Below are 144,179 nucleotides of genomic sequence, written 5' to 3'. Positions count from 1 at the left end.
AGGCTGTTTCTCATAAACATTGTCTTCGTAAGATTCAGCTGTAGTCTTACCTTTCCACACTCACGGTCAAAGTCGGCCAGCATTTGTGCCGCTTGGCTGATGTTTGGTGTTATTAAAACAATGTCATCAGCAAAGCGGAGGTGGTGTAATTGCCGACCATCTATCTTCACTCCCATTCCTTCCCATTCCAGTTGTCGCATGATGTTCTCGAGAGTGACTCTGAAGAGTTTCGGTGAAATGGTATCACCCTGCCGCACCCCTCTCTTGACATCAACAATCACTTCTTTGTAGAATGGTGAGATCCTGGTAGTGAATCCGCAATACAGCTCATGGAGGATCCTGATGTATTGGGCTTGAATGCCCTGATTGGCTAGGGCTTCAATGACCGCTTGCGTCTCAACAGAATCAAAGGCCTTCTTTAAATCAATGAACGTTAAACAGAGCGGCATCTTGAACTCCCGAGAAACCTCAATGAGCTTGGTTATTGTGTGGATGTGGTCGATGGTGCTGAATCCTTTGCGGAACCCTGCTTGCTCGCATGGTTGTCCTTCATCTAGTGTTCTGCCAATCCTATTTAGGATGACTCGAGTGAACAACTTGTAGATGACAGACAATAGGCAGATCGGGCGATAGTTGCCAATGTCATGGATGTCTCCCTTCTTGAACAGTAGTACGGTCCTGCTGGTTTTCCATTGGGACGGAACCTTGCATTCAGACAGGTAGCGAGTGAAGAGCCGAGCCAAGTGTATTGATGAGTACTGACGGCAGGTTCTTCAGGTGTCCAGGTCTGACCTTGTCTGGGCCGGGTGCTGTTTGTTTCTTTACCGATGAAATGGCGTGTCGGATTTCGGAAGGGAGAACGTTGGGAACGACATATCCATCCTGTGAAATTTGGTATGTCAGCAAGTGGACATGGCTATCGAAGAGATTTGAGTAGAAATCATGGATAATCTTCTCCATTGCCATTCTGGAGGATGTGATGGATCCATCAGGACATCGGAGGGCAGTCATCTTGGTCTTATAGTTGGCAAAGGACAGGCGGGCGTTACAAATACTTTTCCCAGCTTCTGCCGCATCTACCAGTACTTCTGCTCTTCTCTCTTTGAGGTCTTCCTTAATCGCATCTCTGCACTGCTTTGCGAGCTCGGACGTTAGCTTGCGGTTGCCTGAGGCATGCGCCAAACCACGCTGGCGAATTAGCTCAAGAGTTTTCGAAGATAGGCGATGTTTTGTGGCTATCTCTCTCTTGGCGTTCCTCGCACATTCATGGAGGTGCTGAACCAGTCAATCGTATTCCTCATCAATGTTGTCAACAATGGCATCTTCCCATGTTGCCGCAATAGTACCAAAGAGTTCCCAGTTGGTGGTCATTCTGGGAGTTCTCTTTTTGAACTTTGCAGCCCTTTCTCCCCGCTCTGTGAAGTAGAATTTTGCACGAAGGAGACGGTGGTCCAATCCCATTCGAAATTTTGGGACAACAGCGACATCAGTCAGGCAAAACCGTCGATTGAATATGATGTGGTCTATTTCGTTGTGGAATCGTCCACCGGGAGACTCCCATGTCCATCGTTTAGATTCTGCCTTCTGGAACTGTGAGTTACCATGAATGGTCTTGGTCGACATGATGAACTCAGACAGTCTCTCAGGGACTATATCTACTAAATTAAATGCATGTAGGCAACAGTTGTTAAGATACTCAAATTTGTTCATTATCATTTCAGAAGCTGGTAAGATGAAAGAAAAGAATGTAGTAACATGATCCTGATTGCTGACATGGGAGGCAACTGACCAAGGAGGGAAAGTACAATATCCATCCCACCATATCATTATACTCAATGAGCTCCTTCCATGTTAAAGACACTGTGGTAGGCAGAAAGGAAATAAGGCAAATATGTACTTTTTCAGAGTTCTATTTATTTTGATTGATTAAGATTCTGTAGTTTACAATACTGTTAATGGTTTCTCATGAACATAATTCCTACACCACACCCATCGCAGGTATATCACCCTCACTGGAGTTTTTATTTTTTGAAAAAATAGACACCCAATGGAGGAGAAACAACGTGATCAAGTTTATGGATTTGGGAGTCAGACAGATTTGTCAGCAAGTTTTCTGACCTAGTAATTTACAAAATACAAAAATATTGATGAAGGAAACTTCATCAATAATAATAAAATTATTGCACTTAAGTAGTCTATAAATATTCACTCTTTTTATTCTTAAAATATCTTTATGGAATTATATGTTAATTCCATGTGAAGCATCATAAAATTCTTCACCAAGAAATATATTTGAATTTTATCTTGCAGGCTAAGTGTTAATTCTCCAAGTGAAAAAGAGGTGAACAACATTCTAGGCTGAAAGGAAAATACAAATAAAGTCACAAGAAAATTAAAGTACATCTTTCATGCAGGGATGAAAAAGGGTTTAAATAAAATCATATTTAAAAACCTTGGAAGGGAGACTAAAATGAAATTATAAAAGAAAATGTAAGGCTATGGTAACAGGCTGCATTATGGGTAAGAACTGAGGAAGGGGGGGGCAATGAGATAGTGCAATGGGTATTGTGTTGCACGGAGCTGACCTGGGTTGGAGTCTCAGCACCCCATCTGGTGCCCTGAGCCCAGCCAGGAGATATCCCTGAGTACAAAACCAGGAATAACACCTGAGCACAACCAGATATGGTCTCCCCCCTCCACCTCCCCCCCAAAATACTGAGGAACTTACATCTTAAACCTAGGAGCATCAGAATTAGATTTTATCTGTATATATGTATGTGAAGACAAATGTGAAGTCATGCAGAGACTAGACAAGAGGAGTAGAGTAGAGGAGGGGAGGGCATCTAGCACAGGCAATATACAATGAAAGTGAAATAAATAACCACGGAGAACTTCGGGAATTGTTGATGTGGGTGAAGAGAAGTCAATCCTTTACAGTATCTTTCTCCATATATATATGAATATGGGCTGGAGCGATAGCACAGGGCTGGAGCGATAGCACAGCAGGTAGGGCGTTTGCCTTGCATGCAGCCAACATGGCCGACCCGAGTTTGATTCCTCCACCCCTCTCGGAGAGCCCGGCAAGCTACCGAGAGTATTCGATATGCCAGACACAGTAACAACAAAGTCTCCAATGGAGACGTTACTGGACCCGCTCGAGCAAATCGATGATCAACGGGAGGGCCTTTTTATGGAGAATATATATATGTATATATGGAGAATACATATATATATTCTCCATATATATCAGGATGTTTGCTCCATAGCTTGGAGGCCAGCCACACGTGCTAGGGGAAAAGGGAGTTCAGATAGAGAAGGGAGAACCAAATTAAGGGTGTTGGGAGGATCCTCCCAGGATGGGAGAAGCATGCTGAAAGTAGGCTATAGACCAAACATGATTGCCACTCAATGCCACTCAATATATATATATATATATTCTCCATATATATATATATATATATATATATACACAAACACACAAGCTAATATATTTATGAGTTGGTCAGATAACCCCTGTGCCTCTGAGTCCTCATCCATTAAAAAAGGAAATACAATCTGGAAAAAACCTCAGTGCCCGAGAACAGATGACTGGTTAAAGAAACTTTGGTACATCTACACAATAGAATACTATGTAGCTGTTAGAAAAGATGAAGTCATGAAATCTACATACAAGTGGTACTACATGGAAAGTATCATGTTAAGCAAAATGACTCAGAAAGAAAGGGATAGACATAGAAAAATTGCATTCATCTGGGGAACATAAAGTAACAAAATAGGAGACTAACACCCAAGAGTGGCCGAGATTAGTACCAGGATGTTTGCTCCATAGCTTGGAGGCCAGCCACACGTGCTAGGGGAAAAGGGAGCTCAGATAGAGAAGGGAGCACCAAATAAAGGGTGTTGGGAGGATCCTCCCAGGATGGGAGAAGCATGCTGAAAGTAGGCTATAGACCAAACATGATTGCCACTCAATGCCTCTTTTGCAAAACACAACACCCAAAAGGAGAGAGAGAACAAAAGAGAATGCCCTGCCACAGAGACAGGGTGAGACAGGGAAGATGGGGGGGTGGGAGGGATACTGGGACCTGTGGTGGTGGAAAATGGGCAGTGGAGGAGGGATGGGTATTTGATCATTGTATAATTAAAACCCAAGCAAAAAAGTTCGTAAATCTACAACTGTACCTCATGGTGTTTCACTAATAAAAATTAAATTTTTTTTTAAAAAAAGGAAATACAATAAGAATTAAATGGGCGGAGCCAGAGTCATAGTACAGTGAACAGAGCTCTTGCCTTGCACACTGCCAACCTGGATTTGATCATGCAGCTAGCCACAAGTTATTCCTGTCACAGAGTCAGGAATAATCCCTGAGCACCACTGGTCTGGCCCCAAACCAAAAATAAATAAGTAGAGGATTGGTAATAAAATCTGAGTCCAGAGAGATAGCCAGGGAAGCCAACACTTGCCTTGTATATAGTTGTGGAACTGCAGACCTAGCTCAAATTCCTAGCACTACTCCACATGCCCAAGTACAATCCTAGTATCTCTCCTCATTATTTCAAATCCCCGGGGTCACAACAAAGTACACAACAAGTACCTTGGGCCAGAGACACAATACAGCTTGTAAATTGCTTACCTTGCAGGCCACCAATCTGGGCTTGATCCCTGGCACTGTATATGGTCCCCAGCCCTAGGAATGACCCTCAGCACAAAAGTTCCTTAACTCGAATAAGCTAATATCAAGTATGTGTGAGCACCGTGACTAAAGTGTTCGAGAACCACAATCAATGTGTGACCCAACCAAATATACATGCACTGCCACCAAAACTGTGTGTGAGCACCACAGTCTTTACGAGTGCTCCATCAATGAGGATGTGTGCACATCCAAACGTGTGTGCAATCTGTAGTATAATGACAACAAAAAGGGGAAGGAGGAATTTTTAAAAAATAGCATTAGAAGTCAGAATGATAGCACAGGAGATAAGGCACTTGTCTTGCATACAGCTGATCCAGGTTTGATCCCAACATCATATATGGTCCTCTGAATACCACCAGGGGTTATCCTTGAGCACAGCACTGGGAGTAAGTCCTGAACATAGTCAGGTGTGGTCCACCACCATAATAATAATATTGGTATCAGTTATCATTGCTAATTTGCAAAGCTGTGGAATGATTTAAATGAGATAATTTGTGTGAAATCAGTTTATCAATTATTGAGTATATGATATATAAATTAAAATTCTTTATAATAAAAAAATAAAATTAAAATGTGCAAACCATAATTCCTAAAAGGAGAGAGAGAGAGAGACAGAGAGACACAGAGAGAGAGACAGAGAGAGAGACACAGAAAGGAGGAAAAATACCTGCCATATAGGCAGGCAGGGATTAGGGGATGGGGGAGATAGAAAGGAACCTGGGGACACCAGTGCTGGGAAATGGACACTGATGGAGGGATGGGTGTTGGAAACTGTATGACTGAAATCCAATCATGAACAACTTTGCAATGGTCTATCTCACAGTGATTCAATTAAAAAGTAAAAAATAAATGCAAGACCTAAAAAACTAATGCATAAATAAATAAATAATAAAATAAAATAAAAATGGGTACCACTGATAACTGTTTCTCAGGTTGCCTTTTGTCAATTTCATGAATGAAACCTTCATAAATGTATCAGAGCTAGAAAAAAATTCTTTAAATCTATCTTGCTAGAATTTTAATCAATAAGGATTTGGGAAAATGACAAAAATAACAAAAAGTGTTAGAGATGATTTTTAATAATTATTTGAATAGGTTCTCTTAACCAATGAACCTGTTGGCATTGATGACCACATTCTTGAGATGGTATTAGAGTCAATACAGAAAATTCAATCTTTTTTAAATGTTATCCACTTGGGATATCTGTTGACATTTTGCAAAGCAAACTCTAAATGTGCTTAACCGATGAGTAAAACATTAAAATTAAAAAATCAGCCTCTCTTTCTCTGAGTACCTTTTTCAAATGGCACAGAGAACTTTACACAAGCTCCAGCCACCTCTATATTTAATTCCTAGGGGCAATGGTATTCATCTGTGCATTAAGCAGCCTGGTCAGGTATTGCTGAGTCAATTCCATTCTGGGACTTTTCTTACTTGTGAATGCAGAACACAGGCCTTGAGATGTCATTATTCCAACATTATGATAAGGCACTCACTTATGCTGCTTTACAGGAGAGAGAACCAAAGTTTAAAAAGCCAGAGCCACCGATTTATATTATGCTACTATAACACTTGAATAGAATCTCATTTTAAAAGACAGTGCCTGGAAGAGAAAAAGCCTTGCTTAATCCATGATCAGGGAATCGGTGGTCATTTCAAAAGTGTTTCTTTTCTTTTCTTTTCTTTTCTTTTCTTTTCTTTTCTTTTCTTTTCCTTTCCTTTCCTTTCTTTTTTCTTTTCTTTTCTTTTTTCTCTTTTTTCTTATCTCTTCTTTCTCTCTTTCTCTCATTTTTTCTTGATTTTTCTTTTTCTTTTGTATTTATTTTTGAGCACCAATAATTTCATTTTCATTAAAAGACACAGCTTCAGGGGCCAGAGAAAGAGTACAGAGAGGATGGAGCCTGCCTTGCACCTGACCTACTGAGGCTCAATCCCCAGCACCCTATATGAACCCCTGAGCCCGCCAGGAGTAATTCCTGAGCACAGAGTCAGGAGTAAGCTCTGAGCACAGCTAGATGTGGCCCTAAAACACAATGACAAAACAAAACGAAAAGTAAAGTTTCAGTACTAAGTCAGGATAATTTATTTGTAGCACAAAGGGCTAATATTAAGTCACCAGACCGATCATCTTCCCAACTAGCTAAGACATTCTTGCTAAATACAAATGCATCAGTAATAACAGAAGTTATATAAGCATACTTCTTAGTTATTCTATTTAAATCAATGAAGAGTTGTGGATTAGCTTATTTAAACAGAAATGGCCACTTCCTCAAAATCTTCAAAATGTACCTGGAAATGTAAAGCTTAAGTGTATTAACAAACAAACAAATGAAAGGGAGATCCCTCCATCAATGTAATTTGGCATGATTAATGAAAGAAATTCAAAATAGCAGTTTAGCGCTCATAAAGAACTTCTTGTTTGGGAATCTTAGAATCCTATTTAGCAAAGTGTTTATTCCTTTGTCCTTTTAGTATGTAATTCACGAATGATATTTGACTTGGTAACTAGGAAGCATACATAGGCATACTAGGAAGTGCTTATAGGGACTGGAGCAATAGTATAACAGGTAGGGTGTTTGCCTTGTACTGGCAATATTTCTGGTATTATATTTGGTCCCCGGAACCCTGCCAGGAGTTATTCCTATATGCAGAGCCAGGAGTAATCCCTGAGTACTTTTGGTGGTGACCCCAAACCTATAAAAATTTAAAAGAAATGCTTATATACCCACAGACTTACTTTCTCTGCTCCTGAACTTGTGTTTATTCTAGACATCCCAGACCTCAGCTAGCTTCTTGGGGTCCTAGTGGTGAGCAAACAAGAGGAAGCCAAAGAAGAAGAAATTCCTGACTGGATAGACCATGATCTCTGTAAACATCCTGGAGATGTTCACGTTTCTGAACCTCTCCAGTGGTGAGGTAAAGTTGCAGGCCTCTGTCAGGCATGTAGCAACCCAGCCTGTCAGTAAAGTTCAATATGGCTTTCCTAGGGCTAGAGCCAATCTTTCCACAAGAATACTGGGGCATTTAGAAATAAGTTACAGTTCCACCATAGGAAATACAGGAGTACACAAAGACATAAATAAAAAAAATCTTTTTTGTTTTGTTTTGTTTTGTTTTGTTTGGGGGCCACACCCAGCGATGCTCAGGGCTTACTCCTGGCTCTGCACTCAGGAATTACTCCTAGCAGGCTTGGGATGGGATGGAAAAGATCAATTCCAAGTTGGCCAAATGCAAGGCAAGCACCCTACCCACTGTAATATCTCACTTAGTCCCAAAGAGAGAGAGATATCTAGATCTATCTAGATATATCCATACCTATTAACCATCAGCTTCTCTCACTGATGTCTAAATTAGCTGATGCTAAGAAAAGGCAACTTCCATATGACTGTGGATATGTGCTTTTCTGTGTATTTGACTCATTGGGTACCACTTCACACAACTCTACCCAGTATTTAAAGTCAGATTACAGATTAAGACACTGGAAGCAAATATCTGGACACATTTATCAATATAATCCAATAACCACTCTGAGAAGATCTTATTACAGGTAACTGGGAGATGACACCATGATTAAAACACCGGTCTTGTAAGTATGAGGTTGTGAGTTCGATCCCTGGTTTCATTGCATGTGTGAATCATTATCCTGGCAGCTCTCCTGGTACCACAAGTGATTTCAGGCTACACTATCACCAGTTGTGTGTGAGTGCTATAGCTGAGAGATGTGACTCCTGAAAAGCACCACAAAATTTTGTTTTTCAAAAGAAAATTTTTTGGAAAAACAATGCAAGCATCACAGTCAAGAATGTGATACCTGGTGAGCATGTATATGAGCACCACAAAGTGTGCAACCTCCAGTGAACACAACTACCAGAATGTGCTTCTTCCAAGGACCATAACGTAGAGTCCTGCTAATCACCACAATCTGAGGTGGGACCCCCTGATGAAAAGCATGGCCAATGTTCCAGCATCATAACCAAGCATGAAGGCAGCCCCAATCATTACAACAATAACATTAACAGAAGGAAGGGAGAAAAAGGTAGTTAAAAACATTTTTTAAAATCTTTTCATTTTCATTTCATCATCCTGTTAATCGTCGATTGCCTCGAGCAGGCCCCAGTAACGTCTCTTTCATCCTAGCCCTGAGATTATATTCACGGCTCTTTAGGAGAATGAGACCCATCATTGTTACTGGTATTTGGCATATTTGGTAGGCCACGGGGAGTTTGCCAGACTCTGCCCTGTGGGCAGGCTACATTCGATAGCCTGCAAGTTTGTCCAAAGTAGGAATGAGATAATAAGATGTCATAAAGAAAAGTTCTGATAAGATGTCGCGCAGCCGCGAATGCGGCCACGCGGTTCCGGGATCTGGATTTTATAGTCTCTGAGTCTTGGCCGCTGATGGGATTACACGGCGCCAGGGGGCCAGGTGGTGGGTGTGACCCCCGCCTACTGGAATTTGGAGGATCTGGGTGGAAGATGCTCGACTCCAATTCGAGTAGGCTTGGAGGTCTCGGCCCCGGAACCCGCGTGGCTTTGTCCCTCTGCCAGTACCTTCATGTGTGCGGAGAGTGGTCTCAGCATGGTGGTGGCTGGTCCTGGAGGTCTTCGGCTGCCGGAGCCCCGGTCAGGGCGGGGAGGAAAGCTCGACCCGCTCCCCTCCAAGGGGTCCCGGCGAGGGACACCCAGGCGTGGGGGCAAAAGACTGCACTGTTCTCGTCCGGGATCTGGATTCTATAAAATATAAAATCTTTATTATACAAAAAACACCCTGGTCAAGAATGAATTTTGTACCTGGAATCACATTGTATACCAGAAATAACTCAAGTGAACTTCAGTTGTTAAAAAGAATACCTACCAATAATAACTATAAATCACAGTGCTTAAAATTTTTTTAAAAGGTTAAGCAATCTGTGGCATAATGTGCAATAAAGTACTATCCAGAAGTCAAAAGAAACAAACAATTTTGCTTTTTTGGGCTATACCCAAAAGCAAGCAAAGATGAAGATAAAATTCATTATGTTAAGTGAGAGAAGCCAGATTGAAAAAAAAAAACCTATATATTATTTTATTCTATTTATATGATATTCTGGAAAGGCAAAACTATGAATAATAGATGGAGAATATATAAGTGGTTTTTATGTTAAGGTTATGGGGACTGAGAACAAAGGACAAAGTATGTCTATAATGGAGAGTACAACGGAGAAAAGCTTGTCATGAGAAGTTTCCTGTTTGGGAGGATCTTTACAACACTCCACACATTTGTTAAACTCATGGAATTGTATCTCTCCTAAAGTGAATTTTCGGTATGTAAATTAGAAATCAGATAAAAAGCATACAAGTTTTTGGATTTCTTACCCACAAGTTTAGAAATAGAGAATTGCCCTTATTCTCATTAAACGCTTGCTTACCAATTCAAGAATTTTGCATTAATGTCACCTTCTCTATAAAGTCGACTCTATGTTTCTTCATAATTTTAAATTTTGAAGTAGGGCCAGGATTTGAGTCTCAGGCCACACCCAGGTGTTCTCAGGGGACCACACACATTCCTGCCTGGAACTCAAACCAGAGTTGACCTTATGCAAGGCCTGGCCCTGTTTAATCTCTCCAATCCCCATAATTCTACATATTGTTGTTTTGGGGCCACGCACCCCCCCCCCATGCTAAAGGATTACTCCTGGCTCTGTGCTCAGGGATCACTCCTGGCATAATATAGTTAATTTGGTTAGGGAAACTCTTTCCCCAGGAGTAAGCTCCATCCTGCAGTTGGCATGCATCTTTCCCTGACATGTTTTTATACTTTACTCATGTTTATGCACCCATATCTGTTGTATTAGGAGATATTTTTAAGTTCTTATATTAGAGATTAATTTTACACTGATATCAGGTGTATTTTTGCTTCGTTTGGGCAATGTAATTTTTTACACTTGGAGATTAGTTAATATTTCATTAATATCATTTTTTTTTATTTTTAGCAGTCCATTTTTTGTTTGTTATGGCAGGGCCTGGAATTGAACCCTGGGCCTCATACACAAGGCAAGTGCTCAGCCACACTCAGCCACATCTCCAGCAGAGGCGGTTCATTTTTAACCGCTGCAGAATATTTCTCTATAGGAATATTGTACTCCTGACAGATATTTAATCTGCTTCCACATTCCCTGTTACAATGTACCACATGATTTACTATGTCTGCAGGACAGGCTGCAACTCCGAGACCGAGGCCATCTAGAATTTTTGCTCCACTTCCTAATTTCCAGTACCCCTGAAAATCACCTAACATACGCTGTGCTTTATTTACATGGAGGAGGATGCTATGGCGTGCCTGGCACACAAGAAGCGCTCCCTAATAAACTGCTGAATCATCTGTACAGACAAAACATTATTTCAAATTTTATGTTCTCTACTCCTCCGTCGCAAGTGGTTTGAGGGGGAAATGATGAATCTGTCAGTAGAAAGCCCTTTAAATATTCTATGTCAAAAGTAGACATCTTCGAAACAAGGTCACTTCACAGTCTTTCTGTTTTCTCAGTGGAGGATCTCAAAGCAATATACAAGCAGTGGTTTTCTCCAGTGACATTTCCCTCTCAATGTGCCTCAAGGTCAGTTCTCGGCAATGCTCGGAGTTTGAACACCGTTTACAGGCTTCAGTAAACGGCCCAGAAACCAGAATCTGGATGTAGCAGGAATGTAGCATCTGCTCGTGCCGGGTCTGGTTTTTGCATTGAAGGTTTAGTCCGTCTTTTCACGGGTCCGCGTGCGTGCTCTCAGCGGATTCCTGGGGTCCCGTTTCAGACGCTGACTGTCGCAGCCCGCGGGTTCAAGGTCTTGTGCCTCGCTCCCTCTCCCGGGTGCTACTAAGTGAATCTAATGCTGTGTGAGCTCCTCTCCGATTGCTCGTTCACGCTTTGGGTAGCCTTCGTGTGTGCGAGAAACACAGAAGCGCATCTCCCGGCTTCCAACATATCTACATACATCAGCCTGCCTTCGGACGTGACCAGTGCATTGTGTGTTTCGGAGAAATTAATCCTGTGTCGGGGGTGGGGGTGGGGGTGGGGGGTGGGGAGTATTTCCAAGTCACCTGCGTGCAGACCCTTCCTGCGGACCCCGTAGAGAGGACCCCGCCCAGCATGCCTCAAACTTGACCTTCGAAAGGATTTCTCAAGGGTAGTGGCTTCCTCCTTCTCCCTCGCCAGTTCCAAGAATGCGCAAAGGCCTCCTTCTGGGAAACAGCTGCCGGGGGCCGGGGCTGGCAGAACTGCACGTCGAGGCGCGCGGACCCGGCGGGAGGCGGTGGGGGGGAGGGGCGAGGGAGCGGGGAGGAGATGGAGGGAAGAGGAAGAGGATCTGCATATGCATGAGGCACCCAGCACTGCCCTCTTCCCCAGCAGCTGCGCGGGCGGAGGCGCAGGAAGGAGAAGGGAGGGGCGGGAGGGGGAGGGAGCGGGGCGCGGGGTGGAAAAAGCCGCCTCCAGGGCAGCCGCCGATTCGCGGAACGGAAGGGGTGATTTGCATGGCGCTTGCTGATTGGCTGGCGGCTGGGGGCCGGGTCTGAAAGGCGGTCCCTAAATGGTTTAACGGAGCGAATTACAGGATTCATTTGGTTAAAGAAAGCCCCAGGGCCCAGTCTGAGCAATCTGCAGCCTGGCCGCGAAGGGGCGCAATAACCCATCTTTGTCCGCGCGAAAGGCTCCCGTGGCTTGCCCACCCCCCCACCCCCGTCCCTGCCCCCACACGCCACACAGACACCGCACGCAGGAAGTGCAGAGAGACCCTGTGATCCAGTCAACTGGCTCTGCCCCGTCTATTAAGAAAGATGAACACTCCTTTCTCTTCCATCTCCTTCATGGGAGACCACTTTTCATTTCGGATGATCACATCCATAAAGATGCTTCGAGGAAATTTTTTTTTTTTTAAAGGCACTTTTCCCCAAAAGATCAGGGAAGCTCTATGAAACGTATGAAATGTGTGGATTCTAGAGAAAGCGGGGCGTGCAGACAGGGGATGGGCACATAAATGTAAATAAGCACATAATTACCCTGCGAACACAAAACGCGTGGGGGCGGGCGGAGGGACCGAGACAGGACACCCGGAGAGAAAATAGAGCACTCACGAAGTGCTCACAGGCTGTACACACACTCCCCCACACCGAGACACACACCCACTGGCCAACGACAACAGCCACACACACACACACACACACACACACACACACACACACATACACGTCTCCGCAAAAGCATCCAAGTGAACTCACTCCCAACGCAGAGACTGCGGAGGAAATGAGAGGATTTAAATGTTCTATCCTCTCCCCCTCCAAAAAAATGCTCGGGCGGAATGATTCTATTTGCATAATACTAATACACTCAGGACGCCGACATAGGCACAAAAAAAAAATGGCTCCATTTGAAGAACACACTAGAGACTGCGTGTATACACGCACACACACGCACACGCAAGCGCTACTGTGGGCGGGACACACCCACAGCCTGTCCTCCGCCCACGGGCACGAGCGAGCGGAGCACAGATGCCATCAACAGCGCTTGCAGTTTGGCAGAAAACACTAACGCAGGGAAAACGCAAAGAAACCCACCCTGCTCGGTCACTTGAAGCCCCGTCAGTGAACCCAGGCTTTCTAAAACACACACCACACTCAACGCTTGTCAGACCAGAGAGTTGGATGCAAGGACATTAATGCATGCGAAATAGATGGCCGAGACCTAGCTAACAGACTATGTTAGCAGCTTAAACAATACTTTGAAATGACTTCAGCTTGAAGATAGCTTTCTGGGATGTTACTGGAAGATCAGACTTTTTCAAAGAAAACAATGATTCATTCCGCTTTTCCTTTTTCTCCTTTCCCCTCACCCTTTCCTTCTTGTTTTTTGTTTTTGTTTTTTTCACAGGGTAGGGGGAGAATCCTTTTTCCCCATCAGAGGGGAGCCCGCTTCTGATTTTGCTGGCTTCAAGCTTTCCAGATGATTTCCCAGGGAAGAAGATACAGGATGCCTTCCTCTCTGCTGCCTCGCAGCCAGACCTCATCACAAAAGGCATTATTACACATTCCAAATAACTAGGGCTGTCTATATATTTACAGATCTGTTCAAATATTTAACCTCTTAAGTTGCTAAATATCTCCTCTTCCCTTTCTCTTGCGCTCTCCCTCTCCCCCGTCTGCCTTCTCTTCCCCTTTTCCTTTCTCTTTCTAAAAAGGGGTGGAGATAGGAAGCACCCTTCTGGGCTCCCAAATGTGCCCAGGGGCGCTGGGCTTCACCTGACCTTATTTGGATGCCAATTTCGTTTCCAGGCAATTAGTCTTGGACAGGCAAAAGATCGGGTTTGAATCACCAGGGTTACCTTTTTCATAGGAGAAGCTTTGATGTTGCCTCCAGGTTTCTAAACTGCCTCAGAAAACGCTTCTCCCAGTCGGAAGGGATTTGGCTGACCCTCCAAAGTTGCCAGAGCCCCCTAATCTGTAGTGTTTTCCTCTGTCTTGTTCTCCCTACCCTTGAAAGGACAAGCAGAGGGCGGAGTGCCTAAAAGAAAGCCCCAGCATTTCAGCAGTATTTGACAACCACACCAAGGTCAGGGGTGAGGCACACTCGGATGCGGGGATTGCCACCTTCGGGCATTTCTTTCTGCCCAAATCCTCCTTAATGGGGCTAAGAAACAATCTGAGGGTCGGTGTAAACTGTGAGCACATATAAGCAGGGGCCTTGAATTCAGCCAAGGCATTAGGTTAATCGGAAACTCAGTTGTCCTCACTATGGTAGATAAGAGGAGAAGAAAAGTCGTGCACACAGTGGGAGGGCGGGCAGTGACTGTCGAGCGGCAGAGACAGCCAGCTGTGCCCTTCGTTCTCCTCCAGGTACACGACCACCTAGCCTGGGTCCACAGAAGGACCCACTCACACCCTGCCTCTGGGCTTCTCTGGGATTCAATTTAAGATGCCCTGAAGACGGTTCTTAACGACAAATGACAAGGAATAGTGGGTGCATCTAAAGCAGAAAGAGGGACACCTCCTCTGGCGAGTTCCTTCCGCCCTTCAATAGCAACTTTATGTATTTGTTTGTGGATAAGGCAAAAATCAAAACTACAGTTTATTGAGCCCCCGAAATCCTGTGTGTTTGTGTCAGATCTGTTTCTTTAATTGTAGCATTGAAACTTCTAGCAACTTCTATCATCGTAGGATGCCCTAACTCCAAGAGAACACCTCAGAAACTCCAGCCAACCCCATAGACCCTAGCCTTCCCCCTCCCTAAACTTGCTGGGACAGCGGCTCCCAGCAGGTCAAACACTCTCACCTCCAGGTAGTTACCTGCTGGCCACCGTCTCAAGGTGTTGAAATGCAGGAGCCTGTGGGGTTAAGGACCTTTGCTGACTGCTGTCGGGGGTCTTGCACACTCCGACAGAATTCGTCGCAAAAGCCCTGGCCGGGGGCAGTGGAATTAGCAAGGCAAAAGTGTCTACTGGATATGTTATATTTACTGAAAACTTTTTCAGAGGCGAAATATGAAACTAGCTGAAAAGAAAGAAAGAAAGAAAGAAAGAAAGAAAGAAAGAAAGAAAGAAAGAAAGAAAGAAAGAAAGAAAGGCTGCTCATTGTGCCACCCAGACCTAGGAGGAAAATGTTGGCTGATGATATGATACATTCTACAAAATACTATCTATATTTGCGTGATTGTGTGCTGTCTAGGAAGTTTCTCCCCCATTGCACAAAACCCTTGGGTAAACAGAGGGCAGTGGACGTGTTTTGCAGTTTTGCCTGATCAGGGGGAAAAATATTCCTGCAGAGACATCAGCTCAATCGGGGAGAGAATGAAGGCTGCTTGTCATGCGTCCTTCATCCGCCAGTAATGTGTGCCACCCAATTAGAAGCAATTTAAGCAATCAAGGCCGTTATGAGAGAAGGGTTTTTTAAAAATAGGTTTTCTATAGCCTCAGAACGCTAATTCGGAAGAAAATCTAAAATTACATATGTATCATTTCTTTATATAAAATAACTATGTATCCAAGTGTCTCTTGTTACAAGCTCCTTTTTTCCTCTCTGCGGGAAGGCCACCCCTCCCCCATCACCTGCCTTCCTTGAGGGGATCTGTAACAGAAATGAATGTAAAAGCTCTGATGTAAAGGAACCAGGGTTCCAAAAAAGTCTTTCTAAGACCAAAAGGGCATCTGGGTGGGGGACCTGGCACAGTCTGTCCCCGGATTCTCGCTATTATAATGTCTTTCGTTGCTAATCTGATTGACATTGCAGTGGATGGGGAAAACTCCTAAAAATAATGCCTACAGAGAGAAGGTTCCTGTTTCTAGAATGGAGTTGCGTGACCTCATGGTTTCCAGTGGTTGAGGGGTGACAGCTGAGGTGATGGCTTTGAGGCAAGTCAAGGTAACTCCTTCTTCTTGAGTTCATCTTAGGGATTAGGGGTGAAAAAAAATAGCAAAGAGGATGTGCTGGAGAAAAGAGTGAATAAAAGCAGAGAAAGATTTCTAAACCGAGCTGGGAAAGTGGAAACAAGTCAAAATAGCCCCAACGCAATTTCCTTTTAGCAGAAGCAGAAGGGCATATCACCAGGGCATCACTTTTCACCCTCTGCTCTTGATCCCACCAGACCAGGGGCAGCCTGGACCTGGGGCCACATACTGGAAGTGACAAACTCCAGTGGCTCCTCACCTTCTACTTAGTCTGCCACTCCCAAAGCTTCTCTCAGAGAGAGATGCAAAGTTGAGTCTCCATCTCTCTCTGGAAGGAGCTGAAAAGAGCTGGTCCAGAGATGGACAGAAGCAAACTTGGCAGTATTTGTTGAAATAAGTGGTCAATCCCTGTTTTCATAGAGGTGTGGTGCCTTGTGCCTTTGATCTCTTGTACATGCAGGCCCTGATTTCCTGGCAGCCTGTTGCAGTCAAAGCCAATGTCCGAGAACATGAACCCTGGGAGCTCTGGCAGTCCTTGAAGGCACAGAGGAGTCATGCCCAGGGTGGAGCTGTGGGTGAGGGAGACCCCTGCAGCTCTTGAAGCAGACCCCTCAGCTCTTTTGGAGGGAGAAATCACCAACCTGGCAGTAAGCTCCTGAGAACTCTGTCTTCTGGAAGGAGCTTATAGTCAAACAACATCCCCCTCCCTCAAAGCTTAAAGTAGAGGATGAGTGAAAAGTGTGCATGGTTCTTGTGTCAGATGTGCCACTGCTATTTGAAACAATGGCACTCCCAGAGGGGGCAGCAGTGCCTGACAGCAAATGCTCTGCATCAGATTCTGCACCACAGTTCCACTGCCAAGCAAGCAGAGGCTGGTGCCCAGACCCCTCTCCACCCCAGATGTTCTAACCAGAAGGTTCTTCTGCACCACTAAGACAAGTCTGCCATTTAAAGATAATTAAACTCTTTCCTAAGAGCAATTCATTTATTCTTCTTTATCCTGTTTGCTTCTTGTTAATAATATAATACCGTTTGTTTAAAAAAAAATTATTCTTTAGTAAGTTAAAAGTGATTCTGGTCTGAAAAGATATCTCAGCAGGCTGGAATGAGTGCTTTGCCTGCAAGTAACCTGAGTTTGATCCTAGGTACTGCAATGAAACCCTCAGCATGACTACATTGATTACCCGAGGCAACTAATCCCGGGAAACCCTTGAGTTCTGTAGGATGTGGCCCCTGAAAAGAAAACAAGAAAAAATATTAAAATATTCCTATTTTCAAATAATCATCCCTAGAACTTTCTTCCTAGATTTAAAGTTCCATGAAAATGAGTAGTTTCCAAAATTTAAAAAAAAATATTTTATCGATGTTCTACAAGGTATTTTTTTATTACAAATAAATGCATTTTTTTTTCTTTTTGGGTCACATCCGGCATTGCACAGGGGTTTCTCCTGGCTCTGCAGTCAGGAATTACTCCTGGCGGTGCTCAGGGGAATTGAACCCGGGTCGGCTGCACACAAGGCAAATGCCCTACCCGCTGTGCTATCACTCCAACCCCCTAAATGCATTTTAAACATGTATAAGTAGGTGACATTTAAAAAATATAGGGATGTTAGGAATTTTCTATTAATGGATTTTTCTGGTTTGATACACACAGATATAAAGATTTCTAAATTTTAATTTCTCCTTTTTCTACATAATATCTTAACCTGTTATTGGGGTAGAAATCAGAAGAGACTTTGATAAGTAATGGCACCCTTTCAAAACTTAAATTTGTCTTTAAATCTTCTCTTTTAACATAGTAGTTCCAACATATGTCTATGCATAGAACATAAAAGAGCCCTTTCTCTGCTATAAATACTAGCTGGTGAACTTGAGTAAACTTTTCCTCAGTATTGGATCTCAGCTTTGCTAACTTTGGGGATTGAGCTAAATAATTTGCAATAAAAAGTTGTAGATTTATAAAATATTTTATTTTCATCTATTTTCCATTAAATAAATAAGAAAAAATATATTTTCTGGCTATTACATAAATTATATAAATATAAGTTACATACTATATTTTATATGTATCTTAATATCTATATATCATATTATGTTTATATAATAAATTTGTATTATAAATTATATAATCACTGTCACTATCCTCCCATTGTTCATCGATTTGCTTGAGCAGGCACCAGTAACATCTCCATTGTGAGACTTCTTGTTACTGTTTTTGGCATATGGAATACGACATGGGGAGCTTGTTAGGCTCTGCTATGTGGGCAGGACACTCTCAGTAGCTTGCCGGGCTCTCCAAGAGGGACCGAGGAATCAAACCCCGGTCGGCCAGGTGCAAGGTAAATGCCCTACCCGCTGTGCTATCACTCCAGCCTAAATTATATAAAATATATTATATAAATATAATTTTCTGCTACTCTATACAATTGCTATATTTATTTACATTATTTTGCTTTGATGTGGGGGTCATACCAAACTGCTCAGGGCTTACTCCTGGTTTTGTGTGCGGGGATCACTCTTGGAAGTTGTCAGGTGGTGCCAGGATTAAATCTGGGTCAACCATGTGCAAGGCAAGTACCCTACCCTATTATCTTTCTGGCCCAACAATTACTATTTTAACTGTCTGCTGTATATTTTAATTGTCTAAAGGACTTTCTAAACTGATTCATTCCCCATTCATGAGTAAAATGGCTCATGAATATACAGGAAGGATTATGAAGAATTGCATAGCTCTAAGCAAATACTTTTACATAAATGAAGTATATCTTTCACTAGATTCCCAATTCAAAAGTTTCAGAACTGCTGATCTATGCTCAAAGCCTTCATAAGAAAAAAAAAAGACAAGAATCTACCAATCACTGAATCTTCATTCCTTTGCATGGATTGATTCTTTGGGTAATTTAAGGCACCAAAATGCTACCTGAACTTCTAATATAGTATCCAATTTTAATTGTAGGAAATGAAGCGCTAAGGAATGATACTACTTGTAAGAATTTTTGCCCCTAAAAGGGAATTTAAACTTTTCCCTCAGCTGTTGAAACTGGTGAATTAATTACCTTTGGTAAATTTGTAACTTCCTTTAGAAAACAAATAGCCCATTTAGGGGATTATAAGAACCAAGAACTATTCAGAAAATACACTCTTTGATCCTACCCATGAAATTATCTTTTTCTCCAGTAATGAATCTGTTCTAGATTTTTTTTTCCCTTCTCTTTCTCTAACTCCACCTCTTATACCAATACCCAGCACCTGAGCCCATTCTTCCAAGCTGATTCTTTACTCTGAGTAACATTTTCAGGAATGTTCATAAGCAGATAACAAAAGTGATAACTGGGATTGTCTACCCAGTGATGCTTGGGTGCCTGAGCCCTTCCCAGTGAATCTTGGCCAACCAGACAGGGGTTTCAGGGCGAGGACCAGAGAATGCTGTGCTGCTCAGACCCCGTGAAGCCAGACATTACCCGAGTCACTGGGTCACTCCTGGCAGTGCTCAGGGTCTACAGGGCTGCACTCAGCGATACCTGTAGGACCAGGTGGTGCTGGAGATCAAACCAGGGTCTGTTGCATATCTCTCCAGTCTTGAGCCCTCCCACTACCTAGCTCCAGCTCTATGAAATGAATTTCCATTTGTACAATCACAAGACTTCTGGAAATATCTTAAACTGCACCAGGCATAGGCAGATCAAGAGTAGGTGCTCCCGAACAGATGACTGGTTAAAGAAACTTTGGTACATCTACACAATGGAGTACTATGTAGCTCTTAGAAAAGATGAAGTCATGAAATTTACATACAAGTGGTACAATATGGAAAGTATCATGCTAAGCGAAATGAGTCAGAAAGAGAGGGATAGACATAGAAAGATTGCATTCATCTGGGGGATATAAAGTAACAAAGTATGAGATTAATACCCAAGAATAGCTGAGATCAGCACCAGGAGGATTACTCCATAACTTAGAGGCCAGCCGGGTATCCTAGAGGAAAGGGCAGTTCAGATAGAGAAGGGAGCACCAAATAAAGGATGTTTGGAGGATCCTCCCAGGAGGGGAGATGCATGTCGAAAGTAGACTATGGACTAAACATGTTTGCCACTCAATGCCTCTTTTGCAGACCACAACACCCAAACGGAGAGAGAGAACACAGGGGATTGCCCTGCCACAGAGGCAGGGGGGGATGGGGGGATGGGGGGATGGGGGTGGGAGGGATATTATCCATGGTGGTGGAAAATGGGCACTGGTTGAGGGATGGGTATCTGATCATTGTATAATTGAAACCAAAGCACAAAAAATTGTAAATCTACAACTTTAAAAAAAATAAAATAAAATAAAGGGAAAAAAAAAAGAAAAAAAAAAAAGAGTAGGTGCTCCACCGTCTGAGTGGGGGTGGGTTAGTTTGTCAACTGGAACAAGGTTTTCAATGATTAAACTGTGCCAGTAGACATGGCACGTATGTATAGCGAGCTCTTTTCTATCCATCCAGGCACAACAACAGTCAATTCCTGGCCCTGAAAGTCTCCAAGGAAAACTGAGAGGGTTTTAGAAAATCATGTTTGCTATTAAAAGCACTGGCATTTTTCACCTCATCACAGAATAAAGGCTGAATACCATTTTTGAAACTTCGCCTTTTTTTTTCCTTCAATAAGCAGCTTAAGACCCTCTTGAATTCATTGACAGGATTTTTGGGCACTATTCTGTTGCACTAGTCCACAAGCGTTTAATTTTTAAATATTAAAAGATTACAAGTGACTTAAGAGATGCACATTCAGAATGACAGATACCATTAAGTTTCTACCCCAACTAGCATTCATATAAGAGAACATCAAATGGCAATTTGGACATTGTATTTTGTCTGGTATTTGTAGATACAGTAAGGTAAAGACACTGGTTTGTCTTTACCTTATTTCCATAAATCTGCATATGCCAGGCAAATGACTAAGAAAATAAGTGAATAAATAAACAAGTGATAAAGATACAAGGTCTATTTGACTGTTTGATTCTTCAAAACCAAACCCATGGGACCAGAGACAGCATTTTCATCATTTCTAACATCATTCCACTATCTTAAATGTTCTTAGATTTAAAAGAAATGAAATGAAATGAAATACTAAACAGATATAAGTCTAAACTAAATTTCTGAGAGTTAATTAATTCACTGTCCAAGAGTTCTTTTTACAGGTCTTTCAATTGATAGAGCTGGATGAAGTGAAAACTAAACCTCTTTGGAAAGAAAGACCCAAAGATTACAGAGAAAAGGCCCCATTTCTAGTGCTTTGTGTGGATTATCTCAGTCTTTTAGGAAAAAAACCCAAGACATGAACTATAATCCACCACTACCTCTTTTTGTTTTGGGGGCCTGATTTGGCAGTGCTCAGAACTTACTCCTGCCTCTGTGCTAAAGGATCACTCATAGCAGGACTTGGGGGTGAAGGATCAAACCAGGGTGGTAGGCATGCAAGGCGATTCTACCTCTTGGGTTCCACTGCACCTCTTAAGATGTCAATGACTGTCAATATTCAAACAGAGGCAGTCTGGTTATAAAGGCAATTGTCATTAGTGCTTCATGCCAAACAATGTTTTTGTGTGTGTGTGTGTGTGGGGGGGGTTGTTTTGTTTTATTTTCAGTTTGGGGCCATACCCAGCAGTGTTTAGCTACTGCTCCTGGCTCTGTGCTCAGGGATTCATATGTGGTGCCAGGGACTTAAACTGGGTCGGCTGTGCTTACCTTAATCCTTGTGTCATTCTCCCTCTGACTCTTATGCAAAACAATGTTAAATTGATGTTTATATCATTTGGGTTTTTTCCCTATTTTTTGGTTTTCTTGTTTTTCTCATAAAATTTGTTAAAAAATATATAAGAAATAGGAATTAGAGAAATACTAGAAAAATAGAAGGTGTGTCTAATAATCCAAAATGCACATTGAGATGTCTAATACAAAATCATAAATAAGCATAGAGATAGTGAAGTATGAAAAAAAATGATTACTACCTGAACTGTCTCCCCACTGTGAGACACTGGATAAGTATCCTAACCTCTTTGAGCCCCAATTCCTCAACTGCAAATTGACAATAAAAATTAAAAAACTAACTCCATGGAATATTTATGCTTAAGTATGACAGCTACAAAGTACTTGATATGAAATAACAATATAATAAATATTATTTGTTATGCAGTTACTGGATTATAGAATTGAATTGTATCCCGAGTGAAACACTGGCTTTATTTTAGAATTTAAATGTCAACACATTGTAGGTGAGACTTCTTTGCTACCTCCACAATACTCACTTTTTTTCTATCCAATTATTTTCAAAGAATGTTTCTATTGCACATAATATAAAATCAAATAATTATGTTCTTCATGCTTCAGAGATAAATGTACAAACAATTTCCCTACCAAAATTATTGTCTTGGAAGCTGTGTCTCGTGTGGGAGAGAACCAGAATATGAGGAAGATTTGCGCAGGAACATAAGGGAAATTAAGAAAGAGTACATAGTCCTGGGATCAGAATGATAGTACAGGGAGTAGTGCACTTGCCTTGCATGCAGAAAATTTGGGTATAATCCCCAGCATCACAAAAAAAGCAAAAAAACAAAATGTAAAATATACTATTTAAAAATAAATAAATGCATTATTTAAAATTAAGTTAAAGGGAGAGTCATATAAAAACAAAAAGAATGGGGGCTGGAGCAATAGCACAGTGGGGAGGGTGTTTGCCTTGCATGCAGCCAACCCGGGTTCGATTCCCAGCATCCCATATGGTCCTCTGAGCACTGACAGGAGTAATTCCTGAGTGCAAAGCCAGGAGCAACACCTGTGCATGGCTGGGTGTGACTCAAAAAGAAAAAAGAAAAGAATAAAGAGGAAACTATATTGAGAAAAGATATGGAAAGTGGAGCAGGTAAGCTATACTTGCGTTTCTCAGGGCAAGAATTATGGCAATGTCCAAAGTAACAAATCAAAATTAATTTTAGTTAACTTCATTAAAAGCCAAGTAAAGTAGTTATTAGTTCAAGCCTAGGTCTCCCATATGGTTTCCCCAAGCCCTGCCAGGAGTGATCCCTGAATGCAGAGCCAGGAGTAAGCCCTGAGCACTGTTGGATGTGACATGTGACATATGACCCCCTACCCATAAAAGAGAAAGTAGTCTTTTACTCTAATCACTAATTTTTTTATAAAAGCAGTTCTGTCATTTATTTATATACGTATTTATATATAATACTTATATATTTATTATGTATTTATATAGTAAGTACTTGGAGATCTCCAAGACTGCTCAGATCAGGACTAGGCCTCCTCCACCCAGATCCCCCTTCTTCCAGTAGCTAGACAGTTACACCCACCAACTGCCCTCGGCACCATGTAATCCCATCAATGGCCAAGATCCAGAGACTATAAAACCAAACTCCCAGAAGAGAACAATGCAGTAAACTGGGTGGAGGATGCCCAGTCCCGATCCAAGCAGGCTTGGAGATCTCCAAGTACTTACTATATAAATACATAATAAATATGTAAGTAGTATATATTAAATTCCTAGCACTGTAGCACTGTCATCCCGTTGTTTAGTGATTTGCTCGAGTGGGCACCAGTAACATCTCCATTGTAAGACTTGTTGTTACTGTTTTTGGCATAGCGAATACACCACAGGGAGCTTGCCAGGCTCTGCCATGCAGGCAGGATACTCTTGGTAGCTTGCCGGGCTCTCCAAGAGGGACAGAGGAATCCGATCTGATTTGGCCTCAGACAAGGCAAACGCCCTACCCGCTGTGCTATTGCTCCAGTCCATATTAAATACATATATCAATAAATGACAGAACTGCTTTTAACTAGACTTCTTTAGTCTAGTTCTCGGAGAACCCGGCTACCGAGAGTATCCTGCCCACAGGGAAGAGTCTGGCAAGCTCCCTGTGGCGTATTTGATATGCCAAAACCCAGTAACAATGATGGGTCTCATTCCCCTGACCCTGAAAGAGCCTCCAATTCGGCACTTGCTAAAATCTCAGGGCTACGACGAATGGAGACATTACTGGTGCCTGCTCGAGGAAATCAATGAACAATGGGATGACAGTGATACAATGATAGTAAGTACTGCATTTACATGTTTATTATACTGATCTATTTAAATATTTATGTAATATTTTGGGGCTGGAGCGACAGCACAGCGGTAGGGCGTTTGCCTTGCATGCAGCCAACATGGCCAACCCGAGTTCGATTCCTCCGCCCCTCTCGGAGAGCCCGGCAAGCGACCGAGAGTCTCTGGCCCACACGGCAGAGCCTGGCAAGCCACCCGTGATGTATTCGATATGCCAGACACAGTAACAACAAAATCTCCAATGGAGACGTTACTGGGCCCGCTCAAGCAAATCGATGAACAACGGGAGGGCCTTTACCTTTATGTAATATTTAAAATTCATCAAAGTACATGCACATATTAAAAAAAGTTTAGTATGATTAACAATTAAATGTCACTGTGCTCTTTCCTAACTTTCTCCATTTCCATTATACCCTTCATGAAGAACCACTTTAAATATTTAAGTTGTTTCTGATTTTCCTTTTTCTGGGGATTTTCACAGTATTATTATTAAACATCTAATATTTAGCATACATTTAAACATCTACAATTTGGTAGTGGGGGTGAGCAATTGGGCCCACCCAGCAGTGTTCAGGGACTATTCCTGGTTTGGGATTCAGAAATGAAACCTGGTGATGCTCAAGGGTGCTTATGCGATGCTCAGGATTCAAACCTGAGTCACGGCCGCCATGGCCATAGACAAGGCGAATGTCTTATCTCCTCTGCCCAAATATCTACTTTTAATGTGTTACTCTGGGCATTGTCAATAACTTCCTGCCATGAGAAATGTAAGCATAGTTTAACTATACAACTCCCACATCTTTTCTCAATATAGTTTCCTCACTGTTCTTTTTGTTTTTATATTGGTTTCCTTTGAACTTCGTTAAAATAATGCATTCTACATTTTTTGTTTGTTTTCTTGCTAGTTTTTTTGTGTGATGCTGGGGATCACACCCAAATCTCCAGCATGGCCTGTGCTTGTCCTACCAAGTCACACCCCCAGCTCTACCGGTATTTCTTTTCCTTTCTTGTTCATTTTTTGTTTTTTACAAGTTTATTGAGGAAACAAAAGGAGGGAAGGAGAGAGGTAAAGATATGTGCTCAAGAGAGAACAAAAGCTTCTCCAGAATGAGTAATTCAAAGTACATTTTTCTTTCTCCCTTTTTTTAATTGAGTCACTGTGAGAGCACTACAAAGCTGTTCATGACTGCATTTCAGTCATTCAATGTTCCAACACCCATGCCTCCATGATTATAATTTCCCAGCACCAGTGTCCGCAGTTTCCCTCCCACCCCTTTAAGCCACTCCCCACCTCAGTTTACCTCTGGCAGGTGGTGGTCCTCCTCCTCCTCCTCCTCCTAATCCTCCTCCTCCTCCTCCTCTTCCTCTTCCTCCTAATCCTCCTAATCCTCCTCCTCCTCCTCCTCCTCCTCCTCCTCCTCCTCCTCCTCCTCCTCCACCTCCACCTCCTCCTCCTTTCTCTCTCATTTTAGGAATTATGGTTTGCAATACAAATGCCAAAAGGTTATCATGTATATCCCTTTGCCTACTTTCAACACTCATTTCTTGTCCAGAGTGATCATTTCCAACTGATGTTGTCATAAAGGACCCAACTAATGTTGACATAAATTAATGTTGTCACATAGGAGCATAATGGGGAAGATTAAGTATTAATATATTTAATACTTATTTCCCTTACCAACTTTGTCCTAAATTCTTTACACAAATAGGAATTAAAGAGGCTTTTCCTGGGAAAAAGTATTCGAACTTCCTATCACAGCTTTTTTCTTTTTTTTTTTTTTAATTTTTTCCCTTTATTTTATTTTATTTTTTTACAGTTGTAGATTTACAATTTTTTGTGCTTGGGTTTCGATTATACAATGATCAGATACCCATCCCTCCACCAGTGCCCATTTTCCACCACCATGGATAATATCCCCCCCACCCCCACCCCCCCCATCCCCCCCTGCCTCTGTGGCAGGGCAATCCCCTGTGTTCTCTCTCTCCTTTTGGGTGTTGTGGTCTGCAAAAGAGGCATTGAGTGGCAAACATGTTCATCACAGCTTTTTTCATGCATCCCTCTATGTGTATTTCTTAACACATTGATTATGATCCTTTGATTTCACTCTTGAGCTCTTCTCCCATCCTCAACCATACAAGTAGTGTTACTCAGATTTTGAATTCATCTTACTAAAATTTTGCTTTTTGTTTTTGTTTGCTTGTTTTGGGGCTACACTGGCAGCAGCATTCAGGGCTTACTCCTGGCTCTGCACTCAGAAATTATTCCTGTTGGACTCAGGTAACCCTATGTGTTGCAAGGAATTGAACCCAGGTCAGTCGCATGCAAGGCAAACGCCCTATCTGCCATAACTATAAATCTGATCCCCTAAAATTCCACTCTCTTAATTTACAAAATTAGGTCTGTGCACTTTAAGTTGAATATGAAACTGAAGATCAGTGAAGTGGTTTTGGATATTGCCAGGGATCAGAGACCTAAGAATTTATATATGCAAAGCACAGACTGTAACACTGAACTAAATCTCCAGCCCCCAAATAAATAAATTTTTAAAAATAGCTGTGATAGTGTAAATATTACTTATTACAAAACATATATATATTTTTTTAATTTAGTCTTTTTCTTTTCTTGTCACTTTGCCTTGGGAGCCGCATTTCTCAGTACGGGGACTGAGAAGGACATATGGTGTCAGAGATGGACAAGGTATGCTCTACCACTTGAAATATATTCCAGGTCCTATGCAACTTCTATAAGTTTCTTACCATTCGTCCTTTGTTTTCCTGGAGTTTCCCATTGATGATCTTATTTCTTTGAATCATTTTTCTTAGCATCTTAAGTTTTGTAGATGACATCAAATCATTGAAATCTAGTCTTTGTCTAAAACCTTCCTTTATAAGCCTCCTTTTGTTCTCTAATCTATGCATTACTGATCCTGAAACATCCCTTTTCACATTCTAGGGTTGTTGCCAGTATTTTCTGAGCTGAGCTTCCTGTTGGTCATCCCCTCTCCCTACCCCTCCCTCCACTTTGCTGGGATCTGTAACTATGAAGTCCTGGTTTCACTGAAAGTGGACAGCCAATCAGCTGAGGGGTTCAGTGATGGATCAAGAAATGATGGATCAAGAAAGAGCTTTATTAGCCACATCAAGAGCTTGGAATATGGCAGATCCGTGTTCTGAAAATAAACCTTCTTACTTGCACAGTCACAAGAAGTGTTTTCATAAAGGAAAAAGAACAGGAACATACTTCAAAAAAAAAAAGGTGGCTTCTGGGGGCTGGAATGATAGCACAGCGAGTAGGGCATTTGCTTTGCACATGGCAGACCCAGGTTCGATTTCCAGTATCCCATATGGTCCCCCGAACACCGCCAGGAGTAATTCCTGAGTGCAAGAGCCAGGAGTAACTCCTGTGCATCGCTGGGTGTGAGCCGAAAAGCGAAAAAAAAAAAAAGAAGTGGCTTCAAGATTGATGGGCACCAAAATGGCCAACAAATTTCCTTGTAGGTCATCTCCTAGGCGTAAGCTGTCTTATCTGCAAACCTAAACAAAGGCTTGTAAGAGTTAGACTTTTAGACTAAGGAAGAGAGAAGGACAACCGCCCCTGCTCAGAAAAAATTGCTAGTCTTTTAACTTGAATTTCAGCTCATAATTTTTTCTTGCTTTCATAATTTCCTAAGGTTGAGTATGTCAAACAATTTTAGAATCATTTCTTCTCTTAAAATATTGATTCTGTATTCATGATTTGTTGACAAGATGGACAAAGTTTCAAAATATTTTCCTTAGGGGCTGGAGCGATAGCCCAGCGGGTAGGGCGTTTGCCTTGCAAGCGGCCAACACGGGTTCGATTCCCAGCATCCCATAGGCTCCCCCTAGCACTGCCAGGAGTAATTCCTGAGTGCAGAGCCAGGAGTAACCCCTGGGCATTGCCGGTGTGACCCAAAAAGAAAAAAAAAAAAAAAAAAAAAAAAAAAAAAAAATTTTCCTTATAAGTTTTAAGACATGGATCCATTCTTTAGCTATGGTGGATGAGAACACTAATGCAATCTGATTCTAATTCCTCTGCAAAATTTCAAGCTTCACAACTCACTCTGTCCCACTCCAAGAAGCTTTTAGAATCTTTTCTTTATCTTGTCTTATGTAAGTCTAAATAATGTATTTATATGTCTTCATTGCTCTGAAAATCCAATGGACACTCCCAATCTAATTATTCTCTCTCTTCCAACTCTAATTCCTTTAGTTGTCTCTTCCAGCCCCCCACCCCCACCGTTTCTGCAGTTCCTTGCAGTTGGAAAATTGTCTCCAAGATTTCTTCTTTCTCCTTTGCACTTTTGTTTGTATTTACCCTTTCTTTATTCTATTTGTTTTGTTTTCTCTAAAATTTACTTCACAGCTCCCCAGCACCCCTCCACCCTTTTTTTCAATCAGGAGACAAACTAAGAAGTTCTGGGGAGCCTCGTGGTTTGCGTCTGATGGTTCTGTGCTTGGATCTAGAGGTGTAGTGCTCAGGCAAGGATGCTTGAGGCCACGCATGGTGATTGAACTCGGGGTCTTACACATGCGAGCATGTGCTCTATCACTGAGCCATATGCTTCAAAAGTTACATATTTATTGTGCTACCATGTAACTGTGAATGGTTGGCAGTTTAGTGTAAGGCCCAGAGGAGGTAATGCTCTGCACCGTGGTTCCAGGTATAACCTCAGTCATCCTGTGGGTCCTGGGGGTCTCCAAGGCCACACCTGGTGGTGATGGGGGTGAGGGATACTCCAGGGCTGCACCTGGTGATGTTCTGGGAACTGTGTGATGTCAGGAATCAAATCTGGATCAGGCCAGGTGTATGCCAGCAATGTACCCTAATTGCTGCCTAACTGCTGCACCAGCTCCTGCCCCCACCCCTCAACTGATTTTTTTGTTTGTTTGGGTCACACCCAGCAATACACAGAGGTTACTCCTGGCTCTGCACTCAGGAATTACTCCTGGCGGTGCTCAGGTAGGATGCTGGGAATTGAACCCGAGTCAGCCACGTGCAAGGCAAATGCTCTACCCGCTGTACTATTGCTCCAGCCCCCAAAGTGATTTTTAAATTTTGACAAAACCATTGTTAAATATGAAGAGCAAATATGAAGAGCATTTAGTTGATTTATAGCTTCTTTTTTTTTTTTTAATAAGATCTGGTTTTAAAAGTAGCGTTTTTTTTTTGTTTGTTTGTTTTTTGTTTTTGGCAGGGTGGAGAGCACATCTAGCAGTGCTCAGGGATTACTCCTGGCTACACACTCAAGAATTACTGCTGGCGGGGCCGGAGTGGTAGTACAGCAGGGAGGGCGTTTGTCTTGCATGCGGCCAACCCGGGTTCAATCCCTAGCATTCTATATGGCCGTTCCAGCACCGCTATAAGTAATTACTGAGTGAGCCAAAAGTAACCCCTGAGCGTTGCTGGGTGTGACCCCAAAAAGGAAAATAAAAGAATTACTGCTGCCAGTAGTGGGACCATACGGGTTGACCATGTGCAAGGCAAGCACCCTGTCCATTGTCCTTTTTTTTTTACTGGTGTACCATGTTTTCTAGTCTTCTTATTGAGTTAGTTGCTGCTTCTGTATGATCTCTTTCAGGGCTGCCATCTTCCCTTTTCTCTTCCACTGCTTTGTTTTGACCTTTCTCATTCATATTGTTGGCTTTCCTCCGATGAGTAGAGATGCTTGGTTTCTGTTTTTAACTTGAAAACAGTGAGATGTCTAGCTCATTGAACATGGGAACATGGGTCTTCTTTATCGGAAGGGTTAAATACGTGTCACCTGACTGGGACATTGACTGTTTTACTGAAGAACACACTTGCCAGAGTTCAGAAGTCTTTCTTCTGGGGTATCAATGTCTCTGCAAGTTTTCTTGGACCCATTTACGCAATTTCTCTGGAGAAGACCCATCACTGTTTTTGCCTGGGAATGAAAAAATGTCCCAGTGTACCACATGGGGTGGGGCTCTGACGGTCTCACATAATGTGGGTCACCAGGATATGTGTTATCACCAGAACATTCCCATTGTTCCTCAACTTGCTAACTCTGAATTCTGACTCCACACACCACCTTCTTTCCATGAACTTTTAACTTCCAGAACTTTTTCAAAATTTCTTTTCTGCAACTACAGTTTTCTTTGTCTTAGAACTTTGTATATAATTTATTACTGTTTTAGGAAGGTCAGGCTGACATACTGAACCACAAGCTTATGTTAAGGTTTTTTTTTTTACATCTTAAATATAGTTTGTAATTCACTTATTGTATACCACACCTAATTTATTCTTTTTTATTGGCAATTTCTACTCACTCATGAGTTTAATTTTCAGTATAAATTGGAAAGATAACTCTGACAGTCTTGGATGATTTGAATTACAAAAAATAACTCTTTTAGAGTTATGCTTGGAAATGTGAGAAGAACATGAATTGTTTATTTGGGAAGGGGAGCATCTTATTTGGAAAATGGCCAGGGTTCCTAGCAGTGCTCAGGATATCATGTGGTGTTGAGGACCACCAGTGTCAGCAGCATACAAGGCATGTACCATAGCCCTGTATAATCGCTTTGGTCCAGTCTTAGTACTAAGAGCCTAGAAAAGACAATGAGATTAGATTTTTCAAATTCTTCTTGAAAGAATCAGAAAATCCTACTTAAAGCAAAAGCACAATACTGACAATTGATATTAATTACCCAAAATAAGCTTTCTTATCAACACATAATCATCAATCGTTCCTCAAATTTATCTTCAGAACTACAATGGTTACAGCATTGCACTTGATATGGCAAATAAAACACTTCCTTTTATCATTTGCAGGGGTGGGTGGGGCTCCCAAGTGGTGCTTAGGACATTCCTTCCAGCAGTACTTGGCCAACCAGGCCAATGGTTCAATGAAACATTTGATCACTGGGTTTGAGGAATTTGATGTATTAAGATGTATTGGGCGGAGGGGTGGGAAAGGCAGAGTGACAGTACAGAGGATAGGGCACTTGTCTTGTACACAGTCAAACAGGGTTCAATCCCTGGCACCACACATGGTTCCTCAACCCCATCAGAAGTGATCTCTTCTGTCCCCTAATGTATCTTAATCCATCTAATTCCTCAAAGTTGATGATCAGTTTCACAGCACTGGCCACAATTCATTCTAGTCACATGTTTAACAACCTGCCTATAAGTGTAAGAAATGTGCTAAGCACTGGAGTGCAGCTGTAAAAACAGACTTGACCAGTCTCTGTTGAATTAGTCTGTGAAGTGAGTTATGAATTAGGGTCAAAGAAAAAAGGGGGCCTGGGGATGGCTCAATGGTAAAAGTACCTGTCTGTAAAGCATGTGGCCATGATTTTATCCCTGATACCACTCACATGTTCTGAGCACAGTCTTAGCTGCAAAGATATTCACAAAGGTATTTACTGAAAACTTATCCAAGAAGCTCAGATGAAATGTTTGGTTAGTTTTGAATTTGGGCATGAGGGATGCTCTAAGTAATCTCAGTGCTGATTCTGTAATTCTTTCTTTTTCTAGTGTGTGTGTGTGTGTGTGTGTGTGTGTGTGTGTGTATGTGACTCTAGGAGTTGAACACAGGCCCTCACACATGCAGGGCAAATACTTTCTCACTGAGCTACATATCATATGCACAAAAACTGGAATAACATGTTGCTATTAGAATTTATTTCTAAGAATATTCTCCATGCAAAGTAGTCTTCTAAATGGTGTTATCTTGTTCCCCAATAGACTGAATGATCAACATCTTGATGGTAAATAGTGTACCAGGGAGATAAGAGTCTTGGAAATATGAACATTAAAGTCTGCTCTTGAAAGGCTTGCTTATGTGAGATTAACACATGGACTGAGGTTTACTGGACATTCTTACTGTGACTAGACACCTACTAAATACCACCCATACCCTTCAAAACTGGTTATGTGTGTCTTTGAACTGACTTTTACATTTAGATTTGCTGATTTAAGATCACCAATGAACTAGCTGAGCTCTGCAACTCTTGTTCTAAAAAAAATGAAATGTGCCATTTACAGTCATCACACGGAGTAGCCATGCACTATTCAGGATGCATCTTGGCTGTGTAAATCCATTTTAAAAGGCAAAATTATACATGTGCTTTAGTGGAACCCCACATTACAAGTCAGTATCTAAGCCACCTGGTCATTTTCAATTTCAAAGATTATGCCTTATTTTTCCTATTTTACAGAGCCAGGCTTACTGTTGCTATAAAACATGCAAATTAAAGTTTAGCAAAATAATGCAAGCTAATGGCAAGGTAGAAAGAAATCATTTAAAGCTGCTTCAACAAAGTTCCAGCCTCTCTCCCAAGAGCCAACTTACTTAAAAGTTAAGTCTTCTGTGTGTTTCACGGGACTAACAGGTCATTTTCCCATTTGCAGTACTGAAGTATTACTTACTTCAGTATTCTTACTCACTATTCCCCCTTTTAATTACCCACATACCGTTACCCACCCAAACAGTTAATTAACTGATCAATAGTCCAGTTGGTTATCTAGGTCAATGGTTGTGTAGGTTTAGGGGCTGGAGCAATAGCACAGCGGGTAGGGTGTTTGTCTTGCACTTGGCCGACCCGGGTTCGATTCCCAGCATCCTATATGGTCCCCTAAGCACCGCCAGGGGGTAATTCCTTAGTGCAGAGCCAGGAATAACCCCTATGCATCGCCAGGTGTGACCCCAAAAAGAAAAAAAAAGTTGTGTAGGTTTTGTTTTTCTTCAAGTAAAGGCAAGTAACAAAGGCAGCATTGCCCAAATCACAAGCAGGCGTTAGCTCTGTGGCCTGGAGGTCTCCAGAACAAGCTCTGCTGCTGCCAGTGATAGTGTGTCTGGGCAGGAACGTTCAGATCACCAAGTGCAAAGAAGCAACACCTGGGAAGATTATTTGAGCATTTGCAGGCTGTGCATAGTACTAAAAGCTCTGCCGAATCATTCCACTGCTGCTCAAGTCAGTAACAAATTGAAGCACTTTATAAAATTTGTAGCTCTTCAATAATTTTGAATCACTTTAAAGTGCTCATGCTCCAACCATAAAGTCTTTCTTAACCACGGCAAGTGTATAAAAGGCACATCATCAAAATGACAGTAATCAACTCCTTCAATTTGAGATGTGAAATTGTTCTGTTTTTTTTTTCCTTGTTTTTGTTGTTCACCAAGTGCAAAATAAAAAAAAAAATGGTCATAAGGACACATACAAATTCTACACTTTTCAACAGCACCAAGTAATCATTTTTTTTCCTTTTTTGTTTTATGGGCCACACCTGGCAGTGCTCAGGGCTTACTCCTGGCTCTATACTCAGGAGTCACTCATGGGGGACAGAAGGAACCATGTATGGTGTGAGAGATCAAAGCAGCATCAGCTACCTGCAAGGCACATGCCCTACCCACTGTACTCTCTCTGTTACCACTCAAAATTCTTAAAAGTTTGTTAAATGAAAGAATAGTTGATTTTAGATAAGATGTCCTAAGTGGTGTCGGTGGGGTGTGTGTATGCATGTGTGTGTGTGTGTGTGTGTGTGTGTGTGTATGCACGCACACGTTACATCTTCTTAGGATCCTAAATGATTTGAAAGCAGCCACCCAAAATTGCAAAGAATATGGCTGATGCAAGTTTTTGGCTCTGTCCTTAAGATATACCCAATTGTGGGGAAAAAAAAAAAACGGGATAGTAAGGAAATGGATTTTGTATTGTGTTACATTTCTTTTTTGAGTTAAAATTAATTTCCTATGTTTCAACCACCATGAAGCACTAGTCATTTGGGTGATACTATGTCCTCGTTTTCTTTGGTCTTTTTTGTTGTTTTGGGCTAGGGCTCTCTCCTGGGGCATCAAACCTGGATTTCCTGCACAAGAAGTATGCACTTGGTCCATTGGGCGATCTCTCCTTCCCTGCTCTGGTTTTTAAAACTGCTGATTTGATCCCATTGGATCTGATCCTTTTAGGTAAGGGATCATGAGTTTGTTCAAACTTGCTTAAAACCAAAACAAAAACCCGTCCTAGTTTCTAAAAGACGCTTTACTTCATTAAGAATATTAGCAGTAACGAACAGAAAAGCTGTGCCTCCAGCCTGGTAAAGTAGCACTATAGCACTGTAGCACATCCTCCCGTTGTTCATCGATTTGCCCAAGCGGGCACCAGTAATGTCTCCATTGTGAGACTTGTTACTGTTTTTGGCACATCAAATATGCCACAGGGAGCTTGCCAGGCTTTGCCGTGCAGGCGGGATACTCTCGGTAGATTGCTGGGCTCTCTTCGAGGGACGGAGGAAGTGAACCTGGGTTGGCCACCTGCAAGGCAAATGCCCTACCCACTGTTCTATCGCTCCAGCCCTTACTGGTACAATAATGTTGTTTATGTCCTGGGACTTCTACAATTTGTCTTGGAAACATTCTCTACTCAATTTTAGCAAAAGTCAGAATGAAGTCTGCTTGAAAACATGCATGAAAATGAGCACATCCTTGCCAATGTGAGATTGAGGCGATGCATAACACTTCTGCTCACAACTCTAGATCACACTAGTTGGCACAAGTCCCCTGAACCCACCCGCCAGAAAGAAACGTGGCAGTTCCATATTTGATAGGCAGGAAATGTCTTTGCCACCAATGTATTAAATTATATGAATCTGCATGGATTCATACAGAGCTTAGCTTTTCAAGTCTAAGGTGATGATTTCTTCCCCACTGCCCCAACTGAAACTAATTTTGAACTCTTCCCACACTTACAGTTGGTGAACATGAGAGTTCTTTTCCTCTGTGAACCTGAACTCAACAATAAATTACAAGCAAACTTGCATTTGTCTCTCACTGTGCAATGGACTGAATGTTTATATCATTCTCCCCTATGCCCTCCAAATGGTGCACTGGCATCCTAACCCCCAGTGTGATGGGAGGTTATGACTTTCAGAGGTCATTAGGTTATGAGGGCGGATGCCTCCTGGGTAAAACCAGTGCCTTTACAGAACAAACCCCGGAGAGCTTTCTCATCTCTTTCTACCAGGTGGGACTACAACCAGCCTACAGTCTACAACCCAGGAGAGGGAAGGATTCCAGAGCCCACTGTACCAACACCCTATTCTTGCTTCCGGCCTCCAGAATGTGAGCAATGAATTTCAGTTCATGCATTTAATGCATTTCTGTAGCTTCTGTGCGGGTCAGCATGCCTGAGGTGTTCTGCAGCAGCAATCTGGTAAAGGTAAAGGTAAAGGTAAAGGCCCTCCCGTTGATCGTCGATTTGCTCGAGCGGGCCCAGTAACGTCTCCATTGGAGACTTTGTTGTTACTTGTGTTTGGCATATCGAATACTCTCGGTAGCTTGCCGGGCTCTCCGAGAGGGGCGGAGGAATCGAACTCGGGTCGGCCATGTTGGCCGCTTGTAAGGCGAACGCCCTACCCGCTGTGATATTGCTCCAGCCCGGCAGCAATGTGAATGAAGTGAAAAGCAAAAAAGCTCAAGCTCCAGGATCAGGCTTCTCCTGCTTCTCCTGGGTGTAAAGCACAGCTGGTGTGAAGAAGGGAAAGGCATACAGTCCAAGTCTGTGGGGCCTGAGGAAATGTGGCTCTTCTTTGTCTGTCAGGTAAACAGTGGTGTGGCCTTCAGCTCATCAGCCAGGGCAACAAGCTGGCACCAAACAGGAGAAAGTCCTCAGTTTCTCTAGCACATAGCCTAGGCTCTTCACTGAAACTGACTTGCATTAACCCATATGATCTACCATTCCTATGAAAATATCTATGAAAATAACAAGGAAAGGGGGTAGTATGGTGGACAGGTTGCTTGCCTGGGTTTAGTCCATGGTAGCCAGACCCTAACTGGAGTGATTCCCTGGATAGAGCCAGAAGCACATCTTGAGAACAACTGGGTATGTCACCACCTCTCCCTCCACTGCCCCCCCCCACCATAGTGTGTGTGTGTGTGTGTGTGTGTGTGTGTGTGTGTGTGTAGCTAAAAGCTAACAACACACATTTCATACCTGGTATCAGCTCCTTAATTTACTCATTGATAACCCAGCTGCTTCAGACAGCCTTGCATTCTGAATTACATACATAATTCAATGGGGCAGTTCAATGACAGAAGAAAATGCCCTTCCAAAGTGGCATTTGATGTTGGGTCTCAGAATACAAAATAGGAACAAGGGATATTTACCAAGTCTATGCATGTGATTTTTCTTGATAAAGGAGAGAGCACTGACTTGTTAGCAAGACTAACGCACTAGATGTAGAACAGGCTGAGGTAGTAAAAGTGTGTCAGCAAAGTACACTTTCTATGTTAACTGTGTCAACTTAAGGCTGTATAAGGAAACAGCTATTATATAAACTGCAAAGAGTGCCAGGGGTTCTCAATGAGGGTAAAATTACCTTCGAGATGATGGCTACAAATGGCTAGGAATGTGTTGGTTCTGTTTCTCAAATCTTTATCCTAACTTTTTGAGTGGGGAAGGCACTAGTGCAACAGTGACTGGAGAGTCAGGAATATGAAATATCTTGTAGTTTGTGAGATGTTCCCAGCCAAAAGCCAACTGTGGGGCTGGAGCGATAGCACAGTGGGTAGGGCGTTTGTCTTGCACTCGGCTGACCTGAGTTCGATTCCCAGCATTCCATATGGTCCCCTGAGCAACACCAGGAGTAATCCCTGAGTGCAGAGCCAGAAGTAACCCCTGTGCAACCCCAAAAGCAAACAAACAAACAAAAACAACAACAAAAAAGCCAACTATGTGCCACTGGATAAATAAGGATCTGAACAAGAACAAAAGCAAGCAAGCAAGCATTCTATACTCCTAAAGGTGAATTCTGCCCATCACATTCAGAGAAATGCAGATTAATCTGGACAGATACAAATCAAAAGGTTGGCTAAACGAGACACAGTGAGTAAGTCTTGTTGGTCTTTATCTGTACACTGAAAATAAGTCTTTGACTTCTTCCTCTTTGTGAACAACACAGTCCTTAAAGGCAGTCACTGGGTTGAGTAAGGTTGGCATTGTAGGGCAAGGGCCTTTGCTATCGTTGTCGATATGCATTGAGGAATATGAAATTAATTATAAATGTGTATGTATATTTGTAAGTGCACATGTACGTGTCACATAATCCAATAGCTGTTTTCTTTCCACTGAGAGGGTCTAAAAACAGTAACAAGTGAAATCAATAAACATACCTAAATGCTTAAGTTGTGGTTTCTAAACAGTGTTTACCGCTGAAAAAGAAACCAGAGTATCTTAGACAAGTGACTGGTCCCAGACTTGGTAACTATAAGTCTTGCTGTGTTAGAAATTAAGGAAGTTTTCAGAGAAGGATAGGGAATATTAAAAAGTTTCACTGGCAAAATCTAAGACACTTTGAGCATCAATATAATTAATAGTAACAAATAAACCACTAAACAAATGTAAGCCTAATGAATTGAAATACAGTAACTTTTGAATTGCAAGTTTACTGAGAACCAAGATGTTTAAATTCTTTTGAGGTGTCTCGCAACAAAATGTTTATTAATTCCAGAAAGACAGTAAACATTTTTATAGTGGCATATACCACTCTAACCAAAGGATGAAAGTGAACCTCATCAGTAACTGTGTCCAACTTGCAGGGTACAACGGGAAAGGCAAGGTGTTATGTGATCAGCCTTCCAAAGTTGAAGAACTGAACTTAGTCATAAGGAAACATCAGACAAACTCATCCTATAAGAGATGAAGAGGAGGACTTGAGGGATGGATGGATGAGTGTGAGCGTATGTGCCATGTGGCCCAGGAAATTCAAACTTGGGTAATAGGCTGTCTCAGACATGATATAGCTGTGTAAAAAATCACTGGACTTGCAAGAAATTGATCATGATGTTCACTATCTATACTGAAGAAGTCTGATGTGCAGAAACTAATAATTTAATGTTCTCTATAATTGATTAAAGTAAATCTGAGATAATACCATTATTGTTAGAATGTATAAAGCACAGATTACATTTTGGAAAAAAAATGTAACATCATCTTTAGTTCCATCCCTCAAATGAATTCAACATAATTTTAGTTATTAGTCCATTTTTGAAATATTGTTAATAAGTGGTTTATCAACATTATTTTATGCTTGGGCAAATAGCAACAACCCAATTCAGAAATTCATGTTATTTTTAAGGCATAAGATCAGAACTGTGTCTGTAATTTTAACTCCCACCTCACCTCAATGCTTTAAAAAAATTACCTGCATTAAAAATACATACAACATTCTCATGGTATCAGAAAAGGTTAAACCATGTGATACTTTTCCATCATAGAAACATAAGTACATTTACAAAGAACAGCACAGAATACCAGTATATAGAATTACTTTATTTAATAAATGACTGCAATTATTTTTTCCATTAAAACCTACTCTTTCTTCTCACTCAGCTTTTACCTTTTTTTTGGGGGGGAGGCGTTGGGAAGGGATGGGCGCTTGAGTCCAGATGGCAGGCTCAGGGATTTTCTTTAGCAACAGCTTGATGACTCTTCTATTTCTGGAGACTCTTTGGCCTTTTTCTATGTAATACTTTACCAAATGTAAACTCCTAAATAATTCTTTAGATTTCATTTTTCTTCTGACTTTTGGGCTCTACGTGCAGGGATCACTGGCAGGGCTTGGAGACACATGTGCTGGTGGAGATTGAACTTGGGCTGGCTGTGTGTAGTGTACACTAACTGTAATCCCTAACATTAATGTTTCTTAGACTATTTTCAATTAGATTTCCCTCAGAATTTGATCAAGTTACGAACCACTTCCTTCTAAAAATGTTTACAAACACACACACACACACACACACACACACACACACAAATTGTTAAAGTTCAAAGAGTTTGAAGGGCATTCTCCCTTCTTGGGGTTATGTACATGTCCCTGGTTAGGAATCCCTAATCTTCTCTGTCAGTCAATCACTGATTAGCTTGATTTATTTTTATGGCAGTGCTACGAGAAAGGTATAAAACAGCAGAAGAAACTGGACCACAGTGAAAAGTGAAGCTGGAATGGAAATGTGTTGTCTCCCCTAAAAACATAAATTTGTATATTCTTACCTAAAATAGCCTTCAAAATCTAGCAACTTAAGGTAGAGTCTTAAATTCCACCTTGATCCATCTAAACAATTTGTCTGAAAAAAAAAATCAAGTCTATCAATATTACCAAACCTCTCAGGAGAATTATTTTTGTATTCTCTTACCAGCAGTCTCAGGAAGCAGCTTCCTTAAAACTGATCTATGTTCTAGGGCTACTGAAAAATGTTTTTCCAGGGAGGAATGATTCCCAGGTCTGTGATTTTTGAATGTTAAATACCATTCAAAAATTATCTATTTATCAGAAATAGATAAACAGGAATGTGGCTGGGCTGGGCTTTCTACACTTTCAGCTGCTTTCTGACCTATTTGCCTCCATGGTGAAATGTTATTTTTGTCTCCAGAATCATTTTTGTCTTTCATCCACTCTTTGTACTATAAAGACAGAACTTTGTGTATTCAGATAGTTTTTGGGAAAACTAATTACACAACTAAATGCAGCTGGAAAACTACCTCAATCAGTATTTACTTTCTTAAAGATTTGTCGTGCAAATGTGAAATAAAAATTTTGCCTTCTTGCACTTCTATGCATCAGTAGGTAGATGGGCAGCTTTGTTGTTGTCTGATTGCTTACTGGAGCAAAGGAAGAATGAATTGAAACCCTATTAGATGAATTAAACAAGACAGATTCAGGCTTTGTAGATCCAGAAGCATAAACAACTTGAGAGAAGCCCTTTAAGAAAAAATTTAATTATGTATACACAATTAGATTTAAAAATGAAGAACTACTTTAGAATGAAAATCCACTTTAAAAAAATTATAGCATTGTACTCACACAAATGTGGCATAATCTAGAAAAATAATAGTTTTAGTAGGTGACACAGCTCTGTTCCGAAATCTCTTGGGCCAGAGACAAGACACTGGATTAGCAAGCACAGGGGGAGTTCAGAGTATTAGCCAGTCCTGGACTGCCAGCAAGAACTGTAGATGGAAGTGATAGAAAGACATAATGCACCCCACCTGTCTACCTACAGCTCAGCTCTCCTTCTCTGAAGGCCCCGGAACTCAGCAGCAGTGCATCCAAGAAGACCGGGTTTGACTAGAACTTGTAGAGAATGTTAAATTTGGAAGAGATTGTAGAAGGTACTTTTTTTTTGTTTTTGATAGTGATGATGGCGAAGGAGAGGGCACACCCAGATTTGCTCAGGAATCACTTCTGGCAGTGCTCAGAGGACAATATGGATGCCAGGAGTCAAACATGAGTTGGCTTTTTGCAAGGCAAGCCCTTTATCCACTGTACTATCTATCTGACCCAAGGTGGTATAGCTATTCATTTTGCCTAGTACCAAGTCTTTCTTGAGTCCATCACAGGGCCTTTGCTGAGCTAAATGTTGAGACCATGCTGCTGCATCACTTTCCTCTGCAAGACAGAACTTGTCCCACCTTTTTCCTCTGATCGCAACTGTACCTTAGCCCTTTGTCTCTGAATATGTGTGTGTATGTGTGTGTGTGTGTGTGCGCACATGCATGCTCCATGCATTCAATGTTTGCTACTTTGCATTTCAACTGAAACTGCAAAGACAGAGTTTTAGGAAAGATTTTTCCCTTCATTTTAGGAACGGTTCTGCTCAAACCAAGTTTATAATTCAGATTCCCAGAATTCTAAAATAATGGTTTAAATCATCCTTTTTTTTGCTGTCAGTGTTCAAACCCAGGCCGTTTTCTACTGCTGAGTCATATCCCTAATCCCTAAATAATGTGTCATACTGCTAACTGCTATCCCCATGTCTGTGTTCCAAGCTGCATCCTTTCCTTTCCATATTATATCAGCTATTAAGTGTGAACTTGATTGTTTTGATAACTTTTCCTTTTTAGGCTTTTGGGTCATTCCTGCAGGTAGTCAGAGATTACCCCCCGTTTGGTGTTCAGGAGTGGCTCTGGCAGTGATAAGGGTACAAGTGGTACTGGGGACACAACCTGGGGTTCATGAATACAAAGCACGTGCTCCAGCCCTTTGAGATTCGCTATCGACTCTAATTACTCTTGACATTTTAGTCAATAATATGGTAAAAAATCAACATCTAGGAAGCAGATAGAGCACTGCAGCCATAACATACGACGATCTTGACTCTCCACTAAATTATGAGCTACTTGAAGTGAGACTGTTCCCTTCAGGCATCATAAAGACAGCAGTGATGCTGGCACTTGGCTTGCACACAACCAACTCCGATTCAATCTCTGACACCTCATCTAAGCACCTCAGCACTGATCCCTGAGAACAGCTGGGTGAAGCCCAAGAACAATAAAACAAAAACTGTTTGTTCGTGTTTATATGCATAGCACAAACTCAGTAGCAAATGGCGTTTGCTGGGGAAACTAATGCACATTTCAATGAAAGACACATCACTAGAACAATAGCATAGTTTATGTTTCAATCCCTGACACTCCATATGGTCCCGAGCCCACCAGGAATGATCCTTGCTCAGGAGTAAGCCTCGAGCACAGACTGTGTGGCCCAAAAACCAAATCACAGTTCACAGAGTTAAAACTATTCATCAGTTGGAAGACATAGAATGTCCACGTGCTTTAAAATATATAATGCACTTGGCACTCCAAGAAGAAACAGCAGCTAGAGTTACAGAGGCTGACCGGTTTAAATTATTTTCATGTAATTTCTAAAAACTAAGTGAATGGAGCTTCCAACTCTCGTAACCTAAGAAATCCCAGTGACCTGTGATGCGTTTGTGTTCCACTGTAAACAGATTTCTAGAACTCGTCTTTTGAATCCACTGTCCCGTACTGTAATAGACCAAATCTACTCATTTGCACGATTCCAAAGCAAAATATGTCCTATCATAAACTAAAAGTAATCTTGGAAAAGAACAATCCTTTAAATTTTATCAGTTTAATTTAAAAAAATTACAGTCTATTCTTAAAATTAAAAAAAAAATTATCTATAGGCTTTACCCTGTCTAGCAAGTTGCTTGAGAGAACATGTAGTGCTGGAAATCAAACTGAACTCCCTCTCCTCACCCCCACTCCCATCACCAGCACGCAAAGCATGAGGACTAATTTTTTGAGCTATAACTTGGCCCCTATATTCTCCTTGTTACAAAAGAACAAACACTTGGATGTTTGCTTTAGAAACCTCTGTTCTAATTCAGCACTGAGTCAAATGTTGATATAAAAGGAAGTAAATATTATGTTTTAAAATAAACTTACTTGTGAATAATTTTAGAATTACAGAAAATTATAGCAATACAGTGATAGAGAGGCCTAAATACCAAACCTCCAGCTATTATTAACATCTTATGGCACATCTGTAATAATTATTGAAGTAATACTGATGTTACTATTACTATGGTCTTCGTCGTCCCTTTACTTTTCACCTAATCCTTTTCCTCTTCCAGGATTTCATCCAGAACAGCACATTTCATTTAGCTTCTATGTCCTTAGCTTCCTCTTGGCTCTTAAGAGTTTCCCTTATTTTCCTTGTTTGTGATATTCTTAAAAGTTCCAAGATATAATGCTGGGGAATTTTGTAGAACTGTCATTTGGGATTTTTTTGATATTTTTCCATTCTTAGACTTTTCCCCCCCTAAGGTCATGCAAGCAATTTGCATTATGCATTCAAGGTATATGGTATTTACAGAACTTATGTTAACTTTGCCCACTACAATGACTTAATATCCAAACTTAAAATCAGAGCCAGAGAGACAACTCAAAAGGCTGGAGCACATGCTCTGCAGGTGGGAAGCCCAGATTCAGTGTCTGGCGCCAGCAGGAGAGAGCATTCTCTCAAGAATAGCATGAGCACCACAGGATAAAGCCCTCAAATAAAAACAAAACCACACAATTCCAAAGTAGAAATTGATTACTGTCATATTTTCTGAATGGGATTTGGTTATGCTAAATAGGAATCATTATTTGCTTGGTTCTTCTCATATATTGTCTTGAGATAGAATCGTTAGATACTGTAATCTTTAATACAACTTTGAGGCTCTAAATTTTGGTACAAGTATTGGTTAAGAAACAAAATTCAACATCATATATTCAGCTCAAAATATTTCCTAACTCCCTTTAGTTCTTAAATGAATAATGTATGAATTATACAAAAAATAAACTCGATTAACTTAGAAATGTGATACTTAAATTCAAGGCAGTTGTCTTGCTTATATTTTCATGATTACTCATTATTTCTTTGTAGTCACAATACTCAGAATATTTAACTAAGTTTTGAGATTTTAAAAACATGCTTGAGTTCCAGACTTTAAAAAATGCATCACAGTGTGGTGCAGCCATTGATGCAGATCAAAATTACCATTATCCAGAATTTTGTTGTTTTAAATATAGGTGTACATGCACTCTGTACTCCCAACTGTGTACTGATCCATCCATTTATCTATAATCAGATTTTTTGGCTATTTTTCTTCTTTTTGGGTCACACCCGGCGATACACACCTGGCTCTGCACGCAGCAATTACCCCTGGCAGTGCTCAGGGGACCAAATGGGATGCTGGGAACTGAACCCCGGGCCGGCCACATGCAAGGCAAATGCCCTACCCATTGTGCTATTGCTCCAGTCCCGAACTATGTAAGTTTTTAAGCATGCTGGATTTACCTATTTGTCAGTTTGATTTTTATTCTCTGTAACTTTGAGGTAAAGACAGAGCCATCATTTCTGTTGGAATGACCTGTTATAAATGTATAACTCTCTTGTTAGTGCTTCATCTTCTGTTTACCCTTTTTCTTACTGAGAACAGCACCCTGCGGTGCTCATAGACCATTTCTGTGTTTTCGGGGAACTGTATGTGGTACTGGGGATTGAACTTTGAGCTATCCTACCCTTCACTTTCAAAACTGTGTGCAAGGCAAATGCCCTCCTCCTTGCACTGTGGCTCAGGCCCCTCTCACTTATTTTACAATTCTTTTTCTGAAGCCAGGTGGGCCGTGTGCAAAGAAAGTTCCCTCTGTACCCACTGTACTACTGTTCCAGCACCTCCAATTCTTATTATCTTAGGTAAGAATATAATCATCCTTTATCAAAGTTCTATTTTCATGAAAATAAATTTGCTAGGAACTAATTCTTTAGACTTTATTTCCCCTCTTTCCTTTTCCTTTGGACTGTAATCAACTTTAGACCTGACTTATTTGACTGGTGCTAAGGGCTATACCTGATGTGGTGCCATCACAGGGATTCACAAACGGAATGCCTGCAGTTCGTCGTTATCTTCCTAGGGCCAGATCTACTGATTTATAAAATAACACGCATGGAACATTTTCACAAGTCACTATTTATTTGCCCCCATATATATGGCATCTCCCTTATATAATTTCATGTTTTTCTTTCATGTGATAGAACACCATATATTTTAGTACAGTTTTCCTGACAAAGAACAACAGTAAAAACTTGTTTCCTGTTTTATTTTACTGCATTGAAAAAAATGCTTGGAGATCAAGTAACAGGAAGATGAAGGACAGAATCTCCCATATGCCTGCTCCATTAGAAAAACAAACTTTAGCAATAACACAGAGGCGAATTGCCTGTGTGAGAAATAAAGAAGGAACCAGTTAGAAGGCTCCTGCACCCGCGGCAAACAAAACAGCCCCATGAAAAGTGGTAGGAAATTTGGTGGAACCCAGAAACCAGAATCATATTCCCCAATGCAACATGAAAGTAGCCAGAGAACGTCTTCAACATCCGAATTCTTCTTGATGAGTGAGCGTGTCCAACCTTGAGCTTTTCAGGAGGGCTGCCCAGAGAACTAAATTTGGTCTTGCTTGGCTTGAAATACAAATGATAATGACACAGCTCTGGAAACTCAGGGTTGCCGAAAACAAGGGCAATGAGCTTGCCACTCTCTGGAAGACCTGGGCCTATCAGCAGACAGACCAATACTGCTGAGTGGCCTTTACCTTTGGAATGGGGAGATAAAAGTGGGGTATGCACCAAATAGTCTTGACTCTTCAGTGCTGCAGAAAGGACTTGTTCTGTTATACCTAACTCATAACCATGACAATATACAATAAAAGCTGAGGAGTCACTCAAAATAGTTGGCGACTTGAGACAATTCCAGAGAATCTGTGATTTAATACAATGGGCTAGGTTATGTCTTCTCTTGCTAGAGAGAGCAAGAGATAAGAAGTTCTTGAAAATAGAAAACGATAAATCACTCGAGGAATTGGCAAATATCAGATGTAATTCAATGGTGAAATAGTCTTCACATGTATGAATGAGGTCCTGAGGAAAGGAGGAAGGAATGAGGGAGGAAGAAAGGGAAAAAAACTTTGCATACATAAGACTGAGAGACATTTCTAGAAAAAGTCTGCGATGAACAGATCTTCCGTGAAATTAGCAAACCAGGGGTCATAGTGATAAGACAATGGATAAGGTACTTGCTTTGATCCCAGGCACCTCATCTGGTCCCGAGAACCTGCCAGGAGTGATCCCTGAGTGCAGAGTCAGGAATAAGTCACTCGCCCCAGATGGAGCAGGTGCAGTCTCCATGCCTACTCCAGATGAAATCCCGGTAACCAAGAGCTTCCACAAGCAAGTCCCCCCCCCCCCCCGCCCCCCATATGTGGGTTCCAGGATTAAATCTTCATGCTGCATGGTGGCAGAGGACCTGAGCTGCCCTTCCCCAGGTTCCTTACCGCCTAGTAGACTTGCTGTCACACCCACAATTTGCCTCCGGGTGCCATCTTAGGACACCAACAGCCCTGGCCCAGAGACTCCCAAGTGAATCCCAAAATGGATAGTGCCATACAGCGACGTCTCTGGAATCCAACCATTTACAATCTAGAAATTTACATTTACAACCATTGCGCTCATGATATTCAAAATGAGCAATGGAAAATAAATTATCTAGTGCCTGCCCGTGGAAGGTAGGCTTGAATGGTGGTGGAAAATTTCGAGCAAAATGTAATGCACAAAATTAGAGAGTACTGGGGAAATTGTCTGCCATAGAGGCAGGGAGAGGACTGGGATGTGGGTGGTGGAAAATGTGCACTGGTGGAGGGATGGGTGTTGCATCAGTGTATGGCCGAATCTCAAACATGAAACCTTTGTAACTATCTCACGGTGATACAATTAAAAAAAGGTAATGTGAAGTTCATGCCTTCATGCCCAATTCAATCAGTTTAATCAATGGCTGAACAAACAGCAGTACTACTACATTATTTTAAAAAAAAAAGGAGTAAGCCACTGAGCAGTTTTATGTGGCCCCAAAATAAAACAAAAAGAACCCAAAATATTAGCAAACCAAATTTAACAGCACTTTAATCATCAGATAACCATTACAAATGGGCTTAATCTTGGGTGCAGAGAGACAGGCCCCCTAAAATTAAAGTGGTAAATGGTTGAACAGTTATATCAACAATTATATCAACAGATACAGGAAATACATTTGACAAAATTCAATAAACTTTTATGATCAAAGTTTCTATAAATACAGAAGAAATTCATTTAAACATAATAAAATGTTCATAAATAAAGTCGGAAGTTTTTCCTATAATATCAGGGGGCCTGAGTGGTAAAACAGCAGGAAGGTTGCTTGCCTTGCACTTGGCCGGCATGGATCCTCAATATTGAATATACAGTTCCCCAAGGCCCACCTGGAGTGATCCCTGAGCATGGAGCAGGGAGTAAGCCCTGAATACCACTGCTGAATGTGGCCCAAATACACACGTACACACACGCCCCCACACCCACAAAGAACCACACTAAAAAGCCCCACAAAATATCAAGAACAAGGCAAAGACACCCATCTCTTGTCATTTCTAATTCAAATAGTAACGAAAATCCCAATCAATACAATCAAGAAAAAGAGCTAGAAAGATAGTACAGTGGGTAGGGCACTTGCCTTGCAGGTGGCCAACCTGAGTTTAATCCCTGGCAACCATATGGTTTGCCACGGATCTGTTAGGATTCTACACTAGGTGTGGCCCAAGATAATAAAGAAATGTTACCCAAATCAGAAATGACAAAGTAAACCAACCCATCTGCAAGGATATTATATGTAGAAAACCCTAAGAGTTCATTTTAGAATGTACTGAAATAAATGAATTCAAGAATTCAGGATACAGAATCAACAACCAAAATTGCATTTCTGTACAATAATGAACCATCTGAAAACAAGCATTAAGGAAATATTTTATTTATAGTAGCATCAAAAAGAAGAAAATATTTAGCAATAAACTTAACCAAAGAGATGAAAGATTAATAGAAAAAAAACAAATCACTGATATAATAAAGACAAAAATAAATGGAAAGACATCCGTGGCCATGGAAGATAGTGCTGTTGAAAATGTTCACATTAAACAAAGGATACACAGATTCAGTGTAACATCAACCAAACTCTCAAAACATTTCTTATATAAACAGGAAAAATAAAGCCCTAAATTTCATATGGAACTACAATGGACTCCAAATATTCAGAAGCACTCTTTTAAAAAAAATTTATTTTTGTGGGAGGAGGGTGGTCACACATATCAAATGCTCAGGGATCACTCCTGGCAGTGTCTGGGGGACGAGATGCAATAGTGGGTATGGAACTAGTTAGTGTGCTGCATGCAAGTCAAGTGCCTTACCTGCTGTACTCTCTCTCTCTGATTCTCCAAAAACAGTCTTAAGAAAAACGATGCAAGGCTGGAATGCATGCTTTGCATGCAGAAAGTAAAGGCTGATTTCTGGGACAGTATGATCACTAACGTTCATGAAAGTTGGAGCACAAACCCCTGAGTATTGCTAGATCTGTGTGTGTGTGTGTGTGTGTGTGTGTGTGTGTGTGAGAGAGAGAGAGAGAGAGAGAGAGAGAGAGAGAGAGAGAGAGAGAGAGACTGGAGAGGAGGGGTAGAAGGGAGAATGAGGGGGGAGGGGAGAGGGGAGGGGAGGGAGAGGAACAAAGATGCAGGCATCAGATTTCAGGATTTCCAAATATATTTCAAAGCTACAGTAATTAAGACACTATGATCCTGGTACTGAAACACATGAAAATTACTGAAACACATGAAAATTAATGAAACAGATCTTCAACTGACTTTTAACAAAAGTGCAAAGGTCACACAAAACAGAAAGGATAATCTTTTAAGTGATGCTGGGAAAAATAATTATCTATCACTGTCACTGTCCTCCAGTTGTTCATCGATTTGCTCAAGCGGGCCCAGTATTGGCTCCTCTGTAACAACTGTTAGTGTGTTTGGCATATCGAATACGTCACAGGCAGCTTGCCAGGCTTTGCCGTGTGGGTGAGATACTCTCGGTAGCTTGCTGGGCTCTCCGAGAGAGGCGGAGGAATCGAACCTGGCTCGGCCAGGCCAGCTGCATGCAAGGCAAATGCCCCTACCACTAAAGGAAAAAAAAATTGGATCTTTAACACCAAACACACACACACAAAAATTCAAAATAGATTAAAAAATTTTTTTAAACATTCATCCTGGATCCACGAGTCTTGGTGGCCAATAAAAGAAAAGAAAAAGACAAGACACTGTGACTTTAATATGCAATCAAAAGTGCAAGTGAAGAGGGCCAGTGATTTGGCTCAGAGGCAGAGTGAATACATTGTACACAGGAGATCTGGCACCAATAAGCACGTGTTTTGCATGTGGGAGGCTGGGGTCAGATTTTCAGCACTTCATGGTCCTCTGAGCTCTGCTGGTAGTGACCCTCAAGGAGAGCTATGAGCAGCCCAGAGTATCTCCAGGTTCTGCCTCTCAAAATAAAAGTCTCTCAAAGAGATGTCTGCATTGCTATTGTTGCATTATTTACAACAATCAAAAGGGAGAAACAAAATATCCCTCAAAGTGTGGAATATGGGGCTGGAGCGAGAGTACAGCAGGTAGAGTGCTTGCCTTCCACACGGATAACCTGGGTTCAATCCCATATGGTCCTATGAGCACCACCAGGAATTAATTACTGAGTACAGACCCAGGAGTAGCCCCTGAGCACCACCAGGTGTGGCCCCAAATAAAAACAAAAAAACATGGAATACATATACATGCAGTGGAATATTGTTGTCTTAAAAAAAGAGCTAAGTCATTTTATATACTACTACAATCCACTTAACGGCATTCTACTTAAGAGTCAGTCACAAGAAGGCAAACAATACGCGATTTGTTCATTTAAAGTCACTGAAAGAGGTGAAAGATATGGAGGTAAAAGCAAAATGGTAGTTGGTAGGGGTCCCAGGGGGAACCAGAACAGCAAAAAGAGGAGAAGCTATGCAATGGCAGTTTCAGGTTATTGAGTTAACATCACCAGACTGTACACTTAAAAATTTAAGAGGACAGATTCATGCCTAGTATCCTGAAATTAAATATAGAGCCCATTTCTATTCTTAGGTTGATAATAATTAAATGGCTCTAACTTTCTTTTAAACAAAAAAAGATGTTTCTGTCTTCTATCATTTCTGCTTAAAAGAAAGATGTTGGTCTAACAATTATTCCTGGGAATAGTTCCTATCACTGCTTTTAATATTTCCCTTAGTCTTTGGTCTTCTCGATTTTTCCATGCTGTTCAGGTTAACTTTTCATAGTACTTATCCTGCTCTGTAAATTTGTTTTCTTGAATCAACTTCATAGAATTCACATCAATTCTCTCCTGCCCTCAAATTCTAAATACATGCTTATTAGTCCTCGGAGCACTTCTCACATACTTACCTCTATTCCCCTCCCCGCCCCTCCCCCCCATTTCTTGTCCTTATCTCTTGTCCATCAGAATGGGTCTCTTTTATTAACTTATTTTGCAGTGTACCAATCTTATGGTCTACTATTTTTAATTGATTGCTAAATCAATTTGGATCTTAATTTCAAATACTGCAGTTTTCAATTCTAATATATATCTGAATGAGTAATTGAACTGTAAATTTCTCCTGTCTTGAATTGCTTTTACTTCTCTTAAAAGTAATTAAAAGTTTTTGTTTCTTCTATTGGATTTTTCCAATAATCCTATTGAATTTTCCCTTGATTACAGTTAGTACCTTTTCCTTAACTTGTTTAATTACTTGATCACGATCACGATCATCCTGTTGTTCTTCAATTGCCTCGAGCAGGCTCCAGTAACGTCTCCTTCATGCTAGCCCTTAGGATTTTTAAAAGTGCCATATTCAAGGCTCTTTCAGGGTTAGGAGAATGAGACCCATCATTGTATATGGCATATTGGGTACGCCACGGGGAGTTTGCCAGACTCTGCCGTGTGGGCAGGTTACATTCGGTAGCCTGCCATTTTGTCCAAAGTAAGAATGAGATAATAAGATGTCCGGGAGCTGGGTTTTATAGTCTCTGGGTCTTGGCCGTTGATGGGATTACACGGCGCCAGGGGGCCAGTTGGTGGGTGTGACCCCTGCCTACTGGAATGTGGAGGATCTGGGTGGAGGATGCTCAGCCCTGATCCGAGCAGGCTTGGAGATCTCAGTCCTGGGACCCGCATGCCTTTGTTCCTCTGCTGATACCTTCATGCATGTGGAGTGGTCTCGTCATGGTGGTGGCTGGTTCTGGAGGTTTTCAGCTGCCGGAGCCCTGGTCGGGGTGGGGAGGGAAACTCAACCCGCTCTCCTCCAATTACTTAATTACTCGATTGTATGACAAATATTGTACTTACAAGAGGTAGGGGCTGTTTTCCATGCGAATGACTTCCCATATTCACTGATTTATGAGAAAGAGTTTCTGATCAACTCAATCTATTCATGTTTCCAATTGGGACAGGTTGCCTTTTAGTTTCAATTTTCAGTATTTCCTGATACTGTATCCTAATTCTAAGTTTTATTTTTTTTTTCTGTTTGTTTTTTTGGTTTTTGGGCCGTACTCAGTACTGCTCAGGGCTTATTCCTGACTCTATGCCCAGGGATCACTCCAGGTAGAACTCAAGGAGTTGTTAAGGTGCCAAGGATGGAACCAGGGTCAGCTGCATGCAAGGCAAGTGCCTTATCTGTTGTATTCTCTATTTTCTCATGTCTTCTTTCCTGGGTTTTAGCTTTGATCCATACTGGTAGGTCTCTGACTAACAGTGGGAGACTAAGTCTTGCACGCAGCAAGACTGTCTATTAACAATAAGCTTTAGTTATGTAATAGGCACCATCTTTGGATTATATAAATAAATGTGTGTGTATATATATGTTTTATACATACACATTCCCTTGAAAATACATGAAGCGGGGGGAGGAAGGGAACATGTGCATTGCAGTCAGGTTCAACTCCCAGACCATGTATGTGTCACCTGAGCACCATGAGGACTGACCGAGAACAAGCTAAGAGTAACTTCTGTGCACAATGGAGTATGAATGAAAAAAAAATCCAAACAAACAAAAACAAACCAAAAAACAAAGAGACTAAGTATCCTGGAGGTACTAACGGAGGTTTTAAAGGTGAAAAGTTAATTGTACGCACACATAAATATCAAAAAAATGTTACAAATATCGAATAACAGTCATTACAAATACTGAATCACAGTAGCAGGCAACTTTACAAAACAATACTGAGGTGGGCAACAGTACAGGGGTTAGAGAACACGTCTTGCATGTTCTTGCACTTTGCCCCTGAATCAGTGGGTAGAGCCTGGAGGCCGCCATGGACCACTGGATGTGGCCCTGCCCCCAACACCAACAGGGCGGTTCTTAGTCTCCAGCCCTGAAGGGCCTGAGCAGCACTCATCCTCAGGTCTCAGGCTGAGTCACCTAGTCAAGCTGGCAATGAATCAGAATAGTCCTTAGTGCCCAGAGCACCACATGAGAGCCCTTTATCTACCTGCCTTCACCCCCCATCCACCCACAAAGAGAAACAAAAATTAGTTTTTGTGGAATTATAAATTTAGTAAGAGACAAGCTAAAGCACGATCCTCATACACATGGTATCATTCAGTGCAACACCAATCATGTATTGACAATTTCTATGTAATTCCTCCTACCCCATGATTCCTACTGAGGAACTCAATACTTGGATTTGTTTTTCTTTCTTGATAAGGACACCAGGAAGACCGTACAATTGACTGGGCATGTTTCACATGTGGAAGGCCTATGTTCAATCAATTCTGAGCACTAAGAAGAGCAACCCCTAAGCACTGAGCTGGGAGTAGCCCTTGAGCGCCATTAGATGTGGTCCCCCAAAATAAGAAAAATGTGATCTTAACATTCTGGGGAATAACTTTGAAATTATAATCTCTAATGTACAGTAATTTAAAAAATACAAAGAATATGAAGAAACAATATTTTTCCGGCATTAATGATCTTTTAAGCCATTACTAAACTTTTAAAGATAACATTTTTCAAATATAACTTTTTATTTTAACAATTAAACAGACCGAGTAGCAACACCAGCCACTTATCCAAAATAGATACAGTGGACTGGAGGGAGAGTACAGAGGATAAGGTGTTTGCCCTGCACTGACTGAGCCCCCGGAGATCTGACAGGACTAATCCCTGAGCACAGAGCCAGAGTAAGCCCGTGCAGCTCCCTCAAACCAAAAAGATATCCTCATGAGCAATTATAATACAAAATTATGTGGAGAAAAAAATTCATTTTGATGCTTAGGGAACTGTTACAATTACAAATGAAAGAATAATACATGTATTCACACTATTAATTTGCTGAAATATTCTAGTCATAAAGATAAATTCTGGAGTTAAAGAAAAACGCACTCCAAATAAACAGATGCTAAAGTTAGTTTTGTAGAACACTATTTTAAAAAATCCTCCACACTTTTACTACTTTAGCAATGGACAGCGTTAATGTTCTCAAATCCTGTTATGCATTTAGTTTTTTTTCCTAAGATGTTATTATCCCAAATTTGCCCTGGGCCATGACACCTTCATGCAATGGATTTTCATTTCATTCCCTAGGGTCCTACAATTCTTGTGAGATCCTTTGAGTCTTTATGAGGTTTCTAACTAATATAAAAATATAAAATGTCCAAATTAGTTTAACAATAGTTGATAAAAAAATAAATCACAAAAGTAAAATTTACACAATTAAATTTGCTGTAGGTAGCTCTGCAGTAGACCATTTGCCTTGTGTGCATGAGGTGCCTTGCAAAGAAATTTTGCTTAGTAAAAGTCAAAGTATCCAGGATATTCTATCAGTGAATAGCTACAAACACTGTGACGGAACTCATTTCTTCAAGTCATTACTCAAAAATCACCTTCTCAATAAGGTCCGATGTAAAATCTTAATTTTGTCCTTATGCCCCAACTTCCTACTCCCTCTTCTCTAATTACTTTGCTCATCACCTGGAGGGACAATGTAATGTAGCCTGCACTGAACTCACACTCCTCTTTGTTTCCAGCGTTTGCTCTCTCACCTTAGACACTAAGCTCCTGGAGGGCAGGGATTTTGATGTTTTGTTCACTACTGCATTCTATATAATGCATTCTCTTAAATTTCTCATGTTATAATAAAAAAAAGTGATAGCAGACTTAGAAATGAATAGCTATACATTTAAACTTTTTTTTTTTTTTTTTTTTTTGCTTTTTGGGTCACACCTGGCGATGCTCAGGGGTTACTCCTGGCTCGTGCACTCAGGAATTGCTCCTGGCGGTGCTCAGGGGACCATATGGGGTGCTGGGAATCGAACCTGTGTCGGTCATGTTGGCTGCGTGCAAGGCAAACGCCCTACCCGCTGTGCTATCACTCCAGCCCCCCATTTAAACTTTTATTTCACAAAATAGGTCAAAGGATAATTCTCTATTTGATGCAAAAAACTCAACTAATTACAGGTAGAAATGGGTAATAAGAGAGGTGCCCTGATTCTTAAACATTCAATCTAAAATCTATGCTGCTACTTCATTTATAAAAAGACTTTTGCCCAATGAGCGATGTGAGGAATAACCACCACATATAGAAAGTTACAAAGAAAAAGACTGAAGAGGAAAAAACTCACAATGGAACAGAAAACATATACTCTGAATCATTAAAGACAGGCACAATCAAAATAACAGTTTGTTAAAGAATAACAGAAGAAATTTGAAAAACTTGCTTTTTTTAAATAGTTAAAAAATGTTTTTATGTCTACCATTTTAAGCAAGGAAAAGGTATGATCATGCCAAGTTTTCACTTCAGAGTTTATACAGCACATAACAGCTTCAATTAGAAAGCCAGGGTCTAAGCATAAAAAGATGAATGAAACTTAAAAAGACATTCCATGACTATTAGAGACAATGGGTTCCCGCTCTGGATTCAGTGATGTGTTTACATTTCACTCTTTAATTCATCTCTGAAGACTAATCCAAGTGCAAAACTCATTTAGTTTTATTTTTCTGAATAGAGCCATATACCCACAATAGACTATTGTGAATTATCAGACAGTTCAGAAAAGTATGTATGATTTCAGGGAATGCTGAAACCTTATGCTTTGCAGTACTGAGAATTTAATCTTTCATTTGAAAGAATAAAATCTATCTAGTGAAGTTCCAATTATAGATTTCATAATGAATTCTACTTATTGCTTCCTGGATATATCAATTCCATTAATGGATGAATTATCTTTTCTGAATCATAATTCAACAAGAAATGTCACTATTTTACCTATGATATTTATATCAGAAACAATAAGACAATGTGACATTCTGTTTGGATGGATCGGTCATTTATGTATAGGAGTCAGAACTCTAGGGGAAAATAATCAAAATGCACAGATATTAAGATAAATTATATGTTTTACATTTCATACAAGTCAACGGGGTAGAAGGAAGAATAGACTTTTTTTAAAAAATAGTGCAATACAGAGAAGGGGAATAGAACATAACAAACTCAAAATCACATAAAACCAAGATTAAAAAGAGCTCCAGCTTAATTTGGCAAAACTTTTTAAAAAAATTATCTTAGAAGCATTTGTAGTGACAATATATATTTTCCCTATGTTCAATATTAAAAACTTAAAAACAAATTCAACTAATTTAAGATATTAAACTAGCAGGTGGAATCATTTCACATCCTATATATTACTATCAAAGTATTATGTTGTATACTTACTACTAGATTTCATGTCACCATATCTCAATTAAAACTATTATTTGGTATAAAGTATAAACCCTTTTAGAATTAAAGAACACAGCTTCTGCTACAAAGGCAATATGCTTAAATAAACCACTTGGTGGCTATAACCATCATTCTCTTCACATTTGCTTTGAAAGAACCAAAAACCCAAAAATCAAAAAACCTTTAACTTAAAATTAAGAGACTGTGCAACTCTCCTACACCCAATACATGTCATTCTATCCAACAATGAATGATACAATCTAATGCACTATGCAATATTTGAAATTTAAAGTATTAACTTAATTGCAATTTTTAGAACAGAGTCCTTTAATAATGCCTGCAATATCAGATGAAATCCTTCTCAAGTCATGTAAAAATTTTTACATACAAAATTACTTATATATACTTTGCTGGAATGTTAGTGATAGCCCAAGATATATCTGAAATGCTTCACTTTAGGAATACTCCTGAGCTACACTCACAATTCATTCCGACCAAAAAAGTTATATTACTTAAGTATTTATTGCTTAGTCTTATTTAAAAACCAGTTGTTTCCAAAAACTTTAATCTACAACAAAGTCAGGAACTTGCTATTTGGGGCTGTCAACAAAGTTAGTACTGGGAGTTACGTACTTGCCTTAAGGCAGCTGTCTCGAACTGGTTTGATCCCAGAACTGCATAAGGTCCTTTGAGCACTGCCAGGAGTGATTCCTTAGCACAGAGTCAGGAGTAAGCCCAAAGCAGAGATGAGTGCAGCGCCAAGCACCACCCACCGAACTAACTCCCCTAAATTTCTGTTTTGAGATCAAATACATGTGAGTCAAAGCCTTGAAATTAATTCCCAAAGAGTTTCAAAATAGCTCTGAAACATACTCTCTCGTGAAAGCATATTCACTTATAAAGTATGCTATTTGATTTGCTAAAAAGAAGATGCATGTAAGAACAGAGAGATAGTGTAGGAGTTTGGAATTCATTTGCGTTCTACCACAGCGGAACTGGTCTGAAACCCGGGAGAATATGGTCTGCTGGGAGCTCATCATAGCCAGGTATAAGCCCTGAGCATGTCTAAGGGTGATCTAAATGACCTCTCCAGCCTTAAAATACATATATAACATGTTCTTTTGTGACTGCCATCCTTCATTTTGGGTTTCAGATTTTAAAAAATTAAAAAATTTCCCTCTGATCAATTTCATTTGAATTTTTCACTCAAATTACCATAATTTGGGGGACTGTAAAAACCTAAATCAATTCAAATTCTAAAAATTCAAGATAAGTCCCACTTAACAAGTGTTTTAAATACTACCCTATAAGTTTGGAGTGGGAACGACTCTGATTTTCGAAAATGACAGAACAATGGGAATTTGAGAGAAATCACAAGAACTTACAAAATTTAAATACTCTCTCACACACAGGTAATGACAACTGCTTGCTGAGGAACTTTCAAAATGTATTTTAATCTCATTCCAAAAGGAAAATTTCTAGATACAAATACAACTCATTCAATCACATTTAAACATACATTTAGAAACTTAAAATACTATAGGATTGAATATTTTCATCTTTATAGTCTCAATATATTATATATTTAATATATAATATATATATATACACAATACATACAGGTAGTCAGCAGGATTACAAAGTAATTTCTTTAAAGACTGATCAATATTGATAAATATGTTTAGACTATTAAAAAGAACTATTTAGGATCATAGAGTAAAATAAAAGATGGTAGGCCCAAACCTATCAACAAGATTGTAAATGTTCATATGGCCAAACATTTAAAAATATCTCTCAAGTTGGACAGAATACACTTTAAAACAGTACTCTTGCTACTCTCAAGCAGTAGTGCTTGCATATATTAAGCACATACATCTCTTAAATTTAAAATTACTATGCAGCTTTCTTTACTGTAATATACAGTAGCTATTTCTTCCTTTCTGTTGGATTTTGCTTGTTTCAAGAATGACTATTACCAACAGAAGCGACATCTGCTCTTTCGTTTCCCTAAAGCATGGCTCAGTTTGAAGATTGTTCTATAGGCACCCACTATGAAGATCAACAGTACCTTAATACCTTTAAGAGCAATCAGTCAATAACTGGAGTCCTATGAAAATGTAAGAGACTGTTGGAGGTTTCTGTAAACCAAGGTAATCAGAAATATTACCCTTGTAGATAGCCCTCCCCTATCAGTTAATACAAGGGGTTAACATTCCAATGCCACAGTATAGTAGTTAACATTCTACTCTGTAGTTTTAAATATACCATTAATTCACCTGAGAATACAGAGGAAACATTTAAAAGATATTCTGATATGTTCTTTTATCCTTTGTATTTGCTTTCTTCTGGTTTTCATCAGTCCTTCAAGGGCACAAGTATTTGAATTCAAAATATGACTTGAATATCCTTTGTTAACTGAGGTTCATGCCACAGTCAAATACTGGTGATAGAAAAGCCCAAAGAGGCTTGTAGAAAAAAGACAAGCAGCAATCCACCATGTCAGAAAAGAGAGAATTCCTCGAAAAAGCAGAGGAGTGAAAATGTTTTTTAAGCTGCTCAGTGCTACTGTTATCTGTGTAACAGTCACCTTCATCTTTCCATCACCTGAAGGTAATTCAGAGTAAACAGAATGGGAGGGCAGACTCTTATCCACTGGCAAAGCAGACACAGATTCTGGATAAATCCCCCAGGAATGATTACCTAGAAAATTCAAGACACAAATCAATCGAAGTATAACTAATCCCAAAGCTTTGTTGCTGCTGTTTGCAAAGACCTGGGGACTAAACCTACACCTCATCTATGGAAGGCCAGCAAGCACTTTCCTACTGACCCATATCCTGGCCCACCAAGGAGAGAAGTAGACAGATTGGTGGGTGGTGTGGAATAGGAATATTGGACACATGAAGCCTCATCATTAACAATATTGTAAACCATGGTGTTTCAAATAAAAATTAAAAGTTTAAAAAGATATTAAAGACGGAAAAACAAAAGAAAAGTAGTTATCTTTCTACAGAGCTAGTTAAAAAATACAACTTAAATTATGATGATAATAGGCTTCATCAGTAAAAGTATACGTGAAAAGCTAGTCTACCTTTAATTAAATGTTCTAAAATCTGGTAAAATAAAACCATTTTTTTCCTCGTATAATACATGAATCAACTATCTCTACTAGAGTGACAAGAACAGATTCAATGACTTCTTAGAAATCTTTTCTACCGCTAGAATATCAAAATAAATTTCTTTCTTAGAAACTATTTGTGATTTCCATGTGAGAAACTATTAATAGCTTTCAGAAAGTATTTTATCATATATTTTTCATGTTGGGTAGGAAATGAGTCACATAATTTACTACCACGCTACTCCTTTATGTTTCCTAGATTCCTTAAGGGCGTTTACACTCATCACTAGCTACATCGTACTGAAACTTAGCCCCCACAAACACCACTTTCATTTCCTTTGGGCTTCTTTATAAACCTTCATATTTGGCAGACTGCCTGATTTAATAAAAAGAGAAAAATGATTAATACAAGAATGAGTAGTTTTTAAATGGCCCAATCCAGGAACCTGATATGTGAAAAAGACATAAGAGGAGCACTGAGCTCTTCCACTGAGAAATCACTAGTTTCTTAATAAGTTATCTATAACATTAGTCCCCAAATGAAGCTGTAATTCAGGAATCTGTAAAAAGGCATCCAAACTTAGCTGAATTACAGATTTACTTATTTACTTGAAATTTACTTATTTGCAAGTAAATTTTAAAGTTAACAAAATTGCTTGTAACACAAAATTACTAAAATCAAAGATGATCATTCAGATAACTCACATGTTAACTCAGAAAAACTGGGATTAATTATTAGTAAGCAAATTTCCTCTCCTTGGGAATCAAATTCAGGATCTTATATGTGAGACAAGCATCTGACCACAGAACCACATCCCTAACCCTAGCGAACAATTCTTTAAAAGAATAATGTCATAACAAGCCATGTTTTTCAAAATCAAGAAATCAACTTTTATAGCTATAACTTATCAATCCTCTTACAACTTTCAAAGACAAATCATTTTAAAGAGGCATATTTCTTTACAGATAACAAAATACATTACTCCTGATAGGCAGAATGTAAAACATGTTTTCCAGTTTCTAGGATATGCTTACCCAGAGTTTTCAAAAGCAGAGTTGTGTGAAGCAGCATTACCAGGGGCGCCACATATTGTAGTGCAATGACACAAAGGTAATAAAACACTCGGGCAACCTGCAATCAACAACATTCTTAAGAGTTCAGTATGGCTGGCTGGGTTAGGAGATAAAATACAAATAAATTTCATTTTCATATATTTTCAAGTGGAATTGCTTCAAGATAAGTAATTGTTTCTGAAAAGGAAGATAATGGCAGTAATTCTTTACAACTTCCTTTTATACACTTATTTATAAAGGCATCCAAACTGAGAAAAGTTCATTTGAAGATACAATTTTTATGTGAGACATTTTTTTAAAAAAATCTAAAATTATTTTGTTTGCTATAAATTGGAGAAAAAAGTTTTAAATGTTGCAAGTCGGCTTTATATTTCAAATATACAACAGAATGCTAAAATCTTTAAGGCAGTCAGCTAAAAACATCAAACTAAGTGTCACAAATAAGTGTAAACCCCTAATAAATAATACTTATATGAAAACATATAAAAGATAAAATAAAAAGTAATCTTGATAATTGTTTCTGACTATGAAAGAGTAAAAATCTTTCGGATTTTAATGGAACTAATACCAAATCTCCAAAAGAGTCACATCAGGTAACGATCCAGTGATCCAGTCTACCAACGCAACAAATGGATTCCTATCATTTCTTTCCTTGGAATAGGTTAAATAATAATGTCTCATGTTCAAGTACTAAGAATAATGTTATAAGGAAAAAGTTTTTGTCACCAAGATTTTTTTCTACCCTTTAAGTGATAAAGGCTATATAATACAGATACTTTCATATTAGTTGGTGCTTCCATAATTTGGCATTATCAGAGCTAATTAACACCCAACAATATGGCACTTAAGAAATGTAAGACCGGAAGAGCAATTGAGACCTTTACTTAGGCGCCACAATCAGATCACAGATTCGTGACTTTTGCTGCTTTAGGATTAGCCCATTTTGAGCTGAAGAGATAATACAGAAGCTAAAGTGTCTGCCTTACAGATGAAAACAGTATGTCTTGTGGAATAGGTAGGGTAGCTTCAATCCCATGAAGCTAATACACTGAGATACCATTAAGATTTAGATTCTCCTTGGAATAGGGATGCTGATCTTCTGATTTATTGTAGCACCAAGTTTCTGTTCTGGATTTGGAATTGCTATCACCCCTCAACCCAAAAGGACCACTTACAGGTACCAACGCCATATTCTGCTAATTAAAAATGTGCCAGAAGAAGGCAGTGCTGCTAATTCACTTTTTAAAAGCAACGAGAGAGATGGTGGGAGATCACGCATTAATACCGATCCCAAGATCTGGGTGGTCTTCTGGATAAAATAAGTTTAGACTAGGTTGAGAAGTTGGTGGCTGCAAACTTGTGACTAGGCAGAAAGCATCCTGCTCGGGCCTAACAGGATGTTCTCATAATGAAGTTCTTCAATTTGTGTAATATAATTGCACTGAAACTCAGAAATCAGCAAAATTTTGGTGTAAAAGGGACATTCGTTAGCATGTTACAAGTTTATGTCCATCTAACCATCGACAACTACCTCCATTTTTCATTCAACTAATAAAGGTATTTAGTATCTTTTAGAAAGTGTTTGCCTTGCACATGGCCAATCCTGGTTCAATCCCTGGCAACACACATGGTTCCCAAAGCACCACCAGGAATGATACCTGAGCATGGAGCCAGAAATAACTCCTAAACACTAATGTGAGTGGCCCAACCCCCCCCCCAAAAACACGAACAAAAAGACTGTCCCATTTAGTTATAGTACAAATTTTATTGATGAAATAATTACCTATTTTTAAAATGCTACCAAATAAGCAATACAGTGTTTTATTTGACCACAGTATACAATCTTACCATTTTTTGTAGCTCAATTGTACTTATTCGCCCTGCTTCTTTCTTCATCTGATCCACACATTTCTGTGCTAAGTTTAAGTAAGCTTGCAGGTGACTACGCATCATGGCTAACCGCAGAGCGCACAGCAGGATTATTAACCACAGTCGCAGAGTATCAAATGTAGCTTCTGTCATTCTACAGATCAAAAAGTTGACATGGTGCTCTCAAAGACCAAAGTACGCTACCATACTTGTTTTATGTGCTTATGATCAGCATGATACATAAAACTATACTTAGGTAAAGTTGGAGATATGAAAAACAGTATGCTAGTTTACAACAGATCTATTTTTTATAATCCTTTTAGTTATAGAAATCTAACCAGATAAATACATTACAAAGTGAAACAGTAACATTACAGAAAAAAAGCCACACAAATACTGATATTACGAGAGGAGTAAAATTTACACATGTATATGCTAATTTTAATTGGGAGAAATAATCATTAATATGAATAAAGATCATAAAAAGGGTAAATAATGGCCCATAGCTTCAATTTTTAAGCACATCTATTTGGATTAATATCTTTAAAATAAAGTGATTTAATATTATCCTTAAAAATAAAAACATTTTGAAAAAAGTAAATTATTCCCCAATACTCATACTTACAAAGGCACGCTTTCTTTACCCAATGGTGGGTTCATAATGTAGTCTTTGGTGATTGGTTTTACCCAGAGCAAAACCATAAATAATGGTGCCAAGAAGTTAATATGAAGTAATGTTCTGAAAGTAAGAAAGAAACAAATATAAAAATACAAAAAAAAATCCATTAATAAATTACAGAAACTTGGTATAAATTAAGTCAGAAACTTACTTCTAGAGTCTGTATTAATTAGTCTATAGTGTTACCACAATTTTACATTTATCATAATCACTTCACACTGATGATTACTTGCTTAACTATCCCATCCAATACCTTAGTTTTTCAGATAAGAGCACTTAGATTCAGGAAAAATAAATGATTTGTTCATGGCAATACAACAGGTTAAAGATAAATGGTCAAAGTGAAATTTAAAAATCTACTGACTTCGAGAATTCTTTAATAATCACCCACCATATTACTGATTTCACTAACACAGGTACCTATATATAATTTTTTGCTCTATATACTGAATGAATTTAATTGATTTTTAGTATAGAAGTCATTATGGGAATACATTTAGTATAGCTCAAAGACTGTACTTATTAATTGCAAGAAAGACCTTGTTACTAATGAAGTCTACAGCAGAGAAAGCCTATGTCAGAAGAAACCTACCACAACTCATAAAGAACCTGTAATATGTTGATATTCACTCATTTTAAACATTAAAGTTATAATTGTACCACTGAAATAAATGGATTCATATATTTTTATTTCTTCTTGGAGTATTATGAACATATCTGGTATTAGCTTTTCCTATCCTATACAGTTCACGGTCCTCCCGTTGTTCGTCAATTTGCTCAAGCAGGCCCAGTAACATCTCCATCATGAGACTTGTTGTTACTGTGTTTGGCATATCGAATACGTCATGGGGAGCTTGCCAGGCTCTGCCGTCTCTCTCGGTAGCTTGCCGGGCTCTCCGAGAGAGCCGGAGGAATCGAACTCGAGTCGGCCATGTAGGCTGCGTGCAAGGCAAACGCCCTACCGCTGTGCCAGATCAAAAAGATTTTTACTACTCCTGACAAGACACTATACCTAATCTAGCATAACTTTAGGTCTGAGCTCTAGCTTCACTATGAACTGAAGTCTCAAGGTAGTATCCTAAAGAGACAGAGGATACATGATAATGATTTTCTTTACTTTAAAACAGAGGGAAGTTCTTCAGACTCTTTTACTGTCACCTATTGTATTATGTACCATGATGAAGGGCTAAACTTCAGGTCTCTCTCTCACACACACCCACACCCATTATGATGAAATTAAGAGAGATATATGTGAGAAGGGACTGGGGTGGTACAGTGAATACCTGTCAAGGAAAGATCTCCCTAACACTGTCATAAAAACAAGTCCAGAGTGCTGGTTACAGGGAGGAGGATGCTGCTTTATGTGCCAGCCGTGTTACTCTCATAGCAGAACTACATCCTTGGACCAAGGCAGAGTGCCACAATACAGGACTTACAATAAAATGAAAGTGAAATAAAAACCCAAATTGCAAAAAGAAAAAAAAAGAAAACCTTGAAAAAAGAAGCTACTTTCTCTGAGAAGGAAACAAAAAAGTACCACCCCAAAACCACCACTAACTGCTTAAAGTGTTTATAAAGTAACTCTTTCATCCCACTGCCTGGGTAAACCATTGGGTGAGGGAAGAATGAAGCAATATTAGATATGCAGTGTTGCTAGGGAACACTCGAGTATCAAGGAGCAGTCCACAGCAGCTTCAGTAGCTGGTGAAGGACTCCCCTCCACCCACCCTTTCAGCTTATTTAAATCATAACACTAGGGTTAGCGGGCTAAAGTGTGTATGTGGTAGAGAGGGAGGGAGAGAGAGAGAACCAGAATTTTTAAAAAAGAAACCACCGGAAAGACGGGATGGTGGGTGCAATGTAGGACACAGCCAAGAGGACGATAAGTAATAGGAGAATTAAAAAAAATGAAGTGTGCAGTAGGAAGTGAGAATAAGTGAACACATAAAGCATATGTAGAAAAATGGAGATAAAGAGCAAAATAACAAAGTATCACTCAAAAAAATTTATCAACTACAAATATCAAAACAGAACATTCTCAAATTAGACTTCTACTATAAAATAAAAAGTCAAGATGGAAAACTGGATATGGATGAATCAAGATATAAATGTGTTATTTGGTCTAATTGTCTGTTATTAACAAAAGTTTATCTGACAACCACAGTGAATACAATAAATGGGATTTGAATGATCTGCAGAAATTCAGATATGATTTCTCTGCTTTAAATACTAATGTACAATTTGGTAGGTTAAAAAGGGATTGTGATGTTTGTAGTCACAATTCCAAAATAACGTATTTTAACAAGAGTAATGTATTTTAACAGGTAACCTACATATGTATAAAATTATAAAATTTAATTCATAAACCTTGCAAAATCTAAATAAAATTATGCATATAAAATTCATGTATTTTATTTAAAATGTTGACTTTAAAAAAAGTTCTATAAAATCTTAGCTCAGTAGTAGAGATTGAAATTACACAGTCACCTTCAAATTAAAAAGAACTCCATGGAGCTGTAGAAATACATCTTAATGGGTTCAGAGCATGCTCTGCAAGCAGGAAGCCTGAGTTTGATCCCCCAGCACCTCAGAATGCCCACTGCACTGCTGGGAGTTGCCCACAACAACACTAGATATGGGAAGAAAACCTCTAACATAAATACTGATGCTTCTATGCTGACAGTAGAAGAAAAAGTGAATTAAGGCAGATTTTTTAAAATACAGGAGTAAAATTTAGAAGTAAATAAAAGAAACTTGCTTATAGTGGAAAGAATAGCAGTGTGCAACAGAATGGTTATTTTCAATACAGTAATTTATGATTTCATTACAATAATATACCTTCATAAGATGGAAAACATATATTTATCTGCATGTGCTTATGTACATTTTCCGCTTACTGTGTAATTTTTTCTGTTGCCAAATTCAGGGCATCCAGATGCATTTGAGCCAGCCGTAATCCAGGAAATGTCAAAAAAGCCCCAATGAGCGAACAGAAAATAGCCAGGAAAAATTTGAAAGTAAGTTTTGAAACAGGACCCCTAAAAGGAAAATGTTTAAGAAAATCGATCAATTTTTTAAGTTTTAAGGAATAATGTATTTTAGCAAGAGCAATGTATTTTAAGAGGTCAATAACTTACAGGAAAACCTCAATATGTATAAAATTTAACTCATAATTTCTTCTAGTTAACTGTTTTATAAACCATAAATATAACAGCAATACAAAGTAAATGTCTATTAAAAGATTGCTTCTTTTTTAACTATCTATAATGGATCTTGGTGAACTAAAAAAAAAAAATCAAGCATTGCTTTCAGACGACTTTAACAATCCACCTACACTTTAAACGTAAAATTGATAAGTGATTCATAAATTTAGCTTAACCTCTGGTGATAGAGAATTAAAAAGGAGCAAATCCAAACGAGTTCTACGAAAGATACTAACTTTGTACAAGTGTAAAATTATTAGTAGGGTTCTTCTTAATAGTGAGAGGCCTATTTGATAAAGAACTAGAGCAGATTAAATGTAAATATTTATAGTAAATATTGTTTCACTAAAATTTTTTAAAAATTTAATATTGCTGAATTAAAAAAAAACTTACTGAGATTCTAAACCTTGTTTTTCAAGAAACTGCATCGCACTGTCTGAAAAATTTGTAAATCCTGTAAGGAAAAAAAAAGTCACTCTTATTACAGAGGTAAAATGCAAAAGGAATCTTTGGAAGTGAAAGAGAGAAAACATAGCATTTTAAATTTTGAATTAATTGAGCTTTTAGCAGAAAGCTTTTTGGAAAACAGATCTCTGATACTTGTTCACTCTATGAATCTGCACAAAATTTGCATTAAAACTTGCCTCTTTACCCATGTGAGCTAATTCAGCATTGCAGAAATATCAAAATATAAGGAAAAAGAGAGTGGCCAGCATTTTTTGATAAAAGTAACCAAAAATGTAATAACAAAAAAATCAAAAGGAAAAGATTTTTCACATCAATTTTTTTCACCATTTATCATATTTGTTCCGGAGAGATAGTCAGGAGTTAAGGCCTTGCATGCCACTGATCCTTGTTCTAATTCTCAGAACCAATTATGGTCTACTTAGCAGGGCCAGAACAGCTCTGAAAACCAGAGGATATATCCCCCAACCAAAAGCTAAGTATGGAGGCCAGAGAGATTGTACAAGGGGTAAGGCACATGCAACTAACCAGGGTTTGAAGCCCGGAAACTCATATGTCCCCCGAGCCCATGATGGGTGACCCCCGAGCGCCAGCCCAAACAAAACTACTGAAGTAAAATATAATAACACCAGGTAAAGTGAAACTAACTTTTAAGCACTATAAGTTAGGGCTGGAAAAAAAAAAAACTGCAGGAGGGAAGGAACTTCCCTTGTATGTGGACAACTAGCCCTGATTCAATCCCTAACGCTGCACAAAGTTCCCTGTGGGGGAAAAAAAATTGGTGTGAAAAATCTTTTCCTTTTGATTTTTTGTGATTACTTTGTGAACTTTGTGGGTCACTTCTGAGCACAGAGCCAGGAATATTCTGAGCACTGCTAGGTATAACCCCACCCCCATTAAAAAAAAGTTTTTAAATATGAAGACACCATGATTCACATAGTTGAGTTTTAGGCATACGATGTTCCAACACCAACTCCACTACCAGTGTCAACTTTTCTCTCAATATGCGCAGGTTCCCTCCCACCCTGCAGCCTGTCCTATTGACAGGTATATTTTTAATTATGGTTGCTGTATTTTTGGATCTCATGCTTCCAGTGTTGATGGCTCTGTAGTTTACATATACCATATGTTTATACTATCAGTGTGCCCAAGTCCCGGCCCTTACTCATTATCTCCCATCCATCTCTTCTTACTCCCTTTCCACCATTTTTGGGGGGTGGAGGTTTGGGCATCACTCTGTAGTGCTCAGGGCTTACCCTGGTTCTCCACTCAGGGACCATTCCCAGTGGGCTCAGGAGCCTATATGGGATACATGGCATAGAAACTGGGTTGACTGTGTTTGTACCAGCTGTTCTATCACTCCAGCCCATTTTTCCTGTGCCCCCATCTAACAACAACAAGAGAAAAGTTGTATAATTACCTGTTTCAAGTCCAAATTCAAGGTAATTTTCTGTTACAATCAAAACTGCCATTGCTTTGACAAAGAAAAAAAATCCAAAAGTGACACATAATGATCTTTCACCACCATCTTCAACTTTAAAATAATGTGTAGTTAATGAAAACAGAACTTTGCTGCAGAAGGAAAAGTTCAGGAAAAATTACAAATAACTGTGGAAGTTATACATACCTAATCTCTACAGAACCTGAACTCTAACATGCTTATCTATAAGGTGCAATTCAGGAGTAAAAATGAACTTAAAAAGCACATTTAGTGAATTTTGTACATATCAAATTGTACCTAGAGAAAGGATTTGTCTTAACTTTTCCTAGGTTACAATAATTTTACGAAATAAATTTTCACTGATAAGAAAAGCTTCAAGGCTTTTTTGGAGGACTAAAATAGCCTTTATCATCACATTCAGTTTATCTTTAGAATTAAGCACATCACAGGAACCATCTGCAAATTATTCAACAATCTGAAATTTAAACTACTAATAGCCACTAATCCATTATACAGAAGCCAAGTATGGGCATCATCAGTTCATGGTATGAGTTTTTTTTTTAAGATTCTGCATGTAAAACACTTAGAAATCTCAACAATAACAAATTAAGCAAACCCATCAAGAAATAAGGAGAACAGCTCAACAGATGACTTCCTCAAAGACCGACAAATGTCCAGCAGACATGCAAGTGTTCCTCATCACTGATTATTAGGAAACGCAAATCAAAATGACCAATGAGAACTTATCATCACACTTATGAATGACAATATGCTCAATCTAAAAAAGTTCAGGCATAAATGCCATGAAAAACATTATTCAGTGTTGGTGGGACCATTGCCTAGTTCAGTCTTTATGGAAACCAGGATGGAGATTTCTCAAAAAATTAAAAACAAAACTTCCACAACCCTTTGATACTACTCCTAATTCTCTATTCCCAATACATGTTGGATAACACTGGGTTGTCTTTGCTTGTCCTAAAGGGAGCATCAGTTTATTGAATTACTCCCACAACAGTGCCCCTGAGACACAACCACTTCCATCAGGCACTAATAATCCTATATTGCTTTTCTATTTCCTTAATGTCATTTGCATGGCTTATTTAGCAATGTCCTTTTTGTATAGACACAGGAAGCCAGTTCATGTTATCCTTTTGTAACATGGGAGTTAACTGACTCAAATTATACTTACTCCTGAGAATCTATCATATTTACCTGACTTAAGCCTCAGTTGCCTTTACTTCCTAACACCCCCAAAGGGAGGGTCTCAACGAAGGGACTGGAAGGACCCAGGGCAAGCCGTAAGCTACTCTGGGTAGCTTACATTGAAAAGGGACAATCTAAGCCCTACAAGTATAAGTTAAAAGCATGGTCATGGAACAAACTTTGTCACGACCCAAAAAGAAACAACTGAATAAGGACCCTGCTGGGGTTAGGGAAGACTAACCTGGCCTGAGTTCTGTAGTCTGGGATATAGTGAGATGTCTCCAGGAAGACCCAATCTTTAAGCTTAATATATCTCTTGCTGTGTTCATACAACATGACTAGAAATATTGTAAGAAGTAAATTTACTATGATTGGTTAAATGGATTACTAGCTGAGGAAAGGAGAAAGCAATACACCCTAGATGGAATCCCGCCCTTGAGCGGATCTCCTAGTAATCTAGAGTGCTGAACCCTCAGATGAGATTTTTTCCTTGAGTTAATTTTCTAGAACTTCCCCTAAAGAAGTTCTAGAACTTCCTCTAAAGAAGTGGCTTTACATCTGTTTGTTGTTACGACAATGTTCAACCCCACCGATGTGTACCCCCACCCTTCATGATTTCTGTGAAGGAAGAAGACCGTAAGAACTATGAAGACTATGACCATGATGAGGTTGGGGACTAGGACTAGGATGACTGGAAGTCGAGGACTATGAGAACGAGGACGAGGGAACTATGATGACTAGGATTATGACCAAAACTATGACCATATTGCTGTAAGGGAGAGATCGGACTATGCTAGAGAGAAAAGAGAAATTAACTGACTATCAAAAGGCCTGGGGCCCTGTTTCTCTGTTCCCCTGGTGTTTCGTCCATCCATTGCTATTGGGGAACGGTTCTCAGCCACTGAACTAGAGTTCTGTGCATGCCCGCACCTTTCTTTTCAAACTCACAAATACAAACATATTAATTAAGATATATGTACACACATGTTCATTGCAGCACTATTTATAATAGCCAAGACCTATAAACAACCCATGTGGCCAACAAAAGATCAATGGAAAAGAAACTGAGGGGTATATAAAGTCAATGGATTATCACTCGACTATTGATAAGAGATAAAATCTTGGGGCTAGAAGGACAGCACAGCGGGTAGGGCATTTTCCTTGCACGTGGCTGACCAGGGTTTGATTCCCAGCATCACATATGGTTCCCTGAGCACCACCAGGAGTAATTCCTGAGTGAAGAGCCAGGAGTAACCCCTGAGCTTCACCGGGTGTGACTCAAAAAAAAAAAAAAAAGATAAAATCTTGTATTTCACTTTAACTTGGATAACAGTGGAGGACAGGGGCCGGAGCGAAAGTACAGTGGGTAGGGAGTTTGCCTCGCACGTGGCTGACCTGGGCTCCATCCCTGGCATCCCATATGGTTCCCCCAGCACCGCCAGGAGTAATTCCTGAGTGCAGAGTCAGGAGTAACCCCAGAGCATCGCTGGGTGTGACCAAAAAAGAAAAAAATAATAGAGGACAGCATGCTAATCAAAGCTAGCCAATAACAGATGATCTCACTCATAGGTGGAATGTAAAGAAACAAACCAAGGGAACAGACAATGGTCAATGAAAATAAATTATGAGACATTGTTGACAAAACAGAGAACCGAGGACGCCAAGTGGCAGAGGAGGGAAGGAATAAAAAGAACTGAAAGAGTATGGGGGTAGATATAATATAGTATCTGAACTATAAAACAATAATATTGCACTGTAGTATATAATTGTAACTGGAATAAATACGCTGGCATGATAGCATCTTCAACCTAAAACACAAACACCTCTGTAAGACAATGCTAACTCAATAAAAAATAAAAACAGCAAAGCAAAAGCAAAAATTACCAACATAAAATAGTGTACTGCATGTAACTTATGTAGTAACTTAGTAACACATTAAATCTTGTTCTAAGAGTTGAGGTAATAGACGTTAATAGTTTTAACATTGTTAGAATCAGATGTTTTTATTGAGAAATGTCTGGGCAAGGATAAGGACTCTCGTCTTTGCTCCGAGAAATAAAGCTATCATTTGTGGTCTTATTTTAGAAATACTCAATCCAGGGGGCTGTAGTGATAGTACAGCAGATAGAGTAGGGAGTTGGCCTTGCATGCAGCAGCCTGTATGGCCTTCCTAGTTCGCCATGAGTGATCCCTGAGCACAGAGCCAAGAGTAAGCACTGAGCATCACCAGGTGTGGCGCCAAACCACCCCTCTCCTCACATTCAAAGTCAAAACAGTAAGCACCCATTTTCTATTTTTAAGGTAATATCTAGGATACTGAATATAAATAGTGTCTCAGCTTACTTTTAATTATGTCTTAACCAACTTGAAGATAATAAATATGACTGACATCTTTAAATCTCCACTAGAATGCCAACTACCTATGATCAAGAATTTTTACCCTTTATTTCACTGCAAGTTTAATCAACATATGTAGCACTGCAGCACTGTCCTCCTCTCACAACAAATTGTGAGACTTGCTGTTACTGTTTTTAACATATCAAATGCATCACAGTGGGCTAGATACTCTTGGTAGCTTGCTGGGCTCTCAAGAGGGGCTGAGGAATCGAACTCGAATAGGCCACGTGCAAGGCAAACTCCCTTACCCGCTGTGCTATCGCTCCAGCCCAATCAACATAATACTGAAAAGATTATCAGCAAATTTCTCAACAGAAAATCTACAGGTCAGAAGGCCGTGGTGTGATACACATTAAGTGTTGAATGAAAAGACATCCATCCAAGAACACTGCCCAACTAAGTTATCACTTCTATTTGGAGGAAATAAACTGCTTTTCAGGGCATGGGGATGACTCAGTGGCAAAGCTCCTGTGAGGCCATGAGTTTGATGCGCAGCACTACCAGGCATGTACTAAGTGTCATTCTGCCCACTCTGCTTTGTGGGATCACCAAATTACAATAAAATTGGTGATTTCAGCAATACCACTCCTGAGAATATATCCCAGCGAGGCAAAAAAGTACAGTCGAAATAAACATCTGCACTCTATGTTCACTGCTGCACTATTCACAATAGCCAAAATCTGGAAAAAACCTGAATGCCTGAAAATAGATGACTGGTTAAAGAAACTTTGGTACATCTACACAATGGAGTACTATGCAGCTGTTAAAAAAGATGAAGTCATGAAATTTACATACAAGTGGTACTACATGGAAAGTATCATGCTGAGCAAATGAGCCAGAAAGAGAGGGACAGACACAGAAAGACTGCATTCACCTGGGGAATATAAAGTAACAAATTGGGAGACTAACATCCAAGAATAGCCAAGATAAGTACCAGGAGATTCACTCCATGGCTTGGAGGCCAGCCGCACATGCTGAGGGAGAAGGCGGTTCAGATAGAGAGGGGAGCACCAAGTAAAGGGTGTTGGGAGGACCCTCTCAGGATAAGAGATGCATGCTGAAAACAGATTATAGACCAAACATGATAGCCACTCAATGCCTCTTTTGCAAACCACAGCACCCAAAAGGAGAGAGGGAATGCCATGCCACAGGGGTGGGGTGGGATGGGTGGGGGAGTGGGAGGGATCCTAGGAGCATTGGAGGTGGGGAATGGGCACTGGTGGAGGGAATGGGTACTCAATCATTGTATAACTGAAACCCAAGCACAGAAATTTATAAGGTCAACAACTGTACCACATGGAGTTTCATTAATAAAAAAATAAATAAAAATAAAATAAAATTGGTGATTTCTAGTGCACCACAGTCAATAATGTGTAAGCACTGCACTGAAAAAGATGTAAGCACAGTGAGCACAACTACAAAGCATGAAATTTAGACAGCCCCTGTCCAAGAGCTGAAACAAAAACATGTAACCTTAAGTGCAGATCACAACCAAGTATGTGTGTGGTTCTTGGCCACAGCAACAAGGACACGTTTTGAAAAGGAAAGGAAAATCAAAAGTTTTATTTTTGATAAAAGGGCTTTCAGAAAATTAAAAGGCATTCACTGTCATTAAAGTGTACCTTCAACAGATACTAAAGGTACTTTTGTACAGGGAAAATAATTCCGACCAGTAAGCAGTAACACACTTAAAAATAAAATGTGGAAGAATGGAGAACCTTTTAAGTACACTGATTCTTGTTATGTCAATTCATTTTAGTTAATTTTGAACTTCAGATATTGTATTCCGCAGGTCTAAAATTGCACTCGGCTGTTTTAAAATGTTCATCTGAGTATTTGATGAGATTTCATTTATATTCATTTACTATTAGCATTTTTACTATCTTAAGTGTAGTTGTAATAGATGACTGATAATAATTTAAAATATTTGCCTCGAATCACTGCTGGCTTTTAAGAATGGATCATGTTGTCCTAATCCTCTTGCTAAAAATAATTTTGTACTGTATCACAGATATTTTATTTATTCTATTCTACTCTAAATCTCTGGATTCTATTTTATTTCTTTGAAAAACTTTATTTTCAACTTTAAACTCAGTACGAGTCATAATGCAAAGTCAATCTCTGGCACAGAGCTCAAATTTCTGCTCAGTTTTTATCCTTTATTGGTATGTTTCACTGTGACCTCTGTATGTGTTACTTAGGCGTAAAATATTTAGCTTATGTATAACATTTATTATTATCTTCCATTCACCTTGCTTCGTAATTCCTAGGTCTCTTTCCTTGAATTTTCTGTTACTACAACTGTCTTAAACTCTCGGGATTTTTTTTTCCCCCTTTCTGGGTCACGACCTGGCTACATGTACAGGAGTTACTCCTGGATCTGCACTCAGGAGACCATATGGGATCCTGGGAACCAAACCCAGGTCGGCCGCGTGCAAGGCAAACGCCTTACACGCTGTGCTATTGCTCCAGCCCCCCTCTTGGAATTTTTAAAGCACAAGATGTCAAGTTTTCAAATGGAGTTTTGGCCACTCTGCTGAATGTTATCCTGTCCACAGGCCAAAAACCATGTAACAGAAAGTCTATCTTGTGTCACATTCTCTCTCATCCAAATTTTGACATCCTTGCTAAAGCTGTTCACATTTCTATACATTCCAATTACTTTCAGAAAGTTGTAGTTTTTGATATTTATATTTTGTTGTTTATAATTGTTCCAGAGTGATAATGCAACATAAACTTACACAGATGTGTCATTCCCAATTAAAATACAAATTCTTTGTAATAGCAAATAAAATCAGAATCTGACTTCCCTTTACCAAGATGTTCACATCACACAGCTTACCCCATTTTTCATTTCCTCATAAATAATCAGCCATATTGATCACTTAATAAAACTGACTGTTTTTCTAGAAAACTGAGAACTAGACAAAGAAGTTCTTATATTTTTTTACTGAAAGGAAAATAAATCCTTGAATCCATCATCCTTCATGAAGCTTGGATTACTTCTCCAACCCGGACTAACTTTCTTCCTCTTCTAACTTGTAACCATACTCACAATATTCATTCACTAAATAAATAATAGACTATCTTGAACTGTGCTGTGACAAAGTTGTAAATACAAAAGCACTCTAGGTCTTGAAAGCCTGGCTGAATCAGTTTTACTTTTACTAAACATAATCTTCCATAAGAAGCTAATTAACCTCTGGTCTCCAGTTTCTTATTAAATTGTGATTAATACACCAATCAACTCAGGAAATAGTTTTGAAAATTAAAAATTTCCTTTTAGCTCTCAGTAACAACTGTCTTCTACTGACACTGAAGAAAGTATAACCTTCCAAAACACAAAAAATAACATGGGAATAAGGGACAAAAATACTTGGAATGATTAGTAGTTAATCGTACTTTGATGCCACTCTTTCTCTTACTTAAATCTTTTCACCTTCTCATGAAAACTGAAGAGGTAGTGTCTATAGAAAACAATGTGGCATAAGCTAAAAATAGAGTTATAAAACTAGGCTCCCAATTCTCCAATGCCATTACTTGCTGGTACAGCCAGATAACAAACCACACATTGAATTCAGCAGAAATCTAAGATTTTAACCTCTGAAGAAAATAAACCTGAGATGGAGAAGAATTTAGATGTGAAAGCATCTATAGTGAAACAGGATAAGTAAGTGAAAGTTTCTATTATAGCAAAGGTATACTCAGCCTTTGAAATACATGAAGGCTTGTCACCGAGGCAAGATCTTAGATTCTCCTCCTCTACAAAAACCAACAGGAGGCAGAGAAAATGTAGCATTCACTTATGGCACTTTCAGTTGCCTTCTGCTATGTTAAGAAAAGTCTATTTCTACCTCGCTAAAGGTTTTTATGCTTTCTTCAAAACTGAACTGTATCATTTATGGTCAATGTTCTGTGGCTATTTAGGTGACTTTTCACCTAAGTTAAGTAATGCAGATACTTAACATCTGTAATATTTCCTACAAAATTATCCTTGGAGTGATAGCACAGCGGTAGGGCGTTTGCCTTACAAGCGGACAACATGGCCGACCGGAGTTCGATTCCTCTGCCCCTCTCGGAGAGCCTGGCAAGCTACCAAGAGTATCTCGCCCACATGGCAAAGCCTGGCAAGCTACCCATGACGTATTCAATATGCCAAACACAGTAACAAGTCTCACAATGGAGACGTTACTGGGCCCGCTGGAGAAAAATCGATGAAAAACGGGAGGACTGTGACCGTGATGTTACCACCTATGCAGAAATGCCACACCACGTGCACACACACACACGACATACACACAAACACAGATCTCTGTTGTAACACACAAAGATCTCTCATTATGTGGGATATAAAGAAACATAGTAAGAGAATAGTAAATAGCCAAACCCAACAGACCTGGATACTTTGTCAACAGAACTGAGTTAACATGGGAGAGGGGATGGCAGGGAAAGGCCCTTAGGACACTGGTGGAGGGGAATAGGGCACTCTGATGATGGGTGTGGCATGGTGTCAGAACAATGTATTCAATAAAAACCTAATATTGTAAAGCAAGGTACCAATAAAAATGGTTCACAAAAAACTTATGAGGAAAAATAAATCAAAACTCTAAGTCATATTCAAAAGACAAACAAGAAATCCTTTTAAGTTTAAGGATTAAATATCATGTGATACTATGTTTTTCCGGAGATGGAAGGAGAGCAGGTCTAGGGATTGACCACAGGGTTTCACACAGGCAAGGCAAGGGCTCTACTGGTTAAGTAAAATCCCTGACCACAATATTGTGCTTCTTAATAGCAAATTTTGAAGCTAGGAGGCATGTCTTCAAAATTATAAAATATGGAAAACCTAGAATTTTATGCACTGTCCACTGCCTGTAGCACTGTCCTCCCATTGTTCATCAATTTGCTCGAGCAGGCACCAGTAACATCTCAACTGTGAGACTTGTTACTGTTTTTGGCATATCGAATACGCCAAAGGGAGCTTGCCAGGCTCTGCCAGGCGGGCAGGATACTCTCGGTAGATTGCCAGGCTCTCCAAGGGGGATGGAGGAATCAAACCTGGGTCTCAGTAGATTGCTGGGCTAATGCCCTACCCGCTGTGCTATCACTCCAACATAATCAATTCAAGGTTATGATATATATTTACTGTATATAGTAGAGGCTGGAGCGATAGCAAAGCAGGTAGGGCGTTTGCCTTGTATGCAGCCAACAAGGCCGACCCGAGTTTGACTCCTCCGCCCCTCTCGGAGAGCCCAGCAAGCTACTGAGAGTATCTCGCCTGTACAGCAAAGCCTGGCAAGCTACCTGTGATGTATTCGATATGCCAGACACAGTAACAACAAAGTCTCATAATCAAGACGTTACTGGGCCCACTCGGCCAAATCAATGAACAACGGGAGGACAGTGACAGTATATAGTAGATATTATGCCAGGCTCTGGCACGCAGGTGGGATACTCTCGATAGCTTGTCATGCTCTGTAAGAGGGATGGAGGAATTGAATCTGGGTCTGCCGCGTGCAAAGTAAACACCCAACCCACTGTGCGATCACTCCAGCCCTAGAATTTTACATCCAACCAAGAGCCAATCAAATGGGAATACAGAAAATGCAATGCCTAAAACCAGTTAATTCCACCAAATTTTGGGGGGCAGAAAATTCCACCAAAATATTTGAAGAAGTAGGGACAAAAACAATCCCCAGCACCAGATAGTAAAAACAAACAAACAAAAAAATCACTGAATGCCACAACAGTGAGACTGAAACATATCAATAAAGAACAAAAATCATCATCAGTGTTAGCATGGATGTGGGGGAAAAGCAGCCACATCCACTGCTGGTACTAATGTCAACAGGTTCAACCTTATTGGAAAATAACATGGGCACACCTCAAAAACAAAGAACCGATCTGCCATATATTCAACAATTCCACTTCCTGGCATCCTACACCAAGGATCAAAAAAACTATCCAGAAACACATCTGTAAATTGCAGCACTATTCAAATGGCAAAAATCTGGAAACAATCCAAGTGTCCAAGAACAGATGACGGGATAAAGAAAAAAGGTACACATGCACAGTGAAATATGGTAACTCATCCAAGATACAGAAAAATCAAACTATGCAATTTGTTGCTACATAGATGTGTCTGACCAGTATCATACAAGTGAGGTTGGTCAGAAGAGGACTGATATAACATGACCTCCCTCTTAATTGGGTTATAAAGGAAAGAAAAATGCCAAAAGGAGACAGAAACTAATCAACTGGTCTTTAGCAGAAAGCATATTAATGGACAAGCAGGGTGAAGGGTGAACAGACACCGGGACAACGGTGGAGAAAAGTTGAGACTTTGGTGGAGGGTATGGTGCTGGAATAATTATGTCAGGAACTCTGCCATTAATCAACATTGTAAATATCAATGCCTAAAATAAAATTTTAAATTAAAACACTGAACCCTACAAATGATAAAATTTGCAAGAAAAAGGAAATCCAAAGAAAAAAAAATATATCCCAGGTGAGGGTTGTGTAGCAGGTCTATAGGACAACGAACCCAGACAAAAACACTTTTAAAATGTTCCCTTTTTCTTTGAATAGAAACAGAATATACAAATCTAATAAAGCTCTTTGAAAAAATAATCATAGATATTTTCAGGCTTACTATTTTTTATAAACTTTATAATTTTCAAAAACAAGATAATTCCTACTAAAGTGGATAAAAATTCCTTGCTCTGTGAAATATTAAATCCTTGTTATATCCAACCACCAGCAATAAAAAAACTCTTCAAGTAGTTAAATCTGACAATTTTCTGTATTTTTCTCAAAAATAGACAACCAAAATACTCAAAACACAAAATTTTTGCTGCAAAGAAACCTAGATATCAAGAAATTGCTATGGTACATAAGTTAGAATAAGAATTACCCTGAAATCCTTCTTAAATTACCCAAGTCTAGGTGTAAGACCTGGTCCAAAGAGACAGCAAATATACCACGCATGCAGTATAAGGGCCTGAGTTCAGTCCCCAGCACCATGATAACGGTCCTCTATAAGCTCCAGCCACCACTGGGAAGAGAGGAAAAAAAAAAAAAATAAAAAAAAATCCTGTTTTAACATGCACCTTAGCACTGTCCTCCCGTTGTTCATCAATTTGCTCGAGCAGGTACCAGAAATGTCTCCATTTTGAGACTTGTTACTGTTTTTGGCATATCAAATACACCACAGGGAGCTTGCCAGGCTCTGCCATGCGAGCGGGATATTCTCGGTAACTTAACAGGCTCTCCAAGAGGGGCCGAGATACTGAACCCGGGTCAGCCATGTGCAAAGCAAACGCCCTACCTGCTGTGCTATCACTTCAGCCCAATTTTTGCTTTTTGGGTCATACCTAGCGATACACAGAGGTTACTCCTGGCTCATGCACTCAGGAATTGCCCCTGGCGGTACTCAGGGGACCATGAGGGATGCCGGGAATCGAACCTGGGTGGGCTGCATGCAAGGCAAATGCCCTACCTGCTGTGCTATTGCTCCAACCCCAGTTTTAACATAATAAACATTTTTTAAAAATACCTGGATAATTTAGAACTTTTTTTCTTTTAGATATCAAAATCCAACACTTTCTGGGGGTGGGAGTGGGGAGTGCTTTGGGGGTCACCCTGATTGTGCTCAGGGTTTGCTCCTGTCCTCTGGGGTCACTTCTGATGGGGATTAGGGGATCATATGCAGTGCCAAGGGTTGAAACCAGGTTAGATGCATGCAAGAAAAGTGTCTTACTGAATCTCTGGAAAAATTCAACTTAGAAATTAAAAAAAGAAAGAAAGCCTAAGTTTTTACACATAACCCAAAAAGCCATGACACGTTTATTTCACATTGCACAAAGAAAGATTTCAGTGAGACTCAAGCTATGAAGATTGCCCAAATAGTCAGGGCTTTCTAAAAGCAACAACCACAGGTTGATTTTTTTAAAAGCAAACAAAGGGGGTAAAATCTATTATCTAATCTTCTGGATTAAATAATATAAAGCAAAGCAACAGAGGCAATTCTTAGAATTTTAGATTTGTAAGAAAATGTATCATTTTCTAACTAAAATATCAAAGTTTTGACTGTCCCTTCCTCACTCAGAGATTTACAGTCTACTTTAGGAGTTAGTGTTTTATTGCTCTTATTAGCAGGAATATTTTTGTAAAGAATAATTTAGAACTTTTTAAATAAGAAAAAATGAGCAAGTTGGACACTTTGCTGTAGTTTTCTACTTCCTGTAACAAATAAAAGCAGTAGCTGATTTGTAGATTTTTAATTTATAAATCAACATAAAAAACTGATTATTTAACAATAAAAATCTTAAAATATATTTCGTTTTTAACCATTCACAACTTTTTGCTTTGTATAAATCTTGCATGTCTGGCAATCAAAGCAAATTAAAATTTTAAGACACAGCCTTAAAATTATAAATATATATAAAACAGGGTTTTTTTGTACCTTAAACCATCACATGGTAAAATACAAGCACTTTGGAAATGTGACTAATTATCCAGTCCTTTAACCAAATATAATAGGACTACTGAGAAACTTTTCATTCTTTGCAGAATAGCTTTCTTCTCATTCAAATTCATGTAACTGACTCAACATTACTGTCATACAGCTTATTATTAAGAAAGGGTTAACATTTCATCCTATGGTAAAAATTATACAAATTTTGCAACATTTTTACTTTTCGTTAGAAATGAAAATTGTGTATCTCACGTAATAAAATCAGCAACACTTTCTAGTGACTAAGATATCAAGGGCCACAGCATAAAACAAATTATTAGATGCTACATTCTCACTGCAAACTTTTCTTTATCGCTTCCATATCATGTATTTTTGGCAAAAAGGGAAGTGAAACACAGACTTGGTGATATAGTCAGAATTACATATAGGCAAGATGGTAGAGCTGAGAATTAGTCTGAATTTAGAAGACTGGACGCGGGTGCTGTACCTGAGATGAAAGCACAAGTTCAAGATGAAAGCTGAGCTGATGAGAAGAGTTGGCTCAGCTTCAAGTCACACAGTTCAGAACTTTTGCATCACACATTTAAAAAATGGTGTTCTCATGCCTTCAATATTTGTTTGTAGGCATAACTATGGTACTAAAAAATGCAAAATAAAACTGATGGGGTTAAGGGCAGGAGAAAGACAAAATGAGCAGAGCACTAAAACAATTTTTTCCTCACTTTAAAATAAATTATTTAGGTTTTATGTGCTTAAACGTGGGACCATATTAACAAAGAACATTTATCAGTAACAACCACAAATAATTTTGAATCAATTGATGCTATGTGTGACTCTGGAATTAAGTAGAGCCATTGTCCTATGTAATGAATGGAGACATGTGTTTGACTAATAAGTACGCATGTACAATAAGAAAATAAAGAGAAGCCAGACAGAGGTCACTACAACTAGACTGTTCATGGGTATGAAAGGCATACCAGATATGTTATAACTAAGATAAAAGATATGCTAGAAACAGACTTCTCATTGGTGTTAATATGGACACCTGGCATTTAATAGTCTTCCTGCATGCCAATATAAACAGTGTGTCATTTTTCACTTGCTACAAGTTTTTAAAAAGAAAATCACCCACGCTTACACAAGATTCTACTTTCCTCCATCCCTTCCCCCTTTGTGGAGGGTCAAAGTTGGCTTGAAAATAGCTTAGATTCTAAAGTCCTTCAGAACTCAGTCTTTATTGGGATGGGGAGACAGCCTGCAACGAGGTTCCTGCAGGGATGCTATTGTTTGGCGCCTTTCATAAGTGCACTACTTTAAACTAAGCACAGCCAGTTCAGTGCTGAAGACTGTGTGAGACCTTTACTCTCACACTATTGAGCACTAATAGTGAAATGAAAGATAAAATGTATTCACATAAACAATAACTTGAGTAGCTATTAAGCATATTTTTCTAATGTCTGTGGTAACAAGAGCAGCATTACATTAAATAGAACAGGATTTCAAGAATATGCATTCCTACATAAATACTGTAAGATTTTAATTCATCTATAAATCATGAACTCCAAAGTATAGAAAAAGTAACAAAACACAAGTATCAATACCGTTTTACTGCAATATTTTCTGTGTTTCATTCAACTTTCTCTTTTTCTAGGGAAGAGGGGAGAGATTTTTGGGTCACACCCAGTGATCCCTGGGGTTACACCTGGTTCCACACTTAGGAATTACTTCTGGAGATGTTCAGGGAGATCATAAGAGATGCCAGGATCAAATATGCAAAAGCAAATACTCTTCTAACTGTACTAAAGCTCAGCCCTCACACTTTATTTCTAGGGATTTTAATTCTCCCTCAAAGGCATTTCATATATTTAATGCTAAATCCTGTAAATAAAATAAAATAAAATAAAATTTTTAGGGCTAAACTTTTATTACTCAGGGTTTACTTCTCTCTGCTCAGAGATCATGCAAACACAAGGCAAGCGAGCACCTTACTCATTACGCTATCTCTTTGGCCCCATTAATAGTACTATTTAAAAGCTGGACTAACTTATTCTTTATATTAGTTCCATACCAGCTATATAAGAATGCCTTTCAAGTGAAAACATGTCAGTATTTATAATTTATTCTTTGTGAAGATGCTGACCTGTAAGCTTTATTCAGGGCATTCTGCACTGAATTATATTTAAATCAATTGTGATAAGCCAACAGAGAGATCACACAGTGGTGTTGAATGTCAAATTGTAGCAGTCTCCAATTGAACACAAAATATGTAAGAAATCTATTTATTTATTGTGCTTCACACCCCAAATTTGACTTAATAAACCACACATGAAGTGAATACTCTTAAAAATAAAGAATGGAAAAAGAAATGGCAACAAAACTTTAAAGATGAGAAAACAGAGGGACAAGCAATAACTGATTTTGTTTTCAGACTCCTCTAATATACTAGCTCTAGAAGAGGAAGAACCCGGTAATAAAGTCAATTTATTCATATAGAACCCTTGGAACAGTCAAAAACTGGCATAGCATTATGAAAGAAGCAGAGTTCAATGTGAATGAAATAGATGATCGGTTTAATGTCTTTACTATTATATGCTCTTCATTATTATATGCTTAGTTTCTTTGTCTTGCCTAATCACACATATTTGGTGATAGCCCTTCACCAACTCTACCAAATCTTGAATTCTTACATATAAAGACATGAAAATAAAAAGAGAAAACATCTAATTTCATTAGGCAATAAAAACAAGGAATGGGGTAAAAATATACACATATATTTGAATTTATGCTCAAGGCTAGATCCTGTGTCTGAACCTCCTTGGCTTTCAAAATACTGGCTGTGAGAATTACACCCACAGATGGAAGAATAGACTCTTGTCTGGAGAGAATTGATTGGCCTAACAACCTGAAGTCACTGATATTTATGTTACATAAGGATACTACAAGATCCGTATTCAATCATCCACAAAAGGGTCACAAACTGACACTGGACAGTCATTTGCACAAAACTTTCAATTTTCTTAGAGCATTCTTAAATTAAAAAAAAAAGATAAGCAAAGTTTATAAGACATCTAAGAAAATTCCAACATGACAGTGATTAAAAGTTAAAAAAAAAAAAAGATAGGGCCAAGATGTGAGAGAACATGGGTTACCAAGTGTGAGACGCTGGGTTTGCCCCCACAACCCCCAGAATAAATAATAGTTAAAAGACAATACTATAATATCCTTAGAAATAAAAAAGATATTGGGATAAAGAGAGAGTACAGAGATTTAAGAATTCAAGAGAAAGGAGCTGGAGAGAGTACAGGGATTAGGCACCTGCCTTGAACAACAGACCCTCCTGTGATCACTGGTACTGAATATGGTTCCTTAAGCACATAACCAGGAGTGGCTTCTGAGCACAAAGAAACTGGACATTTCAGTTAAAATGTACTCTGGTGGAGGAATGGGTGTTCAATCATTGTATAATTGAAACTCACTCATGAAAGTTTTGTGAGTCTATCTCACGGTGATCAATTAAAAAAAAGTTTATGGGAGGGAAAACTGGACAGCTACTGGCAAAAAAATGAACTCCAACCTCTGTCACCTGGCATAAAAGTCAGATCAAAGTGGACTAAAAACCTCAATATCAGACCTAAATCTATAAGGTTTATGGAGGAAAATGTAGGCAGAACCTTCCATGACATTGAAGCTAAAGGCATCTTTAAGGATGAAAACACCACTGACCACGTAAGTGGAAAAAAAACAAACAAATGGACTACATTAAACTAAGAAGTTTCTGCACCTCAAAAAAAAACAGTACCAAAATATAAAGAGTCCACTGAATGAAAAAATTATTTACCCAATACCCATCAGATAAGGGGTTAGTATCCAGGATATAAAAGACATTAGTAGAAACGTACAAGAAAAAAAACCTCCAACCCCATGAAAAGGGGGAAAAGAAATGAACAGAAACTTCCTCAAAAAAGAAACACAATTCCCATGGTGGTGGGAAATGGGCACTGGTGGAGGGATGGGTATCTGATCATTGTATAATTGAAACCCAAGCACAAAAAATTGTAAATCTACAACTGTACCCTCATGATGTCTCACTAATCAAAAAAAAAAAAACCCCACAAATGGCCAAAAGGCACATGAAAAAAATGCTTTACATCACTAATCATCAGGGAGATGCAAATCAAAACAATAATGAGCCTATCATCTTACACCACAGAGATTGGCACAGATCAAAACGAACAGAAACAACCAGTGATGGCGCGGACATTGGGAGAAAGGGACTCTATAATTGTTGGTGGGAATGCCAACCTTTCTGGAAAACAATATGGGCATTCTTCAAAAAACTAGCAATTGAGCTTCCATATGACACCGCAATACCACTTCTAGGAATATATCCCAGGGGTGCAAGACACCACAGGTGCAATGACATATGCACCTGTATGTTCATTGCAATACTCTTCACAATAGCCAGAATCTGGAAACAATCCTAGTGCCCAAGAACAGAGAACTGGATAAAGAAACTCTGATACATCTACACAATGGAATACTATACAGCCGTTTGGAAGATGAACTCATGAAATATGCCAAATGAATGGACATGGAGAGTATCATAAGTGAAATGAGTAAGAAAGAGAGGGACAGACATAAAATGACTGCACTCATTTGTGGAATATAAAATAACATAATATGAGACTAACACCCAAGGACAGTAGAGACAAGGGCCAAGAATACTGCTCCACACTTGGAAGTCTGCCTCATGAGCTGGGGGAGAAGGACCACTAAGTCAATAATGGTTGCAGGGATCACTCGGAATGGGAGATGTGTGCTCAAAGTAGATAAAGGGCCATACATGATGGCCTCTCAGTATTTGTATTGCAAACCATAATGCCCATAAGTAGAGAGTTAGACGAAAATTGTCTGCCACAGAGGCAGGGGGTGGGGTGGGGTAGAGGTGGCAGGAGAGATACTGGGGATATTGGTGGTAGAAAATGTACACTGGTGGAGGGATGGGTGTTCAATCATTTTATGACTGAAACTCAATCATGAAAGCTTTGTACTGTATCTCAGGGTGAACCAATTAAAAAAAAGTTTCTGAGAAAGACAAAACTGAGAATCTCAAGGAAGGAAAAACAAAACCAACAAATTGTATAAAACCAGTAAACTGAGTCCATTAAACTGCTTTCAGTCATACCTTAATCCCCACCAAAAAGACAGTAAAGATATATATATATATTTAAGTACATAAGTACAGTGAACGAGAAAATACAAAGCAGTAAAATTTGAGAAGAGAAAGCAAGTAACTGGCTGCACAGAAGAAAAGTAAAGAAAACCAAGAAATAATTTGATTTTGATGCAGTACTCCCCCAAAGGGTAACATTTGGCTAAATAGAGGCCACCAGAACTCTCCAAGGCAAGTCTTTAAAAAGAAAGATGGTCAAACGAACCAAACAGACACAACTCAGAGAAACAACAGGAAGAACTCTTAAAATATCAAATAACAGAAAAGACAATGTAATCATAAAGCAGTCAAATAGATTTTATGACTAAGAGGAAGGTTTCAGGAGGAACTTATTAAAACTCAAAGTTAAAGAGGGTCAAGGATGCAGCTCGGCAATAGATTATGTGCCTTGCATGTATGAGGATGAGGGAGGGAGAGAGGAAGGTAAGTTAGCTGGTAACTTCTAGTATAAAAAATTAAAAAATACAAAAATACATGAGAGATTCAGAGAACCAGACTAAAGTGATTCAATACCTGAGTATCTAAACAACCACTCCAGAAAAAGAAAAAGGAGAAAAGAAAATCACAATAAAATTTAAAAAAGAAAATTTCTGTAAAGAACTACGTGTCTCTAATTTAGTTAAGTTTCAGCATAACTCAAGTCAACCACATGCCTTACCTCCCATACTGTCTCTGCCCAACCACATACTCTTTAAATAACTGATGCAAAAAATCAAAGAAATACCTAAAAGAGGTCCTTATGGCTCCAATGTCAAAAGAAACTGCCATCTGTCATAATATTTTGCTTTTAAGAACATTTACCACTTTTTTGGGAAAAAGTTTTCAACAAAGATCACATCAACAATAACAAAAATTCTCTAATGGTCCAAAATCTTTTCCTAATCAGAGATTAGTTCTAATGATGTTAGCTGCAAAAAACAAATTTATACATTAGCATTAATGACGTTGGGAAGGATACATTGCAAAAGACAAAACAAGCAGGCACCAGACTAAGCTGATATTCATCTCTTGTGAGGGCTTCATGAAACTGTAGTAGACTTCAGTTACTAGATAAACAACTGTAGCAGCCACGGTGAAATCCACTAACCACTGATATTCTGGAAAGTAATGTAACGCTGAAAAAATAAATGTTATGACAGATTTTACTTAAACTTTCAGAAACAGCTTAGGAGGATTTTCTGATCATTGAAACAAGCCACTTTTTTATTTGTTGATGTGACACATAAAAGTTTGCAAACATGAGAATTTCAAATGCAGGGAGCAGAGTGAGAATTTTAGCATCCCAAACTAAAGTTTAATACTTCACAAATTAAATAATCAAACCTGAAATGATTTTAAAAATTACCTGAAATGGTACTTCAAATGATTACAAAGTGAACTGAATTTTCTTAGATGATTAGCTATTTTATTCACGAAATTATATGTCAAGGTAAAAAATAATCTAAGCTAGATGATAGCTTAAGGTCATAATATAGGCTATAATATAAAATATAGCCTAATTTCATTCTACATTTCTTGTGAAAAGTTTAACTATTACTACTATTAGCTACACTATCAGTGGATTGGTGATTTTGTAAATCAAATAATTCACAAAATTTTAACAAGCTTTGCAGGTTAAAATAATAAATAAGCAACTTTTTACTCCTTCTACTCCTAAAATGCTTAACATCTACTAAAAACTGATACTCCTTCAAACAATTCCCTCTCTAAGGCGTTACACTGAAATCAGCATTCTCTGCAAGTGAGTAACTCAGTCTTCCTTCCACCTCCTATTCTGTCCAAAGTTTAATCCAAAATAGCAACATCATTTTTGTAGAGGGCCTTCTAAAACTGTTGAAATAAATCATGGACATGAGATCTATTCCTATGTTTTCAATGGCATATAACAAACTGATCTACACTGCTATGGAAAAATTTCTATTTTTCTATTGCATATTGTTAATATGCAATACTTAAGGATATTTTAAAAAAATCACACATTTACAGAAAAAATGGGAGGGGGCAGGGGAAGTGGCACAACTGGTGGGGCTTAGGGCTTACTCCTGGCTCTGTGTTCAGGCATTACTCCTGGTGGGCTGAGGTGACCATACGGGGTGCTGGGGATTGAGTCAGTAGCATGCAAGACAAGCATCCTACCTACTGTATTATCACTTAGGTCCCTAGAAAAAGTACTTTAAAAATAAAATACTCAAAGACTTGCTTAAAAATACCAAAACAAACTAATGAAACATTAACTATGAGGGTAACATGAAAAATTCCTAATTTTGTTTATGATGTAAAAATTCTGTAACTACTTCAAGTTATGTTAACATTCAGAAAAAAAAATAATTAAATACTGTGTGTGTGAATAGTGAGAGACTAAATAGTTACTAAAAGATTTATTCTAGAGTGGTTTTAAGATACCCACCCCTTGATGACTTCACCTCCCTTTAAAATCATCTAGTTAGTCATTCAAAATAACTTTGTGGAAGAAATGAAGGAAATTTTCTAGAGAAATGGAGGGAACTTCTTGGATTGATGGATGAAAAAGAATGGAGAGATAACAAGATATTATTATATTTGCAATTTCTATTAATAACAAACTTAGTGTTTTTAACTCTTCATGCCTGCTCCACTCACACAGGGCTCCTCCAGGGAAGCCAGAACAGAGAAATGACATTTAAATATTTGTGTGTTCTTTAAGAGGACCTCATAACAAAATAGATTGTTATTTCAAGATAGATATTTGTATACTGCTAATACAACTAGCAAAAGTACAAATTATACTTAGCTATAAATTTAAACCAAGTATTGTATTTCTTAATTTTCAATATGATACATAATAATACCATACATAATACTATAATATCATACATAATAATGGTAGGAAAATGGTACTCCTGAGTACCGAATAGCCACACCCTCACTCCATTCACAAATGATTAAAAAAAAATAAAACGCAAAGAAAAAACACATTTACTCCCTTCACAAAAAGATTACTGAAGTATAAATAAAATATCTCCGGGGTTATTGTGATTAACTGGAATGCTCAGTTATTATGTGGTCAGCTGTTAAAATTAGCACAATTTGCAATTAGTTGTCAAAACTGTCATATTGGGAGTTGGGGGTGTAGCCCAGACATATTCACAGACTTTGCATGTATGAGGCCCTGGGTTTAAGCACAGGTACCAAAATATTTTAATGTAAAATGAAACAAAATAATAAGTAAGCTATATGCTAAAGCTTTAATTTCCATTTTTAGAATATACTACAACATCCCAAGTTCTCACTTACTAGCTATCATATTTGGCATGTAACTCTGGCCAAGCTATTTAACTCCTGTTTCTTTGCGAGTGAGGGGGAAAGGTGGTCGCTAGCAGGATGTGATGATTACTTACATACCTCAAATAATTCTGAGGTTCATAACAACATTATAAATATATAAACAACAACATTATAACTATATAAACAAGATATACTCAACTTCAAGCAATTACTGTTAATCTAGCTAACCAATAGTTCATATTAACAGTAAAAATAAAAAATTATTAACCTGAATCACAAAATTATGGAGAGTGCACACACACACACACACACACACACGTACGCGCGCGCACACATACACATTCATGTTTGCTTATGTCTTATGAATACTTAGACAAGATACTGTTGAGTGATAAATAAGAGTAAGAACTACTCCAAATATCAAAGTTACTTCCTAATTGTCCTAAATTTTGCATCAAAAATAAACTTTTAAAAAATGAGAATGACAAATAATATTCAAATAGTTAAGAACAGATGACATTCTTAATGGCAATTGATCATATTATTCCTAGGACATTTTTCCATAGATTCACATGATCTCTAGATGTATACTGATACTACTTTGCATTACAAAATAATGTATCAGCTATTAGATACATATATTAAGGTTTATCTGCAGTTTAATTTACATCAAGTAGGCCCAATTCATATGAGGACTCTACAATATTACAAAACTGACATTTAAAAAAATGTGACTTTAGCACTTTATTTATAAACAGAGCTGATGCCCAATGAAATATCAGAAACACTTGAATCTTTTTAAAAATGCAAATTCCCAGCACCCACTCTAGATGCACTGAATCTCTAAGAATAGGTAAAGGAATATTTATTTTTAAAAAGCTATTCAAGTGATTCTGATATAAAGTCAGGTCTGAATCCAGCATTTTAAATGCCTTCTATTTCCTCAAGGGTTAAGATAATTTCAGATAAATCTAAAGTCATTATAGTTATTACACAATTATAAAAATAGAGGAAAAAACTATATATAGTATATAATGCCAAAAAACCATATACAGTATATAATATATGCAGTATATAATGAAAAATGAAACTACGTTCTCAACATTAATAAAAACTGTGTAACAAGCTTGTGTAATTTGCCTCCTTTGAATAACAGAAAAAAATAATGCTTACTACAAGGAAGGTGAATGAAAAAACTCATTTCAAATAGTTATTTTGAGCACCTAAATTCTTAGGTTCAAATTCTACATAATGAATTTATTGATTAAAAAACAAAAAAAAGTCTGGCAACAATAGGTAAGAGTACTTTTACTAGCATAATATAAAGCCAAGATTTACAGAACACTTGATCAAGACTTCCCTTACCTAAAGCATCCACTTCTGTAACTGATTTTGTTTCTAGATGGAGATCAATATCTTTTGGAATGGTCAGAGGCTTATTTTCAATGTGACCATTGTATTTCCTAAAAATCAAAAAGTGACACAAAAAGCAAGTTACCAACACTGTTATTTAATACTTGAATCAAACTAATTACAACGTAGGGTTTAACTTTCACAGTGGAAAAATAGAATTTCAAAAATTTTGATAAAATTTAGGTAGATATTTTTAAAGGAATGAAAATACATGTGTAATCTTACGGGAATATACAGATTACTTGGGAATTACCTAAATTTTGACAGAAATAAAAATCTTGACTGCCACCTTATCATTTCATCCCATTTCTCTTATTACCTCTTATGTATTTAAAGATAACTTAATACCTCTTTTTAGCACAACAGTAAAAGCAAATTTAAAAAATACAAATATCCTTTGAAATACATATGAACACACACATGTTGACCTTAAACAGACCTGTACTATAAACAGTTTAAGAAATATATTAAAATTTATGTATATGAGAAAGTCAGATACATGAAAGGCTATCCTGAAGTTTCTTTTAAGAAGATGGAGGAAACCAACAAAAAATATTACAAGGTTCATCTAAATTTGATTACTTTCAAATTAAATTTTTAGAGACAAATAGAAAAAAAATTAAAATTGGCTGTTAGCACAATATAAACAAACAAGTTTGTATATATTCTTTTTGAGGGGGGTTACTCTTGGCTCTGCACTCAGGAATTACTCCTGGTGGTGCTTGGAAGACCATATGGGATGTTGGGGATTGACCCCAGATCAGCTGTATGCAAGGCAAATGCCCTACCTGCTGTTCTATGGCTCAGGCCCCATTGTATACATGCTTGAATAAAGTGAAAACCCTGATAAAAAAAATTGATTCACATCAATAAAAAGTTATTTCATAATGTCCAGGCTTTCTCGGGGGTCAGGGTGGACTAACTCCCCCCACTTCCCTGTACTTCTGGAAGCCTCAGCAGGCACTCCACACCCCAAAGCTTCCACCCAACTGAAAAGCTACTCCAGTCTTACAATCCTGATAAAAAATGCTGAATGCCCTGACCATACAACATGACTTTTAGCACAGGTATTGCAAACCATAATGCACAAAAGGAAAAGAAGAGAGAGAGCAAGAAGGAAAGTACCTCAGATAGGGGGAGGCTGGGGGTTGGGGGCTGAGGGATGCTGGTGGGAAAAGTACACTTGTGGAGGGAAGGGTGCTGGATCCTTGTATGATAGAAATCCAATCATAAACAGCTTTGTGATGGTCTATCTCATGAATATCCAATTTTTAAAAAAATTTTTTAAAAAAGCATCTCATAGTAATATATATGAGTGTTGCTAATACATTCTTTTGTAAATTTAAAGCACATAAATTGTAAAAATAAGACTACTAACACATTTCATGTAAGAATTCAAATGTTTGGAGCCAAAGAGACAGTAGAAGAGTTAAGGCAGGGCTGGAAAGATAGCAGAGCAGGTAGGGCGTTTGCCTTGCACACGGCCGATCTGGGTTTAATTCCCAGCATCCTGTACGGTCCCCTGAGCACTGCCAGGAGTGATTCCTGAGTGCAGAGCCAGAAGTAACCCCTGTGCATTGCTGGGTGTGACCCAAAAAGCCAAAAAAAGAAAAAAAAAAGAGCGAAAGTTAAGGCACTTGTCTTGAATGCTGTGGACCCAGTTCAATCCCTAGCAATAGTGGTGTTCCCTTGAGCACTGCTAGGAGTAGACCCTAATGCTGACCCCACCCAACAAAAAATGATTTCAAATATCATAAAATAGTAAACATGACTAAATTCTACAAATGCTGAATACAATAGCCATGAATAGGTAAAATGGAATTGTTAAAAAGGAAAATAGAAAAAAAAATCTGAAGCAAAATTTTGACTATGTGAGCTTGAGAAATTTATCATTTCTTATCTATCGTTTCATCAATAATAAAATGTCAATAGCTGATATCAATTTCAAGGACAGAAAAGTACAGAAAAAAAAAAGTACAGAAAAGTACAGAAAAGTAAAATTAGAAATTGTTTTGAACATTGTTAAGGCAGCAGTACTTTTAGAAAAGAAGATAATTTCAGAATACAAAGGATGAATTACACCTAAAATTCCAATGTGCTTCAGTGCTTGTAATGAATGGCAAGAAAAACAGAACAGTAGTTAAATTAGAAGTGAGAATATTGAAATTATTAACTTTATGCTAAATAGTAATTTTTTCAAAGCACTGGCCTAGATTAACATTAATTTTTATGGTGGTATGTATAAGATTCAGTATTAATATGTTGTCTTTGATATTCAGTATGTTAATATCATAGTTACAGGTCCTAAACGCTGAGAAAAATAAGGTCAACTCATAGAGGTTATTCTTGAGAAATCAATGAAGATCACTGAGGAGCACTTTTATTGATAATCTTTCCATACTGAATTAATAGCCAGCAGCTAAAAAGGAGCTAAAAAGTAAATAATGAGGAAAAAGAGGACAATAACGGTGAATTTGCTAGGTGGAGTAAAACCTAGAGAAGAACCCTAGCCAACTGATACCTGTATATGAGTTGTAGGGTAAATATATGACTGACTAATGTTAGTATTAAAAATTAATATGGCTATATTTTTTCCTAATTTATCATAAAGAATAAAGTTAACTGTCCTTTAAGTGAATCACTTTTCTGTGCTTACCTATTATATTATACTACCACAACTTAAAGGATGATTAATATATCATTTTATACTTTGGACTCCATCAAATGTATCAACAGCTTACAACAAATGGTAAATTTTCCTCTGACATTAAACAAATACTTTTCTATACAATAATTCTGTCAAACAGTTAAATCTTTAAAAACTAATATGTAAATGAAAATGACTTACCTGTCTTTTTTGCTTTTTCCCTTTTGCTGCTTTCCAGCAAGAATTCTTAATTCTTCTTCGGTAGGATGTTGATACCATCTCAAACTAAGAGTGGAAAAAATCCATTAAAACAAAGCAACTAAAATAAAGTGCATAAATATTAATTTATTCTACAATTACTTCCAGAATTCCTACTTATGGCAATATTAAAGGTAATAATGGATGGAAAGTTCCCATCTGAAACATATTAGTTTAAGCTTTTCAAGGGTTTAGATTTAAATCCAATGATTCCTCCGCTACTCTCGGAAAGCCCGGCAAGCTACCGAGAGTATGTCGCCCATAAGGCAGAGCCTGGCAAGCTCCCTGTGGTGTATTTGATATGCCAAAAACAGTAACAAGTCTCACAATGGAGACGTTACTGGTTCCCGCTTGAGCAAATTGATGAACAATGGGAGGACAGTGCTACTTTTTATCAAGCACTTACTAAATGGCAAATCTTGTAAAGCTGTTCATTTGTGAGTTTCTTCTTAAAACTGGCACTGTGGGGGCTGGAGCGATAGCACAGTGGGTAGGGTGTTTGCCTTGCCATGTGGCCAATGTAGGTTGATTCCCAGCATCCCATATGATCCCACAAGTACTGCCAGGAGTAATTCCTGAGTGCATGAGCTAGGAGTAACCCCTGTGCATCACTGGGTTTGACCCAAAAAAAACAAAACAAACAAAAACACTGTCATTGTATTAGTATATATTAAAATATAGGATTACTATTAAAAGTAAATGGGCCAGGTAGAGCGCACAGGAATTGAGGAACATGCTTTGCATGCACAGGACTTTCGTTGGATCTCCTGCAATACAAGGTCCCCGCAGCAGTACTGGCTGGGTATGGCACAGGTCCAACCAGCATAAAATCCTGTAGCCCTTGAATTGACCCAACAGGTCAGTTTGACTGTTATCAAGAGTGGCATCTGGATCCACTATTACTCTGGCAATTTCTCTATTACCACCACCCCACCCTGCACACACACATAGACACACATGCACACAGACACACAGTCACTCTTAAAAAGGAAATGGAATGAACTCCACAGGTGAACCTACAGAAACATATCAGAATTGTTAGAATTCTCCAACCATTCTTTAACGCAGAAAGATCCAAGCTGTCTTAAAAAGAAGTCTTCAGAAACACTTAAAATTGAAAGAAAACTTTGCTTCAGTTTGCTAGCTTGGTCTCCTTTAATTTAGTTGGAGAATTCTGAAACTTTGCTGAGAATTGAGAACTGAAGAAATCCTTGCTATTTATAAAACCCTTTATCTATATTTAACCCACTTCAGTGAGGGCTTCAACAACTAAATATATTCACCTTAATCACACAATCCAAACATCCAAACAAATAATTCTTTACTCCCTAACAATCACCTTCATAATCTAAAATTCCTGTGTCACTTTAAGTGATGTATGAGGCATCTAAATTTGGTATTCAGATTTTATTTTCAATGTACCCTCTCCACATTATGATTAATCTGTTCTCTAAATCTTAAATGGCAGAAACTCTGCCTCCCTACCTCTAACAATGGTGAGATTTCTAACTACTTTCCCTACCTTTGGGACATCTCTTCAAAAGCATTCCATTAGCAAGTCTATTCCATACTGCAAATCTTTCAAGGCATATGTCTGTTTGAAACTTTTCCAAGATTTCTCAGAAGGTAAAGCAATGACTAAGGCAGCAAGTAAGTACTTTGATCATGTCCTATTGTTCTAAAGTAGAAATAGACCTAAGATGGTGAGACTTTTTAATTTTTCAATTATTAAAAAATCTTCCATTATTTCAACACTTTAGTTCAATAAAGTAATCTGATACTGAAATACTTTATTTCAAAACAACTTAATTCATGGAATTATTTTTAAAATTAATGGTACTAATAACAATCTAATAGTTAAGATCTGCCACAAAATAATGAATTTGTGGGGGGTGGAAGAATTGAAGGGGTTCAGAGATGAGAAAAATTTGGCCATCTGTATTAACTATAATGGGTATATAGGATTTCCTTATAATCATTATCTACTCATTATATTATTGTCTAATCTGCTTGAAAACTTTCAAAGACACAGATTACAAGGTCTAAATGTGTACATGACTGTTACCTCGGACCCAAAGCCTGTCATGAACTGACCACTATTTCTCCAGCCTGTTTCAACAATCCCCCTCCCCAACACCAGACACATGCTTCTTTAAGTAACCATGGATTAGAGTTCAAGGGTTGGAGCTGGAGGAGAGGGCATTTGCCCTGCATGCAGCCAACCTGGCATCCCATATGGTCCCCTGAGCACCGCCAGAAGTCAGAAGTCATTCCTGAGTGCAGAACCAGGAGTAATCCTTGAGCATTTTGCCGGGTATGACCCAAAAAGCCAAAAAAAAAAAAAAAAAAAGAGTTCAAGGGTAGTAGAACAGAAAATTTAGAATTTTTAAATGAGAACTTTTAAAATTTCTTTTGAAAATTTTTCTAGGCCCAGAACCATTGTATCTCCTGTATCATGAACTATATCTTGAACCCTTTTGAAAATGCAAAATTTTATTGCCATTTTATTCCACATTTTTATATATTGGTATCTGGAATTCTTCCTCTGCTTTGAAAAAAAAAAATCAATGTTCCTAGCTGACAAACTCGTATTTTATCATATATAAAGCAATCTTCCTAGGGTACTCGATCCTAGTTCGTAGAAAAAAACTTAGATTTGCTAGAAATTTTCTAAATAAGGTAGTTTCATTATATCAATAGGAGAAATTTTAGTAGTCCTCCCAATTATCATCAAATTGGAGACTAGTCACCAGAAATATAAACCAAGATGAGCAGAATGGAGGATTCTATGGAAAGGGATAGAGACAGTCCAATCACGTACCCTTTGATTTTAAATCATACATAGGTCACTTTCCTGTCACTGTCACTTTCCTCCTGTTGTTCATTGATTTGCTCGAGCAGGCCCAGTAACATCTCCATTTTGAGACTTGTTGTTACTGTGTTTGGCATATTGAATACATCATGGGGAGCTTGCCAGGCTTTGCCTTGCGGGCAAGATAATCTCGGCAGCTTGCCGGGCTCTCCGAGAGGGGCAGAGGAATCGAACCTGGCTTGGCCAGGCTGGCAGTGCGCAAGGCAAATGCCCTACCGCTGTGCTATCACTCCAGCCATACATAGGTGGTGAAATTCCATAAAACCTCTGGACAAAGCTTGTGTTGACTTTATAGCAATATAGCAATGGAAACCACAAGCTCTTCCCCAAATCTGCTCTTACATATATCATTTATATAATGAAACCTAACCTTAAACACAACACTTTTCTTGAGTTCTTATTCCATTAAACTACAGAACCTGAAGTGTTTGCTAGAAACCAATTAGAAGCATGAGAGGTTTGGGAATCCCAAGAACTTGCACTTGTCATAGATAGCCAGGTAATTATTGTGGAGGATTTTTATCTTTATCCTATGAGGTCTTTATCAATTCTGGGCAGGCAGATGATGTAAAAATTAAACCGCAGTGGTTATCAGACTAGTTGAGTTAAAATGGGACATTCTCCTAACTGAAAGTTTTCCTGAGTTCAAAAATTTATATATTTATTTTTGGTGACACCAGCAGTGCTCAGGAATCACTCCTGAAGAGACTCAGGACAACATATATGGAGCCAAGGATAAAGCCCAGGTCAGCCACATGCAAGGCAAGTACCCTATACACTGTGCTATCACTCTGGCCCTTTGAATTCAAACTTTAACGATTCATATTTTTTAGTCTACTTCAAAACTAGTACAGTTACTGGGATAGAGAAATGCTCATAAGAATCACAAAGTAAAACCAAGTCTTCTTTTGGTTTCAAGATTTCAAAATAATACACTCCAAAATTCCTCCAAAGTCCTCCAAAACCCCTAAATTATAATTAACATGAATGAGGAAAACCTTCCTGAAATTCTGAATGAAGCCCAGAATTCTCTGTGTGTGTGTGTGTGTGTGTGTGTGTGTGTGTGTGTGCGTGCGTGTGTTTACCACACTTAGCAGTTCTCAGGGGTTACTGCTAGCTTTGCACTCAGGAATCACTCATGGTAGGCTTGAGGGACCAAATGGGATGCTGGTAATTGAACCCGTGTCAGCCGAATACAAGGCAAGCACCTTAACTGCTGTACTATCTTTATCTTCTCCAGCCTCTAAAGTCCAGAATTTTAACTTACAGTCACTGTTTTTTATTTGCAGTCATTATATTCTAGTCTCTATAAACAACGAACTACTGTTATAGGGAAATACATGGTTTTACTCCTAGGGGAAGTAATGTGAGGTTCGTGAAAGCCTCTGGTCACAACTTTTTCAACAGTAATCAATACTCAACTGTTTTATATGTTTTTATTTATACTTAAATGTATACTGTTTATTTGGGAACACTGAATTCATGAGCAGCTGCACTATAACTCATGCCTGAACAAAGTTTCTCTAACATTTGTAATCTTAAATCAAGTATTTCCCTGATGTTACTGATTCTATAAGTCACTGTGGCAAATATTCTCCAAAGGCACATCACAGATAGCTTTCTGTATATAGGAACAATATATTGCACTTTAATGCTACACTTGAAGATCACCTTAAATAGCAAAACCACCAACAGGAAGCAAAAATGTGGAAGACCTTACACAGACTGGGAAAAAACAACAAAAATACTTGGTTACAATATGAAACAAAAAGGCTTCAGATTAGAACATGGGGTGTCAGGCCACTCAAAATTTTTGCCACTCTGCATACATAAGTGACCTCAAATCTACTGCATGTATACAGATGTGAGGGTTACAAATAAGTTGCAGTAAGTAAAGCACAAACACAGAATACACGAATGATATGGAGTTAGTGTACAACATTTAGAAGAACACCTAAAAAGCTCATTTAAAAAGACAAAAATTGGTTGTTTAAGCTTTTCAGATAAGTAACCAGTAGAGGTAATTTTAGTATAGAAAAAATAGCTTACATTTAGAGTTATCTAATACTTTTTAATACTTAGAAATCCTCTTCTAGGATCAATTTTCTTTTGAAACATACCTAATCTTGTTTCTAATCTTGTTTTGCAAACCCATTTTTCTAAGATAGATTGCTTTTATTGTAGTTCTCCCTGGACAACTCAAGTCATCTTTATTAGCAACAATTATAGCTACACTTGGAGATCATTTTAAATAGCAACCTAATCCAAAGCTGCAACCTAAGGGCGTTGAATGCTTTTAGAACTACTTATTTTAGTGTGTTACTCACCTACCCATCTATTTATTTACTCATTCATTTATCAACCTTTATGGAGCACATGATTAGGTACTTAATAGGTAAAGGGCATATAATCATATATAATAAAGTCAATGCTCCTACTTTTTTGATATTTATATTCTAATTAGTGCAGAATTTAACAGGCACCAGGAATGGTATAAATTGTTATTTAAAAAGTACCAAGTGGTGAGAAGCAGACATACAAGTCTTAGGAATTAGATGAGGTAATGTTCCAGAGATGAAAGGATTAGTACAGAAGAAAAAGCATTCCAGGCAGAGAACAGGACGGTTCAAAAGTACAGAAAAGGGGGTTGGGGGCAGGGGTGAAGGGGAGGCACTACCTAGAAGGTCAGTGAAGCAGTACTACCACATGCAAAGAGAAACACAGGGGAGACCAAAGAATAAGAGGGGTCCAGAGAGAGAGTACAGCAAGTAAGGTGCTTGCCTTGCACTTGGCTGACCCATATTCAATCCCCAGCATCACATATAGACCCCCTGAAACCACCAGGAGTGATCTATAACCACAGAGCCAAGACTAAGTCCTGAGCACTACCAGGTGTGCTCGAGAGTACATCACACAAAGCTTTGTGGGTTTTGGTATGAGGTTTATAATGGTCTAAAAGCAGGTAGAGAAATTTAATCTGAATTAAATTTTAAGCCCACTTTATATGGTCTGTGAAACAGAGACGCAAGAATAGCAGATACTTATTTTGAATGTCAAAGCAACAGGTTTTACTAATGGACTAAAGGTTAAGATTTAAAAAAAGCTAAGGAATAAGGAGTTGTATCTACATTTCTCACTTGTAAGAGATGGTACACTTTCTTAGATACAGTAGAAGAGCAAGAGAAATCAAGAATTTAAACATGCTATTTTTTTTTAGTGCCTATGGCATAGCAACTGAAAATATCAACTGTTAAAGATTCTAAAGTTCAGAGATAATTTGGGGTCATCAAATAATTGTCATACTTAAATCCTTAGCAATTAAGATCACAAAAGGAGAAAATAAAGCATAGTAGAAAGTAAAAAATGAGAAAACAAGGTTTATGAAAACAATCCATGCTAATAAATTGGAAGTAATGAGAAAAATATGGAAATAGGCCTAAGCTAAGAAAACAGTTATGGAAGACATTTGGTTTTTAGAGGAAAGAGGGGCTGTAATTCTGATTTTGATTGGTTGTGGTTATTTTAATGGGAATTCTTAAACTATATACACAGTTACATATATATATATGGGTGTGTGTGTTCGACTATATATATGTGTATGTGTGGATACAAACAGACATATATACGCACACACATAATATATGCGAACAAGAATTTCTCAAAAATAAAGTGATTAATGGCATAACAGAGAGGCAATGTTCGATGAAACAATGTCTAGATAACGGCTAAAGAGATGGGGTACAGAGCACAAATCTAGGAACTGGGCAGTGACAGACAAAACACTTCCTCGTGGCACAAAATTAAACTACATAACATGAAGTGTCATGTCTTCCTAGAGTTGTAGACTTGATTGTGTGAAGATAACAGTGACAGTCCCTGGTTTCAATAACTCTGAGTGAGGCCAAGGCAGGCAAGCACTGGAGGAAAGATAAAACCTAAACAGCAAGGAATGGCCACTTAAGCTCTAAGACTACAAATTCAAAGTCTGTAAGGACAATAACATCAATTTCTTCAACAATTAGTGTGCACAGCATGATTCCATTCCATATCATTCCCATTTACTGTACTTCCAGTCTCAAACTTGAAAATTTTCAGCCTTTATTATTAATTAGTATGTCTGTCTTGGCAAAGTACCTCTGCAATCTTCTTGCAATTGCTATACTAAGCCCTTCTAATATGAACTTTGAAAATGTCTAAATGTTTATTAGGCATTAGAATCAATTTAGTAAGTAATAATAATTGCTACAAAAAGACAAGAAAAAATGTTTTATGCTACCAAGATAGACAAAAGGCAAATGCAATATAGTCACAACCATGCAATTTAATCACAACCAAAAGGAAAAAAATGAAAAGATTAGAAGAAATTACATGTACAGTGATTGTCCTTTGCTGATAAGAACAAAAATATTATTTACTTTTCTCTTTTGTAATTTACATCTTTTCTACATCACAGTCAAGTACTGTTTGTAGTAGAAAAAAAATTAACTTAAATAAGATGTATTAACAGGATACCAACCAAAAAACTGAACCTCTTGATTTAAGTTAAATGTATTAATTTCAGCATATTTTATGACATTTATCTTTTTTTTTCTTTTTCGGGGGGGTCACACCCAGCAATGCTGAGGGGCTACTCCTGGCTCTAGACTCAGGAATTACTGCCAGTGCTTGGGGAACCATTTGAGATGCTGGGGATTGAACTCAATGGGCTGCATGCAAGGCAAACGCCCTATCCACTGTATACTATTGCTCTGGCCTAACATCTACCTCTCTTTCACCCTACTTTCACTTGTTCTGACTGCCAATACAGTCTAAAGTAATGAAGTCAACATGCTTTTATGTGACATTAAATTACAAAAATAGTTAGAATTTCAGAAATTTATAATGGAAACTTAAAACACTGAACAAATACAGAAAGGTTTAGTATTAGGCAAGTTAACAAAGCATTTAATACATAAACAATTGTACATCACTCTGTTTCAAGGTATGTAACAGAAGTCACCATAAGTAATTTCAGTTTCCATTCTCAATCTCCAAAATCTGACAAAAAAAAAAAAACCCAAAGGAAAAGCAAAAAGCACTTAAAACACATAAAGCTCCTTAATACATATAGTTAAGATTCCCTTTGTATAGACAATTGCTCCTTCCTCATTCACTGGAAATTTTAATAAAATATACCATGAGGTTCTTGGAACTGGAAGTTAAGAAAGCTAAAGCAAGGAGAACAAGGACTCAGGCATTCCTCCAAAAGAGGAGTAGCTGAAGGTTTAAACCTTTCCCTTAGGTCATAGGTCCCACCTACTGTGCATTTGAATAATAGGTTTCTTTCACCAAAGGGAAATTGCAATTCTTAGATCAGGCAACATGCAAAAGAGAACAGGCAGAAAGAATTAAACAATTGAATGTGAAGGTGCTGTAACACCCTCTTTACCCAAAGTAGGATGAAACAAATCAGAATTGGCCATAATGTATTTTCAATGAGGGACATATGAAGGGAAAGAGCAGACCAAAGTAAGACCAAAGAGAGAGCCTAGGGGGATAAAGGGATAGAGAAAAATGCAGAAGGTTTGAGCTGAACAATCAGGAAAATGGAAAGCAGGTTCAGCAAAGAAACTATTACAGAGATGAAGCAAAATCCTACTCATCATGCAAAACCCACTATTCAAATGTACAAAGAATGTAACCTATCACTTACCTCTCCATGAAAAGAGGAGCCAAGCAAACTTCAAAACAAAAAGGAACTTTAATTACAATAGAAAGTACAGACTATCTAAAATTCAGTGGTATGCTGGAAAAAGAACTAACATCTTCAGACAATGTGGGCAATCTTTAGAACAATTTTTCCTTATGTTATGTGAAGCAGTTCACACTAATGGTAAGAGAAATCAATTTCTCAAGTTTTTTCTTCCTTCTGTTTAGGGAAGGTGGGAAGACTAGAGAAATCAAAACACTAGATACTTTGAGAGTTGAGTCTCTCAGGGTCAGGAATATATGTTCACAGGTTATGTGCAGAAGAGATCTTGGTAATTAAGTTCTTGTTAAAATAGAAGTCCTTTCGAGAAAATCTGTCTTATTAAAAAACAGGCACAGAAATGAAAAACTAAGTATATTTCTAGAAAGATATTTTTCTACTAAAATACTAGAAGAATGGAATGCAAAACATAATTTGGTGATGCGAAAAAAATTTCATCTCAAGCGGTGAGATGAGAGTCTAATTTGAAAAATAAGTATTTCTTCATAATTAGCTTGCTTTTGGTATCAAACGTAACAAGTGATGTGCCTCATAATTTAGTTTATAATAAAAGGTGGCTACATAGTCATGAATAAGTCATATTAATGTAGTAAGTGAAAATATATAGAACATACAACCTGAATGACATCTTCTAAAAGACTAGGGAGGGGAAAAAAAGCTAAGGAGAACAAGGTAAAAAAAATAAAAAATAATCCATGAAGAAGTTACTCTGCCAACTGCCAACAGAACTCAGCTATTGAAAAAAAGCTGGCATCCACCAGATTCAAAACTCCATTGCTGGAGCTTGTGCAAATTGATGAACAGCCAGTCATAAATTAAATAAATACTAAACTGTGTAGCAAACTTGCAGGGTTAGCCCAGAGCTTTGCTCAGTATGTGAATGAGAGTGAAATTAAAATTTGTTCTTTCATTTGTGACTATGCAGACGATACGTACCACCTATCAGAAAAGAAACAGACATTAGTCCTTTTACTAAAATAAAAACTATATTTACCAGTTTCTTCAGTCATTTACCAGTTTCTTCAGTCCTTTGGCTGTAACTAGTGGATAGTTATGCATGGGTAGAAATGATATATCTAATTCTAAGCCTGATCCCTAGATTCTCCAGAATGATTTATAGCCCAATTGCTAATTGGCACACAGATCTATTGGCACAGCAGCACCTCAGACTACTGCAACGAAGCAGGAAAGACAGGAGACAGAAGCTTAGAATCTCCAAGTCACCACTTAAAGGTTAGTTGAATTCTTGAAACAGCACTTTGTGAAGGATCTACCTGGACAGCTGCCCAATCACTCTTTGATTACCCCATTTGACCCTGATGATACCTGTCAGAGGAAACTAAAAGACAATCGTATAAAATTAGGATATAACTCTCTGAGGTCATATTATACCTCAACCCATTTCCTTTCCCACTGAGCTCATACTGTGGAGATCCAAATGAAATGAGCAGAAATAAGAATTTCACTGGATGAATTTTTTATAACTTAGTAAATAGAACAAAATAAACCTAGGTAATTTTTCCTTTTTAAAAATTGGGTATCTACAATACAAATGGCAGTGCAGTCTTCATCATAACAGAACTTAAAATAGTCAATGTTCTTATACACAAAAAAAATCAACACGATGCTAATCTACAAGCAAAAATTACTTATTCCTTCCAGGAATCTACTTATTCAAAAAAATGGCAAGCTTACTCATTAATCAAGCAATGTAACAAGACTCAGATTCTATGTTAAATCCTCTATTCCAAACAGGACAGAGTTCAATGACGTCAATGAGATATTAACAAAGATTAATTTGCATGCTGACAATAGAGAAACCACAATTTAAAAAATTATGATTTATTTACAATTTAACAGAGTAATAAAGATAATGCACAGAAACTAAGGTTTCTTCAGCTCTACTCACTAACAAGGAAGGAAAGGTGCTGCCTGGTTTGATTGCTGGCATCGCACCCAGAGTGACCCCTGAGCAGAGCCAGGAGTAAGGTCCTGAAGACCACCACTGTTGCCAAATCTCTACCTCACTCCAACAATCCCCACCTCTCTGCCCCCCAGACCCCCCACAAAAAAAAAATATGAGGAAAGAAAACTATAGCAAAAGAAAAATTATTACTAGAAAAGCTTGACTGAAATTTTTGGGAATTGATTTGACATTAGAGACAGCATTAATCAGCACTAAAGCTAATGTGTCTACAAATGCCAAGTCAAAAATCATAAAAACATCAACTTTCATGCTAAATATAAAGAACTCACCCTAAAAATAGCAGTATGTATACTATCTGAAACAAACCTGTCAAAAAAGCTAAAGATTTTAATTATTCTATATTATTCCAGTAGTAAAGAACAGAAAAGAATCAGCTTTTCAAAATCTGAAGTTTCAATGCCTACAGGTCAAGACATATTTTATAGAAACAAGTAGAAAGTAGGTTATATGAGGCCATGGAAAACTGTCTGTAGACTCAAATAGCACAAGATGCACGAGATCTTTAGAGCCAAGAGAATCTGATGACTCATCAGAAACAGAAACCCAAAAATACTCAACTTTTAATAGAAAATAAACTATCTTAATGTATTTTATCTAGTTTATGAATCAGATTCCATTAATGATATTTTAAAGATAATTCGCCCACTTGACGCTTATTCTTCCATACAGTATGAAAAGGGGGTGCTGTAAAGCAAGAAAGGTAAACAAAACCGAAGGACACACACCTACAAAACTAATTACAAATGACTATTTTTCAGTTATCTAGCTGTGATAGATGTTCAAATATTCATACGAATATTTACACATTTTTAAACACCATGTTCACATTCCACACATAAACATGTAGGTATTAAAAACTGAAAAGTCTAAATAAAATTTTCAATATTTAAACATCGATATGCAAAAAGTAAAGCAGAAAGACTGAATAATTAAAACAGAAACTAAAGTCTATGGCAGAATCAAGCATTCTTATCACCAGTGTTGTTATCACTTATCAGAAATCCTAATCACAAGGAAATCTTTGCCTTTTTCTTCTTTACTTTTTATTTTCTATGTAAGAACATGCATGTTAGATTTAACAATCTATAGTAATCACTTCATAAAATGATTATACGCTAAATGCCTTAAGGGTATAGAAAGGCATTTTTGTTGGGTTTTTTTTGGGGGGGGGGCGATAGTTGTTTTGTTGTTGTTCTGCTGTGCCACACCCTGTAATGCTCAAGGGTTACTCCTAGCTCTGCATGCAGAAATTACTTCGGGCAAGGCTCAGGGGACCATATAGGATGCCAGTGACTGAACCCGGGTTGGCTACTGGCAAGGCAAGCGCCTTATCGCTCTCACCCCACTGGGAAAAATTTCTATGGTGGAAATGGAAACTTTGAAGTAAAGGCTTAGTTTTTTTTGTTTTGCAGTATGAAATATTTAGGAGAATAAAAGTTACTATTACTTTATAATATGAAAATGTAGAATCAAAAGATAATGGGCATAAATCAACGTGTTGTTTCTTGTTTCTATATTTTTGGTTTTGGGGCCATACCTAGCTGTACTTGGGGCTTACTCCTCATTCTGCACTTAGGGGTTACTCCTGGCAGGCTCAGAAATATGGGAATCAAACCCAGCCTGGCCATATGCAAGATAAGCACCTTACCCGCTGCATTCTTTTCCCCGCTCCAAATCAATGTTTTCTTATTGGAGACGAATATTATAATCATGGAATTAAATTTTTAGCAACTTTCTTTTCATAATTACACATGATTTTAGCATATATCAGTTCATACTTTATTCTATATTTAACCTAATTATTACATTTTATTTTTTGGGCACACCTAGCAATGCGTAGGGTACTCTTACTTCTGCTTCTCCACTCAGGAATTACTCCTGGTAGTGCTCAGAAAACCACGAGATGCCAGGGGTCAGGCGTGTGCAAGACAAGCAATCTACCCGCTGTACCGTAACTCCAACTCCTAATTTTTTTAAGTTTTACTGCATAAATTTCATCATGACAACTTAGCTGCTTTGTGGAAGGTTTGGAGATTAGTGAATTTACAAAATAAAAATTACTACAAAATAACTTCACACAACCTAATAAAAGTAAAATTTAAAATCATCTGTAGTAAAACAAAATACCCCAAACTCTTGGAATACTCTCAAACACAATAATATATCCCAAGTCCCTTTCTCCAAATAGTAAAAATATTTAAGTAATTCAATTTATAGTCTCAATTCCCTACAGATAGATATTTTTTAAATCTGAAAAATTATGTGGTAATTTTGAGACCATGGAAAGAATGGGGTGGAGAAAGCTGGGGCCTGAATTCTTGAATATAATCCAATTACTTACGTGCTTAATAGATAAACTACTAATACCTTAATTAGGAGAGATGAAACATATTTGATATTTCACTTCACTTTCCATTGCTATAATTTTAGAAAACAGAAACTAGTATTTCATTTCTAGGAAGTTAACCACCCTGGTAAACTACATAAGAGATTTGAAAGTGGCAGTCACAACCAGCCTGTCTTTGCCTTACCTGCCATTACACAGAAGCCATCGAGCAAGGGAATAGTGAGGTATAATCTTCTGCATGAGGCTGGCCATCACCATGGTAACGACCAGCTGAATACCTATCACGCCCTGCGTTAAAAAAAAAGTAAACAATTTTAATGAATGAATTTAGACTTAAGGATAGCTAGAAAACTTTCTATACCCTTTCGCAAATTATAGTTTAAAAAATGAGCTTACTATTAAAATGTGTATTACAGAAACGAAGAGCATGAAAACTGGTGTTCAGTAGGAAGCTTGCCACTGGGCAGTGTGGGGTTGGGAGAACGATAAAGGGGGAAAATAGAGAATGGCAGAGGGAAGTGGTCACTTTGGAGGAGTAAGAGGTGCTAAAATATGGTAGTGCTATGCATGATATTTATCAGTAATAGTATGGTAAACCACAGGTGCTTAAGGGTGGGGGGGAGAGAGTGCCTGGCATAAAGGCAGGTTGGTGGGAGGGAAGGATACTGGGGACATTGGTGAAGGAAAGCAAGACACAAGTGAAAGAAGTGGTGTTTAGTTTAGTTTCCCTAAAACTGAATCATGAGTAATTTTGTAATTCATAGAAATTCAATAAAAATTCAATAAAATGTGTATTACTGTGGCAGTTAGGCATTCATAACTATGTTTAAACTTAGCATATTACTCTCACCTATATGCTAAGAGTTTTATATCCATGTAAAATAAACTTTTAAAAATTAATTTGCAGACATTTGGGGCTGGAGAAATAGCAAAGCAGGTGAAGTGCTTTGCACTAAGTCAACCCAAGTTGATCTTGAGCAGACCCAGGGTCAATTCCCAGCACCACATATGGACCTCCACACCCAGCCAGGAGCGATCTGAGTTAAGAGCCAGGAGTAAGTCCTGAACACAACAAGGTATGGCCCCAGAATAACAACAAAAAGTTAAATAAAATTAACACAACTCTTAACTAACATTCCCAAGAAATTATAAAGATAATAATCTTCATTATGTATGAATATCTAATTTAGGATATGGGGCTGGAGCGATAGCACAGCGGGTAGGGCATTTTTGCCTTGCATGCGGCAAACCCAGGTTCAATTCCTCCACCCCTCTCTGAGCGCCCAGCAAGCTACCAAGAGTATTCTGCCCGCAGGGCAGAGCCTGGCAAGCTATTCGTGATGTATTAGATATGCCAAAAACAGTTAACAAGTCTCACAATGGAGATGTTACTGGTGCCCACTCATGCAAATCGAAGAACACTGGGAGGACAGTTCTACATGCTTTATTTACGGATATAGAAATGAGGTTAACTCATGGGACAGGGGGCGTTCAGGCCCGTTCTTCACGCCCTACCGAGGTCACCAGTTGCCCCCCAGGAGTGGCTCTCTGGCACGGCCACGGCCCCAGAAGCACAAAGACTTAATGCAGAAAACCAGCAGCTTGGAGCAGAAAAGCGAACGGACTATGCGTTAATCCAGGCCACCATGCCTGCCCGGAGGGGAAAGGCTGTTGCTCCATTCACCCTCTCCTCTCTGGAAAGAAAGATGGTGGCCGCATGGGAGCCTTGTGGAGAGCAGGTCTGAGCCGGGCGTGGGGGCGCAACTGAAACCTCATGGTGGGGGAGGCGTTCTGGCCCGTCCTTCACGCCCTACCGAGATCACCAGTTGCTCCCCACGAGCGGCTCTCCAGAACGGCCACAGCCCCAGAAGCACAGAAACCAATCTCTTAATTATCTGACTCAGTAGAAATACTTCCAGGGTTAAAAAATAAAATAGCAGAAATCCAAAACCGCGTGGCTGCAATAGCGGCCGCGCGACATCATTTAATTCTTGAACCCAGTTGTAGAAAGCAAATCATTTCACAATGCTTTTTCAGCATGGCTGATTTGGGGGGGCGGGGAGGGTGTAAAGTCTAAATAATAATGGTGCAACTTTTATTGAAACAATGAAGCTAGTCAAAGTAGATAGAGTGTTAACTAGAATTCATCTGCCCCACAGGCATTGGGGGGGGGGGTTATTGGGGTTCTTCGTGGTGAAAAATAAGTATTGGTAAAGGGAAATGTGATTGATATTTGCATGACCGAGACCTAAACCTGAAAGCTTTGTAACTTTTCCCACAGCGTTTCAATAAATAAATAAAGTAATTAATTTTAAAAAAAAGAAATGAGGTTAAATAGTGATTTCCCCCCCATCCTCTATAAATTTAATTTACTCTAGCTAGTTCTTAGGAAGCTTTCAAAATAATATGCCTACTTTTTCGATTCTGAGCATTCACAAGTGTGAAAGCCAAAGTAACCTCAAAGTCTTTAGATAAAGAAATGTTTACTCAGGCTGTCATCATTAGCATCCAGTGTATAACTCTCAACAATATTCAAAAATCCCCTGGTTATAATACCAAATGAAATCCTTCAAGTCATGTGAGAATTTTCATACACAAAAATGGATGTTATACTTTGCTGGAACTGTACTGATAACTCAAGATATATCTAAAAATCTTTATTTTTTTTTTTGAAAATACAAACCTCATTCACATTTCAACCAATTTTATCCAAGTTAAGCACTTATCTTATTAATTCAATCGTATTTAAAATATCAGCTATTTCAAAAGTACTTAGGCAATATCAAAAGTCAAGGATTTGTTTTGGGGGCTGGAGAGATAATACAAGGGTAGCACTTGCCTTGAACAATGATTTGATCAAACCAAACCTGGCTTGATCCCTGCACATTGTTACCCCATAGCACCAGTAGGAATGATTCCTAAGCAGAATCAGGAATAAGCCCGAGGGCCATCAAGTGTGGCCCAAAATCCAAAAGTAAATAAACAAATAGGCATACTGTCTTCAAAACTTTCAGCAACTATGGGTTTTACTGCGCATATGCAAATGCTTAAATTCTACCAACTGGGTTAAAGTATTGCCCATTTTTATATTCATGGAATATCAAAGGTCACATTTTTACCTTTCACTTTTACACTTCCTATCATTAGAATTTATTATCCTATTTTCTCTATAGTTTGTGATAGAAGTTCTGTAATCTCCACACAATGAATACCATTATAAAGGCCTCTTTTAGGTAGAAGGCCAAGAATATATTAACAAGTATGTCAAAAGGTTAGTCTACTTGAGATTATAAACTTAACTGCAAAAGATAATTTCGTAGTCCCAGGAAGTTTCGTGGGAAATTTCAACCTAACTTTCAAAGAAATAAGTGGTAGTATCATAGAATCTTTAAGAGTACCTAGTACAACCACTCACAAACACATACATAATAAAATATAAATCTCGTAAGAGCAGAAATTTTATCAGCCACATCTTATAAGTGATACAAGTATTAAATGGCATTCCAGAAAGACATCCTTGAAGGAAATGTATAGATAGACTGTGAAGAACTGGGGGAAAGCAGCATCTTACTGCACTTATTCCTTACTGCAAGTACTAGGTATAACAAGATAGCGCTAAAATAATCACTAGTAAACAATAAACCGCAATGGGAAAACAAAAATCAAGGATTTTTAAGCAGTAGAACAAATGTCTTGCTGGTATGAACCCCTGCAAAATACACACACACACACACACTATGATCCCCAGCACTACTAACGGTTCCCTGAGTACAGAAAACCAGGAGTAGTCCCTCAACACTGACAGGTGTTGCCCAAACACGGTGGTAGTGGTGGAGTGTATAACTGTACAATTTGGAGCCTGTTCAACCAAGATGAAGGCAAACATCACAGTATGACAGGAATATTCTCCACGTTGTGATTAATAAAAGATTCAGGTAAAAAGTGTGTCCTCATCTATTCTTCCACGTGACGATACCACTTCCAATTTTTTAAATGAAATTGAAAATACTTTCTCAGGGGCTCAGGAGGCAGCACGGCAAATAAATAAGGCACTTGTTTTGCACTGAGGTTCCCAGATTGCAGCCAGGAGTAAGCCCTGAGCACCACCAGGAAGGAAGGAGGGACAGAAGAAGGGAGGGGCAGGGGAAAGGAATATGATCTCAAAATATGTGTATTATGTACAAATACAACTCTTCCAACTTTCTAATAGAAGTCAAAAATTCTTTTCTAGAATGTACCTGTTTTCAGGTGACTATGTTATATGCAGTTCAAAGGAAAAATGTCCTGTATATCCAATATAGTAATCTAATCTTTGGAAGGGTAATTTTACTTGTTTCGGGGTCACACCCTGTGATGCTCAGGGCTTACTTCTGGTGTGGTTCCAGAGATGAAACCTGTGCACAAGCCAAGTACCCTACCCAATATTCTCTCTGGCCCCAAGGTCATTTTTAAATTATTTGAAAAACACTTCAATGTTTATTCTGTACCACAACAGTGATGTTCAAGGGTTACTCCCAGCTCAGTGCTCAAGGGTCGCTCAGAGGATCACACAGTACCCCAGGGGACATACTGGTGATAAGAGACCTAACCTAGGCCCCCTACATATAAAGCATGAATTCAGTCTGTTGAGCTATCTTTCCAGTCCAGATTAACAATATCAAAAGAACTAAATTCATTAACTAAAAGTCAATCTAATAACCTGTGTCAATGTCCAAGTTAAGTCTATGTAGATTTAATTTCATACAAAAGCATCTTAAAATTTTAAAATTAAATTACCTAGTGGCTAGAGCGGTAGTACAGGGCATTTGCGCTGCACACGGCCAACCAAGGTTTGATCCCCAGCATTCCATATGATCCCCTGAGCTCACCAGGAGTAATTCCTGAGCACAGAACCAGGAGTAAACCCTGAGCACTGCTGGGTGTGGTCAAAAAAAAAGAAAACCATTGAATTATCTAAATAGTTTTATTTATAAAATGAATGTTTTAATAATTTAACCACAAATACCAATTTCACAATAGAGCACTGTTAAACTGGGCAGAGATGCAGTGAAACTAAAAAGTTCATCATGGCTGAAGTCTCACACACAACCATATGGGTCATTGACTCAAGTAGCCCTAATGGTTTTATTAAGGCTACAAAACAATAACTTGACCAAAGAGATGGTTTCTGTCTGGATTCATTGCCCCTAGGCCCTGATTCTTTCGATAACTGGAACTAGGAAAAGTCATTTATGAAATAGCTCATAAGCACCCAAGAAGGGTGAAACACTAGGGCAACTTAGGTTTCAACCTTTCCACATCTATTAACCTGAGGCCATCAAGAGCAAGAAAAAGTTATTTGCCTTTAGTCTCTAGAAGAATGATCATTTCAATTTTTGTCAGTAATCGTTTCTGGGTGGGTTAGAAAAATTCTTACAAAGGAAAATTAAACAATTCTCCAAGAAACAAAATATGTCAACAATTCTCCAAGAAATAAAATATGTCAAACAATCTTACATTATCTTGCTTGTCAATAAGGAAAATAAAATTCTTAGAAAGCAAAAACATACTGCAATATGAAAATTCAAACTTGAAATATTGTGTCAACTTCAGCTGTCATTTTGTTTTATTAAACAAACTCTCCTGCTGAGAAACAGAGTGAAATAAAGCATACACTGCTTATCTTTAGAAGACATAATTGCTCGTATGCTTGGAACTTGGACTAGCCCAATATTTTTTATTATCCTTCCCTGAATAAGGGAGGGAAAAAAAGGAGATAAATTTATTCCAAGGACTTTTCTATTTTTTTTAATTGTTCACATGTTGTAGAGATACCTAGACATGTTGAGACAGACCACTTAGATCTTCAAATTATACTCCAAAAGAAAGTGTAAACTTGTTAATTCAACTTTGGTCCACACAGACTTCAAACTACACATCAAACAAACATTTTAACAAACCACCTCTAAACAATTTAGAAAATCAGGATCCAAACAACCAGTATCACAGAATTACACAATTGTAAACTTATTCAGAACCCATACTGCTAATTTCTGATCTTAAGTTTTTCTTCCATTAATCAATTCAGTGTATTAAGCGAACATTTTTTGAGTAATAAGCTACATGTGCCATCTCTCAAACAACAGAGAAACAATATAATCTCTGCTATCAATGAGCAGCTGTTCCAGTAGGGCAGTAAACAGACCATTATGACACAGATGAGAGTTAGATAAGCAAAGGATTCTAAGAGAACATAGGAAAAAAGAGAAATTATGCACAAAAGGTTCTGTAAGGGCATTGGTACATAAAACCTAAGTAAATCCAGTGATTAGGTTTGGTTCAAAAAAAAAAACCCAAAAACATACTGAAGGGTAGGACATATAGTTTTGAATTTAACATGAAAGTAACAAAATACCAACAAATTAAGATCAGATCAGTATTTAGGAAAATCATCATGGATACCACATAAAAAATGAGAGTCCAGCAACTCTAAGGTAACAGCTGAGGTGTAAGAAGAGGTGTAAGCAGCTGCACTGCAAGAAGCTGAAGTGTATATATATCCTCTTTATTGGTGATATGCACAATATAGATGTTATGTCACAAATAAATTAGGATCCCTGACAACCTATATAAAAATTCACTGAAAAACCAAATTTTACAGAAATAATTTCTAAAAATAATTTATATCTAAATATTTAAACATATTAGTGTTAATTTAAACTTGCTAACTACTGAACTCAATTTTAAGTAAAAATATTCATATTTACTATGATAATAGCTATATAATAGTTCTATTAATGAAATATCACTCAGAGGCTGTCTAGTTAATATCTGTCTCCAGGATCTTTTTGTGTTTCACGTTAATATCCCAAGGACTTAGATAGATGGCATTTAGAAAAACTCAAGACACACAATAGGGTACTTCATTTTTTTTTGGATAAAAGAGTAGTATACTTATTCTAAAACAATCTTAACAGAACTTAAAATCCAAGACCATCATCGGAGTAGGTGACAACAAATAAATTACAGTTTTAGAGCACAAAGCTGACTAGAACAGTAACTGCAGTAGAAATTTTAAATTTTAAATATGAAACTTCCATGAAGTAGATGAAAGCTAACTTAAAACCCAAAACTAAAGGGTTTTATTTTAGAAGGAGGAAGAAGGAAGGAGGAGAAAGGAGGAGGAGGAAGAAGGAAGGAAAGAGAAGGAAGGAGGAAGGAGGGGGAAGGAGGAAGGAGGAGGAAGAAGGAGAAGGAAGGAGAAGGAGGAGGAGGAAGAGGAGGAAGGGGGAGGGGGAGGGGGAGGAGACACAATATATATGAACATAGAGAAAGCATGGAAATGTGAGAAGCTTAGTTCAACCAAGCAAATTTTTGTATATAGCAAAGAATTCTCAAAAATAAGATGAAGAATGAATTTTTAATTATTTTAGAGTTTTAGTCTTTAAAACCAAGAGGATCCAGGGACTGGGGAGATAGTACAGCCAGTAAGGAATTTGCCTTCCATGTTGCCATTCAGGCTGAAGGCCCTCTCCGGAGAGCCCACTAGGAATGATCCCTGAGAGCAGAGATAGGAGTAACTTCTGAGCACCACTGGGTATGGCCCCCCAAAACAAGCAAACAAAAAACCATGAGGACCAAATCAGCGGGAATATTTGAAAAGATCAAGTTGAAGACTTTAGAGAGTCAGGGAGGAGGATAAAATTAATACAGTAACATATAAGGAGAATTAGGCATAGTAATATATTGACCAAATAAAGACAAAATCCAAAATTAAAGTAATAGCAGCTGGGATGGTAGGGGGGCGGCAATGAAGATAGTATCTTGCCACTATCTTGCTTTGCATGTGGCTGAACTGGGTTCTACCTCTGGCATTTCATATGCTCCTGTGAGCCAGGAATAGTTTGAGAACAGAACCAGGGGATAACCACAGAGCATCAGCTGGTGTTCTCTCCCACCAAAAAAATAAATAAAAAAGAAAAAAGAAAGAAGGAACAAAAAGGAAGGAAAACAATTAGAATAAAAATGGGAAGTAACAGTTGTTTCTGAATGTTTTAGTCTGGTTGACTGGTAGCGTCCTAGAGCCACATACAGTAAAACTGTAGAATAAAGGCAACTCCGGGAAGAGCGCCAACAATCCTCAAACAGATCCCCGGATGAACAGCACCTTGGTTCTAGCCTCATCTTTTCAAGACACAGAGAAAACTTTCTTTACTGGTAGTACAATCAAAGAGAGATGAGCAAGAAAGGGGGTTCTAAGTATCAATCTATTTACAGGGAAATATAAAATTCCAAGAAAATGAGAGTCAGCTAAGAGTTCCATTAGATTCCTATTTTAATGACACATCTCATATACACAGGAAGTCAAATCATAAATAGGCTGGCAACATTTTACACTCTAGCACGTAAAAATAATATAACTCTAAATAATTCTGGCTATATGTTCAATTCTGTTAAACTTTTCTGATTTTCAAATGATAAAACTACTTTCCAAATGATACACTTTAGACTAAGCCTATCTAAAAATTATTCTTCTGACATGTAAATACAATTGACTAGGCTATACTCTAGGCTTCTTTTAGTCTTGAAACCTAGCCACACCTAAATTCAAGGTGAGAGGGCAACTTCTATCATCATGTGTTGATTTTTCCAAACTCAAAATGTTAACAACCTCTCACTGCTGCCTACAAATAAGATGTGATTAGTATGGTATCGGTCAATTCCAATGTTATGGGAGTGGGCCAAGAAAAGATTATGATTAAATCTACACAGGAGAACTAGGAAAGACTGTTTCACAAACGTGACATCTGAACTAGTCTTACAAGGTTAAAGCAGGAAAGTAGGAAGCTTGCCATATGGGTGAAGGACAGGGTGAAAGACACTGGGATTATGCTTGAGGGTAAGGAACCCTGGGTTGGAATAGATCATGTAAGAAAGCCTCTAGTAACAGTTTGTGAAACATGTACTTAAAATAAAATAAACAACATATAATGCTTGCGGGAAAGGGGGGGATGCAAGCAAAGAAAAAAAATTAAGACTGATATGCTTAGCTGTAACAGAGTAAATGACACAAAATAAATACTGCAGATTTTTTTTCCTTACAAGTACTGGAAGTCTTAAGTCAAGAAATAACAAAATCAAATATACTTTGAAATAATTCAATCTGCCACAATAGTGGAAAATAGAGAGCTAAAAGCAATTGGAATCAAAGAAAAAATTAAAAATCTTCTGAAACAGTCTAATCAATACTCTAAGAGCCTAAACTTAAATTTCAAAAACAAGTATAACATAAAATAGATTAGAATATTTAGAGGAATAAACAAGCAAAAAGGCGTAGATTAAAAGATTAGTAATTATCTTTGCAAAGAAAGCATCAGGTCAGGGGAAAAAACAGTGACTAAAGATAAGCTGGAAGTATAGGTATCAATTTTTGGAGAAAGAATGAAGAAAATTTTCTAAACATGACTAGTTATCAAAGACCTATGTTTCTAAAGGGAAAATCTATGTGCTCGAGAAAAAAGGCAAGGAACCGATTAATGTAAGGCTGACTGACTGTATGTATACTCCAGAAAGGAGTTAACTGTGAATCAGAAAATGGGGCCTGAGAGAAACTATAGGGGCTAAGGCACTTACCTTGAACACTGCTCACCCTGGTTTGATTCCCTGGGCACCACCAGTCATTAAAATGCTGATGAAGAATGAAATATTTTTGAAGACCATAACAATCTACTTCATCTCCAGCCAAGACATGCATAAATGTTTCATCATAGGACTGACAGGTAACAAAGCTTTAGTGGAAGAGACAATGCTAATTCTGCCACTCTTCTTTTAAATGGGAGAGCATTTTCTGACAGTATAGAAAATATTCCTATAGATCTATATTCAAAGAAGCTATTACTCAAACTTAACCAATTAAAAGATATGACTGACATTTATATTTACAAACTACCTTGTCCCGAAAATTTCTCCTCAATGTTCAATGTTCATTCCCTCTATAAGTCTTTCTTGACTTCCAAAGCTTTACTGAAAAATACATGCAAAGTGTTATTCCAAAGTAGCCGGTAGCATGATAATCTGTGACTGCCAATTTATAGATCTCTCTAAACTAAGATGGAGTAATTTAGGTGAAATAAAAGAATAAAACACAACCATGCCCACTGCTCTTCACCCTATATGCCAAGCAATGAACTTTAGCATAAATATTCACTTTAGTTTCAAATACTCTGCTGTCAGAGGAAGTATATGTTTTCACAAAAGAAATGTTACAAACATTTCTTTAAATAAAGAATTACCACTTTGCTAACTGCACTAGCAAAATTCCATTAAACAATAAAAATTTGAGCTTGAGGGGCTGGAGCAATAGCACAGCAGGCAGGGCGTTTGCCTTGCACACGGCCGACCCGGGTTCGATTCCCAGCATACCATATGGTCCCTGAGCACTGCCAGGGGTGATTCCTGAGTGCAGACCCAGGAGTAACCCCTGTGCATTGCCAGGTGTGACCCAAAAAGCAAAAAAAAAAAAAAAAAAAAAAAAAAAAAAAAAAAAAAAAACCAAAACTGAGCTTGATATAAATTTTAAGCCATACACAACAGCCAAGAAAATGGAACGAACATCCCTAATATTAACTGTTCGAAAGATGCATTCATTGTATTTCAATGTGTTGAGTAATTAAACACTAGGATTAAAGTAATTCTGTCACTAGTTTTGTCACTAGTAACAGGGCAATTAGATAAGTAATTAGTTATCTACAAAATGACTAGAGTGGGAAATCCCCAAAATATTTGTCAGTGACTGCAATATTTTAATTATACATTTCCTAGGCATTCCAGACAAGTCATTTCTAAACCACCACCACCCTTTATGGGGAGGACCAGGAATAGCCCAGAGGTCGAGCCTCTCTTGCAGACCTCAGGGCTCAAGTTCTTGCTCTACACTATTCCACATGCCAAGTATGATCCCAGATGTCCTATTTCTGTTATCCCCAATACCTCAACAAAGTGCTCAATATCCAGCAAACCTGAGGACCAAGTGTGTGAGACTTTTTAAGTACTGTGACAACTGTGTGAATACCACAAACACACAATTGAAGTGTGTGAACACTTAAATACAGTGGGAAAACAAAAAAGTACACAAGGACCACAACATGTATAAGCGCTGCAACCAAGTGTGTGCAATCCCAGGACATCAGAAGAACAAAGTGCTGCTGGTGGTATTGGTCTATGATTTATAGTTTTTACCGAAGGAAATAAACAATTAACCTTTCCTTTAAGGATTAAGTGAAATAACATTTATTAAGAGATCTGAAAGGATATCAGAACTCCCTGCCTAGCTGACTGACCAGCATTTTCACTTCACAGTGGTTTGCAGGAGTTCTCCGGAGATCTGTCAACACCTAGAGTTCTATACTTCTCATGTAAGTTCTTTTACATTTTAGATACTTGATCAATTCTCTCATTAAGTTATTCATTTTTTTAATGACCCATAATTTCTTTAGTAGTTAAATGGTAAGTATAAATTTCAACAAAGTCCAACTTCTACTAATATGTTTATTGATTTTAAAAACAAAAAAGCAAAATTCTTGAGAAGAAACATTCATGGTTTCTCTTTGAGCAAGACTGTCCAAAATCAAATGCTACTTGTCATGAAACAAATATATACATATTCCCATATTCCATAAAGAATTATTTTCTAATTGTTTATACTCATATAAATGGTCAAATTTTTTTCTGAAATGAAAATACTAATGAGCATTCAGTTTTTTTTTTTGGGGGGGGGGGGGAAGGCAATGCCAGGGATTGGCCCCAGGTCTCATGAATATAAGGCTATCAACTTTACCAAAGAGCTATATCCCTGATCTCAAGTTAACTTGAAAAAAATCCTTCAATGTGACATTGCCTTTCCTAAGTAGATCACTGCAAGGGGATAAACAGCAGCAATCAACTAGATAAAATAAAAATCAGTTAGGCACTATGTAAAGGGCAAAAGACAGATAATTATGAAAAATAAGCAATGCAGATAAATATTTTAAAAGATTTTATTGCCACAAAATATAATATGCATCCAACTTATTTTTAAGAATTAGCTATGATCTTATAATGCCAAATATTTTTTGACATTAGCTGGTGGTAAGATATGATTTTATACATATGTAATTATATATACGCATATACACAATAGAAAATATTGCTGGAACTTCTTTTAAATAATTTTTATTAGCAAAGTTGCCCTACGTCTTTAAAATGCCAGTGTTTCCCCTCATTTTCTTTTAATTTTTAAAAAATCGATTTCTTTGCCCACAACTAGCAGTGCTCAGGGGACCAGATGGGGTTCCCGGGTTGAACCCGGGTCAGTCAACTGCAAAGCAAATGCCTACTGCTGTATTATCTCTCTGGCCCTCCCTTTCATTTCTTCTTCACAATCAAGACCTTTCTACTAGCAAGACCACCAATGTCATCTATTGCTTTCCTAAATATCTTTAGGACAGATGACTTTTTTTTGCTTTTTTGTTTTTTTTGTTTTTTTTTTTTGCTTTTTTAGTCACACTTGGCAATGCACAGGGGTTACTCCTGGTTCTGCACTCAGGAATTGCCTACGGCGGTGCTCAGGGGACCACATGGGATGCTGGGAATCGAACCCGGGTCAGCCTCATGCAAGGCAAACACCCTATCCACTGTGCTATTGCTCCAGCCCCTAGGACAGATGACTTTTAAAAATTATTCTCATATGTAAAAATTTTAAAGGTAATTACGGGTACATAAAAAAAAAAAGCAAGGTCTGTATAACAGTACTTCTTAAGCTTTTTCCACTTGCCATCACTTTTTGCCCAGGAAATACTACACAGGCAACTGCTTCCAGAAACACCTTGCATTCACCACATGGTTGGCTGAGTAAATTTTTGATAGTTGTGTTCAGAAACTATTCACTGTTGTCAAACTTTCAGTGACACCCCCCCCCCCCCACACACACACACTTTCAGTTATGCAACCCCATATGGGAACAAAATAAATCAGTAAATTTCAGTTCTTTGTCCCTGGTTCTCTAGTTGCTTCTCACTTCACTGTTACTAGACTCCATCCTCAGGTCTAAGGAAAACTTGCCTTGATACAGAACTAAACTGACAGAACTAAACACAGTTAAGAACAGAGCATGCTAAACAATTAAAAATAATAATTCACTGTGAGATGCAGTCACAGAGCTGTTCATGGTAAGCTTTCAATCATACAATGTTCCAACACCCATCATCCCTCCACCAGAGTACATTTCTCACCCCAGTTTCCCACCCCCACCCCCCCCCAGCCTGTCTCTATGGCAGGCATTTTTCCCCTTTCCCCACATCTATCTCTCTTCCTCTCTCCCTTTCCTCCCACTACCTCCTCCTTTTGGGAATTATGGTTCGCAATATAGATACTGAGAGGTTATCATGTACTAAAACAATCTTTATAACTTACTGCAGAGTATTCAATGTGTTTGCAATCTGGGTTAGAAATTCTGGTCCTTAATGCAACAGATGATGATATTATGATAAATGATGGAGCACTGGGTATTAACTAGGGGAGGCTGCCCAGAGCAAAAGCAGAGTCCTAGAGAGTCTGCAAATGTTTGGTTATGAGTTCAACCCCCAGGCTCTTACATGCAATAAATGAGAACCTGGTAGCTCTGCTACCTTTGATCCCTGGCTCTCTGTGAACATTACAAATAATTTCTGGGCACACCACAACCAAGTGCATGAAGTCACCACAAAAAGGGTCTTGCTTGACCTTGAGCAAGCACAGTAACTAAAGAGATATGTAAGCACCAGTCAGTAAGTGCAAGCCCTGGTAAGGAGATTACACACACAACTTGAGGGCCTCAAATAAGGGAGTGCCTTCTGAGCACAGCACATCCAATGAAGTGCAAACCTCAGAGCACCACAGCCTAGTGCAATCTGAAGTACATAATTCCAGAAAAGCGCCATAGCTAGGGGAATAAAAAGTACAAGCACCAGAGCTAGGCATGCATGCAACAACCAATCAGCACAACAGCAGAAGCAACTGAGGGAAGTAGCAGGAAGAGAGAATTAAAAGCTTAAAATCTCCATCATCCCCAGAAAGGAAGGAAGTAACTGCTGGGAGTAACCCTATAGAATAAATTAAAATTTTAAGAGATTTAAAAGAAAATTATTTCATAAATACTTAAATGGCTCACCACAGATACTTACTAAATGTAGTTTTAATTGTCATTATAAAATTCAATTTATTAACTTGACACAATTCTATCTACCCTTAAAGATCTAGTGCAGTCATTCCTTGTGAAATTAATAACTACATTCCTCCATGAACTCCAAATATTATCAAACTGAATATGCCCTTTGTTTCCTCAATGTACATTCAATTAAATGTACATCAACAACAGTCACAAATTGACAATTTAGATCCATAGAACCTTGAGTCAAGTTGTAGATTATCCAGTTCAAAAACTTTCAGTATCATTTATTGTACTTTTTCCAAAGTCATTTACAGATATATCAATGTTTCGTTTTCATAAAATCTTAATATTTAAAACTATGTATGGGTCAAACATTAAAATTCTAAGTCACCATATTAAAGAACCAAAAGCTGAGATTCAGGTTTTTCTAAATTTTTTATAGTCAAAACACACAAAAGATATTTAATCCATTCTAACAGGATTACTAAGCTTATACATATATATGTACAAAATACAGATGTAAAATCAGGTTAATGACAAAACTGAGTATTTTCTATTCACTGAAAAGTAATGTGCTTTTTAAAGAGATATATAACTAAAAATATTATGGAGGGGCTGGAGCAATAGCACAGCGGGTAGGGCGTTTGCCTTTCACGCAGCTGACCCAGGTTCAATTACCAGTATCCCATATGGTCCCCCGAGCACCTCCAGGAGTAATTCCTGAGTGCAGAGCCAGGAGTAACCCCTGAGCATCGCCAGGTGTGACTCAAAAAAGCGAAAAAAAAAAATTATGGAGGTAATGATCACCCTGACCAAGAACTGAATGCTCAAAAGATGTAAAGAGATATACATAATAACCTTATGGTACCTATATTGCAAATCATAATCCCTAAAAGGGAGGGAGAGTGAGAGAGAGAGGGAGGAAGAGAAACAGAGAAAAAGAGGGAGAAAAAAAGAGAGAGATCGGCCGGAGCAATAGCACAGCGGGTAGGGCATTTGCCTTGCACGCGGCCGACCTGGGTTCGATCCCCGGCATCCCATACGGTCCCCCAAGCACCGCCAGGAGTAATTCCTGAGTGCAAGAGCCAGGAATAACCCCTGAGCATCATTGAGTGTTGACCCAAAAAGTTAAAAAAAATAAAAGAGAGAGTGAGAGAGAGAATGCCAGAGGCAGGCTGGGATAGGAGGCAGGAGGGAAACTGGGGATACTGGTGGTGGGAAATGTACACTGATGAAGGACAGGTGATGGAACACTGTGTGACTGAAATCCAATCATGCACAACTTTGTAACTGTATTTCATGGTGACTCAATTTTTTTAAGTTATGAGTTTTCATTTCATTTCATTTCATCATCCTATTAATCGTCGATTGCCTCGAGCAGGCCCCAGTAACGTCTCTTCATCCTAGCCCTGAGATTATTTTCAGGGTTCTTTAGGAGAATGAGACCCATCATTGTTACTGGTATTTGGCATATTTGGTAGGCCACGGGGAGTTTGCCAGACTCTGCCCCGTGGGCAGGCTACATTCGATAGCCTGCAAGTTTGTCCAAAGTAGGAATAAGATGATAAGATGTCATAAAAAGATGTCCTGATTAAGATGTCGTGCGGCCGCGCGGTTCCGGGATCTGGATTTTATAGTCTCTGAGTCTTGGCCGCTGATGGGATTACACGGCGCCAGGGGGCCAGGTGGTGGGTGTGACCCCCGCCTACTGGAATTTGGAGGATCTGGGTGGAAGATGCTCGACTCCAATTCGAGTAGGCTTGGAGGTCTCGGCCCCGGAACCCGCGTGGCTTTGTCCCTCTGCCAGTACCTTCAGGTGTGCGGAGAGTGGTCTCAGCATGGTGGTGGCTGGTCCTGGAGGTCTCCGGCTGCCGTAGCCCTGGCCGGGGCGGGGAGGAAAGCTCAACCCGCTCCCCTCCAAGGGACTCCGGGAAGGAACACCGAGGCGCGGGGGCAGTTATGAGTTTATTACTTATAATCTGGTAGGACATAATTCAAAAATACGAACCCACAGACACTAGAATATAGGCTGAAAAACGACACAGGAATTCAAATTTGTTCCAGTGTTACCTCCCTGAACCCCCTATCTAAAATACCATCACAACCTTTTTTAAATCACCAGTACTTTACTCTTTCTTTGTTGCATTTTCCAAGACTGACATATCTTACTATCAGACCATCCTAATAATATATAAGCTCCATAGGAATGGGAATTGTTACTTATTTATTTTGGGGTTTTAGGGCCACACCCTGCTAATAAGCTCAGGGCTCACTCCTAGCTCTGCACTGCAATGGAGACCAAGTGTGCCTGGGATCAAATGCAAGTCTCCAGCACTCAAAACATAAACTCAGCACCTAGAGTTTTCAGTACTATCTCCTCAATCCCAATAGCTAAAACCCCAAACTGAAAATTCAAGAACCCAAAGACAAAAGAGTAAAGATGTGACAATATACACACAATGGAATCCAATTTAACCATTAAAAAAATTAAATCTTGCCTTTAGTTACAACACAGAACTGAAGGGTATCAGACTAGCAAAATAACCAGAGGCAATCATACTAGGAAAAAAGTTGAAGGGGAAAATAAGTACCAGATGACTTCACTCAGGTCGCACTGTAGCACTGTCCTCCCGTTGTTCACCGATTTGCTCAAGTGGGCCCAGTAACGTCTCCATCGTGAGACCTATTGTGACTGTGGTTGGCATATCGGATACGTCACAAGTAGCTTGCCAGGCTTTGCCGTGCAGTGCGGGTGAAATACTCTCAGTAGCTTGCTGGGCTCTCCGAGAGGGGCAGAGGTCCACCACGTGCAAGTCAAAAGCCCTACCCACAGTGCTATCGCTCCAGCTTCATTCAGGTAGTTAAAAGAAATGAATGATATTCAGTGAAAAGAAACCCTTTGACCACAAAACTGACACTACTAAGATGGGGAGAGGGAAGTTGAATGATCAGGTCCCAGTGGACTGCAGTTGGAGGGAAATCAGCAATTATAGTTAATCTTATAAATAAACATTATCTCAATAAAAGACTACTGTCACAAATCTAGATCAGTCTTTCTCAACCTTTTTCTGACTGTGGCCTCCATCCAACCCGTCCTGTATACCAACCTGCCCATCATTTTCCAGTTGACCTCCTAGACTCATGCCACTGCCCAACATTTATGCAATTTTCAGTCCTTAGTATATCCTGGGGACCCACATGGAGCCATATGGCCCCAGGATGAGGAATTGATTATATGAAAAGGACAAATTCCTGAAAAGATTCAATTCACCAAAATTCACCACCTGAGAGGCTAAAGAGATAGTACAGCTTGTAATGTGCTTGCTTTGAACAAGGCCAACCCCAGTTCAATCCCCAGCACCCCATATGGTCACTGGAGCAACTCCATTAGTGAATGATCCCTAAACACAAAGCCAGGAGTAGCCCCTGAGCAGAGACAAGTGTGGCCCAACCCTCACCACCCCCACCCCACACACACACACTCTGAATCAATTCATAACCTTCCAAATAGAAAATACCAAACTCAGATAGGATTCAATGAGTAATTCTACCAAATAAATTACACTTGTGTTCTACAATCTCTAGGAATAAATACTTAACCCATTCTACAAAGTCAGCAATACTACAACACCAAAACCAGACATTACTAGGAAAGTTATGAATCCATTTGTCTCATGAACAGAAATGCAAAAATTCTGAACAAAATACGGGCAAACCCATCAAGTGGGAATCTGAGGCTAGTTCCACATAAAATAAATCAAGTAATTGGGAGTCAGATGTCTCAGTGGCTAAAACCCCTGTTTCACAAACTTGAAGCCCTAAGTTTAAATTCATGGCATACTGTAAGGACTAAATGTAATAAGCCTGTTTGTAACTCTGCTATCTATGATCTCCACAACACACTTGATTTCTGGCCACACTGTAGCCAGGATTGAATCACAGTAATGGGTGCAACAACAGAGAGCCTCCCAACTGGATATGCAATGACCATAACCTGGAGTGCAACCCAAGAAGAGCACAGGGGTAAGTACTGTGATGACTCCATGGAAGCCTTCAACCAGGCCATCCATTGACTTCACAACTAAAGAATATGATGCCCCCAAACAAACAGTGCAAAAGGAGTGGCACTCCAGGAGAGTTCCACCTAAGGACACATGCGATCAACCCAATTCTCTGCAGAGCCTGAAGCATTACCAGGACTGACCCCAACCCAACCCAAAAAAGCAAAAATAAGGACCATACTATGAGGAATTTAGGCTAGAGGGAAAGGCCATGGCTTTGACCTTGGCAATGCAGAAAATCATTTTTAATGGAAAAAGGTATAGGAGATAGTACAGTGATTAGGGTGAATGCATGACATGTATCTACAGCTTTCCAGCAACTTCATGGTACCCTGAGCACAGCCAAGTGCAGCCCTGGAGACCCACCACCACAAATCTCCAACGCAGCGAGGTATGGCTCAGAAGGTCCTCAGCACCCTGTTAGCAGCTTTGCAACCTGAAATTCTAGCACTGAACCTCAGTCCAGTCAGCCAATAACCATCGGTAGGCCCCAGATCTCCTGAACACCACTGAGTTAAACAATTATTAACACAAATATTAGCAACACAACAAAGAAAGCACAAATCCTATCCTCCGATTATGTTCTTACTTGTCATTCTAGGAAACAGCATGAGTTTAACTTGGTTCAATACAAAACTACTTCTTCTGATACTGCAGGGTTTGTACTCAAGACCTTACTCGTAAATGCCCAACTGCCCAGCCACTGCACCGGCTATACTCTACCCCTTGAAATGGCTGAGAGGAGTTCTTCATCTAGTAATTAAAGAATATTGAAAACAAGTTCACATTCGGATGCTTGCAAACTAATTTTTCTTAATGTTTTGTGGCAACACCTGGCAACAGGCAGCACCACCAGGGCTATACCAGGTGAGGTTCAAGGGGCCATGTATTACCAGGAGTCAAAACCAGGGCATGTGGTCCAGTCCTTTGAGCTACTTCCCCTGTTCAAGAAATGAAAACTTTTAATTATCCTCTTACTCCAACGTTTCTGACCAAGGAGTCAGAGACTGAGTTCACATATAAGAAAGAAATGGGGATCTGAGCTGTGGCTCCAGACTCTGTCAAATTATTGTTACTTCAGGTCAAACACTGTTCGAAAAACCTCATTCCTTTGGTGAAATGGTGGATAAAGGAGTGGCTGATAAGCCGATCACTTGCGCTTGTGACTTCCCCCATCTTTGTCAATTTCACGAGGGGGGGAAAAAAGGTGTGTGGGTATGTGGGGGGGGGGGGGAGAGGACTCAAATCCAAACTGCATTATTCACCTCGGTTTAAACATACCCCGCAAGCTAGCGGGTAGAATGCAGGAGGAACCACAATTTTAAAACAGACTTGTTTCACGTCCAATGAAGTTTTGGGGTGGTTCAAAAACAGTCATCCAAGACAACACAGCACCCGCCCCTGAAACAGCAGAAAGCTACAGCGAAATTTCAAGGCAGAATCTCCTCCAGCTTGAAGACTCGAAATCTCTTAACCAACCCCAAGGGAAACGAACCAGACACCGGTGAACTTCACAAGAACGTCCCCACCCCCACCCCGTGACCCCTAGACTAGAGTAAGAGTTCAAGGTTAAGAGAAACCTGTCCTCCCTCCCCTACGGACACCTTCACCTGTCGGTGTGGTGGAAACCCGGAACTTAACTGCCAAGTTAAGCACTACCCCGGTCCCTAAATGAGCCCGGGCAAAGATTCTGGGATGCCCTCCCGGTTCCCCTAAGAGAAACTTAAGACCGAACGTGCAACTCGGGCCACCCCATCCCCCACCCCGCCGCCCCGGTTCTGTTGCGTAAATGACCAGCGGGGCTCACAACACAACCTGGCACTCCCTATCAGGCCGAGACCCTCGGAAGACCCTTGTCCCAGAACTCGGGAGCACCCAGCTCGCCCTCAGAACCTTCCTGCTCTCATAACGCACCGCTGGCTGGGTCTCGCTAGCCGTTGGTACCTGTCTCTCAAGAGACACCCCGCCCGCCCCTTTCTGCCAACCCCTGAAACCCGTGCAGCTCCGCGGCTCAGGGCCTTCCCCGACAGCCCCGGCGGCTTCCCCCGCGCTCTGGCGGCCTATTCCTCCCGAACTGAGTCTCTCCTCAAGCCTCCTCGGGCCGGGCGGGCGGGCGGGCGGGCGGGACGGGCAGGCGCCGGGGCCAGGGGGATGACAGGTGCTGATGCCCTGACGAGCACGCTGATCCCTTGGCTGTGCGCGGGGGAACGCGACGGCCGTTTCCTACACGCCGGGAGTGAAGGTGACCAAGTGGCCAAGGTCAACCGCGACCCCCGGGCGCCGCGGGCCCAGACGGACAGACCGGGCAGCTCTCCGGCCGGCGGGGATGGAGGCGGCTTCCTCCGGAGCCCGAGAGCGCGGGCGCGGGCGCAGGGGTGTGTGTGGCGTGTGTGCCGGGGTGTCCCGCCCGCGGCTTAGCCCACTGCGCCAACCCGCTTCCCCCTCGACGGGGCACCCGGCCGACTCCTATCACCAGGCTGGCTGAACCGGCGCCTTCCTCCCCACCAGCGTCCCCCCGGCCCTCGCCGAACTCACCATGGCGTCAAGGACACGGGAGGTGCACCAGCCGGCCTGGACTCTGCGGAGCCGTCCGGACGGCCAGTCCCGAGGCAGCCGCCAGGAACCTCTAGAGCCCGTGAGAAAGAGGGTCTTCCGGCCCCGCCGGAAGTGCTCCCGCGCGGGACAGGAAGTCCCGCCCCTTTCCCGAGCGCCGCGACCCCACGCCACGCAGAGGTGAGGCGACGCAGAACGTCCTCTCCAGCCGCTTCCGTGGGTGCTAGGTTAGGGGTTCGGGCTGGTGCTGACCTTGAGCGTGCGCAGGAGAGGCAGGCGCAGGCGCAAGCTGGTTTTGAGGGGGAAGGGGGTGGGGGTGGGGGGGGCAAAGGCGCGCCACTGCTGCGCCTGCGAGACTCCCGAGGTATGTTGGGTGGTTGGGGCCGGAGCGCATCCTCCTCGCTCGAGGTGGGGGGTGGGGGTGGAGGCGTAGATTGGTAAATCGGGTGGGGGCTGCCCGGGACCCACGTTATCTAGAGAAGGGGGAAGTGACTGTACAGGTGGGCGCCGGTTGGCAGCACCCGGCCACTGCGGCACTCGAGCCACGCCCCTATGTCCTTTTTTTTTTTTTTTTTTTTTTTGGCCGTCGGCTTCTCTTGGCGGGCCCTTAGGACACTTTGAGGAGCGCCACGCGCGTGTTCCTCGTCGGCTCCCCGCGGGGCTGAAGTAGCAGCTCCAAACGCTGCTCTCCCTCTCCTTCCAGCCAGTGCGATTGGATGGTGCCAGGTTTTTCCCTGTGTAGTTGAACCGCAGCCGGAAAGACATCCTCCAAGAGCAGAGAAGCCAGGAAGAGAAGACTGCCAGTTTAATACATTCCACAGTGCACGGTTCCCTTTCGTTTCACATGTATCAGTTAGAAAAGGGTGGAACTTCCGAAGACCTCTTTCCATGCTTGTATCTCTCGCCTCTCTTCCCTGCCCGGTGTCAACTCTGCGTTTCATTGGACGATGCTGGAGTCGTATTGGCTCTAAAGGCATATTCCCGTTTCCCTATCCCAAACAGGGCACCTTTCCAGTTCACCTTTGCAGTTTTCCCGGTCCTTAGGTAATCCGTGGGTTGAGCTGCAGTTTCATCTGAGATCTTTTTTTTTTTTTTTTTTGCTCCGCCCCTCTCGGAGATCCTGGCAAGCTACCGAGAGTATTCGATATGCCAGACACAGTAACAACAAAGTCTCCAATGGAGACGTTACTGGGCCCGCTCGAGCAAATCGATGATCAATGGGAGGGCCTTTACCTTTACCTTTACCTTTGCTCTTAGTGTCTAGTGGGAAGGCCAGTGTCTAGTTACGCCATCCAGCCAAGAAAACTTGGAAATCAGAAATTATGAAGGTTGTACAGGCTGGGAGCCATCCAAATTTTTGCAGAGGGCCAAGAGTAAAAGTGGTGGAATCGTTCTGAGCAGTGGAAAAGCTGCACGCTTTAGGGTAACTGCATGGTGCTACAAATGGGCCTAGGGGCTGGTTTTTAAAGTGGCGGGAGTGGCATGCCTGTGAGGGGCTATGGGAATCTTAAAGACCAACTTGAGGTGGAGTTGGGCAATTGTTCATCAGAGCCCAGCTAATGTCCAAGCCAGAACTTCCCTGAAGATTCCTCGTCTGTTGTATAACAATATGTTGTAAATGAGCAAGGCCCCAGGCAAATGCTGATGGAATTTGGGATGAAGAGGAATTGGGTTTCTGGTGTATCTGTGAGAAGCAGCTAATAATTTGGGGGAAGACAGGGTGGTAAAGGAAAGTAGCTTTGAGCCACCATTTATTCTTTCCTTTCCTTTCTGAGGCTATTTACACCCATTCTAAACCTTGAGATTCTTCTTTGGTAGAACTGGAACTACCTGTAAGGTGTGAAGTCTGTTCCTAGAAGAGTGAAATCGCAAATGGAAATCTCAGACCACATCTATTACCTGTTTACATTTTTTATGCTTCTTCCTGTGTTTTTATTTGGTGAATGAGAAGTTGGTGAATTTCTCTTAACTATCCTCCAGTGTTCTTAGTTCTCTGACAAACTAAAAAAAGTCCATTGTAAAAAAATTTTTGAAGATTAAAATGCAGCCAATATATGATTTTTTTGTTTGTTTGGGGCTTTTTTTGAGGGTTGGGGCTGTTTGGGAACCTGGGCAGTGTTCAGGAATTACTCCTGGCGGTGCTCAAGGCCACCATATATGGTGCCAGAGTTTGAATCAGCTACACTGTCTTAAATCTCAAGACCTTTGTCTGCACAGAATAAATACAATGTTTGTATTGGTTGTATTCCTTGAAATTGAGGGATTTACCTATTTATTTGAGGTGGGAATCAACAAGAAGAATAAGGGAAATTATGAGGTGCAGGGTGAGATGTGGATAATGGAGATTTAAAACAAAGTTGGTAGTTTGGGAAAGGGAATTGGGAATCCAGTCTTTGAGAAAGAGTCTTTGCTTGCTTACTCTGAAAGCTTTGTAATGTGTTAAAATGTTGGATCTTAATTTAGAACCATCAAAAAGTCTCAGCACCCACTCCAACCTGTAACATCTTTTACCTCTGTACTTTGATTCCATTTTAGCTACAGTCGCTAAAATGGTGTTGCCACCATTATGCCCAAGGACATCCAGCTGGCATGGTGCATCTGTGGAGAGAAAGCATAAAGTTTAGATGCTAAAATCTCAGGGCTGGGACAAATGGAGACCCTACTGGAGCCGGCTCGAGTAATCGATGATTAATGGGATAACAGTGACAGTAACTTTGATTCCAGGTCTAGTTCCTGTTCTTTGTTTTTGTAAAATGTCTTTTCTGATTAGCTCTTCCTCTAAGAACGTGTAGCTACTTTTCTTACCTTTAATAAATATTCTATACTTTCTTATATGATCACTTTTAGATCCCCCACTCCCAAGGTTTTTTTTCCCCCCAATTAGACAAATGCTAGGATAGCTAGAGCTTTTTTGTGAGTGTTGTGTGTGTTGTGTGCCCACCCCCTTTAATTTTTTCACTTAAATTGCCCTTAAAATATTTTATGGACAAAAGTATTATTTGTACGAATACAAATAATGTTACAAAGTTAAAGGAATTCTTAACAGATCAGCAATGTATCAAATTATATTCTATATACTTAATAATAAATGGCTGGAGCGATAGCACAGCAGTAGGGCGTTTGCCTTGCGCAGCCGGTCTCTGCCCCTCTCGGAGAGCCCAGCAAGCTACCGAGAATATCTCGCCCTCATGGCAAAGCCTGGCAAGCTACCCTTGACGTATTCAATATGCCAGACATAGTAACAATAAGTCTCACAATGGAGACGTTACTGGGCCTGCTCGTGCAAATCAATGAACAACAGGACAGTGCAGTGCTACAGTACGTACTTAATAAAATACTAGCTATTTTGTAAAAGCTCTTTTACTGAAGTTTTAAATGGAAAATGTTTATTTACTAAGTTAATGAGCAGGATATAAAATTGTGACCAGTATGATTGCTTTGATGTGAAAAAAGTCTTAAGCATAGAGCGGAGTAAAAGAAAAGTATTGCAAACTGATAGATAGGGGACATTGGTAATGAGTTTTTGAGAGATAATAAAACTTAAGAAATTGCCTAGCTTTGAAGCAGCCCAAAGGCATGAAGAACTCATCCCTTTTCAAATGTAAATCCTGAGTTCTTTGGAGAGGATTATCTGAGACAGGACCTCCAGATGGATGGACTGGACCCCTCAGTAAAGAAGAAGCTACTAGAGAGTCTAAAGGTCATGATAAAAATATTAAAGGAATAGTGCTGCAACGAACATATAAGTGCAGATGGTGTTTCTGCTATGTTTTGGGGGTCCAGGGTATGTCCTAGAAGTAGTATGGGTCAAAAAATGGGAACTCAATTTCTAGCTTTTTGAGGAATGTCCAAATTGTTTTCCAAAAAGGCTGGACCAGTCAGCATTCCCACCTGCAATGAGTTAAGAGTCCCTTTCTCCCCACATCCACGGTAGCACTGGTCTTGTTCTTCTGGGTGTGTGCTAGTCTCTGTACTGTGAGATTATATCTCGTTTTGATTTGCATCTCCCTGATAACTCATGTTGTAGAGCGTTTTTTTGTGCCTTTTGACCACCTGAATTTCTTCTTTCAGGAAGTTTCTGCTCATTTCTTCTCCCCATTTTTTTTGATAGGGTTGGATGTTTCTTTCCTACAAAGTTCTTGTATGCCTTTGATATTAATCCCTTATCAGATGGGCTTTGGGTGAATAATTTTTCCCATCCTATGGGCTCTCTTTGCATCCTGGTCAATGCTTCTTTTGAGGTGCAGAAGCTTCTTAGTTTCATGTAGTCCCATTTGTTTATCTTTGCTTCCACTTGCTTGGTCAGTGATCTTTCACCTTGCAAGATGCCTTTAGCTTCAGTGTCATGTAGGGTTTTCCCTACATTTTCTTCCTTGTACCTTACGGATTCACATCTGATGTTGAGGTCTTTAATCTATTTTTGATCTGACTTTTGTACATGTCTTTAGAGCTCTGAGTTGATTTTTTTACATATCGCTGCTCAATTTTCCCAATACCAGTTGTTAAACAGACTTTCCTTGTACCACTTCGTATTTCTTACTCCCTTATGAAAGATTAAATAGACAGAATCTCGAAATAACCTGAGTGCCTGAGAACAGATGACTAGATAAATAAATTATGGTACATCTATACAGTGGAATACTACGTAGCTGTTAGGAAAAAAGTCATGAAATTTGCTTAAAAATGGATGGACATGAAGAGTATCATGCTGAGTGAAATGAGTCAGAAGGAAAGAGAGAATGACTGTATTCATTTGTGAAATTTTTTTTTAAGTGTGTGAGACTTAATACCCAAGGCCAGAGAAAACAGGGGCCAGGAGGACTGGTCAGTGGTTGGAAATTACCACAAATGTGATATGTTGGGGGTGCAGGGCAGTTAGGATAGAGAGGGGACCAGTATGACATTAATAGTTGGAAATGTGTGAGTGTGTTTGTGGGTGGAAGTGGGGGGGAGGGGAAAGAAATGGTTTTTGGGAGAAGGTTATATACAATTTCTCCAAAGTGTCTTGACCTGGCATTCTCTGCATGCATAAAAGTTAATCTGGATATTGTCACAGGGAAATAGCTTGGACTATAGTCCTATGGTTTAGGTTTTTGTTCTGGCCACACTTAGAGGAGCTCAGCACTCAGGCATCACTCCTGATAAGTCTTAGGCATCCATATGGGGTGCTGGAGGTCAGAACCCATTAGCTGCATGCAAGGTAAATGCCCAAGCAGCCATATTACTGTTCAGACTCCATCCTTTCATATTTTTAAATACTGAACCATAGTGAGATACGTAGTTAACAGAGTTGCTCATGATTGAATGTCCATCATAACATATTTCAACATGATTTCCTTCACCAGTGTACATTCCCCACCACAAATATCCCGTTTCCCTCCTGCCCCTCTACCCCTTGCCTCTATGGCCAAACACAGTAACAACAAGTCTCACAATGTTACTGGGCCCGCTTGAACAAATCGATGAACAATGGGAGGACAGTGTGACAGTGACAGTGATGACATCATTTGATGCCTTTTGGTATTAGAAAAGTAAACAACTTCATTTATTAAATTGTCAGCTGTTTCTCATTTAGTTTTTTGTTTTGGGGCCACATCCAGTGGTACTTAGGGCTTATTTATTCCCGGCTCTGTGCTCAGGGATCACACCTGGTGACCTCCGGAAATTTATAGGGATTAAACCCAGGTTGGCCAAGCCCAAGGCAAACACCCTTCCTGCTGTGCTATCCTGTGGGCTTTTGTCCCAGGTACACGTAGACTTGCCACTGGAGTAAAGAGAAGTTGTGATCCGCACTGTAGCACTGTCCTTCCATTGTTCATCGATTTCCTCCAGTGGGCCCACTTAGAGGAGCTTAGCACTCAGGCATCAGTAACGTCTCCATTTTGAGACTTGTTGTTATTGTGTTTGGCATATTGAATACATCATGGGTAGCTTGCCAGGCTTTGTCGTGTGGGCGAGATACTCTTGGTAGCTTGCCGAGCTCTCTGAGAGGGGCGGAGGAATCGAACTCGGGTCGGCCGCGTGGGCTGCGTGCAAGGTAAACGCCCTACCGCACAACCATTCGTAGTTTCCACCAGAAATCTGATCCTTATTATCAGAATTATATACATATGTATTATACATAATGATTTAAAAAGACCTGGATTTCTCAGGACATCTCTACAGTAGACACAATTAGTGTGCATATGTATTTATGCAAACATTGAATTTTGTTTATTATGTTTTATTACTCTTAAGTTTGAGTGCCATTATGAGTTTATGGGGCTGGAGGAATAGCACAGCAGGTAGGGCACTTGCCTTGCACGCAGCCAACCTAGGCCTGGCAAGCTAACTGTGACTTATTCGATATGCCAAACACAGTAACAGCAAGTCTCACAATTTGTTGTGAGACATTACTGGTGCCTGCTTGAACAAATCGATGAACAACGGGAGGACAGTGCTACATGGGTTTATATTCTTCCTTCTTTTTTTAAGTTTGTTGTTTTTTAATCACCATAAGAACAGTTACAAAGCTTTCAGGTTTAAGTCTTGGTCATACAATGATCAAACACCCATCCCTTCACCATTGCATATGTTCCACCACCAAGAACCCCAAAATACCCCCCATCCCTCCCCTCCCCCTGCCTGTGTGGCAGATGATTTTCACTTTACTTTCTCTTTACTTTGACTGCATTCAATTTTTTGACAGAAGACCCACTATTATTACTTGGAATTTTCCCCAACTATCACACCTGCCAAGAAGACGTCATTAGATAATTTGTATTCCATTGCTGAAAATGAAGAGCATATGATGTCACAGCTGCGCGATTTTGGATTTTGATATTTTAGTAATTGAGTCCAGAGGCATTTCTGCCAGAAACTGCCAGGTTCTGAGATTGGTTGTGTGCCTCTAGGATCATGGTTGTTTGGGAGCAGAGAAGGCCTTCGTGGGCGGCATCTCGGGGGCTGGGGGAAGGGTGGGTTCTGGCCCCATCCCCAGAGACCCTGCTGTGCCCTGTCACTGCAAGCCTGTACCTCTCTGTCCGATAGGCTCTGAAAGGTGGCGGTCACCATGCTGCCGCTGAAAGGGGAAAAGCCTAGGGACAAACACCCTTCCCCTCCTGGGGTGGCATGGGGCCGTAGCTAAATTCTCATTTCAGAGGCATTTCTGCCAGAAGCTGCCGGGTTCCCAGATTGGTCTGTTTGCCTCTGTGATCAAGGCCGTTTGGGAGCCTAAGTTTTTTTTGTTGACATTCTTTTAATTTTTCTTTTCTGAAACTAGTTGCTTCACCCTAATTTTCAGAGCCAAATTCTAGATTAGGGGCAGGGGGTGGGGGGAGTAGACGAGGAAGGGAGCCCACACCAGGCAGAGCTCAGGGCTTACTCCTGACTCAAATTGAATTCAGGTTGGCCTTATGTGCAAGACAGATGTACTAACTCTCCAGCTTCTCAAAGTGAGTTTTTGATAAATTTCCAGCTATTCGGGGCCTGGAGAGATAGTGCAGCACATACCTTGCTGGTGGTGGCTGGCAGACTCGCTCCATGTCACCTTTAGCACCGTATACTGTCCCTTGAGCACAGAACCAGGAGGCAGATCTGGCCCAAAAGAAAAGGCAGCTATTTTATAATTTTATAGGTACATTCTATTAAGAAATAATGTCAGTTTAATTTTTGCCCTTTTAGATGTTATCTTTCTCCTTTGCTTTTGTCTAAATTTGAAAAGTCTTATTATGATGAGACTGATGTTTTCTTTATGGGTTTTGGTTGGGCTTTTTCGTTTTGGGGGTTTGTTTTTATCTTAGAAAAATTCTGAACTCTTAGGAGATTGTGTTGGGATTGATTGAACCCAGATATCATGTGTGCAAGGCATGATTTTCCACTGATCCATATTTCACCTTAAGATACTACTCACTACCTCCCTTTTACGACTTCCCTTTTCTCACTCTTAAGTACTCCAATGTAATGTTGGTTAAATTGTTTAATTTTATCCCTTATGCTTTCTTTTTTTTTTGTTTCAGATTCATTCTAAGTAATTATTATTTTGTTTTTTGGATTTTTTCATTATTTTAAATTGTTATTTTTATATATTTTAACAAGATTTTGCCTATTTTTTTCTCAATTTCTTAATTAGCATTTTTATATTGTTTTGTTTTACTGAATGCCAGAACTAGCATGTGAAAAAATTGTACTTTGAGATCTAAAGTAGTACTTTTTAGCAGATAGAAAATATATATCCTGGTAGGATTGGGGTACTAGTGTATCAGAAATCACCTTAATCTAGTAATTGAGATGATTGGAATAAGAGTAGGTTTTCTAGCTATTATTTTTCCCCAATAGGATAAATAACTTTGAGGTCTTAACTTAAAGCCAGGAATGATTACCAAAGTATTACTTTTCATTCTGTGAGGCAGAAATTCTTTTTGGCTTCTCAGATATTTTCTCAAGAATCAGCACATAGCCGAGAGGAAAAGCTATCATGACTACTGTATTCAACTCTTTTTCTCTCCTGCTTTTTCCATTGCCTTTTACCTCTGATGCTGCTTATTTACCCAGCTTTTCTATTTTTTAAAAGGAACAGTCTAAATTACTCGCTGTTACTAGAAATAAGAATAAATATTTTAAGTATATATGAACATCTACAGAAGTTAGCCATGAAGGTTTTCAAAATGTCTAAGCAGTTAAGCTAGTAGGAAGCCCCAGGTTTGAGGTAACCACGTGGTCCCTCAAGCACAAAATACTACCCCAGTTTAAAAAGAATAATAATTTATGTCACTGAGCATATGCTATAGGGAAAAGAAGGGAAGAAATTGAGAGGTGAAGGAAGAAGATAAAAATTGGAAGTAGTGGTGAAATGAGGATCAGGAGCCCCAGGTATACCCGTGGTGTGGAAAAGTGGTATAGCTATAGCTGTAACCAAGGCACAGACTCAACAACATGGAAAACATGAGATCTAAACTATAACCACAGAACTCTGAAGTGTTCCTGTCAAGGTGGTGGGCATGGTTGGGGAGGAGGGAGGAAAGAGAGTTGTGAGAGTGGGGAGTGAGCAGGAGGGAGCATGGAAACACTGGTAGAGGGAGGTTGATACTGGTGTTAGAATTGTTGGAATATTACATGCCTAAGACTCATACATATACTCATCTATTAATAACCTTGTAAATCATGGCCCTCTAAATAAAAATAAATTTAAAGAAAATGGATTGGTATTTTGATCATATTTTCTCATCAGTATCAGTAAATTATGTTAGTAACAACAGTTTCAGAAAACCATAGGGGAAAGAACCCATTTCCTTATAATATGGGTTAAATCAAACAAGAATTCTCAATGAAAAATAGAAATATGTATTCAGAACTAAAAATAATACATTTCAACACTTAAAGAATGCAACTATGCAACTGTAATGGTACTTATAAGGAAATGAAAAGCTTAAGGGAGATTTCTTATTAAAAACTAATTAATTAGCCAACAGAATTAGGAACAGAATAATGGAAATAAAATAATGAAACAAAAAGTACATAGGACAATAAAGTAAAAAGTTTGTTATTTAACAACTTTGACAGTATTTCATAAGAAAAAATCGCAGACAATACTAGAAATTTAAATGGGATATTATAAACAATTTCTTAAATCATATGAACATCTTTATTATAATAAAGAGATGATGTAAGGAAAATAGACATTTCCAAAAAAGTAACAATGTCAAGATTTTAAAGTAGTTTTTGCATTATTGGAGACTGACTAGTAAGGCATGTTTTTAGAAAGATACAAAGATTGGAAATGATCCTAATCTAAAAGATAATGTTGCAAGGATTCTGGATAGAGTATCAAAATGCAAAAGTGAAGTGTCTTTCTTTCCAGCAGAAATGAGCTGTTGGACGTGAATTTAGGACTGGGGAGGCATCCACAGCATTGCTCAGATACTTGCAGACCACTCACAGAGATGCTGATTTAGGCAATGAGGCAGAGTAATAGCACATACTGTGTGCTATGTGGGTCCACTGGGATACACCAGAAGGTGCTCAGGAGGCCAACCAGTGCTCGGAACCAGAACTTTCAGGAAAGCATTCATTCCAGCCCATTGTCATCTCCCTGACTCTAGAAAATGAAAGCAGTCACCACGAACATTCCAAATGAGCTTTTACAGAAACTTGGCAATCGAATGCTGAAGTCTTTATAGAAAAGGAAAGGATAAAGAATTTCAAGATACTCCAGAAGCAGATTTTAGATGGAGATAATTGACTTGTCAGATATCAAGAACTATTACTAAACTAGATTAATGATGTACTGGTGTCTATGATAGCCAAATAGAATCAACACAAATGTCTTGCAGCTGATTCAAAGATAAGCAATCTTGATACGTGCTATACTAAGTGCCATAACATGAATACTGAAAACACTAAATTTTTTTAAAAAACAGTCATAGATCACATTATTATGTGATTCCATTCATATTAAGTGTCCACAGTAGGCAATCTAAAGCATAGAATAGTAGTTGATTAGGGGTGAAGAAGTTTAAGGGTATGGGTACATAATGTAGCAATAGCTAAAAGATACGGAGTTAATTTTTTTTTTTATTTAGGAGTAATGCTGTTTATTCAGCCACTGATTAGCTGACTGAATTGGGCATGAACTCCACCTTACTTTTTTTTCATTTTTTTTATAATTTTATTTATTGAATCACCGTGAGAACAGTTACAAAGCTTTCGGGTCTAAGTCTCGGTCATATAATGAAACACCTGTACCTTCACCAGTGCCCATTCTCCACCACCAAAAACCCCAGTATACTCCCATCCCACATTCTCCCCCTACCTGTGGGGCAGATGATTTCCACATTACTCTCTCTCTTTACTTTGATCACATTCAATATTTCGACACCAGACCCACCATTATTATTTGAGATTTTACCCCAACACTCAGATCTGCTGAAAAGGCAACAGTAGACCATTTGTGTTCTGTTGCTGGTTATGAATAACATATGATGTCGTGTGGCTGCAGTAGGGTCATGTGATTTTGAAATTCCAAAATTTTAACACTTAAATCTGGAGGAATTTCTGCCAAAAGCCACTGGGTTTCGAGATTTGCTCCTTAGTCTCTGGGATCATGGCTGTTGAGCAGCTTGATCAGGAGCCAGAAAGGCCATTCATGGGTGATGACTTGCGGTCTCCTTGGGACAGGGAGACCAGAACTGGCTCCATCCCTATCCTGTGAGGCCCATCAAGTTTCGTCACTGTGGGCCCAGACCTGACTGTTCAATGGCCTCTGGAGAATGATGGCCACCGAACCGCCAAGGGGGAGCAAGCAGAGGGACATCACCCTTTCCCCCCTGGGGTGGCCCGGCAACAGTAACCTACTGTGGGATCCGGACGCATTTCTGCCAAAAGCCACTGGGTTTCGAGATTTGTTTCTGAGTCTCTGGGATCATGGCCATTAAGCAGTTCAATCAGGAACCAGAGAAGCCATGCCTCCAATTATATAACTGAGCCGGAGGTGGTTTGTGGGTGTTTTTCCCACATACCTAACTTTTGGCCGTTTACTTTCTTGGTAAACTTCGCCCCAAAATTTTAGGGTCTGGCCAAAGGCACAGAAGTACTTTTGGGGTATCTGGAAGTCTGAAGGCGCCATCAGGCTTCTGATGCACTTGCCTCACAGGTACAGATTGACCTGTTGGCGGAACCATACCCCCAGGAATTAATTTTTAAGATTCTAAATATGTTCTAAATTTGTGAGGGTTGCACATACTCATGAACATATAAAAAAAATAGCATTCCATAGTATCCTTTAGTGGGTGACTTATATGTGAATTTTGTCTCAACAACTCAGCTAAAGTACAGTAATTTGTGTAGTATGACATTGTCTTACAGCTGGAAATTTTCTAAGAGAGAAATCCTAGAAATAGATGCACTTGTAAGGAATTTTGATTTAAGACAGTTGATATTTTGGGAAAAGTCAGTATTTTGATAAATGGTTTGGGGTTATCATGGTTTGGTGATATCATGAGAGAAAGAAAAGAAATTGAATCTGCCTATGTAACACCATCCAAGGAAGTCAGTTTCAGGTAAATTAAATGTGATTTAAATGTGAAAGAACCCTATTAAATATTTCAAAGATACAATGGTGAGGACTCTGATTTTTATTGTAGAAAAATGCAAACTCTTAAGGGAAAAAATACATATATTTAAATACACTTGAAACATCACTTCAAAAAACACTAGAAATCTTCTTAGACAGATCACTAAGTTCATTAGGCATATTTTCTGTTCTGCACATAGCTTCAGGTGACAAATTTGCTAAATTTTCTGCCACTTCCCTCCAAATTCCAATAAGACTTAAAATCTGTTAAAATCTTATCTGCATCCTCAAAGTTATCATGCATATGAAAAACCATTTTTTAAGGTTCTTCAAACTTTTGAGGTTCTTCAAACATTCCCTTAAACACTAGTAGTCCTTCCACCTCCTATCCACTGCCAGTTCCAAAACACAAAATGAATATATAACAAGCCAAAGTAGTAGCAGCAATAGAACCTAAACAATGTGAAACCATATTATATGCTCTTAACCACAATGTTGGAGTCCATAATACAAACTTCATTGTGGATTCCTTTGAGAATCTCATGAAACATATAAATTCCTTATATTTTAAGTGTACAGGGTCCAGCTCAGTAGTATATACATGAGGCATAAGGCTTCATAGGCATGAGACCTTGAATTTTTGATCCAAATCACTGTGTCACATTCTGAGTGTAATTCCAGTGGCATTGCTTTCTGGGGTCCCTGGTGCCACCAAGTATGGAATGTCTAGCACATTGCAATCAAATGTGTGAGTAACCGGTGAACATGCAGCTCAATCCTTTGACATATTGGTTAGAGAGCTAGTACAAGGGATAAGGTGCTTGCCTTCCATGCCACTGATCCAGCTTGATCTCTCATGCTACATACGGTCCCCTAAGCACCACCAAGAGTGCTTTGACCACAGAGCCAGGAGTAAATCCTGAGTACCAACAGGTGTAGCCCTCAGTCCCAGTCCCCACAATGTGTGTGACCTCTGCGGTGATCCACAACTAAAACACACAAGCTCTGTAACCAAATGTGTGATCCCTGATCATGACAGCAGCAACAAAATGGGAAGAGGAGGGGGAAATAAAATAAACTCACATAATATGCATAGCACTGCATACAAAAATATTGTAAGAAATTCATTAATCATGTATTTAATAAAAGTGTAGATATATGTACTTTTTCCACTCATTGCTGATGTAGAACCCAGGGCCTCCTATACTCCAGGTATGAGCTCTGTGGCTGAGCAAAATCCTCGGCCCTACTTTTTAAGTAATGTGAAATAATTGACACACTTATTACATCCTGACTTACCTACTAAAGAGTAATGTGAAAATATCTGTACTAGTGAAAGAAGTTATTAGTAAAGTGCCAGTTTATGTTCACAACAGAAAAAAAACTTCTAAATTTCATTTAGAAGTTAGCAAAAAATAAAATGGACAATTTCCCCCATCTGAATTTATAGACCTCTGCTGCTTTATGACCTTAATTCATATACTTTCTGAAGCACTACTTCAAAGGTGTTATATTCCCCAACCCATCTCCCACTTTCTAGTTTGAAGTTACATTAAGATGAGATACACCGATAAATTAGCTTATTTTAAAAATGCTTCTCTATGTAATGAACTTGTATAGAGGAAGAGAAATGGGATAGTATTGTATGGTCAACTGTACATATAGTAAGAAGCTTATAACAGATTTAGATTATTTTATGTGAGACATTTAAAACTGGTTCTAACCTTATACTGCCACATGCAATTATCCGCAAAAGAATTCATTATTGATAGCATGGTGCCTGTTTGTCAATACCTGTAGCAATGCACAATACTAAAGTAAATTAAAAAGAATGAAAATTCAAACAGCTAGACACCTTTTAAAAGTTTCATTGGACCAAAAGCAATACAGCTGACAAGTTTTTGATTTGCCTTTCTCATGATTTGATGTCCCCACGGAGAACTGAAGAATCTAATTCTTACCAACAAGGAAGAATTGCTCAGCTAATTTGAAGTGACAGAAACCTTGGGAGAAAGCAACCACATACCAAGGATAATTATAAAAAGGTAACATGGGCCCTATAGGATAATGTCAGGAAACCTGAAGTCCCCAAATGAGGTGAGACTTGCAAAAAATACTAAGAGTGGACAAAATGAACTTTTAAAATTCTGTTTTGAGCCGGACGATGATCAAGGAAAGGAAAAATGAACTTGCAGCTTTTGACATAAGATTCAAACTGATAGAAAAGTTCCCAAGTGATTACTCTGCTTAGTTCTCTGCAAAGAAAATTTGAAAAGATGAGCTTGACATAGTAGAAAGAACATGTGTCTATGTGGGTCAGGCAAACCTAGGTTAAATTTCCTAGTATAGTCCTTGATTTGTTTTGCTTCTTCAGTTTTAAAAAAAAAAAATTTCCACCTTCCCTTTTCTTTTTAGAGTGTTGCACACACCTGGCTGTGGTTCTGGGGATCCAAAACACAGAGTCACTGAGACCATATTGGTGGAGAAAGGTGCAGGGACTACTTGAAAGGAATATGTGCCCGGAAGAAAAGGTTGTAAATTCTAGACTACACAGTCTCTCTGCTTTACCAGGGATTTTCACAGTTTGAAAGAGAACCAACAAAGCTACATGGTGTAGGATAACACTGTTTTGTCCTTCCTGCATAGATAGCCTCAGGTAGTTTAGGTTTATTGGGTTGCTCCCATTCCTCTGTTTATTTGTAACTTCTTTCTGTTAACTTGTAAACATTGTTTTTCTCTTCTCCCTAAGTCCTTTGCATAGTTTATTTAGAGCAATGTCCTTTTTGTATGGACACAAGAAGACATGCTTTTGTAATGTGACTCACAGTGATATTTCCCTCCTGGGCATCTGTTCTCTCACCTAAGCCTCATCTGCCTTTACTTCTTAGTGCCCCCAAAAGCAGGGTCCCCATGAGGGATTGGGTAGAATCAGGGCAAGCGGTAAACTATGTGCTACCCTGGCATCGAGATGGCCCTTGCCAAAGCGCCATAATGCTTAACTGTAAGTTAAGAGCTTAGTCACGGACAAATGGTGTCCTGATCCCAAAAGTAATAACCAGATCTGGACGCTGCTAGGGTTAGGAAAGATTAATCGGACTTGAGCGCTGTAGTCTGAGTCTGTGGCTAGATGTTCCCAGGAGAGCTGCCCTACAAGCCTCAATGTTATCTCTTACTGTGTCCATACAAATCTAACTAGTATTGATATGTTGATAGTTATTGGACTGAGGAAAGGAGAAAAACACCTTAGGAGATATTTTGCCCTTGGGCAGTCAGAAAGGGCTTTGGTGTTCCATTTGAATGGGGTGGGCCCTCAGGAAGGGCTTTCTGATGTTGATTTGGCTACCTGACTGGGTGCAGTGTCAGCTTGGAGAGATAAGGGGGTTGGAGAGAGAGGAGAGGGGAGACAGGAGTGAATGAAGAGAGGATTGGAAAAAACTGCAAGGAAGACCAACCAGCCTGGCTCTCCTTTCTTCCTATGTCTGCCCTTGGCCAACAGCCCTCCCCATCCAGGCCATACACAGCGGCTCGAGCACGGAATGCAGGCAGTGAGATAGAGCCATCCAGAGAGCCCGCGAACACACAACCTTCAGCGTGCATAGTTTTTACAACATGCATCAGACCAGAACAGGTTAGGAGAAAGTTACGCTACTTAAATGAAGAAAGCAGAAATTGTGCACCAGCTTTGGATTTTCAACAGAAATCTGATAGGGACAGAATTAAACGTGCTCCAAAATCTGGCTGCTATCGTTACATGTTGTTAATGATTTACTACCCTAGTGATGGATTAGACTTCCATTTCCTTGATGCCATGGCTGAGAGACATCTTGTCTAGGTTGGTGCCGAATAAATTCTCATAAAATGTTTTGGAGGTCAGACGGATGGTGACCTGGATAGAACACTTGCCTTGAATGCTGCTGACTTGGGTTCGTCCAAGCCTTCGTATTGTCCAGCAAGACTGCCAGGAGTGATTCCTGAGCACAGAGCCAGGTTTAAGACCTGAGCACTGCCAGAAGTGCCCCGCCCCCACAAAATTGTTGAATACGTTTGTAAATGAAATGCATATTTATCACCACCACTGCAATCAGCAGCAACAAAAGCATTTGCTGACAACTTTACTATGTGTCAGACACTTAAGTGCTTTGAAGTTACAGACTCATATAATTCTCAAAATACATCTTAATGCTTTGTCTTTAAAAATAAATCATCACCGCTGTAGCGATAGAACAAAGGTTAAAACATTTGCCTTGCATGTGGCTGACCCCAGTTTGATTCCTGGCATCATATATGATCCTGAAGCACTTCCAGGAATAATCCCTGACCACTGTTGAGTATAGGCCCAAGACTAAAAGAAAAATAGAAAATTAAAGTCAATGTAGATGCTTTCTGCAATATACCACAATGTCAGAAATGCTTAGTTAATGGTTATTTAGCAATTTTCATTGTAGGTTACTCTATGGTTTAGGAGCAGTCCCATTTGTTTATTGTCATTGGTCATGATAGATAGTTTTTATAAGTTGAAACTTCTAAATCATGGATGATATATTATTATTTAAAGTAATTGAGTTTATATAATGAGTATATATAATATGATACAGGCTGGAGCTGTAGCACAGTGGATTAAGTCGTTTGCCTTGCACGGGGCGAGACATGGCCGACCAGCGTTCGATTCCTCCACCCCTTTTGGAGAGCCCGGCAAGCTACTGAGAGTATCTCACCCACAAGGCAAAGCCTGGCAAGCTCCTCATGACGTATTCAATATGCCAAAAAACAGTAACAACAAGTCTCACAATTTGTTGTGAGACGTTACTGGTGCCCGCCCGAGCAAATCGATGAACAACTGGGAGACAGTGCTACAATGTCATATATATGGTTTTCGATGCTTTTGACTTTTTATTGATTAAGGTACTAGATTTAAAATACCGTTAATAATAGTTCCCTGTGTATGTAATGCTAACACCATTTACATCACCAGTGCACCCTCCTCCCTCCCCCAAAGTCCCCAGTGCTCCTCCCATTCAACCCCCCCCCCCCACACACACACACACAAAATCAGTTCTCTGGATCAGTTCTCCTGTTGTGTTGCCTTTTGCCCTTTGTGTCTGTCTCACTTGCTGAATAACTTTAAGTCCCACATATGAGTAAGATCATTCTGTTTCTATCTCTTTCCTTCTGACTTCACTCAGCCTGACTCCATTCAGCCTCATATTTTCAAGTCCCAACCATATTGCAGCAAATTGTGTGGTTTTGTCCTTTCTTAGAGCTGCATAGTATTCCACTGTGTATATTCACCACAACTTTTCAATCCATACATCCATAGTTGGGCTTTTGGGTTGTTTCCATATCTTGGCAATGGTAATACTGCAGTGAATATAGCTGTGCATATATCCTTTTTTTAAAAAATGTTTTTGTGGTTTTGGAATAGATGCCAGGAAGTGATATCCTGGGTCATATATGTGAATTTTATTCTTTTTTTTTCTTTATTTCTTTCCTTTTGAGAGAGTTATCCATATTACTTTCCAAAGTGGTAAAAAGCATTTCCACCGGATATTCACCGAATACACATCTGACAAGGGGTTGATATCCAGGATATACAAAATACTGGTTAAACTCCACAAGAAGAAAACATCCAACCCCATCCAAAAATGGGGCAATGAAATGAACAGAAACTTTCTCAAAGAAGAAATCCGAATGGCAAAAAAGCACATGAGAAAATGCTCTACATCATTAATCATCAGGGAGATGCAGATCAAAACCACAATGAGATACCATCTCACACCTCAGAGACTGGCCCACATTCAAAAGAACAAAAGCAACCGATGCTGGCGTGGATGTGGCGAGAAAGGGACACTCCTTCACTGTTGGTGGGAATGTCCACTGGTTCAGCCCTTCTGGAAAACAGTATGGGCGATTCTCAAAAAATTAGAAATTGAGCTCCCATTTGACCCAGCAATACCACTCCAGGGAATATATCCCAGAGAGGCAAAAAGGTATAGTCGAAGTGACATCTGCACTTGTTTGTTCATTGCAGCACTCTTTACAATAGCCAGAAACTGGAAGAAACCTGAATGCCCAAGAACAGATGACTGGTTAAAGAAACTTTGGTACATCTACACAATGGAGTACTATGTAGCTGTTAGAAAAGATGAAGTCATGAAATTTACATACAAGTGGTACAATATGGAAAGTATCATGCTAAGCGAAATGAGTCAGAAAGAGAGGGATAGACATAGAAAGATTGCATTCATCTGGGGGATATAAAGTAACAAAGTATGAGATTAATACCCAAGAATAGCTGAGATCAGCACCAGGAGGATTACTCCATAACTTAGAGGCCAGCCGGGTATCCTAGAGGAAAGGGCAGTTCAGATAGAGAAGGGAGCACCAAATAAAGGATGTTTGGAGGATCCTCCCAGGAGGGGAGATGCATGTCGAAAGTAGACTATGGACTGAACATGTTTGCCACTCAATGCCTCTTTTGCAGACCACAACACCCAAAAGGAG

The 144,179-nt window shown here is 39.2% G+C and overlaps 1 protein-coding gene across 4 annotated transcripts; it reads right to left on the bottom strand.

Annotated features, from left to right (window-relative positions):
* Positions 1–56,590: 56,590 nt before the first annotated feature.
* TMEM161B (transmembrane protein 161B) lies at positions 56,591–125,740 on the bottom strand. Of its 4 annotated transcripts, XM_056112498.1 has the most exons (12): positions 125,612–125,734; positions 105,036–105,139; positions 91,840–91,923; positions 88,944–89,041; positions 85,273–85,429; positions 66,985–67,136; positions 65,493–65,553; positions 64,794–64,934; positions 61,843–61,956; positions 61,197–61,371; positions 59,310–59,406; positions 56,591–57,856 (listed from the first exon to the last, which is right to left on the bottom strand). In XM_056112498.1, the coding sequence occupies exons 1-12, from the start codon at positions 125,612–125,614 to the stop codon at positions 57,579–57,581; spliced, it is 1,464 nt and encodes a 487-aa protein (XP_055968473.1). In that variant the 5' UTR covers positions 125,615–125,734; the 3' UTR covers positions 56,591–57,578. The 4 variants fall into 4 exon arrangements, with proteins under 4 accessions (XP_055968473.1, XP_055968475.1, XP_055968474.1 ...); XM_056112500.1 differs by lacking the exon at positions 105,036–105,139; XM_056112499.1 differs by lacking the exons at positions 105,036–105,139; positions 125,612–125,734 and adding an exon at positions 100,461–100,480.
* Between the last annotated feature and the right edge of the window lie 18,439 nt (positions 125,741–144,179).

This window comes from Sorex fumeus, unplaced genomic scaffold (assembly GCF_029834395.1).
Source record: "Sorex fumeus unplaced genomic scaffold, SorFum_2.1 ptg000018l, whole genome shotgun sequence".
In the NCBI taxonomy this organism is placed as follows: Eukaryota; Metazoa; Chordata; class Mammalia; order Eulipotyphla; family Soricidae; genus Sorex; species Sorex fumeus.
Note: the sequence above shows the minus strand (reverse complement) of the source record. Positions and strands in the feature narration are given on the sequence as shown.

Excerpts from the sequence above, each read along its gene's own strand:
- TMEM161B (XM_056112498.1), bottom strand. Across the intron at positions 65,554-66,984 it reads TGAATTTGGACTTGAAACAG|GATTTACAAATTTTTCAGAC; the intron begins GTAATTATACAA and ends TTTTCCTTACAG. Across the intron at positions 64,935-65,492 it reads AAACAAGGTTTAGAATCTCA|GGGTCCTGTTTCAAAACTTA; the intron begins GTAAGTTTTTTT and ends TTTTCCTTTTAG.